The following is a 144,179-nucleotide window of genomic DNA, read 5'->3' as shown; positions in this document are numbered from 1 at the left end:
GAGGAAGAAAGCCAGGAGGTGGCTTCATGTACACAACCTCCTCAAGGTCCCCATGTAAAAATAGATTTTGCACATCCATCTGATGTAATTCCCAAGCTCGTGTGGCTGCTACGGCTAACATTATGCGTACCGTTACCATTTTTACAATGGGTGCAAATGTCTATGTGTAATTGATCCCCTCATTTTGATGGTTGCCAAGAAGTATTAACCGCGCTTTGAACCGTTCTACACTTCCATCAGCTTTATGCTTTATTTTGTACACCCACTTGCAGCCAAAAGCTTTCTTTCCCAAAGGAAATTGTGTGATTGTCCAAGTTTCATTGGTCTTAAGCGCATGTATCTCACTTTTCATTGCATCTCTCCACCGACTATCTTTCACTGTGTCAATATAAGTGACAGACTTCTTTTCCTGTGAAATGGATGCAAGAAAAGCATGATGTGCAAGAGAAAAATGGTCATAATTCACATATTCAGTTATGGGATAGGGTGCACCTGAGTCTGCCTTTGGAGAGGATGAACAATTGGATTGACTCAATCTTTTGGTGGTATTTGTCACATAATCTTGCAATTGAGTAGAAAGTTGTTTGGTTCTATGTCCTCTACCCAATAATGGCTCGGTTAGTGATATAGATGGAAGTACTGTATCTTGTGTGTCCATATTTTGGAGAGTAACACCTTGTTTATCGAACCCCACATTTGGCTCACCCCCTCTATCATCCATTGTCATATCACCACTTTCTTTAGTACCTTTTGTGTGCTCCGTTTCTTTTACACCATTAGTCACATCACCAACAATTTCTTCATAGCTCCAATTTTTAGGAGGAACATCTTTTTTGGTAGTAACATCAATAGAAAAATGATATTTGGTCTCAACGAATTCAACATCTCGAGAGACATAAGGAGCCCTTTCTTGTCAAACAACTTCTTACTCCTACTTGCAAATTTATCACCATTCCTTCTTTGATTATGGGCGTAACATAAGGAGCCAAACATTCTCAAATGTTCATATGCAGGTTGTTGCCCATATAGCATCTCATATGAAGTTTTCCCATTCAAAACAGTGGAAGGAGTTTGGTTGATCAAATATGTTGCAGTTAAAATATATTCCCCCTTGAACTTAATAGGAAGATTACCTTGAAATCACAATGCTCGAGTCACATTCAAAATATGTCTATATTTTCGTTCCATTATCCCATTTTGTTGGGATGTTCCGGTGCAAGATGTTTGAAAAATTATTCCACGATCAAGAAAATATATTTTCATGCATGTGAATTCTGTATCATTATCACTTATGAATACTTTGACTTGTTTATGAAATTGCCTCTCAAGCAAAGCAAAAAAATTGTGAAGCATTGTCGATAATTCTTGTTTATCAACTAATAGGTATACCCATACAGCACGTAAATAATCATCAACTATTGTCAGGAAATAAAAAGCACCACAAGTAGAAGTAGTTCTATATGGTCCCCATAAATCACAATGAACTAATTCAAATGCACTACTGATTTTGTGTTCACTCAAAGGGAACTTCTCTCTAGTCTGTTTGGCTCTAAAACAAACTTCACATGTTTTACTCACTACATTGTTATTTTTGTGTTTTCTAATCTCAGGAATCAACTGGGTGATTTTCAAAGAAGGATGTCCCAACTGTTTGTGCCATAAGTCCATGGAATGCAAATCATCAGTTTTGTAAGCTCTCACATTTCGAACCCCTCTGAGGAAATAAAGTTTATCCCTCTATTCACCTGCTCCAATCAGTGTCCTCGAAATATGGTCCTGCACAACACATTTCAATTCATCCATCATTTGTGAAACAAATATCAAATTTCAATTCAATTTAGGCATATAGAAAACATTAGTAAGTTTTAAGCCTCCATCTAGCACCACACTTCCTTCTTTAATCGCTATTGTATGTTGTCCACTAGGAAGTCCAACTGGACAACTTTGAATATCTCGTAGTTCATGCATATGATCAAATTTCCAGTCATGTGGTTGGAAGCCCCTGTGTCAATTATCTATGTATTGATATCACGTTCACCTGTCATATTGTCATTATAGTTTATTTTCTGAGCATTTAGTAATTCTACCAACGTCTGTCATTGTTCTGTAGTAAGCTCGGTCAAACCTAAACTGTCTCCTTCTGAGATCCTGGTGTTTGCACTTATTCCACCACTATGCACAATATTTGTACGCATTGTTCCTCCTTTTCCTTGTCGAGTTCCTGGGTCGTTGTTGGAATTCAATTCATACGGTGATGAAGTCTTCTTCACCATTTTATGTTCTTCTTGCTTATGAGACGTATTCTTAGGAGTCTCCTCTTCATGATGACTCATTGTCACTAAATTTCAAACAGAACCTGTTGGCTTTGACCATAAAGAATTCTATGACAAAATAATTTTGTTTTGTATTTTATGTTTTGTTAAGGCATAAATATATAAAAGAGAGTTTTATACAAATTGATTCTCCAAAAAAAACTCTTAAGATTACATCTAGACTAAAAATAAATTGATTTACATGATCAAATACTAATAATATGGAATAATATAATAATTAAACATAATTCGACACAAATTTTATTATCTCATGTTATTTGATCATGATGTGATTATTACATGAAGAACAAATACAAAGATGATGATAGTTACCTAAATAGAATTTTGCTTGTTAACTTGAATCCGATACTTCTGGTATAAGTTTACTCATTAAAGTTCCAATGCAATATGCAGTGAGCTTTCGTTGGTTTCTACATGATGAGGAAATCAGAACACGTGTTGAAAAGGAACCCGAACACTTCTCAACTACAATGTTTTTATTGTACAGAGCCATAAACCTTATTTTCTGTGGGGAAAATGAATTTGAGGATGTCAAATTTTTCACGAGGGATTTACTAAAGAGAAGCTTACTAACTAAAAACGGTGAAACACTGGGGACATTGTCCCAATTTCAACAAATGGTATGGCTTATATTTATATAATATTAACCATCATGCATGCAAAAAGACTGTCACGTCATCATTGAAGTTTCATTTTAAACATAAATTAATTTATATTAATTTATGAAAAAAATATCCTCGTATTCCGACTTAAAACATTTATCCTTTAAATGATTAAATTAAACAGGTTCAACGTGAATTGAATATCCCATGGCTGGCTCACATGGATCAATTGGATCATAGGATGTGGATAGACCTCACATTTTAGGTACTCGTTTTAATTCGTATGTAAATTGTTTCCTTAAAAAAAAAAAGTTGCGTAGCATTAATTTCACATGGGGACCACACTCATTTGACAACTATCTGGTTTAGGATTTCACACTTTCACAATGTTGATCTCCTTCAACTTGCTATGCAAAATTTCGAGTTTAAGCAATCAATTTTCAAAAGTGAATTAAAAGAATTGATGAGGTTTGATTTACTAATTTTAGAATTTTTTTGGTGAACGTATTTTAGACTAACACAGCGTAACTTACTCTAACTCATGTCTATCTCACGAGGTTACGATCATTAATTGAAACAGGTGGGCCCAAAGTTGTGATCTAACGAATATGGGATTTGGTAGAGAAGGCCACATATTGTTACTATGCTATAGCTGCTGCCACTATATACCTATCCAAATGATACTTATGTACGAATGTTAGTGGCAAAGCGTGCTATATATAATGATCACAGTTGAAAGATTTCATGAATGCAGCCCTCTCTTTAAACTTGTAACTAACAGCATCGGTTCAATGGTAAGCGAAACTTCAAGCAAACTTTGAGAGAATTTTTTTTTTTACTTTAAATAAGAAAACTGTGTTAAGAGTTTTTTTTATCAACATATGTAATTTTTTTTTTACTTTAATTCTTATTGATGAAAAAAGTCTATAAAATTATTTTAGAACATGTACACTTTCCGGTAAAAAAATCTACATTTTCAACCTAATTTAATTCCTATATATATATATATATATATATATATATATATATATATATATATATATATATACACATATATAACAGGTAACAGGTGGGATTCTAAGGGCTTAAGTAGCCAGCTGGGCAAAGTCATATTTGAAGCTCTTGATAATTTCGTGAGTGAAGCTGCTGGAAAATATCTGGAACAAGGAGGGATTCATGATATAAAAAGTAGTCTAAAAGATCTAGTAACTTTTATAAATTTAAGTGTTTAGTGTGTATAATTAATCTTAACCAATTATTAATTGTTGATAATTAACAAAGGAGTGTTACTTTGTTAAGTGGTATGAAACTTTTCTTTCGTGGCTCACGGAAGTAAAGTGGAACAAAAAGGGACAGCAGGCACCATCTATTGATGACTACCAGAAGAATGGCATGATCTCTATTGCCACACACACCATGATTCTTCCAGCTTCATGTTTTTTGAGTCCCAGCTTGTCATACGAGAATCTCAGGACTGCTCGATATGAAACCATCACTAAACTACTAATGGTTATATGTGGTCTATTAAATGATACGCAGACCCATAAGGTAGTTAAGTAATCATAATAGAAAAGAAGTTAATCAGTTTCTATTAAACAAAAGGATTAATTAAGTTTTATTTTTTAATCCTTTTTAAAATTTGATTTTTAGTCTTTAAGTAAAAATTAGAATGGTTAAGATGCTTCAACTTTTTTTTTGTTATGGTTCTAGTTTCTCAATAAAAGTTTGATCAATTATTTTTATTTATTTAAGGTTTAAATATATTTTTTATTTTTGTTATTTAGTGTTTTTTCGATTTTGTCTTTACAAAAAATATATATATTAATTCTTATAATTTATATTTATTTTATTTTTCGTCCTCAAAGTATCTCAGACAATGTTTAATGTTTTAAACAACACAACAAAACAAAAAAAAATATATTTTGGAATATGACTAAATAAAAAGATTAATAGGAAAAAAGAGACTAAATTGCAAGAACAAAAATGTTTTTAAATTTTTATTTAATGGAATTTTGGGATTAAAAATTAAATTTTTAAAAAGCTTAACAACCTTCATGACTTTTCAAACTTTTATTTAAGAATTACAAATCTTAACTGAAAATAGTTGAAGATCTTAACCAATCAAACTTTTATTTAAGGAAAAAAATAAAATTTAAAAAAAAAATTATGTAATAAAATCTTAATTAACCCTAAAAATAAAATCTCTCATAACAAGTCCCATTTTATGTGTACATAACAGAGGGAAACGGAACGGAAGAAGGAAAGTGGAATTTTCTTCAGCTCAATTTGATGAAGAACCCAAATTTGGGGATGAAAGATTCAATTGCTTTGGGGAGAGAGATAGATGAAAGGACGAAAGAGTTCCTTCAACATGTTCTAGTTGAGGGTCACAGTGATTTGCCCAAGCCTTGCAAGCTGCTGCATTTAACATGCTTGAAAGTTTTTCAAATGTTCTACAACTCTAGTAATGCATTTGACTCTAACACCCAACTGCTTGAAGATATTAATAAAGCAATTTATCTTCCTCTAAGGAGAAACACAAAAATGAAAGATACAGATATTCAGATGCCACGGTTCAATCGGTCCTTTAAACACAATAGTTGTATATGCTTTTGTGTGCGTCAAGAAATTTCTCCACCTGTTTTAAGAAATGGATATGGGATAATATCCGTCAATCCGAAAACCTTTATACCGGGCTTTATCTAAGCTGAAATTAGACTTAACAAAGTGCTAGTAATTAACAGCTTATAGTGGGGTACTATTGTTGGTATACCTATTAATTAGAAGTAATCCTCAAATGGAATATTTAATGTTATTTGTAGCACCATGTTGGGCTCAAATTCTCTCTTAAAAGTGAATGCAAATACTTTTGAAATTTTCAAAGAAAAATAATAAAGTGAGAATATTTTTGAGACATAAAAAGGTAGTAGAATTGGAAAGCACTAATATGGCGTGCAGGGGTTGCCAACAGGAATTCACTCAAAGAATTACCATACAAGCCTAAATTATAAGCAGTTTTAGCCAATCACAGTTACTCAATTTGCTCCTGGGCACCAGGCTATCTCGCTAAGGATGGTACCAAGGGAAATTTTGTTAACCTAGCTTATTATGGGGACTCTAGCCCACATTCATGCAGAGGATGATAAAATGTCTTACTATAAAATATAAAATGTGATTTTTAACAATATTTTTTTATTTAATGCTCAATCAAAATATTACTATTTTTTTATGATATTTTAAAAATATTACAAAATTATAAATAAATGTTAATAATATGTTTTTTAATATGGATTATATATAATATTTGATAAAATATCTATAAACATATTAATAATATTTATTTATAATTTAATAACTTTTTTAAATGTGACCATAGGTTTTTAACAAGTATTAAAAAAATGTTATTAAAAGTCACGTTTGTAGTAGTGATGGAACATCTAAATTAGGTACATGCAATGCAATCTCAACATTACAAATATTATCTTTCTTGGTAAATAAAAATAAAAAGCAAAAGATTTTAATGAATAGAAATGCTTAAAGCTTAAATATTTTGTATTTGAATTCTCTGTCTTGTATCTACATATGTGCCTAAAACTCATCATTACTTGATGTATATCGATCTGAATACTTCTTATAGTTAACTTAAATAAACTATTTTTAAAAAAATAAGCAGATAGTTATTATCGACTACTAAGTCATTAGTAAAAGAAAAGAAAAAAACAACTAAGCCATTAGATATGTCCATGACTTTAATTTTCGTTAATTGGTCCCAGGATTACAAGTGGTTAAGCGGTTGACAATTAACACTTGTAATTTATTGCATGTGCGCGGACGGTTAGTGTGAGCGCATAGAGGTGGATTTTAAGAACCAATCTATATATATCAAAACCATATCCATTGAAAGGATGTGGATTTTAAGAAGCAATTTGGATTTTTTTAAAACCGGTATTCAACAATAAACACCAATTTGGTTTTGAAACTAATTTTGAAACTTGTTTATGGCATAGAACTGATTTTAGAATCGGTGTTGAGTCAACAACAATCAATTTTACAACCATTTCATAATTTAAAACCAATTTTGAGTCGAAAAACTCATAATATTGATTTTTCATGTCAAAAATTTCACTTAGAAGTATAAGGGTGGGCATGGATTGATTTTTAAAAATCCAAATCATATTTAATTAAATGTACATTGGATTTAAATTCCACACCTATATTTTAAAAAAATGGTTTGAATTTTATTAAACTAATTCAAAATTAGTTTTAAAAGTGATTATTGATTCAATACCAATTTGGTCTTAAAATCATTTTCAAATCATAAACCAATTCCAAATCATAAATAAACAGAATATCTTTAACTTAGTCTTGCGTAAAATAATTTTAATTCGACCTTAATCAAAATATGTTCAACTTAATCAATATAATCTCATCTAAGCTTTGGGTAGAGCATATTGGCCACGGCCTCGGGCAAAGCATCTTCTGGCTTGACCTCAATGACGAATGATTTGTTTTGAGTTTTTTCAAAGTCCAGTAAACATGGATTGAATTTTTAGAAATTCAATCACTATTCAATTCATATCCATTTAAAATTTGAACATCAAATCAACCCATTAAAAAGGATTTAAAGTGGTTTTGGATCGATTTTATTATGAATTGATTTTAGAAAATATTCAACGAAATTGGGGTGGTACACATACGCATATATATATAATACGTCAGCAAATATTCAACGAAATTGATTGACACTGCGAATAGTTTTACAAAACTTAATGCACTAATGTGTGGTTGTTCTATTGTTTCATTCCTTATTTTGTGTAAATCTTTGTAATGTGAAGGGCTGGGTCGTATAGCACTAGAACAAATGTATATGAGAAGGCAGGGATAATGGCAAATGCCAGGTTACAGTAAGGAAGCACTTGAGGGATCTAAGGTCCAAGAAACACATGAGGGTCTCAAGATGGATGAGAATAATGGTAGATCGTTGGTGAGGCAGAAGAAGATCGTAAGGTTGATAGTGTGACACCCTCTACCCCTCACATATATATTAATAAATGAATAAAAATTTAAATATTAATTAAAAGTATTTTTAAAACATTTTTAAATACAAGCTTTTCAAATGGATAAAAGGTTCACATTCACTTTCTTCTACATCATATTCAAACTTGTCCAAATAAATAATAAAGTCATCTCGACTCAAAGAAAATCATATAAGTCTCATACAATTAATATAGAACCTATATCCTAATGTCACATCCTATCAGAGCGTGGTGTTCCCGTGTCCTCTAGCATGAGGTTCTTCATAGTCATCCACCTATTCATCTGCTCCCTCGAACACAAGTTCAAGATCATCACAGGATCCAAACACAACAACACACAGGGAGTGAGTTATCACATTCCTAGCTAATAGAGAAACAAGACAATTAAATATACATATTATATAAATGAGATACCACTTGCTTAAACATAGCTCACGTAACTTCACCACTTCATCATTCAAAATTCACTTTTCAATTATCAATCACATTACACAAGAATCCCACACTTCGATCAAGATATAATAACACATCAATTAGCAAGCATATGCAATAGTTATGCTAAGACTCAATCCTATATGCAATGTGGTACCATGTCAGTGAAAAACCACCCTGGGGCGCTTAGGAGTACATAACAAGACACACCACACAATGGGTTTGTCAGGTCACTCTCACTAAGTAAGATCATAGGGAGACCAGTCAGGGTCACGATGTTTTGCGAGAATGCTCCAACCATATGAGATCAGCATAGGCTTAAAGGAGCACTCAAACCCGGTGACCCCCAAGGCCTACACTCCGAAGAGTCCGTCAGGGCCTCTCCCTCCTGATTCAGGTCCAACCCCTAAAATAATTTTTTGCATGCAGACACTGCTCATGAATTATACAATACCCACGACCTTACACTCGTGTTTTAAACACTTTCAACACAATCGCACTATGATTTAACACTGGCTCCTAAATAGGAAACCTACATTTTCTCTTTAACACTGTGCATCAACGCTTTTCTCAAGATAACATTGGTCGGGTTATTGTACAATTCATAGCTTACCACACAAGTAATTTCACATCAAGTGTTAACTACACACTTATCCACAACTAGAACTCATTCACAATTTCACTTCTCATAGTGTGACAATCCACCATCACATGTTTACACGTATCTCACAAATTAACACATGTTCAACTTTACACTTATACTCAATATCAATAACAATATTATAATCTCAAAGCAACATATTCTTCTACAATTCATCACATACTCACAATTTGAATCATCATTTCATATCCTCAATATAACAATTTATATAAAACACTATCACAACATTAGGACTAAAACCCCTTAACTAATATTACACAATTATATCAAAATCATAGGTCGAAATATACAAATATCAAGAGCACAATTTATCAAGCAATTTTCATTAGGACATCAATATTTTATTTATAATCATAAAGGAAAAATTGCAATTTAATAAACATCTCAAAATAAAACCCCAATTTAATCCTCTAAGGATCCCTACACATGTTCTCACTAATCCCCAACTGTGAATAACTCATCCCTTACCTCTGAGCGGACTCACGTGTCTTCAGCCAGGGATAGCAACATCTCTAGCGGTTCCCTGAAATTCTTTCAGTTATTCCTCCGACTGCTCCGATAGAATTTTCAAACGTCAGAGAGACGGAGAAGAGATTGAAACCTCCACTTATACTGTCTTCATGCGATTCCTTTTTCTCCCTCCACGAATATTATCTCGCAAATCTCAATGGTGGAAGCGTGCGGATTTGAATTTCGAACAACATATCCAAATTTCACAATAATCCAACGGTTAACGAAACCGGGATCGTAGTTTTACCAAGACAGCTCTGGGTTTCTGCGGGAAAGAAAAAGGCTACAATGCGAAGGGTGTTTCTCTCAGTTCAGACATGATATCGAAATTCCCAACGGTGAGAATGTTCGGAATTGTGTTGCGAACATGATACTCAAATTTCACGACGATCCAACGGTGAACGGGTTCGAGATTTCTGAGACTGGTTTGGTGGGCTGCGGGAAAAAGAAAGGGTTTTGAGAGGAGAAGGGGAAAAACGAAAATGAGGCCAAAAGGAGACAACTGACTTAACATAACTATTTATATCTAGGGTACTCAGCCTATTATTTGCTCTATATTTATTTATTTATTTATTTATTTTTACTAAAAAGCTTTTTAAATTTATTTACGAAAAATTGGGATGTTACAGATAGCCTAGAACCTGAAACACAAATAGAAGTGAAGAGTATGAAGGGGGTGTGGAAAAGGGATGACTAATGAAGTCTAAAAAGGAGGGTGGAAGAAAAGGAGATAGTAGGAAGGCATAACAGAATTTACATACAACACAAGACGAACTCACAAAGACATCTTTCACTTCCAGAAACAAGTTTGGGATTCTGGCCAGAAAAAAGGGAGTTGGAGAAACATCACAAGTAACACTGTTAGCTAGACGTGGAGAAATAAGAGGGCCATCTATCCTGATAGAATCAGAAATTGAAGATAGTAGTGAGACAAATGACAACAAGAAAGGTGGCGGAGATAATTTGAATCTTGTGAAGTCACAGGGAGGGAAGTATCAACTTTGGTTTAATAACTGCATTTCGGACAATGACATCAGAAATTGTAACAAGGTGTTATATGGAATAAAAATGATAACAAGGAAGCTGAGAAGATTTGGGATAATAGGGAGAAGTGTGGAGTTTCGTATGATGGGGAAAATAGTAACATGCTGGGAAAATTAGTAGCTATGGAGGAAAGGCATAGAGAGGGGTTGAGGGATGTAGAGAAAGCATCAAAAGGGGGAGCTGAAGCGGTTATTAAATGAAGATTTTGTCTTATAATGGTAGGGGTTGGGGGGAATGTCAAATGGAAGATTGTGAAGCAACTTATACAAAAAGAAGAGACACAAATGTTATGTGTTCAAGAAACTAAAAAGGAAGTTATTGAAAAGAAGCTGTTTTTCTTTGAGGGAAGACAATGATTTGGAGTGGATAGCTATTCCATCAGTGGGAGCAGCCAGGGGTCTTCTAAGTGAATGGGATACAAAGTCTTTCTCATTATGAAGAAAATTGTAGGAAGTGGGTTTGTTGGTATGGGAGGGTTGTGGAAAGAAAAATTATGTCAAGTGGTGATTGTAAATGTATATTCATCATGCAATGCAAGTCAAAAAAGGAGGTTGTGGGAATATTTAAAGGCGGAGAAAGCAAATAGTAATGTAGAGATGTGGTGTTTAATTGGAGATTTTAATTGTGAGAAAGGTGGCAGAGATAGTGGGTGTAGGGGAGGGAGAGAAAAAGAAAGAGTTCAACTTGTTCCTAGAAGAGATGGAGGTGGATGACATGCCGGTGGTGGGGAGGAAATTTACATGGTATAGGCCAAATGGGGAGGCAAGGTGGTGGGGAGGAAATTTACATGGTATAGGCCAAATGGGGAGGCAAGAAGTACAATAGATAGGATTTTGGTGTCTAAAGAATGATTGAATATGTGTATCGGAAGGCACAATACATCCTTGAAAGGAATATTTAAGATCATTTCCCTATTGTATTGAAAGATACAATTGTGGATTGGGGTCCAAAATCTTTCAAAATGTTGGATTGTTGGTTTTCGGATAGCAAATTTATTGAATTTGTAGAGGAAGCTTGGAGGAACATGAATTTTGAAGGGTGGGTGGCTTTCGTCTTAAAGGAGAAACTAAAGGAGTTGAAAAAAAAACTTAAGACTTGGGATTTGGAGCCTTTTGGAAACTTGGAAAGGAAACAAAGTTGCATTACACAAGAAATTAATCTTTTGGAGATAAAGGAGGATCACGGGGGTTTAAATGAAGAGGAAAAAAAGGAGAAAAATAGAATTACAAGAAGCTTTTTGGAGGGTGGTGGTAAGTAATGAATCGTTGGCCTGGCTATAAAAAAATCTAGAGCAAGTAATGAATCGTTGGCCTGGCAATACTAGATTTTTTTCATATAATGGCGAATTAGAGGAGGAAGAACAATATGCTAAGAGGAGTGTACATTGGTGGTATTTGGGAAGAGGAGCCACATAAAGTGAAGGAGGAAGTAAAACTTTTCTTTGAAGCAAGGTTTAGTGACTCACAATGGAGGAGGCAGCCTAAGTTAGATGAGGAGTTCAAACCTATCTCAAATGATGATAATACTATATTGTTGTCAAATTTTGAGGAAGTGGAGGTCATGAAGGCAATGTGGGCATGTGATAGTTCAAAGAACCTGGGGTCGGATGGACTTAATTTTAAGTTCATAAAGGCTTTTTGGGACATCATGAAGAGTGATATCATGAGATTTATGGAGGAATTTCAAAGCAATGGGGCTTTACCTAGAGAAAACAATTCATCTTTCATTGCCTGCATTCCTAAATGTGAAGATCCGCAACATTTGGAAGACTTTACACCTATTTCCTTAGTGGAATGCATGTATAAAATTTTGGAAAAATGTTATCAAATAGGCTAAAAAGAGTCCTAAATGAGGTGATTGGTCAAAGACAAAGTGTGTTTCAAGAAGGAAGATATCTATTACATAGTGCTTTGGTGATCAAAGACAAAGTTGACTATGAAAAGGTGTATGATACGATCAATTGGAAATTACTCCTATACATGTTGAAGAGGTTGGGTTTCAAGGAAAAGTGATGTTTGTGGATTAGAAGATGCTTGGAGTCAAGTAGAGTCTTAATCTTCGTTAATGGAAGTCCAACAAATGAATTCAACATTAACAAAGGTTTGAAGTAAAGGGATCCTCTAGCCCACTTCTTTTTACCATTATTGCAAAAGGACTTTGTGGCATGATGCATGAGAGAAGCTATCAAGGAAGGATTATTTAAATTTTTCTTGGTGGGAAAAAAGAATGTGAGTGTAAATTTACTTCAATATGCAAATGATATAATTTTTGTGGGAATGTTGTGACTATAAAAAAAAATTTAAGATGTTTTAAGTTGGTCGCGGGCCTTAAAGTTAATTATTTTTTTCAAAAGTATATTTGAGAAAATTGGAATGGATAGGAGTCAAGTGCAAAGGTATGCAAGTCTATCAAATTGTAAGCTTTTACAAATTCCTTTTGTTTATTTGGGAATACCAATTGGTTCTAACCCCAGGAGAGAAGAGATATGGGATCCTATTGTCATGAAATTTAACAAGAAAAATAGCTTGTTGGAAAACTAAGACTTTGACACTTGCCGGGAGGGTGTCTTGCAAATTCGATTTTGTCTTCCCTTCCATTATTTTTCTTGTCATTCTTCAAAATGCCTAAGGTAGTGGTTAGGAAGATTGTTGCAATACAAAGAAAGTTTATTTGGGGAGGTGAAGGAGAAAGAAGTAAGATAGCATGGGTAAGTTGGAAAAGTATTTGCAAACCAAAAAGTCACGGTGAACTTGGGCTTAAGGACATTACCCTTTTCATGATGTCCTTCTTGCAAAATGGAGAATATGGGAACTATTTTTTTATGACAAATCTTTATGGAGTGAAATTTTGGACTCCAAATATGGTGGATGGAGAGCTCTAGAAAGGGATGATGTTTCAAAAGAAGCATCTATTTGGTGGAGGGATCTTTCAAAGACATGTGGTGGATTAAATGAATCAAAATGGTTTAAAAATCTGGTATCTTGGAAGATTGGCCGTAGGGACAAAGTTAAAGTGTGGTTAGACAAATGGATAGGAGAAGATGATCTAGTGAACTCCTATCCTAGATTTTTTTTTGAAGATGTCAATATGGCAAGCACTTAGATTCTAAATTACCAAGCTGTGAAACATGTCAATATGGCAAGCAAGCAAGATTACCCTTCAAACAATCAACTTGGAGAGCAACAGAGAAGCTGCAGTTGATTCACACAGATTTGGCCGGACCTCAAAGGACTGCTTTGCTTAAAGATAGTAAATATTACATCATCTTTATAGATGATTAACCAAAATGTGCTAGATTTACTTTCTCAAGTCTAAGTCAGAGGTTACAGGTGTATTTTGGAGATTTAAGTAGTGGATTGAAAAGCAAAGTGGTTGCATGATTCAAGCTTTGAGGTCTGATAACGGCAAGGAGTACACTTCTGCATAACTCACCATGTTTTGTGACGAAGCAGGCATTGAGCATCAATTAATAGCTTCTTACATCCCTCAACAAAATAGGGTTAGTGAAAGAAAGAATCGAACGATAATGGAAATAGTCAGATGTATGCTTCATGAGAAAGGGTTACCTAAGGAATATTGGGCAGAAACTGCAAACACTGCAGTATTCTTGCTAAATCAACTTCCCACCAAAACAGTAAACGGGAAGACTTCTTTTGAGACTTGTTATGGTTATAAACCTTACTTGAAAATTTTTAAAGTATTTGGATGCTTGTGTTTTACTTATGTGCCACAGATTAAGAGAGACAAGCTAGACAAAAAAGCTGAACCTGGTATCTTTGTGGTATATAGTTCAGTATCTAAAGCTTATAGAGTTTTCCAACCTCATACAAGGAAAATTTTGATAAGCAGGGACGTGTACTTCATGGAGAATGAGAAATGGAGCTGGAATAATACTGAATAGATGTCGATAGCTGACCATTTACAAAATCAAGATGAGTTTATTGATGATGCACCCATGAGAGGCACTAGATTGCTCTCAGATATTTATGAAAGATGTAATGTAGCAGTTCTAGAACCTACAAGATATTGGGATGCAAAGGAGGATCCAAAATGGAGTGCTACAATGCAGGAGGAGCTTGTCATGATTGATAAAAATCAGACTTGGAAACTCGTTGAAAGGCCTGAACACAGAAGTAATGGTGGACAATCAGGCAGCCATAGCCATCTCTAAAAATCCAGTTTTTCATGAAAAAACAAAGCATTTTAGCATCAAATTATTTTTTCTTAGAGATGTACAAAGGGATGGTGCAGTGTGCTTGAAGTATTGCAAGACTGAAGACCAGTTATCAGATATATTCACCAAAGCTCTTCCGAGAAGCAGATTTGAGTTACTGAGAGAGAAACTTGGACTTGTCAACCACTGTTACGTGTTGAACATGTGTATCAGCAGTTGTCTATCATGAATGTTTAGGACTGTTTATTTTATTTTCAATTATTGTTTTTTATGATTCTTTTCAGTTACAATAGTTGTTATGTTAGTGGTTATTATTTAGGAAGTCAGTTATTGCTTTTATAATTTTGTTCAGTTACAAAAATCTCTATTTAAACAGATTATTATTCAATAAAATGTGTGCATTCATCTCCCTTCATTCTGTGAGTTAAGTTTTTTTCCAACAAATTCCTATCCTAGATTGTTTTTGAATCCAAAGAATCAAAAGGAATGTATTAATCAAGTAGGGAGGTGGGAAGGTGAACTTTGGAGGTGGGAATTGAAGTGGCGTAGATCGTGGTTTCAATAGGAGCTAAACTTGATGCAGAATTTCCAAAATCTGATCAACAATGGTCAACTTCATAAAGAGGTAGATGATACTTGGTGGTGGGAAGGGGAAGGAGCTGGAAAGTTCTCGGTTCACTCAGCATACTTAGCAATGCAGAATTGGTATTATGGCAGCCATGAAGTGGATATTTTTCAGCAGCTATGGCAATTAAAAATTCCACCAAAAATCCACATTTTCTTATGGAGGTTATTTCATGATCGTTTGCCAACAGCGGTGAATTTAAAGAACAGTTACTTTGCCCAATGATAACTTCTTCTGTTCTGCGTGTAATAATCAGGAAGAGTATGCTGATCACCTTTTCTTATGTGAAAAGGTAGAAGCTATTTGGAGGTCCTATTATGCGTGGCTAATTAAATATTTCCACTGTTTTACAAGTTTCAGCAATATCACATTTCTGGCAACATTGTTTGATTAAGGGAGGGAAGATAGCAAATAATAGATTGAAGTACATTTGGTGTGCAGCAACTTGGGTCGTATGGAAGGAGAGAAATCAGAGGAGGGGTGTTCAATGTTGATAATATCCTGCAAGTCTGCAACAGATACAATTTCACAGCAGGTCCTGGTTGAAAGAATATGACCCTAGCTTTGGGTATTCATTTGTTCAATGGATGGATGGCCCTGGAACATGCATTGGACGACAAACACAGATGATGTTTGGAGGTGTTTTTATTTTGGTGGGAGGGGTACTGTATGCAGGAAAGGTAATTATTTATGATTGGCTCTGATTTTGGTCTGGGATACATCATACATTGATTGGTTTGTTCATTTTAGGAATTGCAAGTCAATGGCATATTAGGGGATATGATTTTAATGCACTGTGATGGGGTGGTTATCATTTATTTGGGCACCGATTCTGCCTCAAATAATTAAATAACTATTGAATCAATTTGATGCATATCTTTTTAGGAGATGTATCCGTTGCATTTGGTGCAGCATCGATCTGTGTAATTGTGATTGGTACTCCTAGTACCATTTTTAATGAGAAAACCTTTTTGGCTGACAAAAAAAAATAAAAAATATAGAAATTACCCGCTTGAAATTATTTATTTAATTAGCATTTTGTTTAGAAAATATTTAATTAGCAGTTAGCACTAGATAGAACTACTCATTACGGTAAGATCGTGAAATTGTTCCACTGAAATAAAAGAAAGAAAAAAGGAAAAACGCATTCAAAGATAGATATTTTTTTCCTCGGTTTTGCTTAATGTATGTGAAGTAGCATATGGATTATGGCACCATTATTTCATTGTAAAACTATTTTCATTGCAAAACTCTTTTATTCATTACATTTGCTTAGGGTTGCTTCGCATTTTGACAATATGGACTATTAGCTATTGCTAATGTAAGAGCAAAATCTTCATATGGGGTCACACAAAGAGCACCCAATATGATTATACGGATTTCTTATTTTGTAGAAGGTGGTGATTCTCCATTGAGAAAGGAGGAGAAGAACGCAAGTGAGTTGCTTGGTTTAAAACAGGGAACTGCATGGCCAGCTCCTCGAAACGTTGCAAATGTAAGCCCCTCATATTCTTCAAACCACCCGCTAACCTGTTCCAATATAATAATAGAACGTAAAAAAAATTGATACATGTAATGTTTAGGAACTTTAAGGACATCGATAAAATAAAATAAAAAATTCTAGCAAAACTATATATCTTCATGATCATTTTAATATTAATAAATTAGCAATCTGCTGCCAACTAACTAAATGAGAGATTACTCATTAACCACTCTTCGAATTTCTTTATTCACCAATTAATTAGATATTGTTCCTACACGGCTACACTGAATACTTTTGTCAATAAAATAGTTGGTAACTTCAGTGAAGCACGTGTTTGAATTTATTTAATAACGAGTTATTAATTAATAGCTTTGCATACAATATAAATTATATATATAGATAAAAACTAGAATTTTGTGCAGGAGGGTTAAGCCAATTTGCTTCCATGATCTCTTAGTTATACCTCATTGTCATGGTACCAGGGCCTCCATGATTTAGTGATAGGCAACGCAAGAGGGCTTAAGCTGTACCTTGTCGACAGCACTGGTACTCTACCATCTGTATCTCCACTGAAACCATTTCAACAACGCAATTAATATGATGAAAAGAAGCTACAAGAAAATGCAGCAGCTATTCCATGAACATTAATAAGCTAGGTTGATATATAGTCAATAGTATTTACCTATAAACCCAAATCCTAAGTCCTGCTGAAATAAGCTTCTTGTAAATTGGGATAACAGATGGCTTTGAATCGGCCCAGTCATTGAATATCTTGTCACTACATTTAATAATTAAATTAAAAATTGTTTAGCAAAAAATAATTAACCACATATAATATAGAAAATAAAGACACAAAATATAAACCTAAGATTCTATATATATTAGTGCATTTCTAAAGTTTTGATATATAAGAAAAGTAGAAATTAAGGGTTTAAAAATGTTACTTGCAAATGCTCCATTTCTTTAGATTGTGACCATCGCTGGCATGAAGAGCCTTCTGAACATCTGGTTTATTATAAAAGGCTTTAGCATAGCCATCAAGGCACGGATCATAGCCACCCAACATCCTAGGCATCTAGTCAACCAAATTAAATAAGTAAGTATCAGAATAGTCAATTCCTCTCAAATCAATTTTCCATCAAGTTTTGTTTATCATATAAATAAATACTTATTTAAATTATTCATCCAACAATACATATATATTTTATGGATAATGTTGAAAGCAGTTTTCTTTTTTCAATGAAAAAAGTGTCATATATACGAGTATGATATTTTCTTCACGCACCATTTTAGATGAACGCTTCATGGAAGTTTGCATGGATTGATCGTCTGAGCTTGCTGTACTGGCAAAGCAAACAGAGGTGTAGAGACTATAGATATCAATTTCATTGTATTGTTTGAGAACTTCATCCACAGCTTGGCTACAATCTTTATTTCGCCATGGATCAGTGCTGTTAAAGTCACAACTTGTTTTGATTGTTTGATGAGTTTCATCAGATATCACAGCATGGCTCCAAGCATAATCAACCAGACCCATCCAGTCCTCAGCATCAGATGTTTCAGGATTACCCAACTGCAAAATAATTAATTAAAAGTAATAATAATACTTAATTTGCCCTTCATATTTATGTTAATTATTTGCATCCTACTGACTTTATATGGTTGATTGATTCGTTTGAGACACTTTTAGAGACTAATTTTTAAAATATGATCATTCAAAAAACATGTGTTGGCTAAGGTTTGTTTTGACTATTGACTTAATTTAACCCTAAATTTGACTTGAAAACTTGATTGACTCATAATTATTATTTATAAGTATATTTTGAGATTAAATTATATAGGAATTGGTAATTTTTCTTTCTTATTTTTTTTTGTGCAAATAATTATTATTTTAACATCATTTAAGTTTTTGTGTAAAAAATATTAAAAGTTGATAAATTTATGATGCTTAATGAGTAAAGTAAAGTCCAAAAGAACATATTGAAATTTTGAAGAGGTGCTCTTAGCATGTCTCAGGCGCTTAGCGCGAAGCACAGGTTCAGTGGAAAAAGCATGCTTAGCGCCTGATAACTAATGCGCATAAGCATATTCTACAATTAAGATATATAGGAATCATCAATTTTCTCCTCTTTTATTACTTCTTTTTGTATGAATCATTGGAATTTTGATATCCTTTGAGTTTTTGTGTATTAAATGCCTAAATTGTTAGATTTATACTGTTTTGGTGGTTTTTGTTTTGTAGAAATACAGATGAGGGATTGGAAGAGAAGTTGAAGCCTGATGATTTTTGCTTAGCGTACAATGCTCGCTTAGCGAGCTGAAGCCACTTAGGAAGCTGCTTGGAGAGTTGGATGTCACGTAAAGATATGCTTAGCGCGTGTTGCGCGCTTAGTGCTCAGTCACTTACTTGCGCTTTGCACGTGACAACAATCATTAGGAGCTACCAACTACCTCCACACCCATCTTCTTTCCATTCATCAACACATTGCATCCCTTTTGTATAGTTAAGTCTCTCGTGACAATAAGAGGTTAAACCACTCATTGTTGAGGAGCTTTCCACTAAACTCTCTTGATGTAATGACTCTCGCTATTTGTTTAATGCTATTCATAGTTTTCATTGTATCTTTCTCTGCTTATTCACATGTATTTGGTTTGATCACCCATATATATGCTATGTTTAGGGTTTAGGCATTAAAAAATGTCTTTTTATCCTTAGAACTGGAAAGAACATCTAAATGCTTCATTGCTAGGGATAGTGTGAGATTGGTTAGCCTATTTATGCATCTCCATTAGTCATACGATTCAACTAATTTAATTCTTAAGGGATTAAGAAAAATATTAGGGGAATTAGGCTCTCTCATGTGAGGAATCTAAATTAGGGTACATTAATAGATGTAAGTGATAATTAGGGTAATATTGAATAGAGAAAAATTAATTATATCGCATCAAGAGTAGTTTCGATAGCAAAGCCCCCAACATATTCAAATCATGCGTTCACAATCCTTTGCCACTCCCAGTGTTTGTTTTTCTTATTCAATCATAGCTTAGATCAGTATAGTTTGTTTACTTCACAAAAATGCCTCAAATTGCTCTTCATAAATCTATTCATTAGTTGTACAAAAATTGGATATACATCATCTTGATTACAAATGAAATCCATATGGAAGCAATATTCAATCTTACCATTTTAAATTACTACTTGGACGAATTGGTGCACTTGTCAATAAGTTAACAGTGCTAGGAAGATAATTCAGAAAAGTGAAGGCTAATCCAGGAAAGAAACGCGCTTAGCGTGAGTCACGCACTAAGCGTGAGGATCACCGTCATACTCGCTAAGCGCGACAAGCGTACTTAGCGCGAAGGTTGCATGAAAACTAAGCTTATCTAGGAAAGAGAAGAAGGAAAAAGCACACAGAAAATTCAAAAAAATACAATTCCTTATAGAAAGCGAAGGCTAGAAGAAGGAAAAATAATCATTAAGAGTCATTTCTTCCCTCCATTTCCTTTCTTATCTATTCCCATTTACTAAATATTCTTCTCTTGCAATTGTGAAATCTTCTATGACAATGAGAGGCTAAACCCCTCTTGTTGGAAACTTGACAACCAATTACTTTTAATGTAATTCTCTTCCTATCTATTTAATATTATTACCTTTTGTTTATCCTTTCTTGTGCTTAATGTTGTTGTTTATGGCTTGATCATCCATTTGCATGGTAAGTTTTAGGGGTAGCATTGGGAAACGTTATTTTCTAATAGAACTAGGAAATAGTATCTAAATAAAGTCATCACTAGGGATAGATTGATTTTGTTTAGTCTGTTATACATTTATATTCTTAATGCAATCTAACTATTTTATCTCTACAAAGAGATTTAGGAGAGAAGATAAATAAGTTAGACTCTTTCACTTGAGGGATCTTGGTTAGAGTAAATAAGTAGATGCAAGTGTATAAATTGGAATAATTATAAATAGAGAAAATTCATTCATCAAAGAGTAGCTTTGGTAGGCTAAGTTTCCAACATTCTCATCTTCTGAATTTAACTTCTATAATATTGATTTTTCTCATCTTTTTTGTTTTTGATTAATTAATTTATTTCCTTGTTTAATTTAATTTAATTTTCTGTCAATTTAATTTACTCGCAATCTTTTCAAATCAATTTATTTATTGCCTAAAAATTATATATTCACCTACATAAGTACAAATAAAGTTCTTGTAGATTCGATATTCAAACTTCCATTTTAACTTTGTATTTGTGATAATTTGATGCACTTGCCAACAGTCTAACATTGACACATTAGCATTTTGTTTCTAAGAGAAAAAATATTTGAAGTGTGATTCCACGTGGCATGTCACATTGGAATCGCATATGAAATAACTAAAAGTGCAATTAGGAATTGCACTTTTATAAATAACTAAAACCGTGAAAATGGTGATGACAAGAGATCAATGAAGAGGGTTCAACCCATTAACTATCACAATGAAAACTTTAAATTATAGTGATGACAAGTAAAAAAGTTGCTTTACAAATATCTCAGCTATTGATGGTGGAACATGATGTCTATTTTCAAATCCTATTCTTGAACAAAAATATAGAAATGCTAGCTAGACTAGATAGGAAATATTCTTAGTAAAGAAAGATTCGCTATGCCATTTTTTTTTATTAAGCGTTTTTTTTTCATTTTTAAATTGTGTGGGACCATACCAGAATACCCTTGAGATCAATATAGAGGGAGGGGTCCTTGTTCCTATCATGGATGAGTTCAGCCAGCTCTGGTACATATTTTCCTGAAAATAAATAGTTGTATCGATGATTAATTTAATTAGAATAATTGATCCCAAAAAATCACTTATGCAGAAAAAGGTATTCCAAATTTTCACTTTTTTCAATACCTGCATAGCTCTCCCCTGCTATGTAAAATGTCCTAATTCTATAGGATGGAAACTTTTGGAACCAATTGTGAAGAAAAGAGTAAGCATCATTAGCTGTCACAAATAACAGAAAGAGCACAACCGAATTTGTCAGAGCTAGATCTGCTTTCCATAAGCTTCAAATAATAGAAAATGCAACCCACATTAAAGAAAATGACATAGTGGTTGCTGCTCATTATGCAGCAGCAACATTAAGATTAAGTAATGACCTGTCAATTCATCTCCCAATTGGTCATAGTCACTGCTTGTATTTGAGTATGAAAAGCCCACTCCAACAGGAGATTCCAAGAATAACATGTTGGCTTCTGCAACATCACAGATATCATGATTTCTTAGCACACCAATTAGTAAGAGAAATGTTAATTTATATAACATATTTTAAACTAAAAGAGAATTTAAAGAAAAAAGAAAGAAGCATGAGATGTGATAAATGATGTAATAGAAAAAAGACAAAGTGTTGTATAAATTATTAGAAGAGGTGTTCCATGAATAACACATCACAATATTAACAATTATTTTGTGGGGACCAATAATGGAGCACTAGTTGTGGTTCATCATCAGAATTTTATGCATTATGGCATGAAAAGAAAAGTGAGCTTGTGGCTGAAAGTATGTGTATATAGTACTAGTGGTCATCATCATAATACCTCTGTTCCAAGAGAAGTTATTAAATTTGAGGCCTTGGCCATCAGTGTCCACTAAAAATGGACCAATCTCCTGTGTTGCTCCATATCCCACAGAAGAGCACCCAGGGCCTGTAACACAAAATCATGTTGTCACCTTAGCAGAGAACATAAGCAACTTAACAAACAGCGAATGAAATCAAAAGTGTTGTAAACCCTCTATGATTAGCTGCCACCTAATAAACTCTCTTTCTCCACCTAAGAAAAATTAAAAGAAAATGAAAATCTAGAGGTTAATTAATAATTACTTATTTTAATTGTTGATAAAGACATGGATTTCTCCTTAAACATTCGAATGACTCAAGTGAAATGTCGCAGCCAGTCCAATAAAATATGTGACATACAGTTTTATACTATATGATCTTATGACATGCTTGATCATAAATCTGTTGCCATGCACACTATTCACTCAAATTTTGTTGTTTTGACAATTATCTACAATTCCAAAGTCCAAATGTTAAAAAATTTCACATCATATTAAAACAGAAGACATTAATTAGTATCTGCTTTTTTACCTCCATTAAGCCAAAGCACCAATGGTTTCTCTTCTGGCTTGGTGATAGCCTCATAGAACCAGTAAAAGAGTGCTCTTCCATTGGTTTCATTGACTGTGACATATCCAGCATAGTGCTGGAAATTCACCCCAGGCTGGCCAGGCAAATTAGTCACAAGATCACCATTATGATCACCAGAGCTCAATATCCTCCCACCACCCCAATATTGCCTATGTCTAGAAGAAAATGAAAGAGCAGGCCTATAAGATAGAAAAAGTAAAAGTAAAAGAACCAAGGTGTATAAACTAGTCATCTTTAATACAATGTTATCCATATTATGGAAGCAAGAGAGTGAGAGATTTTCCACTTTTGATTGGAAAATTGGTTGGAGGACAAAGAGAGTTACATATCTATTTATAATGAGTGATGATGAAGGAGGGATACTTACTCGGTACCACTATGCCTCATGATGGGTAGAAAATTTTGAAAAAAAAAGTAGATATTGGATGAGAGCACCCTACCTGGCAACACATCTTTATCTCACTTCTCCTTTTTGCCTCAAGATGCTATGTGACGTCTCGCATGGATTTTAGGTAGCTTCTAGATCATATTCATGCATGGAACAAAGTGAGTGGAACAACCAATTGTGATAATATGGGTGGTTGAACATGAATCTCATGTTCATACATGAATAAATTTATTTTATAGGATGGTGAATTTAAGAAATATTATACTTCAATTCTTTGGATTTGATATGTAGATGTTATTATTATAGTTTACACTTTAGATTGAATTGAATTACTGTTCAAATAAAAATAATGGAAAATTCAAATTTGTCATATGTGATATGTGTGTTGATTGCCCTTTAAACTTTAAAAACGTATATTTAGCAGAATATTATTGTATTTTTTAAAATGCATATTGTAGTCTTTCCTTCTAATTTTTCATCGGTTATTAATAACAAAGTGTCACTTCTGTCTTAAAATAAAGTTTAGAAGAAAAACAATTATTTCATATTAAATGATATGATCGTTCGTAAAAAAATGATATGATTGTTTGTTCTTATCCATCCAAATAGATTCGATATATACGTATGCCATATATTGGAATTACTGATAGGTTTCACTTTTTCTTTGGTACAAATATAGTAGAACTAACAACAGTCCCATCTGTAGTTTCGTAGTTTCAGCAAAAGAAAATTTAATAACGACCAATGGATATATATATATATATATATATATATATATATATATATATATATATATATAGAGAGAGAGAGAGAGAGAGAGAGAGAGAGAGAGAGAGGACATATACTTTTGTCATAAGTCATAATATATATCAAGTTCTTTTTTCTTTCTTTTTTTTGCAAACAGCAGTGTATCTGATAGCATATATAATTCATCTTTTCCTTCTTAGTTTTATTCTTATTTTTATTCCATAATCAATCCATCAAATGGTTTCCAAAATCTATTTACTTTTATTGCTTTCCAAAATGATTCCATGATGTAAGAATAGCAAATAAGAATGGAGAAGCATGATCGACATGAGCGAAGGAGAATCTATTTGTAATTGGTTGGAATTTTGACCGTAACTAGTACTAGTTCATCCTTGTATAAGAAAATGCCGTAATTAGTAGTACTAGTTCTTCCTTGTATAAGAAATGGCATGAAAATAAGTAAGGTAATTTGTGAAAACTTATTATTTAATTCACATTAGGTATACCATAAACACCACCTCAAGTCCAGCGTTTTCTTTCACAATCGTGCTATTTGAATTCCCTTCTTAAGCTTCATACAGATAACCACCTTACCGCCGGGTATCTAATGTGAATTAAATAATAAGTTTGTGAAAATAATTGATATCATTTGTTTATCAAAATTGATAGACAGTGTGTTATATATTAATACTCATCTTTAACTTTATATGACAAAATGCTAGGTATGTATGTATACTTATATATGAAAAATATTTTAAACAAATGATTAATATATTAAAGTTAAAATTGAATTGTTCAAATAATACTTGAATTCGACTTTTAATAAAAATAATTTTTTATTAAATTTTATTTATATTTTGATCCAACTTCGAATTACTCTGAATCTTTTTTTCTATTCAATATACGATATGTTTCTTATGAAGAGATTCATATCCTCCACTCATCATTTAATAAGCTTCACGTAAATGATGCTTAAAAAAAGTTTCATATAAATGTTTGTTAATAAAAAATTGTTGATTATTTATATATATATATATATATATATATTAAAAAGTATGTTATATACGTTAGCTAGGGAGTTGGCTCATCAGGATTCAGGGATCATCCCCAAATCATGTCACCTGTATGAGTTGGATTTTAAAAATGAAAATCACTTATTGGTAACTTATTCTATCATTGTTATGGGTTAATTAATTAACACTGTAGCCTGCTTCAGATTTAATGATGATGATAAGACGATTGGTGTTTCAACGCTATAACTTGTATTTCGAATTGTTGTAAAAAAAAAAATCTTGTATTTGGAATTTAATATATTAAATAAACAGATTGTTGTGATTATATTTTGATGAAAATGGACCTATGCCTACACAGATTTTCATTGCTCTTAATTTCACCACCTTATTTTTAGGTCTAAATTCAGCTTTTTTTTTAAGCGTGCATACGTATTCCCATATGTAAGACCGGTTGATAGCATATGTACCAAAAAGCTTCTTTTTTTTTCCATCCATTCCTGTACACAGTAGAAGTCAATGAGGCAATTGCCCACATGATAACACTTGCAATATTTAATATCGAAGTGTAGTTAATGTTGCAGATATGGCTTCTTAGATTTAACCTTCTATCCTTTCCACATCTTTAGTATCCCCATATATATTTTAATAAATAAATATATTTAAAAAAAAAACAGCAACAGAGTGAGAAGAGGTTTGTTTGTTTTATTCATAATCAATTTAAATATATTAATTAAAAAGAAAATAAATATACATACTCAATCTTCAAATTTAATTTGCAGCGGCATGGTTAAATATTTTGCAACAAGCTCCAACTTTTTAATCAATTAAATAAGGATTATTTAAATCATATATATTTAGAAAATAAACTATTGACTTTCAAAATAATATCACAGCCTATATAAATCTTTTAAAAAATTAAGATAAAAAGTTAAAATTAAAGTTATAAACCCAGTTATGTTGTCCTTAGATCACGTAAGGTGCTTTGTATTTCTAATTAGCCCGCAAGAGCTATAGAGATAATATTGAGCATGAATTGGATTTCTATTCTCTACCTTCAAAATCCATTTTCCTTAATTGTTTTATGATACTCCCTATCCTAGGAAAGTGAATATCAACTCGATCCATTACAGCCAAAAAGAGCTCTAATAATTTTAATGAAAAAGCAATGTTTGCGAAGTTTTATTCTGTCATTCCGTGAAGAGTCTTATTGAAAAGACTACACAAGATCACAGTTCATGCAATATATATCTTAATTTTATCTTTCTATATATATTGACCAATGACCATATTCTTGTTGGTCTGTGATCATATCGCGGAGGGCAAATGCATTATGGTATATATTCCAAAATGGTCGCTTCTTCCCTCTAATATATATATATATATATATATATATATATATATATATATATATATAACAAAAAAAAGCTATAGCTGTGCGCTTTCGAGAATCTCATCATCACAAAGTAGAAAGGTGTAGGATTTTGTGGCGAACCTTGTGCGTTATGACTCTTGAACTTGGAGAAAAACCTAAGAGCTGATGAGAGGAATGGAAGAAATAATATCAAGTTGGTTGTTGAAGAATGACTTGGATTCCAACTTTATTAAGTTGAATAAAAGGATATCATGCATATCATCTTTTATTATATTCTTTTCTAATTAATTTTCTTCCTTTTGCCCTTCTATTTGGCTTTTTGAATTTAAAGTATAGTTCCTCAATTCCATTGTCAGGAAATAACGACGAAAAAGACAGATGTGAAAGCAAAGCCAGTTTGGTAAGTTTATCTAATTTGAGACATTTAGAACAATCTTACGTGACGGTATTGATTCTTACCTCAATCCTCAGGTAAGTGGGCAAGTTATATATGTCTTTTAGGTATAGTAATGAAATGAGTTATATCAAACACATTAGCCAAACCTACCATAAAAGGGCAACAAAGAATTCGCCACATATAACTTCAACTTAAGCATTTATTGACCAATAGATATCCACCTATTCCAACAGTAATTTCAATTTTTAATATTATTTTATATCTTGATCGATTCAGCACCACTAAGAGGGACTATGACTGTTGCATAAAAATGCAATCAGTGATGAGCTCAATGGTTTTCTTTAATATTTCGAGAAAAAATACAACATCCGGAATTGCTATCTAGCCATTTAACTTGATCCAAAAGGTGACACGTATTCATATGCCTAATTAACATGATTTGTCAAGAGTCAGAGTTCATTTACTTTAATGCTATAGGCTTTGGCCTCTTTATCCTCTTCGTGATTTTTCAAATTTTTTCACGATTTTATTTAACAACTCTATTCAATGATCAAGTCTCTGTGCACTTAATTTCTAACGAGAGATAGGATTGAGATCAATTCCACACAGGAAATGGAGTCAAATCAATTAAAATTTCTTATTACTTATTAGGTCAAATGAATTAAAATCTCTTATTAGTTAACGGCCAAGCAGAAATGGGTTGCGTGTTGGGGGAAGAATGAAGTGGGAACCAACATGAACGAGATACAAGCACGGAAGAGTGTGAAAGAAGTCTCAGGTTGAATAATAATGGACAAAAGATATGATATAAATTAAAATCAATTATGAAAGAAATATTTAACAACTCATTTTTGAAATTTAGTGAGATTTATGAAACATCTGATCCACTTTTAACCTTCATGGCCTTTATGATTTACTCTGCATGTTTGCCACCCAACATTTTATATCAGAAAACGAATAAGTACATACATATATATATATATATATATATATCAAAACATCTCTTATTTCAATTGTGTTGTGTTTCAATCAGAATAAAACCTTTCTCAAGCGAGTTAATTACCCAATATGGTGGAACATGGCCAAAAACTCTTCAAGTTCATACACAACTCTAATAGAAAAAGGTGTCCGAATGCAATGCCCGAGTTTTGTTGATCACAAGGGGGTGATGAGGCTCCCAAAAGTTATAGAAATTCAATTAAGACACCAAAACAGAAGAAGAAAGATTGACAACATGACGTTTAAAAACAAAAGTTTCTACTCGTGTAGCAGTTTTGTTTTTCATTTTCTTCACTAAAATAGTATTTGAAATTTTATACAATCCTTCAATTTTGTTGTATACACTTACTTGAAGGTAATTTTTAAATCTTTTCTATTATGTATATTTTTTTAGTACCAGGAGTACTTCATCCTGTTTCAAAAAAACCAGGAGTACTTCATCCATTTAGTTACAACCCTGCACAAGTTATAGATAACAGATTTTATATTCTGAAGTAGAAATTTTAAATAAAATTATATTCCTTTCCTGCCACACTCAGAGAAAGACATGTTTCCTCATTCGGAGTTTTCCTAAGTCGAAAGCCAAGATTACTTTAAACTTTAATATCAACTTTTCCTCAAAAATTTAAATGTTTGTTTAATATCAGAGAAAGACCTGTTCACACCTCTAGCTTTAATTAATAACAGATTTGAGAATGAACTTTTGAGGATGGTTGATTTTGATGTGATTTTGATAAATCAAAGTTTTCTTGTGTTTGGTTATCCAACATAGTTGAGATGTCATGAAAAAATAAGTATATATACCTGTAAAGACGCTATGACAATTGAATAATAAGAATTCTATTAGAGTGACTTACCTAAGACAATGAAGTAATATATAGGCATCAGAGTTAGGTTGGATTTCTTGGCATAGAAACTAAGGTCACTCATCCACATTTATATCCTATTTTGGTGTAGCAACACGCAATTTTACACCTAATCAAAGTTTGATTCATTGTTCACAAGTGTTCGTTAATGTTCCTATCAGTGAAGTTAACCTTAATCGACCCTTAAGTTTTGAGTCTAGGGGTGGCAAAGCGAGCCAACATCACCTTGATATGCCATCAACCCACCGACTAAAAATGAGTTGAAAAATATAATCCATCCCATTTAGAGGAGATTGACAAGTTGACTTGCCAAAAGGTAGAATGGTAGCTTTGTGAGTCATGAAATGACAAGTTGGCAAGTTAAGCTATCGAAACCCACCTAAAATATTCAAAATAAAGAAAAATCTAATAAAAATATTTTAAAAATACTAATTCATTTCTTTATAACATTTCACTCATTTTGTTTTATATGCATATACATATTAATCATTTTTTTAATTATATAAAAGTATTAACTTATGCATATATACATTAAATATTAGTGGGTTAAGAGGTGAATTAGGCAGATCAAGTTGGATTTTGGATGGGCTGAGCAGTGGGATTAACCCACTTTGTCACCCCTCTTTTGAGTTAATCTAATACTCAAACTTGTAAAAATTATCATATGGATATTGAACTCAAGGCCAACTAATGGAGATTCTAGGACCCTAAGTTAAGGGGTCAATCTATTTAATAAAATAAAAATTAATAAGTATTAGGAAAAAATTAAAGGCAGGATATTCAAATATATAAAATTAGCTAAAAGAGACAAAATATATACATTTAAAACATTTATATGTAATTTTTTAAAAGTGAGGGATGCATGTGTATTGTGTCATTTAAGCATGGATCTGTCACTGACAAGTCTATAATAATTCTCAACTTTTATGGTTATTTTTATTTTCAAATTCTTAAATATTTGTTGATATTGGTCATAATTTTTTAGAGAAAACAAAATTGTTCACATTATCATTTTTTTTTTGTTACATGAACCTATGACAATCACATAGTTGTCATGTAACAAATATTGTGTGTCATTTTAAAGATATTCTTAGAAAATTTTAGACTTCTGATTTTAGTTTTCATAAAATTCAAATTTTAATTTTTCATCTTTATTTTAAATACATTTCAATCACATTTAACAGTTCAATAAATTCTATTAACATTAATTTTATCAAATCCTAACCTACAAAGGTATATGGGTTTGTTAAACAGGTGTTTGCTCAGACAGCTCTTTGATAAATTCTCTGTCAATTGGAATGGTACTAAGCAGGGAGACACGTATATATCTATCGGTACATGCCACCAATTTAATTAATTAGAAATGATTTTCCCAAACCAAGGTATGACTCATCCTAAGGAAAAAGTATCTAGTAGCTAAGAAAGCAACATACATAGTGTGATGACTTAGACAAATATAAAAATCAACATGTTTTGTCATCACAAGTTAGTACTTCTTAAGCACTATTATGATCCTCTCTAAGTGGTTGTCAGACCAATATTCTGACACATGAAAAGACACATTTTGCACATGAGGATCAAACTGTGCGTGAGGATAGCATTGACCAGATAATGGAAAATCAGATAACCTCTCTATCACACTATCAGCTCTCATCCTGCATATCCATATACATGTAAATGATTACAATTGAGAATAGAAGTTGCAAACAGAGCAGAACATTGTAAGACTTCATTTATCAAATAGAAAGTCAACAAAGAATAGTAATGCCATTTGTATAATTTTGCGGTCCCAATTGTGTTGCAATTGAAAATTAGCTGTGTGAGTGAGAATCAATCGTGCTGTTGAAAGGGGGAAAAAACACAAAATCTATTGAAGTACAAACAAGACATAACGTGAATATGGACAGTTGTAAAGTGTGGTGGCTCTAAGAATTGTACAATAAGACATTATTTTATTTTATTTTTTGAAGTATATCATAAGACATTATTCAAACAAAGAAATAGATACAGAGAGAGTGTGTTTGAAAGTAAAAGAAATTCATTTTTAATTATATATATATGGTCAAAATTAATTAATTTATATCTACTTTTATCCTCTGTTTTTTGCTGTACGAACAAAATTAGCTCTTTTACAGACTCTCGAAGTGTTTGTTAATATATAATCATTTAACTTTTTTTAAGAGAATTATATTAGTAAGTTAAAATTTTGATTTTCTTAAAAAGTCTTAATGATGTAAATTGTTAACATACACTTTCTAAGTACTTGATAAAAAATAAAAAATAAAAATAAACTTTCTAAGTCCGGATTTGCATAGCCCTCCAACTTCCAAGGCTCCAAGAAACTAAAAACTCTATCCAAGGTTGCACTCTATTTTTTTTTTACTACTACCTGATATCATTGCTCATAGATCTAATGGATAAACGTGATTAGTCAATGTTGTTGTGAGAAGCTGGATAAGCATCTTATTAAGCAAGTACAACTGTTAGGAGTTCTATGAAGTAATACTACATTTATAAATAAATAAATAAAATTATGCTGCTTTTGGTGGTGAAATTAGAGTATGCAGCATGATGTGCAATTCTATATACCTACTGCCTTTGTCTTTCTTCAACCTTCATGATCTGTTTTCTTTTTCTCTATTGCTTAACTTCTTACCCATCATCTCTTTAAAAAAAAAAACTTTTTCCCCCTCACCTTTTTCCTTGCATTAACCGTCTTCAATGCCAAACGAGAGAGACCAAGATGTCTTTTTCATCAATGTGGATAGTGAAAATAGGAGCTCCCAAATGAGTTTGACAGGGCAGAAAAAACTGAATCCAATTACACAAACCGGGTGAACCTTACACAGCCACAAAAGCCAAAAACAACCAAGCAAACTCCTCTTTGAATTTTCCAGTTGTCTCTTGACTCCATCAATACAAAAACCACAGCCACAATTCCACAATCACAAAGCCAGCATCATCTTCACAGAGCAATGGAAGAAGAGCAAGAAAAGCTCCTCCTCCACTCATACCCCCACTACTGGGGCTTCACTCCAGAAGAGGACTACTACAAACAACAAGGAATCACATCCACAACCTCCTTCTTCACCACCCCACTTGGCCTCAAACTCTTCACAAGATCCTGGCTCCCAAACCCTAGTTCAACTCCACCCCGCGCCCTCATCTTCATGCTCCACGGCTACTCCTGGACCATTTGCGTTACCGCGCCAAACCCAGGTTGGGGACTGTGGTGGAGCTTTTGAGGGTCACCGATTTGCTGAATCGGAGGCTCTGTGATGTGAGTCTTCCCTTCATAGTGTTGCATGGGAGTAGAGAGTTGTACCGTGAGGCCAGGAGTGAGGATAAGACGATTAGGGTTTATGAAGGGATGATGCATTTGTTGCTCTTCGGGGAAACCGATGAGAATGTTGAGATTGTTCGGAACGATATCTTGGAGTGGCTGCTCGCTAGGTGTACACAAACCAGAGTTGAATAGTGTTACTATTTTGTTTGGTGACTCTGGCAAATGTGATGATGCGTTTTGATGAAATTTCGTTAATAACGATGAATGTTCTGTGTACTGTTTATTTATTATTTATGAAAGAAAAAAAGATGTTATTGATAATTTTGAACAGATATTTGTTGGATGAAGGTTTGGAACAGCACGGGCATGTTCTGCATTGTGTTTGAGTTGTTTTACTTATATTTGATTCAAAATTGAATCGAATTGATTAAAATCGTTTATAGAGATTTAAATTTATAAATTTAATTAAAAATTATTTAAATTTTTAGAATTGTTTAATTTGATTTTAATTGAAACTTCTTAAGATATTAATTTCAAATACATTATTATTCGTTTCACATTTTTTTATAATTATTTTGTCATATTTATAATATTAATAGATCATATAACAAAGTTGATTGTAGCAAAATTTATTACAAGGGATTGATGTATAAGAAATAATTATGATTCATAGATCTAGTTAAAAAATATTTTGTTTTAATTTATATTAATCTATTTTAAAACATTATCTAGATGGTATTAAATGAATCAATCTTATTATTTCCAGATCTTTGATAATATTATATTAATTGCATTGAATATTTATATAAATCATGATACAAGATAGCGTAACATTCTAAGAAAAAAATTAAATTTAAATGAATAACTCGTTAACCCGAATCGAACAAAATCATTTATGAATGATTTCCGTTGGGTTTCAAAAAAAAATATAAAAATTAAATGAAACCAAATCGATCAAATTTGTCTGGATTGAATTCTACATTTGATCAAAATCTGATCGAATATGCTGGCGAACACCCTAATGAGTTCGACTCCAAATGTATAAATCACTCATTAACTTCCATTATTTGTATTTTTTATTTCTCCATTTAAAAAAAAAACTGCGGTAAAAATTAGAACCTTCGGATTAAGTGCTCGAGATATTTGCACAGGTTCTGGTTATTTAAGTCAGTAAGTAATGGAACTAATCTTTTTGATTTGGGACTTAGTCATAAGCTCCGAGGTGTTTTCAATTTTTGGTTTCGTTTTTGTCTTCATCATGAAAATTCTTTATTGTAGTTTCTGTCACAAGTTTGCAATGCATCATTTAATTTGGAAGTATGAGTTATGAAAAATGTGAAAACTCATCAATTTTCGAAAAATCAAAATCATGGAGGATTTGGATATCTAATGTAAGAAGATCCATATTAAAGAATAAAGTACATTCATAACCATTAATTTTGATTTAAAAAAATAATGTCTATGCATTATGTAAAACAGTTTTATATAATTATTTTATTATAAATCATCATTTAAATCATTTTAAAATAATAATTATTTTAAAAATTATATATGATGAGATCTGTATAAAAAAAATTTATACTATCAATACATAAATATTTTTCTAATAAAAAAACAACAATGCTAAATTATAATAAAATTAATAAAATATAAAATTAATTATAATTTTAATCATTAACCTTTTTAATTAATAATAATTATTAAACTTTATCTCTAAAGTTAATTCCTCTCAGTTTAAACAAGTCCATGTTCTAAGGTGCAATGAAAGTATTCGATATTGATTTTTATAAATTAAAATATGTTTGTTAATTGTTATGTCCGTCACTCCAAATTTTGTAAAATAATTAATAGTAGAATAACGAAATTACACGTGATATTTTCTTTTTAAACTGAAAGAAAATTGTATAAAATATTTTTCATATATTTTCGTTATCAGTCTATATAAATCAATACCACGTCACACTTCTATTATTTTCTCATTGATTATTGAACGACACTTGTGAATAGAGAACTTATTTTTATAATTAGAAATTATAATTACTAAACTTAAGGATTAAAAGTTAGAATAATACAGACAAAAATCCCTCATAAATGTGTAGATTAAAAATGTAATTTAGCATTTAAGTTATCCATCTTTCAACTTTCAAGTCGTTTCTTCGTCCTTAAGACTACTTTTCATTGTTGTTTCCTATTGCATTAGATTCCATTCTCTTTTTAGTTCCTCTGTCTTTGAAGGTTTCCAAGATTATTCAAGTGGTTGAGTCATTATTTGTCTGCATATGGCAACAAAAATTACTCATAGACAATGTTTCCCTCGCAAGCAGATCGCATGCGCTGGTAGTAGCATGCATCTCTGATGCATCTCAGCTTAGAACTACTGCTAATTCTCTTTAACTAGAAATTCCTACTGTGACTTAAATTATCCAAAACTCCAGTAACCAGTAACAATAAATCAACATAATTATTCGACAAAATGCAGCTTTACAAAAACATTCACAATTGTTCAGTTCGAGATAATCTCAAGGTATACATGGATATCGATTTTCACCTGCGGTGACATTGCACTTAAAAACTGAACACGAAATGGAGAAATAAAAAGGAACAAAACGGTAAAGCAAAAATTTCTATTATTTACAGTGAAAAGAACAATCCATAAAAATCTTCTGTGTGTTGCTATATATGCTACTGCTCTCTACATCCTACAAAGATGTGAGATTAAACTAAAATTTCCATGTCAAAGAATGAACATCTCATTCTAAACATATAAACATTTCTTCATATAATCTTAATGTCAAAAGTCAATAGCAACCTTGTTACCACTTCCAATCCCTTGCTAGAAATGTTCTGTTTCTGTTTCGTCAGCAGTCACCGGAAAGAAACTCAAGATGACATCTGCCCCCAGGTCAAAAAATCACCAATCCAAAAAATGTAGATTATATCTGTAAATATGTACGTCTAATCACATCATGAACAAATATTTTAAATCATCCACAGTGAGGCGAGTCTGACGATCACCAGTTCCATCCTCCCCAAATGCAGATGCAACCATCATTCTCTTCTTTTGCTGCAAGAACATGTAAGATTTTCTTGCATAAGCAATCACACTACATTTTACATTTTTTTTATAACGAAGTACTCTAAATGTGTTGCAACGAAATTTTCAGTAGAAAGAGTGTGCTAGCGAACTAGCATTTTAAGGCTAGTAAATCAAAACATTTTAACCAAAACAGTTCAGATAGCACGCCACCTAACTCAAAAGATATGCCCAGATAGAGCAGCTCCAACTAAGGTTCGTTGTTATGCAAAAGACCCGCACACATTATTCAGCCCATACAATTCATTACACAGAAATAATATATTTTAAGCCAAAATTTAAAAAATCTTTGTGTTAACTGATAGTGATACAAGCATATTCATATAGAAGTGCAGATGTCATTGACTGTTCAGAAGCATTCTAATCTCATTATGTCACTTAGGTGCTAACTAGAACAATATAACTCACATCTCCTAGAACACAATGTAATATGATTAAAAGCAACTTTATATGGCACAAAAAATTACCTGCAGAGCTAGAATACGATCTTCAACTGTATCTCTCACAGTTAACCGCAAAACAGTCACAGGACGAGTCTGGCCAATTCGATGTGCTCTATCTATTGCTTGGTCTTCAGTTGTAGGATTCCACCATAAATCTAACATAAGAACATGGCATGCTACTACCAAGTTGAGACCAAGACTGGCAGCTTTCAAAGACATAATTATAACAGTTACCTACAAGACATGTCAAACCTCATCATTCAATGTATCTCGCCACTAATTTTATGGCATGGGAACCAAAAATTCAATCATGATTTTAAGGGATCTGCAATTTTACTAACCTCGGGACAATTGTTAAAATCTTTAACAGCTTTATCTCTTGCAACAACTGACATTGTTCCATCAAGCCTTCTATAATTAATTGAAGAATTCTTGAGACACGCTTCAAGCAAATCTAGCATCCTCGTCCACTGAGAAAACACTATAGCTTTCTCCCCTACAACAGTAACTGAAGCATTAGAGCTTCTATTCTCATCAGACAAATTTTGACTCTCAGGAGAATCTTTTAAGGATTTCCCATTCTTAGCAATGGAGGGGTTCCCAAGGCAATTTTTATCTTCCCTGAAAGTGCTATGCTCAGAAGTACTTTTTGATGTGTAGCACTGTGGCTTACACAATGACTTCAAAACCTCAAGTGCAGCCTTTATTTTTGAAGAATCATATGGCTTACTTTCGGACCAAGGTTCAGCTTCTTCGGCTTCAGGACCAGAGCAACTGGGTGAATTATCACAACCCTGGTCAGAAAGACAACTGTTCAGTGTGGCTTTTGAAAATACCATAGATGTGCTCAGTTGACTTTTGCAATTTGCAGCAGGGCACTGATTGTCATCACCAGAAAGATGTTCACAGATGCATTGGTTACAGAAAACATGGCCACAAACTGAGACAACTGCATCTTCAGGAGGATCCTGTCCAGAAAACAAGTGATGGTAAAGGTAAAACAGAGGAGTCATGGAGGACATACACTTTGCCAATAAATATGGTTGATGAGGATGATACAGGCATACAACAATTATAAAAGTCCTTTACCCTCAAGTAAGCAAGGAGGAAAAAAATAATTCTCAATCATCTTTTCCTATTTTCTGCAAGGGAATAAGAATATAAGAGCAAAGAAAACCTTTTCCATCTCCATCAATTTTTACTCAACTCTTGAGTTAACTTCTTCAGTTACTCTAAAACCCATTCCAAGCACAACCTATGACATTATGACCCTAAGAACTAATATATAATTGCAACTAACCAGTTTCGGCTCAAGCAAACAAATAACAAATACACGCAGATGTACAGTCACACAAATCCAAATTTATAAATACTAAAGGATGGTAAATACATACATTACAAATGCTACAGAGGGCCAAGGAAACCTCTAAACATTTCAGAAGAGAGATTTGTTTTTCCTGAGGAAGCTTCTTTGCCATCTCAACCGAAGATCTCCATAGAGAGTTTGAATTGTATCGCTTGACAAGCAGAGGGTGATCACAAGCTTGTCTAAGGCGCAGAAGCATCAGCAAAATGTTGACATAATTTTGCTTGACAGTTCCAGCATCAGCATATTCCTGACATCACATCACATCACATCATGCACATGTCAATAGTGGACTTCAAATATGGCTTACCAAGAAAATATACTTCCATGAAGTCATGAACAATACTATTATCAAATGCTCCCACTTGATTTGAGTTGGAAAAATTGGTGCAAGTGCTCAATTACATTACAAACAAAATATTATAGAAGTCACATAAGATTCCTTTCTAAAGACAGACCATACCTGAAACTGTGCACGTGAATCAGCCTCTAGTTTGGAATAGAAATCACGTTCCTCCATTGAAAAATCAACTTTTTTCAGCTCTATATACTTAGGCGGCAAGGAAATAATAGGTTCCCCGTCAAGAAGTGTACCTACAGAGAATGATCATCACATGGTTCCAGGGAAATTTCAAGTTAATACAACTGATGATTGCTTAGAGGAATGAGCCCACAAACAATGCAATAGCTAACAAGACAAGAAAACGAAACCATAAAATGAAAAATTCTCTCATTCAATCCAATGCCTAAAATTTTTATCCATGTAATAAAGCATAGATTACAAAATTGAAGTGATAATCATATTGGAAAGTCAAATGAATTATACTCTATGACTAAGACGACAAACCAAGGAAATAACTAATAATTATAGCCAACTAATTTGGCGATGTGAAATCCATGCATTCAGATAAATTAAATCTAACCTTTCGTTCGGCGTAACATTATTGTCTTCAAGACAGCTTGCAACTTTCTATACCCGTTTGCTGGATTTCTGCTAATTGGGTTCTTAATTCTAGTACAAAATGATGCATGGTCAGAATAAGGGTCATATCTTAGAAATCTGAAGTAACTGTAGAGATCATCAATTGCATTCTGGATAGGAGTCCCTGACAAACACCATCTTCGCTTAGCACGAAGACCCCAACAGGCCCTTGCAACTTGAGTTTTGTGATTCTTTATACTCTGGGCCTCATCCAGGACAACCCTAAACCATGACACCTTTGCAAGTGGCCGAGCAACAGCTTCAAGATTTGTGCCATCCAATTTCTTCTTGCCACTTTTACTAGAATTAGAAGGGCTTTTTCTTTTCCTACTTGGTGTAGCATGATCTTCAAAAATTTCCTTTTCCTCGTCATCTTTGTCAGCTGGAGGCTGCTTAGGGACCTCCATGCTGACAATGGAATAAGTTGTTAGGACAACATCATGCTTGGCCACCTCATAAGGATCTTTTGTTCGATTGCTTCCATGGTATACTAGCACAGAGAGAGTTGCCTGACCATTTACCTTGCTACGCAACTCCTCAGCCCATTGACGCAGGACACTAGTCGGGCAAACAATAAGGGTCCCAGCAGATGGCCTTCCCTTTGCTTGCTTCAACAAATTCATTGGATATCCACTTGGCTTATCCTCACACATATTAGATTCTTCCTTTACTATACCATTCTGAGGAAGCATGTCATCATCCACATCCAGAGTTTCCAATTCACTTTTTCGGGCAGTGGTGCACCCATTAAGTAATGTAGGTCTTTCCTTTAATATTAATGCAATAGTTGATACTGTTTTTCCAAGTCCCTACAAGAGAAAAGTTTTTAACTCACCAAGGCACAAGAAAATCACATCAACAATTAGTTATAATTAACGCTGCAGGCAACTAACCTGATCGTCTGCAAGAATTCCTCCTGAGCAATTTAAACTTGATGTTTCCTTTTGAATCATCCATGATAAAGCAATTCTCTGACCAGGACAAGTACAATTAGTCAAAATGTTGGATGTCCCAAATATACAGATAAAGCAAGTTATCAGAAAATCTCAGGAAAAATGGGATTGAATATACACAGGATCAGGTCAGCAGTCAGAATTAGACACATGAAAAGTACTTAAGTACACCAAAGTTCTTGTCCCATATAATCCAACAAGGCATTTTTTCCAAACAATATACAAGTATATATGATGATTTTCTTGCCTCAACAATCTTATCCCTGAGAAAAATTGAATTTCTTTTATTATCAGAAGAAATAATTATTGAAACAATCTGTCAAGGAATTGAATAAAAGTAAATGACAGTGAACTTTAGGATAATGGTGCCTTGAGAATTTCACATCTTTAAAGACAAGGAGAGTGTACTCAGGTGTGAGTGTGTGACATAGCATGTATTGACATGACTGATTCATTCATTCATTCAATAATAAAAGTTTTCTATTTATAAAAAAATGGACAAGAAAAGTAACCTGATGTCTTAAAAGAGGAACTGCCAACAATCCTTCTGGTGGACTAACTTCAGACTTTGGCTGAGATAGATCCTACAATGAACCACATAAGAGTTATGTGCAGCGGGAGAAGAATATTCCCATATCTTCCAACAGCAACCAAAGATAAAAACCATAAAATAAAAGCACCAACCTGCAATGCAACTCGTAATATATTTCGTTCATCACATGCCTTCATCCTTGTACTTCCGACCGTACTTCCAACATATCTACAAGATTGAGATATATTAAGGGAATTCCCAATGCCTGCGGGTCGACTCGTCGGAGCAGGATGACTGATGTCTTCAATAATGCAAACATCAGGGTCTTCCTCAACATGGAAATTCTCAGTTCTTCCTTTTGAAAGATGAGAATCAATAAAGTTATGTTGAATCCCTCCTTCTCTCTTAACACAACCAAACTGCTTCTCACTGGTAATTAGTTCTTGGGGATGGAGCCAAGAATTATCTGCAGCTTTTAAATTCAAATTGTCAAAGTTTCCTTGAAAACTAGCAGTTCTGCCAATGCTATCTTGATATTGATTGGATATCCCAGATATAACTGCATAATTATCCTCATTCTGAAAACACTGGTAAGCTTGACACCCTTCAGAAGAAAAAATACCAGGTGTTTGTTTCACCTCTTGGCCTACATTGAACTCGGCATCATCACGGTGAAAATTGTTCTGGTAATGGTCTCCATATGACATGTATGAAGCACAAGCTGAAAGAGACAGTGATGACATGTCATCAAAATTACCAGAATGAAATGATGGATAACCATTATCAGCTAACATAAGTTGACTATCCTGAAAAGGCATCCACCCAGTAGTGCTTGAAGGCATGCCATTACTCATATATGCAATATCAGCATTTAACTCCACATTTTCAGCCTTAATGTTATTCATCATTTCTTCATATGGCCACAATTGAGAATTAATAGCATTAGGCACAAAACCAAGAGAAGAGTCAGCAACAAAGGGTCCATCATGTGTTCCCTGGTAACAGTTTGGAGATACATGGTAGTCAATGAAATCACTGGAAACATGGGAACCTTGACCAACACTAGAATCAGTTGAAGTTGTGACATGCAAAGATCTATCAGCATCCATAAATGATGCTTCAAAAGATGTACACGAGTCATTTTCCTGTTGCCCAGAAACTCCTGCAATGATGTCTTCAACATAACCTTCAATATTTACATCATCATTGTCAACAATAGAACTGAGTGAAGCATCTGCAAGTAGAAAATAGAATCAGATTGTTGCCCAAGTTTCAGATATACAATGATCTAAAGTGAAATTTTGAGAGTATTCACAATGATAGCCTAGTGAAGATTTCACATACGTTCAGATTCAACATCCTCTCTCACATGCTTGAATTGGCTCTCATTTTCACCAATCCACATACTCAGATTCAAATTATCTCCACAAATTGATATATTGTTTGACTGTGCCTCAGGGAAACTTGTTTCTACACTATATGCAGGTATCTCATGTTTAGAAACTTGGGTCCTTTCTGTGCGAAAAACCTCATCACTTTCACCTGGAGAAAATGAATCACTGAAATTACCAGGAAAAGCATTTGGGGAAGAGCAAGCCCGAGATTGAGGTCCCTGGTTTTCACGTTCACAATCAAGCATAGAATTAGCTGCAGAATCAGATACACCAACTGAACCTCTGACCCCGAAATCTGACACATCTGAGCAGAATGGAGAACAGCTCGTGACTGAATTTGCAAAGCCCAACTTAGAAAGATATGGTTCTTCTAACACTTGAGACCCTAAAGAATATGCAAAGGAATCATTCCAAATCAAGACATTAATCTCAGCAATTTCATATTACATCCATGATTCAGAATTAACTCAAGAACCAAGATGTCCATTTCTCATCATTGACAGACCAATTGCAGCCAACAAGTATAAGAAGTAATATTACAGGAAAAACCACAGAAATTTACATACCATTTTGTATCTGAAAAGTGTCATGAATGCCAGATTCACTAGGTGAAACATTTTTTGATGAAGAATCCTCGGGACTATTCTGCTAGGACATAAAATAAAAAGGTATAAAGATAATATCAAGCATATAAAGTCAGGGCAATTGGAAAAACTAGTACCAAAGCATAAAATGATACTGAAAAGAGCTAAAATCACAGGATTGGATTTAAAATAAGACAATCCTTTCAATTTTGATTTCAAATAAAAAATATTTTTGAAATAAAAAATGGGCCCAATTATTTTTCTCTGAATAACATAAAGTGATAGATGATACAGCTTCCCAAACTCTAAGCAGAACACCAAACTTCTATCTTCATTGGAACTGAAACACAACCCCACTCATCAATATGAAAATAACAACAAACATCAACAACAAATCCTTATCTTACTAGTTGAGGTTGGCTACAAGGATCACATGATGCCGTCTGCAAAAATAAATTTGGCAGCAGGGCAAAATAGTTATAAAACCAATATCCTTCATTGATTTAGTAAGCAATTCAAAAAAAAAATGAAAGATGTAAAAAATTTACAACATTTTCTCTTCCTAACAGCCCAATATTAAAGAAATATACCCTGATATCCAAAATGTTGAACCTGACAGAATAACACATACATGACCGAGGTCCAAGACATTATAACACATTTTCACTTGCAACCATAATTACATGGATTAGTTATCATTTTTAAAATATAAAAAAATGGTTTTAGACATGGAGGTTACTCAGGACCTTCACACTTTAAGTGGAACTAAGTGACACTAGATTGACACGTCACTGGCATTTCCCAGGTCCAGTGACTATGGGTATAACATACAGAATCGATGAGCTTCAAAACTAAATAAATAACTTGTGCCAACATTTTTTCCCAAAAAATCACTTCAAATCTGCCTAGTGGTAAACACACTCCATGTCCTTGCATGAAAATTTCCCTTTTTTTTCTTTCACAAAAATCATTCCAAGGTCACACACACCGCATCCTTCATTGAGTTATACCAATCAGCAAAAGATAACCTTCGTGCTGACATGTTTGGATCCTATTCCTACCAACCTCTTCAATCCAAGTATATAATTTTGCACTGTTAATAACCTTGCAATGAATTTCTTAATTTAGATGAACTAGACAATAAATAATCAAAATACAGTAGCAAATTAAACAATAGTTATCTAAGTAAAATTAATTATTAGTGGTAAAAAAAAAAGAACTGGCCTTCGGATTCTGTGCAGATTACATCTTCAGCTCAAAAAAAGTAAAACAAATAAATAAATTTGAAAAAAGAAAAAAAGGAAAAAAAATTAGCGTTGCCACTGCACAGAAGCTTCAATTCTTCTATCACAAGATACTTCATTCGGCATATGTTCAATAACTGATTCGGTTTTCAGAGAAACCTTACACAGTGACAGCATTCGGAATTTGAGTCTCTGTTTTTGGCAAAGAAGAAACCCTACCTCCTGAAAGTAACAATCATCGTCTTCATCAAGAACCTTCTGGACGGTCTGAATATCTATATAAAACATGTCGTCGTCTTCGTCGGCATTACCAGAGAACAGTTCCGAAAGGTCCACGTCAGCATCCGCCATCACAACAACACCACCAAAAACAGAAACCCTAAACGCAGTTTCTTAAGCTGATACACTTCCGCAGAAACAAAAACTCTTGCTCCGAATTCAGAACCACTTCATCGAATCGCATCGCGGAGAAATCAGAGAGTGTGTGAGGAACCGACGAAAATTGCGGAGTCAGCGATGGTTTATGAGTTTCTGCGTTTCTTCGAAGGCTCGACTTTTCGTCCCAATTTAGAGTCAAAAAAGCCAGAAGCGAATCAAAAAGATTAAAAAAAAATTGTAGAGAGAGAGAGAGAGTGTGGTTGAACGTGAAGAACGCGGTGTGCGCAGTTTAAATACGATTTGGGTTCGTAACGGAAGGGTGCGCAGGTTAAGAAGTCGTGAGCCGCGCCTTATCATTGGTCTGTTCCCCCACCTTGTTCTTCTATTTCGCTTACGATGTTTTTCACACTGCTAGTTCACTATTGTTGACCAGTAATAAACAGCCAGATTCCCTCACGCGATCCATGCGCGCGTGCGTTCTTCTCTCCAAATTTAATACAGGATAAACGGTGACTTTCATCCTAATGCTCAGTTTGAAGGAGATTATGAAAATAAAAGAAAAATATTTAAAGGAAACAAATAGAAAACTAAACCATCAAAAGATTTGGAAAGGACGTAATATCCATTAAGGAACTAAGTATTAAGACTAAAATAGAAAGTTTTTTACTGGGATGTATAAAATTGTATTTTTCATGAAATTTCTTTTGTATTTTTCTATGATTTTGATACTAAAAAAAATATCATTCGTTAATCCTGTGCTCTTATAGTCTTATTAGTAAGATTCTTATTTGAATTAAAGTTTAGTATAAGAGGTGTGAAGTCTATTAGAATTTATATTATTTTTTTTCTCTATTTTTCTTCTTTTTGCTCTTTATTTCCCTACCAAACATATTGTAAAAATGTAATATAACAACAATTTAATCCTTTTAAAATCAAATTGATATATAAATTTCACAACTTAATATTAAATTAATATTTAAAATTATAGCTTACATTAAAATTTAATGACAACAAAATAGTCAAACTTTATTGCAAAATGTAATTATCATAATTTTTATACATTTAGAAATTAAATCAAATTTTTATTCAATTAAGAACTAAATTTTTATTGTTCTACACTTTCATGTTATCATTTAGCCTTGAAACAAAACTATTTGTTCTCTATTTTTTAGATGTTTTTTTGTTATATTCGATAAAATATTTTAGCTAATTTCTAGTGTTTTTTACTAGCTGAAAATATTATTTGATTATTTGATAGATAAACTCTTTTTAGTAACTTCTTAGTAATTTTTATATTTTTTGAAACATTACTTGAAGTAATATTTTTTAAAACTCTAACTTATAGTTTCTAGTTTTTATATTTTATTTTATTTTTATCCTCAATATATTTATTCAATTTCATAGATAACCTTTGTAAATAAATCATGAATTTTATTATTTTCTAACTATGTTCACCAAAACTAGTTAAAAAAACTACTTGAAATGTTAGGTAAAACTAGCCAGCCAGTTGAAAAATATAAAATGATAGAAAAATAATAAAATTATAATTTATTTAAAGGAAGCTAATACCTAGAAGTTGAAAAATTAATTTATTTAATGATAAGTATTAGGTAAAACTAACCATTGAAGTAGTTGAAAAATATAAAATGATAAAAAAAAATAAAGTTACGATTTATTTAAAAAAGATAATAAGAAAATTTAATAAATATATTGAAGATAAAAATAAGAAAAATAAAAAAATTAGAAACTAATGTTTAAAAAAAATATTTATCAATAACCAAATAAATTTTTTAGTTTATAAAAAAAGTAAAAATTAGTTGAAATTCCTTTTCAAACATAATTATATAATTTAATAAGTTAACTTTTTATTTATCAAGTTTTAATTTTCAATTATCAATTAGCCTATGTTGATTTTAAGCTTGCATTTACTTGTTAATTTTGAGATGAGGCAAGCTAGGTGAAATTGTGAAACGATGGGGATTAAGGAAATGGGTGAGTTGGAATTGATGAGGAGTGTTTTAGGTGCAGAAGTTAGCTACCAATCAAAAAGGAAAAGTAGTGTTTGGACAAGTCGGTGGTGGTGGTGTGGACCCTACCACCGTTTTATAAATTTTATATTTGGATAAATGTTTTGCCCTTGCGTGGCTGCTTCGTCGGATTAGCACCTTTTCTTTTCTGTAATTTCGCCTTCTGTGTATATCCAAAAGACGTTACAAAGCAAAACTTCAATTATCTTTGAATTGTTCACGTAAACGGCTAAAGATAAAAACGTTACGATTATATCTATTGAAGAATATTCTCTCTTTTTTTACTTTTATTTTTTCTGATTTGGAGTTTTTTTTTTCTGCTACCCTCCGTTTGACAGAGAGAATAAAAATAAAAATAAAAAAATATTTTAAACTAAAATAAATGGTCTATATAATTTACCCTTTTTTCCCTATCCATCCTAACTCCTTGCTATCAACTAAAGCACTAATATATGAAATTGATCTAACTGTGAAGTTTTGAATAGCTTATATACGATTTAAATTTACATTTCATTAACTTATTTTACAGTAAAAGGATTTTGTATTTTATTGAACAAAAGCTACCATCAACAATATTCAACAAAGAATATTCAAGAAAGAAAAAATCAACTACCGTCACCAATCATGTAATCAACGATGAAAATTGTCAACAATATTTTCAGTTGATAAAATAGTATATGTAATGATAGTGAATTTTCACATTATCATTTAATTATAAATTAGTATGTTAAGTTTTATAATAACTACTTTAAAAAATATATTTATTGTAATTTTTAATTGATTGATTAATGGAAAATAAAACTATTACAATTCATATAAACTAAACTTTTTTCCGTTAGTTGGGCTTCTTTTATTTATTTCTTTTGTACAACATTTTGCATTGGGTTTGTTGCCTTTTATGCATAGCTATGTTTCTCTTCGATCTACCTTCCGATAATTGTATAATTTGTAACTAGTGCGTTTTTTATTATTCTAGACCGGAAGTTTTGATTTGAAACTGTTAAATTGATTTCTTGTATTTGCTTCTGAATTGAACAACCTTGAAAGATTATTCTTGTCCCATGTCAAGTTCCGTCACAACTTCTTCTTCTTCTTTTTTAAGCCTTACAAATTGTGGTGCCCTGGAATTCAAAAATTGACAAAACATTTCAAGAAAAAAAGCAGTTTGTGTCAACATCCAAATTTGTCTCATATGTTCTATTTATCTTCATTTTTCTTTCCTAATAACAAATAATTATTATTTCTAGATTTGGGCCATTTCAGAATTTAAGTCCAATACAAAGGGCCCACACAAAATAAGCAAAAGCATAAAGAAGCAATACCACAAAAGAAAATGTTTGGACCAATAGCCCAAATATCAAGGGTGATGCTAGGTGCACCCAGCATTATTGTTGGTGCACCCAGCATTTTTATAAAATGTCAAAAATGTCCATCTTCTATCTTCTTCCTTGAAAAGCTGGGTGAGCATAAGTAAACTATACGGATCAAGTTGATCCGTATGCTTTACTCATGCTCACCTAGTTTTACAGATCAACATGATCCGTATAACTCATAGGGATCAACTTGATTCGTATGGCTCATACGGATCAACTTGAGTGAAGGATATTTTCGTCCATTCTGTTAAAATACTAGGTGCACCTAGCATCACTCAAATATCAATTGCCTTAAAATTATACAGCCCAAACCTTAATTGATTCCATCTCCATGCGTTATGCATGGGTGATGCTCATAAATCACAAGCCAAATCTTCGTAGATTTCTCTATCAGCCATGCATATATCATGACTCCTCTTAGGTTTGGTTGAAAAAACTTCTCTAAAAGTTACATGTAAGAAGAAAAAAAAGAAAAAAGAAATTAAAATTTTCATGTTAAAATTATCGTATGTACACGTTAATTTGTAGAAACTCTTTCACATTAGTTTCTCATAAAGTTGATTTTTAAATTATGCATAAATTAATACTATGGAGAAGTTTATTTTTTTTTCCTCCTTATTTTCTTCTCCCCATGTACTTCTAAAAAAATTTATTCAAACATACCTTTTATCTTATTACTTTTCCCACTTGCCATTGACAAAAAAATAGAAGCCAACAGCCATTGACAAAAATTTATTCAAACATACCTTTTTCCTCCTTATTTTCTTCTCCCCATGCACTTCCCATATATACATCCAAATGGGTTCCATACCTTGGCCACCATGACCAACACCAAGTTTTCCCTGCACTTTTTTTGGGATGTTTTTCTTTTATCTTCTGGATTGATGATTCCAAAAACTAAATAGGAAGTGCATTTCGAAATGTAATATTATATTTTGAATTGGTTATTTCAAAAGGAAAAAGAGAGTGCAGGAAGTAACTGGAAAGTGCAGAAAAACAAAGCTCATGGAGTTTCGTGGGCTCAATCCCTGGCCCAATTGATGGCCGAGTCTTGAAACTGAAAGGGTTATGTACGGATCTCCATTCGAGACTCAATTTGCATAATTGGTGGCCAAGTTTGTCACACTACTAAAAATATCCTATTTTACGACGCACATTCTACGTCGGTCTTATATAACCCGACGTAGTAGTGCACACGATGGCATTTACGTAAATATATAAGTTTCTTATGTGGTGCATTTCGTATACAACGATGTTTCATTTGAACCCCACCTTTATACCTTTGGTGGAACTTATCTAAGACGGTGCGTTTATAAACACCGTCGTAGAAATAGTCAGATACAAAGACGGTGTTACTCATACACCGTCTTTAATTTTGTACTTTATATACTCATGTTTCGCGGTGATTGAACACTCTCGTGTCCTCCAAAAACCTATAGCGCGTTGTTGCCTGAACTCATCCCACCATCGACTCCGTCGTGCCCACCCTCACATTGCGTTTCCCTGACCTCCGCAAAAGGAACTTGAAGTCGACTCCCTAGCTATTGTTCCCACCACCGCCACGTAGCCGAAGTCGTGCCCTTTGGAGTGGTGTCGCCACCTTGCTAGTGTGAAGGTAAGGATGTTGAAGTTTTTGAGTTCTTGTTTGGTAATATAAATGTGTTATAGTATTAAGGGTTTACTTAAGTAAGACTTTTAAAATGTGATTATCGACTTGTTGAGTTGCCCTAACAATGGCATCGTTGAATATGCCAAAAGGATTTGAAGGCCAAAGGGTTTACTTAAGTCAGAGTACTAAGGAAGTTTATGTTCTTGGTTGTTTTGGTTTCGCGTTTTTCGTATCTGGATTGGTGCACTTCGAGCATAGCTTGTTGGATTTATTACATATGCATTTGTGGTTTGGATTATTTTCCTCCATTATTAGATATGCATAACCTGTTGCATTCAAATGACAAAAGGAATCTACGTTACTGTACTAGTTTTCTTCTTCACACTGATTAAGGGTTATTATTATAATTATAAAAATGCACAAGTGGTTGGATACAATTTTCGTCTTGCCCCATCTGAACTATTTCTTGATACATGAATGACACTGTTCAATAATGTATTTTTTTTATTTGCGTTGTGTACTTTTTTGTTTTGATGAATAGTATGAGACTTATGGTTAAGCTTCAAGTGAAACTAAGAGTCCAAGAACTGCTATTCGAGTTGGATAATTATTTGGACTAGGTTTTGGAAAAGTCTAAAAGAAATGCTCTTGGCTCATGGCTGGAATAGAACTATCCCCACATTTGTAATAATATCTGGTTCCAGCTTGAACACGTACATGAAGAAAGAAATATGTCTGAGCTTAGTCCTAACAAATTAGAGTCATTAATTGTAGTTATTATTCAATTGATACCATTCTTTTTGTTTTCATATAGTGACTCAAAATTTATTTTTAACATATCATCATAAAAATCTTATACTTTGTAGCTTCATAAATTTAAAGAAAATAAATAGTAATGTGCTTAACAACAAACAATTAAATATTGTTATATGATTAGGGATATGATTAGAAGAGTAATAAATCAGAAATTTGAAACTGCAGTGAACAAAGTTATCTCTGGGTTTGAATTAATTTTGTTACATTTTTCAGAGGAACTTAGATCAATTGGAAGAGTTACTCAAGAAGGTTAAATTGAAGGTAATTGAGATAATCTTTTGTTCTTGTTTGTTTATTATATACCTAAATTTAGGTTCAAGACTAGTTATTCAACATGTGGATTATCTACCACAAAATTGTTCTAATAAGTGATTTTATCATTTGAGCAGATGATATATTATCATTTGACCTTGCTTTTGCTTTGATTCTGCTCCTAAAGTTCACTAGCAGCAAAATGACTAGCAGCACAAGCATTGAAGAGGTGTGTTTCCTCCTTGTTTGTGGATTGATGAACTATAAGTTAATACATTATACTCAAATGTTCTACTTCTAAAATTTGATCAACTAGGCTTACATGAATTGTTGAATTGATCAGCTAGGCATACATTATATCAACTGTTAGTGTCCCTTTTTCAGTCTAATAATATTTTGGTTTATATTATCATTTTTATGAAGCTATCTGTTTTATATGGTATTGGTACAGAGATTGCAGGGATGCCAAGGGAAGGCGACCAGGGGATGAAAATTATGATTAAAGAGAGTTCTTGAGGAGTTTGTCAGATGCTCAGGTAATTACTGCTAAAGTAATTGGGTGAAATTCTCAAATTTTGAATGTTGCATGCAATTAATATCGTCATTTGATGAAATGCAGAATCTTCCTGACTGGTTTAGTGCATGTTTCATTGATTGCATTCCATTAAAATTATTATTAATCAAGAGGATTCTTGCTTAATTGAATTCAGTGTTGAGCGTGCTGCATTTGTCTTATGTAGTAGTTCATTCATTTATTTAATTTTAGTTGACAACTTGTGAAATGGTCATATCAAAATATAACCTATGAAAGAGGATAATCTTGTCAGCTAATTGTTGAGTGCTTTATTTTATTGTTTTGTCTTTTATGTTGCATTTGATGACTTTGTTTCTTTTCTTGTAGGGAAGTGGAAGATTTTGCACAAAGGTTAAATTCTGATTGGCCTGAAAGGATGCAAATTTTATCTTTGGGCCAAGACAGAAGACTAGTAACAATTTCTATGAATAGCAATGGTTCAACGCAGCTGTATACAGGTATGTTCTATCTATCTTCTCAATATTCGCGGTGAACCCTACTTGCTGCCTTGTTTTCTATCAGAAGCATCATTAAATTTTGGTCAGAGTCTGTTAGTTCTAAGATATGATTATGGACTGAGGGCTAGACTAGCAGTAACGGAATTATTGCACATGTTAATTATTTTCAAGGACGTGTTATTTCATAGGGCTTGATCATTGGGTCTGCTTTTGGTCCCTGCCCTCCCTCTCGTTGTTATTACTATTTATATGTATATCAAATACTGGCAAGTTCTGAATTTCAAAATGATTTTAATTGGTTACTGATAATTTAGAAGGGCTGGGTTGAGGGTGGACTTGCAACTTAGGTTTTAATCATGAATGATGTCTCTATCGTTCAGCATATAATGTATGCTACATATAGGTTTTGATAAAAGGTAGTGCAGCAGTGGCAGATAATTCAATTTCCAAGGTGAGTGGAAGTTAAAGTCATCTGAAAGGATGGCAGCTTAGGGTTTGCTGTTGCCTGAATCTTGGAAATGTGAACACCATGTGAGTAATATTTGTTTGTTCCTTATCACTGATAACCAAAGTGTAGCTTTGTTTTTGAAATTTGAATGGTATAACCCAAGTTTTGTGAGCAGGGGAACTACTTCAATGACGGTCCTTATCAAAACCCGTCTTTATAGGTTTATACGCCAACAGCGACGGGTGCGTGGACCACCGTCGTTGAAACTTCAAAGAACAACGACGGTGTACTCACCACTGACGTTGCCATACTGTCAAACAACGACGGGTGAACCCGCCACCGATGTTGAAATGGAAACCCAACAAATACGGGTGTTAGGCGTACCCGACGTTGAAATGGACCACAACAACGACGGGTCTTTGCGTACCCAACGTTGAAATGGACCCCAACAACGACGGGTTCTTCAACATGTGCGTCGTCGAATCATTTTTTATAACGTCTATTGTTATATAGGCACTGACGTTGTATTCTGACATTACAAAGACGGGTCCTTGAATGACCGATGTCGTTGTTGTCGACATACAACGACATCTGGAACAAAGATGGTGTGGGACCCGTCGTAGATACCTGTTTTCAACCGATGTAGAAGCTCCTTTTTGTAGTTGTGTCACCGTGAAAGGTTTCTTGATTAAGATGAATCACCTAATTTGGCTGATGTAGGCATCCAAGTTGTACAAACAGAACAATGCTCAGTTGCAACTTAAGAACCAATCAATAGTTAGAGGTTTTGCAAAAGAAACAAAAAAAATCTAGAAACACACCTCTTACACTTTCTCTCATTGGTTATAGTTGAATGCAAATAATAATATTTTATGAGTTTCATATGATTTTTTGTCCTAATTTTATAATTTTTAATAAATTTTAACAATATATATGAAAAAACATGTTTGAAAATGTGTTCCTAAAACTCCTCGAAAAAAAAAGACTTAAAGTCAGAGAGTGAGTAGTTTTGTAGCTTTTGGTAATGTTGTATAATTAAACCTAGAGTTTAACTGCTTTTTTTAAAATAAAATAAAAAGTAGACTTCTACTTAGCTAATTTCTAATACAAATTTTTATTATGTAAATTTTTTTATCAATTTTTATTATGTAAATTATTAATATGTAACTCTAATTCTAACTATTAATGAATATATTATAAATTAGAAAATATAATTTGGAGAGTGAAATTTTCACTCTTTTCACTCGTTCAATTTTCTTTGAATGTACATTTTATTTTATATGTTACCTTCGTAATTAATATGATTTGTATATTAAAAATACTTATATAAAATAAACACTTATATCATGCAATACATAAACTATAATACCAGCTAGTCAGAAAATGATACTAAAACCACAAAAAATATTACACATAAGTTTATTCATTATCAAAATAAAAGACTACTCGGCTCAGGTGTATGACAAGCAAGCAAAAGGATGGGACCTTGTGGCAATTGGATGTATCAACTAATCATATTGCAGCAATATGCTTCTAATCTTAGGATATACATATTGCTTGAATGCATGCATGGAAGGGGCATGTTGAGACATATGGTGACAAGCTTTGGAATGAAGTTGATGATGGATCACATAACCAAGCCCTTTTCCACAATGGAGACCAACTGTGATCACTGGATTCCCAACCAACGACTCTACCTAACTATGGCACCAATTGAGACTCAATTATTTCCCTTGGCAGGTTTCAGGGTTTGTGATGATCAAGGGGTAGGAAAGAACAATATAATGTCCCTTGTACACATTTTTGACACATCAGCGACAAGAATTGCGTGGAAAAGCTTTGAGCCAATGAAAGTAATTTGAGGGTGAGAATGAACTTAATTTATTTGTAACCTTTGTCAATGGTGTGAGATTGTTCCAGCTTAATTAAATAGTTTTAAATTCAAGTTAAATGCTAAGAGAAAGTGTTTTGTCGCTCATAATAGTCATGCATGGTTCAAACAAGATTATCTTCAGCAAAAAAATACTTTGTGCCTACACAAAAAAAGAATCGTAACCATTGCTGTGTTGTGCAACTCTTGTCATGCATGCATGTGCTTTAAAAAAGAAAAGCAGAAAGGCAGAAAATAAAAAAGACAAGGAGAAGGAACTAAGGGGAAACGCGTGGAGTCATCTTTATGCCTAACTCGTAGACAACAAGTTATAATCAATGCGTGACTTTTGGCTAATTTTATTATGCATTTTGCAAGGCAAGCTGTCTTTGGTTGGATTTATGCATGATTATGGCCACGTGACTTTCGCCTGGTTTGTCACCTCTTAAGAAAAAAATCTTGTGTAAAGTTTTTGGATTTGTTGGAATGTTATGTTTTAGAATTTTGATATTAATTAATAACTGAATATAGGGCTTTTAAGATGCTTAGGATTATTTCAGATTTTTAAATTGCGTTCAGCAACATCATTTCTATCCTAATGGGTTTGAATTATCATTATCATTGGCTACTCATTTAGCCATCATTTTAAGGACAAGTTAGAAAGAACCGGGGGAGGAATCGATGATTGAGACTACTAAGTTTAACCCATATTAGAAATGAACTAATGTTTCAACTTCCAGATCATTGGTTATCAATCACTAGACCATGTTTCTAGGCACAATATAATCTTCCCCAGAGCACTTTTCAAAACTCCATGTGCATCAGTGTTGGCAATGCATTCTGGATTTCAGACATATGTGTAGAAGAATATATTCTTCTATATTAGATTTTCATGATGAAAGGAGAGTTTGGTCCCATTTGAAAAGACTTATGAGCAGCTTATTTAAATTTATCTTTTACTATAAATGTTTGTGAGAGTGTTTAGAAGAACTTATAAAAATGTCTTAACAGTAGTTTATAAGATCTTTTGAGCTTATTTTAATAACTTGATCAATATAGCTTATTGATAACAACTTATGCAGGATTTTTAAAAATGTCCTGGTTCGAATCCTTACACTCCTAATATTGAGCATTTTTTTTCACTTTCATTTATCGTGATTATAGTCTCTATTATCATCAAAGTACTAGATTATTTATGTCGTATTTGGTAAATTTTGAACATAAGAGCAGTAATCTCTCGCTAATTCCTCACAAACTATATCCCTCGCCACTCTCTAGCTATTCCCCTACAAACTATCCCCCCTCCCTAATTCGATTCCTTTCTATTCCATTTGTGTTCATAACTAAATCAATGTCAATTTATGTTATCAAACTGAGTCTAAAAAGAATAAAAATAGTAACATTAACTGTCAAGAAGGAATGGTATATCTTTAAGTCAAATATTAGTGCAATATGAATGAATACGTTAGAAATTTATAATGAACATTTATTTACTTCAACATTTAAACAGATACAATGGAGTGGAGAAATAGATCCAGTAAAACAAAATTATTATATTTGTTAGTTTAGCTGGTCCCTCAGTTGCAATTTTATCCATGTTCATTACATTTTTTTTCGTACATTTTGCTCTTTCTGAGTTTGTATAATTACATATACTGCTTGTATCAGAATTATTAATGCAATTTGATTTGTTCATGATATCATGATAAGAAATGGACTTGGAGATGTTTTTCCAACTTTTGGTTGGGCCCAAAGCTAAATGCTGCTATTTTAGGTGATTTCACGAGATGGCACTTGCTTCTACAATGTCTCAAATCATTAATCACAAAAATTAGCTCTTTCTAGAGAATCATACTTTGCTATTTATGTTTGACATTTGTTTTCTACTTTTTTATTAAACGTTAGTATATTTTTGGTACATTATCAAACGTTAGTATTATGACCATTTAAACACTGTTCAAGGTAAGGTAAATAAATATTTCAGTCAAAAAAAGGTATGGTAAATATTATGAAGTAAATTACTTTTTCTTTTGTTGAGTGTTTATGACACTGTCCCACTAACTGTGCCATAAGTGGAAAGATTCTAATTGTCTGGTCTTAAAGCTCTGGGCAAAGTGAGCAAACACCACAGCCACGGGCATGTCTTTGACGACAAGCCCATAATATGGCCCATCTGTCATGTGGGCCCAAGTCATGTATTATGGGCTCCACCCACTGCTTGTTGTAGGCATGAACACGAACTCTAGAAACCCACACATGGAGGCCCTCTATGTTTTAAAGTGTAAACCCCAAAAAGGTGCAAAAGCCCAACCCCATTGAAAGGCTTTCCTTCAGCTTTCCTCATCTATCACAAGTAGTTAGGACTCGCTCTTTATGTAGTTTAATGGGGAAAAAAAGTAAAAAAATAAACATAATGAAGATATCAAGTTTTTACTATTTCTTGAGTGGATTGAAAAGAATGTTATAAAAAAAGATAAAATTGTAAATTTAATCCTCCAATAACTCTTAATTTATGATTTTAGTTCTCTCTTTTTTTCTTACTACTTTGATCTCTTATTTTTTTTAAATTATAATTTTGATTCAACCTTCAATTTTGAATAATTTAGTTTTGTATATTTAATTAATTAAAAATAATTATGATTCTTAAGTGAATATGTTGTGTTTAGAGTTCAATTGGGTCAAAATAAAAGAAAAAAAAATTTATACAAAATTGAAAATTTGATCAAAATTATAGATTTTTTAAAATAAGGGGATCAAAATCGTAGAAGAAAAAAAGAAAAAGCAAAATCACAAATTAAGAATTGTTGAAGAACTAAATTACAATCTAGTTAAAAAATGAAATATTTTTTAAGCTTTCATAACAACTCTCCCTCATAAGAGAAAGTAAGAAAAAAAATTCAGTAAAAAATAAGTTTCTTCAACAAACATATAATTACAAAGAGTATATTTGATTGTTCATCCAATTTTTTTTAGTGATATAAAGACATTCAAATGATTTGTCTTCGTCCAATCAAGTTTTTTTCATATGCAAGAGTCAACATTCAAACTCCTGAATGATGACCACTTGAGTAAGAAATACAAAAGCTCGTCATTGTTAGATACTGGACAATCCATCATTAGATGACCTAAACATCTCTTACGATTTTGATGAAAATAACAATATAAATTTATGTTAACTACTTTGTTGCGTGTAAAACCAACAGAATTGATGACTGAAAATGACACCAGAAGAGATCTATCCACAAATGGATAAGTCACCTACTAGAAGCATGAAACACTCGTCCAATGCATCCAAATAGCGAGTGGAGCACACATTTATTTGAATTATATATTTATTCCACCTTATATGATCTTATTTTTAAAAGGAACATATGTATGAAATCATCTTTCATTTCCTTTTATTTGATTAACAGTCATATAGAGATATGAATGACAGAAATGGAAAATTTTGATCATATTAGACAGGAACGTGCAACATCCGCTTAATTTGGGAAATAAGGATCAATCAGCACAACAGTCAAAACATTCATTCCCAAGATCTTCTCCAAAATTGCAAGTGTCTCTTTACCTATAAATACAACATCAAGGATTAAAGAACATTGATGAACGTACATAGAAAGAAAGAGAGTTGTGATTTAAGAAATAAGAGAAAAAGAAAAAACAATAGTTGAGAAACACATTGAGCCTAAAAAAGTTTATCCTTTATGTATACAAAGTGTTAGTGAGAGATAAAAGTAGTATTGTAAATCCACTCTGAGTGTTGTAAATGAATCTTGATTCTACCTCAAACTTTTATTTCTAAAAGTCAAGAGTGTTTTGGTGACAAGATAATACTTGAGTGTTCTTAGATTCATATAAGAGTCTAAGGGGTGTGTGAGGAGTGGCTTAGTGAGAAAATAATATTTGGGTGTTCTTTGATTTAAGGAAAGTCTAAGGGATGTGCCAGGAGTGTCATTGAGAATACTTGTAAACCATAAGTGATAAGAAAAAATACTTGTTATAATCAAAGTTGATTAGTGGAACCTTTTGTTGCTTAGTAAATGAGAATTAGACGTAGTTCAGATTGAATGAACTAATATAAAGCGAAATATTTTTACTATTCTTTATTAGATTATTAATAGTATTTCACTATCTATCACACCTTGTACACAAATTTTTTTCATTAAAAGATAAGCTTTTAACTTATTGGACAACAGTACACTTCTATCATGAGAGTTTTACAAACTGTTATTTTAACATCTTTCATTTTTAAAAGATCTTATATTTTGACCAACACATTATTCAATCCTTCTAGCATGATTAATGTTATTTCATTAATCACTCAAATCAATTGTTTATTTATTAGTTATTGAAAAATAATATAAGTAAGTTTCAACTTATTAAAAATAAAGTTAATTTTTTATTTGATATAAAAATATTTTTATATGAATTATTTATCTTTTTCACTCATTTATTAATTTAAATAGAGAGAAAATATATTTTTTTATTTATATTTATCTAAATAGTATATTTTTTATCCTTTCCCCCCCTCAATTTCGCTCAAGAGTGCATCATCATTCATCAATACCAATCAAAAGCTGTGACAGGTCATGAAAAGAAGAGAAAGCTGGGAAACAAAGTGGGCACTGTTCACGTGAGGCAGGGGCTGAATCCAGCACGAGCGAACCCACACATGCACATCATCTTGCGCAAAGATGTTTGCACGTGCGAGGGGTGGCATGCAGGCGTGAGCCCTTCAACATAAGTGGACAATGATGATGATCTGATGTTGTTGACCCCTCACACTTTGACCACCGTATGGAGCAGGATCAACGGCCAGGATTCTTTTTCAAATCGACCAGAGCCGTTGATATAAGAGACAATCTTATGGTGGATCACATGTTGGGTTGTGGCCTGAAAAGCTGATGTGGTAATGGATACCTGGAAAAAGACTAGAGTAGGGAACCTTGCTTCACAAATCTCACTTGATGTAATTAGGAGTTAGGAGCCAGGTGAGGTCTGTGACTATCTGAGTAGAGAACCAAACAAGCATAATTCCGTGTATATAAATTAAATACATTATTAATATTTTTGGATTTAATTTTTTTTTAATGAGACTCGTTGTAATTAGAACAAGATTCAAGATCAACAAACACTTATAGACGTGCTGATAGATTACTTAACAACAACATTCTCAAATTGATAATAAGAATCAAACACATGTCTTTTTGGGATATGAATTCATTTTTTACTAACTGGACCAACTGTAGTTGATAAAATACATTATTATTTAAAATAGATGAAAGAAATTTGTATATATTTATATATTAAACAACAAACATAAGTATAAATTTTTGTTTTTAAAAGATATATTTTAATACATTTTTATTGGTAATACAAGTATACTAAAAATGACAAAATTGTAAATATGGTTTGTTAAATAGGAAAATGTATTTTAATTATTGATTAAGAAACCACCAGGTGGTTTTTAGTTTTGAATTTTGAAAATTTTAAAAATAACAACTAGTTTTTAGTTTTTAGTTTTAGTTTCAAAAATATTTTAAACCAATTTTTAAAATAAGATTAGTTTTAAAATAAACTTATTTTAAAAGTTTCATATCACATTAAAATTAGTTTAAGAGTATTTTTGTGTGGTGACACCATGATGGTGATATTAATGATGTCGGCAGCAATAACGAGGATCAAGATACCAGTGGTACTCATGGTGACAATGGCGGCGACGTGGTGGTAGTAGCGATGTTGGTAATAACAGCCAACGATGGTGACGATGGTGGTGCTAGTAATATTGATGGTGTCAATGACAATGGTAATGGAAGTGACATTAGCAGGTTGGCGGTGGTAGTGATGTTGATGGTGGCAGCAAATGGTGGCAGTGTGGTGGCGGTTGACGAAGTTAGTATTGTTGGTGGTAGTAATAATGACGGTGGTAATGGTAGCAATGTCATGATGATGGTGATGTTGATGGGAACGGTGTTGGTGGTAGTGGAGTGTTTGGTGGTGGTAGTGATAATGATGATGACAATGGTAATAGTAATGTTGATGGTGATGATGATACCGAAGATAATGACAATAACAATAATAATCGTGGTGGTAGTAACAATATTGGTGGTCGTGGTGGTGGCAACTAATTATGATAGTGACAACAATGTTGATAGCGATGATAGAAGCATTATTGGTGGTGGTGACAGTGACAATGACGACAATGATAATAATATTGGTGGTGGTGATGATGACAACCAATTATGACAATGACAATGACAACAATGTTGGTGGCTATGAGGCGGGTGCTATTGGTGGTGGTGGTGGTGGGTAATGACAATGGGTGGTGGTGGTAACAATACAAAATATTATTGTCAAATGTGTATTTTTTTAAACTAAAAATCAAATTTACAAAAAAAAATATTGATTTTAAAAATAAATGTAAAAGTGTTTCAAAAATAATTTAAAAATTATTTCAACTTTATTTTTATCAAACACATTTTGTTTTAAAATTTACATTAAAAATAAAAAATAAAAAATTTACAATCATGTATATACTTGTGTTAAATACTCTGGCAGATAATTTTATTACTCATTATAATTCTTTCATGCTTAATCATGATTATCTTTTATGAAAGTTACATGTAACATGTGATCTCTAAAAAAAAGTAATTGATCAAGAAAAAGTTGTGAAAATAACATTAGAATTTAATTTCTATATTACCACGAAAAAAAAATTATACTGATAATTATTGGAAAAGACCTTAAATATATCATGTGTTTATTTGTGATAGATGATACCGTAATTTTTTATTTTTTTTACATTGTTTCTGCACGCTGCATGCACTATTTTCTCAAAAATTGTCAACACACTTTCATTATAGCTAGCTTTCAATATATACCTTTAGTATGTAATTTTTAATAAAGAAAAATTTATTTATTAATTTCTCATGCTATTAAGATACCCGTTAATAAGATTTTATTAAATACGAAAAGTTATATAGTTTTGTATTTTTTTAATAAAATATTTAAATGAATTGTTTAGAAATATATTAATAATATTAATATTTCTCAAATTTTTTATTGATAACGTTCATAATAATTCTTCTAATGTGAGGAAGACAAAGTGCATGTGCTCGGTTTTTCCAAACATTTGCATTTTCTACGTGAAGCATAGGAGGGGGCACAAAGACATGATGCATTATGAGTGGATTCATATTGTTCTCATTTGTCCCTTGCACGATGAACAGTGTTGTTTGTTAAGATCATACGTGGGATTTTATGACTTTATCAATTCGTATTATTTTCCTGGAAATTTCGTGAAGTTAAACAAAAATAAGTAGTATTTTTCTATTAATAGAACTTTTGTAAACTCATAATGAATTTCTATTCACTCAAATGTATATAATACAATAATTGTCCACAAATTATATATATACTGGCATGCACAAGAATACAGAATAGAGAAGAACTCTTTAAAAGACCAAAAAGGGAAGGAACACATGAAACTATATAGGATAAGGACAATTTGTAGGTTCCAATTGTGCAGGTGTGGCCTACTTCATTGGCAAGATACCAATCAAAATAGTTTCAATTTTCTCCCCTCATCTTCCATTATGGCATCAGATACATGTGTTCTCTCTCACTCTTTGGAGTGTGTATCAAAGACTTATTATAGACTTTATATATTTGTTTTGGTTTTATAATTTGAAATATAAGCTAACTGATGGCAATCTTCGAAAATTTCTTAAAAGTTCTGTCATGCTTGTTTTGTCTGCTCCATTGAAGATAGAACTTATATTAGTCAACCTTAAAGACTACAGGGTCTACAGTCAATCTCAAGGAGTAGAAGTTATAATAAATTCTCAAAATAAATTTTAAGTGTAGATAAAAATTTGTGTAAATTTTCTTAGTCAACATTGTTGGAACTAAATTAATTTCTTAGATGAAAACCATCATTTATCAATCTTAAATCATCACATTGATTTATTGAGAGAATCCTTTATCTTTTTTCTTTGCATCTCTTTGACATGGAATGTCAGAAAAAATAAGAATAATAATTGTATGTGTGATCTTAGGACCATAATCTATTTAATAGACAAACTTAAGATTATCTTTGAAATATTTTTATCTTAGCCCATCATAAAGATAAATTATCCTCCCCGTCTCTACACATTAAAGGCTCATATTCTATTACATACATTAAAGTCCAAATTACCTAATTAAACTCATTATATCACTCTTAATTGAACTTAACCTTAAGTGACAGTCCATAATGCATAATTATTTACATATAAGATCAACAACTTTTGATTAAGATCCAACAAATTAATGTTGAACGAGAGTAAACAATGCGTTGGACGTTGAGCTTTCCATAAAGTTTTGGACGCAACTTAGTTAATAAGTACATTGAATGCTATATTTAATTGTGAAAGCATTGGACTAAGTCCAGTTTCGTCACATTGACACATGTTTAATTAAAACAATTTTTACCTTTGAGGTGAAGAATACAATACATATTCTATTATATTAGACACATAAAATCCAGTAACACTTAATAAATCTCACTAGTCTATCAAAATTTAATATATTTATTATCATTAAAAAAGCGTACTTTTAGTGGTATAGTTATTTGTGTAATAAAGTAGTAAAAGAATGGGTAAATAATCAATTTTTTTTTCCAAAAGTATGATGTGGTAATAAATTGGTTCGTAAAAGATGAAAAATATAAATTTAATTTTTAAATATCTAAAAAGTGTAACAAATTAATCAAGTTGTTAAATTTGTAAGACTAATTTATCATTAAGTTATAATGCTTAAAAACTAATTCAACAATCCGTTGTATTTTTTAGGACCAACATGACATTAAGTTGTAAAATTTGGGAACCAACTTGTCATTAAATTATTTGTAAGACTAATTTGTTACATATTTAAACATTAAATTTGATTTTTTTATTATTTAGCAATCAATTCGTGAGTGGTGTCTCACGCTTTCATGGACAAATTTTGTTATTTATCCTAAAATAATTTGGCATGTAATATAATTTCTTTGGTTTTTTGACAAGTATAGCCATTCGTTTAATATAAGATCAGCTTATTCAAACTTATTTGATGAAATAAATACTTATTTTAATAAAATAAACATTAAAATAAGAATTTTCTATTTTTTATCTGCTTCTACTTAAAAAAGATAGTTTTATACTTGTTTTAAAAACTAAATCTTATTTGCTTCTTAAAAAAATGTTTATATAAAAAATATTTATTAGAATTTTTTTTTAGTTTAAATAAACTCATTCTCAATAAAGATAAAATTTGACAAATAAAAGTCATAAAAAATGGAGTACCTTATCCATCATATGTCATGTAATATATCATTTTTGGGTTGATTTTTTTAATTATTTTTGTGTTTTTTAATTCCTGGGATGTACCTCCAAGCTAAATAGTGCGATTGTGGGCTTCCATAAATGAAACATGTTTATTTTACGGGCTCAACAGACACACTATACGACTTGCAGGTTATGTGGGTGCGAGCTGAAATGGATTAACTTTATCTATATACTGAGCTCTATCGATAAACAATAAAAAGAATTGTAGGAGAATTTTTTTACCATATTTTAATTTAATAATAATAAAGTAAACTTTAAAAGTTTTTAATCATTTACTTCAAAAAAAAAAAGATTTTAATAAGGGGGTTTTAATTTTATTACTGTCTACAGTTTAATGTAATTGTGTGAAGGCGTCACCCCTGGCATTTTTATTTGTTTATTTTAATTCTTATTCACGTCAGGATAAATATTTTATTAAGTTTACATTAACTTATTTTATATTTAAAATAATTATGCATAATTTAAAAATAAAGAATGAATTCGAGTGTTTAATCATAGACATCATTAGAATAATTATTTTCCAGGTAATAACTATTTTTCTTTAATTAACACTTTATAACTATCTTTCATTTTTTGTCTATGGTATTTTTTTGGGTGAAAATTTTATTTTATCCATGGTATATAATTATCTAATAGTATAATTTTTTCATTTATATTTTATAACATATTAAAATAATTTTTCATTAATTTTATGTTTGGACCCATGATGGGACTGATATCCTCTGCGGTGGTGACAGTGCTAATCACTGGCAGTTCTGATTAATCCTTCTCAAATAACAATTTCTAAAATAAATATTTTTTTTTCTTTTTCCGACATTAATTTTCATATTTTTATCTTTAGTGTCTGTTTGGATTTAAGGTAATACAGTTGATTTTAAATGAAATTGATTTTATAAAATTAATTATTAAATAATATGATTTTTATTTGAAAAATAAATATCAAAAAAGTAATTTTTAAAAAAATATTTTTTTTCATCATAATATTGATATAAAAAAAATTATTTAATTATCTTTAATAAAATATATTCTTTTAATCACATTTTTTCATTCATAATATTCCCATTTAAAATTTTACTTAATGGGATGAAGCTCAAAACCTTTCCAACTAAACGGTAGGAAATGTTAGTTTAAGTAAATGAAATTAATTTTACACGATTAATTACATGCTCGAGGCCAGAAGGCTGAAATGGACGTACAGACGCAGAAAAGTATTATATTTTCACTTCTTTAATGAATATTGAAAATGTCATTGCTTTATATATATATATATATATATATATATATATATATATATATATATATATATATATATATATATATATAAAGGTAGACGTAAAGAAATTGAAAAGAAAGAGAAAAAGAGTAAAAAGTAATTTTTAAAATTGTTTAATAAAAGAGAAAATGATGAAAGGAAATTTAAAATTTTATTTTTTGTTATTTAATTGCCAGCAACGAACATTAAAAGAAAGTATACATTGTATGGCACGTGTGTATATTTTATGCGATTAAATCAGAATATAGAATTTATTTTTTATACATTAGCACAAATATTTTTACAGTAAAAAATAGTTTAGATATATTTTTAAAAGGATTATTACAAATTCAATAATTTTATTATATGATAACTTTTGATTAAAATTATACTATAGTTTTTTTACATATACTATATTTTAATTAAATTATTTTCTTTTGACAGGAATTAAATTATTAATATATACATATATATTTCATCTAAATTAAATTGAATCTTTAGTGTGGTTATTTATGACACGAGAAAACTCTTTTAATAATTGTACTGAATTAAAATAATTACGTAAAACATTCCTAAGACTAATATAGTGATTGTTCCCCTATTATATAACTCTTGCAATAGTGCCAAACGCGCCATTATCCAAGACATGGTTTACTACCTTTTCCAACTCAATTGTTCTAGCTAATACATTTTTTAATTTAATTATGCAGAAAATATATTTTTAATAAAGAATAACTATTTTTTTATAAGGTGAAAATGATATTTCATCAAATTATATTTTATCATAAGAAAAATAACTTTGAAGAATTAAACTAAAAAGAATAATAATTAAAAAAACTCATCTAGATAAAATTCTTTTTTGTCCATTTCTTCCTTTCTTCCAATCGTTTTAATTAAATAAATAATTTTTAAATGAGTGTTGGGCTTTTTTATTTTGCTGGGAACTCACAGATAAGATGTTCCCTGTCCTCTTTTATTTATTTATTATTTTAGCAGATACAGAAAGTTGCAAGTGACATTTTTTTGTTGGATATGATTAAGAAATTAGCCGCCAAGTTTTATTAAAGTTTGTCGATTTCTGATTAGACACAAAGTTTAAATAATTGAGACTTTCAATGGAAAAAAATTTATTGGAAAAATCTTCAGCCATCTCTTGCATGCAAACTTCAATCATACACAAAGAAATTAGACATGAAAAATGTTATTTTTCACTAATACAAAGGGAAAGGTCCAAATCATGATCAAAAGTAAAAAGCTTCATCATGTCGAGGGAAACGCAACCTTTAACTTCTTTTCCAGCAGCTACTCAAAAGTTGATACTGTAGGTCGAAACGGTTAATATTTCCTCATACAATTATTTAGCAAACAAAAAATTATTTTTTAAAAGCAAGTTGGAGTGCTTAATATAAAATTTTCATATTTTATTACAGATTTTAAATTAATTATTTATTGATGTAAATTTTTATATTAGCATATTACTGAAAATGTTTCTTTATTGGGTAAAAATTATCTAATAAACACACATTTGATTTCTTTTATTTATAAAAAGTTCTCTAAAATTTTATAAAAAAATTATTTTTATATAAATTAAACTAAACATATAATAAAACTTCTTTAAATATTTGATGGATGATTGTATATAAATAAGCTTTCCACCGAAAAATAATAAAAGCCAAGTCCATCATTGTAATACACGTCATTATCAAGATGAAAGATAGCTTAACCTCGTATACTGGCCACTGGCTACTGAACTTCTATGTCCCACGTTGGAGACTCTGCTATCATAAAACAAAAAATGGAAGGTAAAAAGGCAAACACTTTACGAATATTTAAATTTAATTTTTTTACAATAAATATAAAATATAATTTATATTTTAAAAATATTTATTTATTATAAAATTTCATTATATGAAGAAATATTTATCTTGTATAATATACACACTAAAATGCAAATTATATATGTTTTTTAAATAAAATTTAAAAAAGTATATTTCAAACTATAAAAAATATGTATTATTAATTTGTAAATAAAAATAAAAACATATTTAGTTTAAGAAAGATTTTTTTAAAATACAATAAACATCTTATCCAAATTATGGATATTTTTATATTTAAATATAACTAAAATAATAGAAGTCAAAATAAAATATTTAAAATTAAAATAGAAATACTCACCACTGATTCAAATAATAATTAGGAAATGTAGTTTGAATTTAATAGGTAAAGGTAATATTTTAAAAAAAAATTAAAGAAATTGTTTGAAAGTATATAAAGATAAGAATTGAGAGAGAGGAAAAGACCTTTTAATATTAATTTTTTTTAAGAATAATTAAAATGTATATAGCCGATGTGATTCCAAAAATATTACTTGGCCTATTTAGCTCTTGAAAATAATGTCACCAAGTATTGTATTTTTTTTTCAATTATGTATTATACTAAATCTTATACTATATTTTAAAACATTTCCAATTAAATTTAAAATGAAGTAAAAACAAACCAGTTATAAGTAGGCATCATAATTCTTGTATGTTGATTTAAAAATAATAAGAAGAAGAAAAAATAAAATTATTATATATTATTATTAATATCTTATGCAATAAAAACGATACAAATAAGGAATCCCTGTCTTAAATGCAACAGTGTAAAAATGATAAAACCCTACTTTGTGAATCGTGAGTGGAATAAGAGAAAAAAATATAATAAAATTTTACCTTATATAAAAAAGAGTAAAATAATTTAATAAATGTTTTTAGGATAATATAAAATTTAGAAATTAGTGTTTTCAAATATGCTACATGGAGTAGTCTTAAAAAACATTACAAATTACTAAAAAAAACTTATTCACTTATTTAAGATGTAAAAAATAAAGTAAGACTACTAGATTTAGAACTTGTAAAGGTCTAAAAAAGTGAGAATACTTTGTATAAACATGCAGAGGTGATAATATTGAATTTAGGAATTAATTAGGTGTTTGTGATTATTTTTTTATAATACCAGTTAGATGAATGAAACCAATTTAAAAAGAAATACATGCATGTTCAACAACCCAATTGAAAAAAAAAAGTTTAGGTACCTAGTTAAAAATTGTCAAAGAATGCTAGTGATACTTTATTAACATTTTATTTATTATTAACTAAAATTTATTAGAAATTATTAACTTTACCTGTTTCACTTTTCATTTAATAATCATTCTCTTGATTTCACAATATGACCCATCATAGTTGATGATTTTCAACAAATTTTAGTAAACTATTTAAAAAGTGTTAAACAAAAAATGTCAAAAAGAATGTCTCTAATTCACACACAAACAAAAAATATCAAAGAGAATGTCGCTAATTCACACACACAAAAAAAGAAAATGTTGCTAACATTTTTCAAAATTGTCAAATAATTTAGAGACTTATGAAGTAATTTAACCTAAAATTTAATGTATAAACAAATATTTGTCTTGTATGATACACAAATTAAAATAGTAGTTTGAACTAAATTTAAATCTCTTTTTATGTGATAAATTTTATTCCGGTATGTCATAAAGTTTCATATTACTTAGGAGTCAAAGTCAATGATAACCTATAAATACCTTTGTCCTTTAACCCATTAAGACACATTTCAAGAACAAAACTATGAGATTGAGACCAACCCGCAGACAATATCTACAATATCTCGTATACAATAACTTTAATGAGATGTAACATACTTGAGGTTGAAACATTGACATTAAAAAGAGGACTAAACCACCTATGATGGTTGACAAGCCTTCTAACCCCTTAGCCTAGATTGGGGGGCTATTGTTTTGGAATACCAAAATAGTCTCACATTGCTTAACAATTAAAGTTAATGGTAGTTTATAAACACTTTTCTTCCTTAGTCTACCAAGACACATTTTAAGGACCAAACTATGAGATTTAGACCAACGCTAAAGTGAATAATATCTGAAATGCAATGATCTTAACATTGTAGTGAATTTGAAGTTGGAACATTCCAAATAGAGTGAAAATAATTGTTGTTTGTTTTAAGAGATATGAAAGAGAAATAGAGTATGAATATTTATAAACCACTTTTTGTTTTTCTTTAATTCTATATGATTTCAAAATGTTCCATATGTTGTCATTTCTCCTATTTTCTTCACATATTTGAGAAAAAATCATGCACAATTAATCACATTTATCTAAAAATTCACTTCATTTCCAACTCTACCAAGAAAAGTATAAAACATTAACTTTCACTCACTTTTCTTTTTTTCCATTTCTTTTTTACCTATTTCACCTATACCAAACAAATACTATTTTTTATCAATAAAAATAAAAATTAAAGTTATATATCAAAGTGATTATAACACTTCAACTAATCGATATAAACTCCCATTAATAAAGGCTAAGTTAAAATAAGCATTTAATTTAATATAAAATATGAATTCATTAAAATTAAGTTTAAACATAGATAAGTTTGTGAGACGAAACACATCATTAATGATTAAACATCCTGATAAAAAAAGAAAAAATCAGTTATATTATAACTGTGAAAGAGGTGTTTTATCGTTTCTCTAAAAAATATATATAGAAAAGGAGAGGTCCTATACTCTATCCAAATTCCAAGGTTCAGTTCCTCTCCTCTCTACCCCCTCCAGTTGCTCAACAGAGTAACACTCTTAAGTCTTAACAAGCTTCACTCTCTCTCACAAGCCACAAAAAAATGGCAACAACACAAGCATAGCGGAACAAGACAAAGCTTCAACTGCAACAACAATGCTGGTCGAAGACCACACCATCACCAATGCGTGGCCACCAATCGGTGCGCCTCTGGACGTCCACAGAGACGAGCATTGGACCAACTTCGACAGCTCCGTCAACGCCGTCTCCTTCGGTTTCGTCGCCACCGCCGTTCTCATCTCCATGTTCCTCGTCATGGCCATCTTCGAGCGCTTCCTCCGCCCCACCTCGCAGCCACTCTCCTCCCCCTCCGCCGCCGCCCGCCGCCGCCGCAGCCCCTCCGACGTCGAGGCCCAGATCGCCTTTTCCGGCAAACTCGCTCACGCTTCCCCAAAAGTAAGTAAATATCATTAAAAAAAGTGAAAATTTCCCTCGTTCCAAGGTTAAAGCCTCCACCTTTTCGTGCTAAAAGTTGTTTTTTCCTTGTTGGAGCGTGTTTGGGGAGTTTTCTCATTTTCTTATTTTATTTTATTTTAATTGCTCTCGGAGTGCTGGATCTTGGGCGTTTCTGTAATTTACTTGTCTTTTTGTTATGTTTTCTAATAATTTCCTTCTGTGGTGTTTTATTTTAATTTCATAGTGTTTTTTGTGTTTGTGCTTATCATCTCAATCACCACCATCTTCTATATTTACTTGATCATTCTCAGAATATGGATTTGAACTTAACTCCAAATGTTAATCATATCAGTCGTCAATGTTGGAATTCCCAACAATTTTGCTCTGCCATTAGAGGTTTTCATAGTAGCTCTTTTTTTTTTTTTCAATTATTAAATGTTTATGCATTTTCTTTGGTAAAGATATGTACTAATAGTTTGCTACTTTGCTATGGTGGTTAATCTTAAATTCTTAATTCCCTGACTTCCCTTCTGTAAAATCTGAATTTAGCACTGACTAATCCAACTATTTTTTTTCTTTAATGGAAAGTGAATTTAATATCTTAAAGTTAATCCCACCAGGTTTGATTTCATTCTGCATTTGCACGTTGTGTCAATTATCTTGGTTATGATTTGTGAGTGAACTGTGTTGTCATGTAAGTTTTATGAGGAGATGGTCCTCCATGGAAGCTTTCTACTCAACACTTGGTCCCTTGCCACGAGTCCTTGTAAATCTTTGTGATTAAAGTTGAGACTAGAGACCCACACATTGTCCTTGTTGTTCATCCGCTCCAAAATCTTTGATGAAACCGTGTGTGGCGGGTGGTGTTTGTGGTCTCAGACAGTTGGTCAAAGTTTAAATGCTAGTCTTGTATGCTACAATAGAGAAATAAAGTAACCACATGGTATATTGTATTTTATTCTACATATATATCTTCTTGGCTTATACCAACTTTAATATTTTTTGTTTTTTTTAATGTAGTGTAGTGTAGCATCTTATGATGAACCAGTACCTTGTAACAATTGTGTTGTCTGCCTTGTGCCATTCCTTCGGTGGAACATGCCTGGCCCACCTACTTATCCAATCTCAGTTCGGTGGTAGGGCACAACTTTTTTATTAGGACACTGTCTACATTAATGGATTTGTTTTTTTCACCTTTTATCAAAACTATTTAATGATTCTCTAGTATTTTGGTCAATGAGGTTTTGGAGAGAAAAGCTCCCTCATCAACTAATTCAAAAAATTTATTTTGAAAGGAACTAATCCAGAATTTAATAGCTTACTTTTTTGGCATTTTCATCAACGTAGGGGGATCTCCGTATAATGTGTTAATGGGATATAGATTACAGAATATGGACTTTGGTGTGAAAATGGTCCACGCACTTTGGCTTCTGACGGATATTCTTTTTATTGTTTATGTAATGATAGTAGTCAGAGACCGTGTTGGAATTTTCTTTATATAAAAGCTAGCTTCACAATTCTGTAACAAACCATACCTAGAAGGAAATTGGATTAGAGATGATGAATCACACAGAAAAGTAGAAATATAGCATGTGATTCTTGAATTGTTAATCTAGTAGCCTTGGTACCAAGTGATCTGAAACACTCAAATACCAGGTTAATAAATCATTTTCTTTATAGAAAATAGTTATCAACACACTCCATCATAATTTCTAATATTATCTTATTGTGATTTTTAATAAAAAAAATCTTTTGTTTATTGATTCTTCATTTCTTCTACTAGTGTCTTTTCGGTATTTATTACCAAGGTCCTTTAATTATAACTAACTATTGAAAGGTGTCAACATGTTCTATGTGCCGAACATTGACTTTTTAAATCCGATTGCAATTACTATGCTTTGTTTTCTGTGGATCCATATGTCTCTTCTGTATGTTTATATTATTGTCTTGTATAATATAATGTATTTTTGTCAAATATATGATGTAAATGCTTTTGTTTTTATCACTTTATTTCATTTCATCGTATACAGAAATGAGGGCCACTAGGAGTCTAGGAAAAGTGTCTGTGTAACCTAGTGAATCTATTACAGTAAAATATAATCTCTTTGATGGCTGATGGGATATATTTCACTAGCTAGATGTTAGTTTATAAGTTTAGCATTGGATGCAAACCACTTCACAGTAAAATTCTGTTCAAGTTTCAATAATAGTCAATTTGGGTGGCTCTATGTTGTTTTACCTACACTTATATTAGCCACTTTTTCTATAAAAAAATTGTGAATGACACTGACCAATTCGCTTTCCCTGTGTGCTTGCATCTTAGATCCACACCTGCCTTGCTTTGTCTGACATTGTGTGGAATGTTATCTGTAACTGATAGCATTCTTTTCTTTACATGGTAAAGCCGTCATTATCAGCTAACCTGATCGAATCTTCAGCTAAAAATGGGTGATAATGTCAATTATTAATCAATTGCTTTCCCCTTTCTGATATGTTACTGTCTTCTGTTTTTCTTGACTAGGCCCTCTTGGTGAATTTGCTTTTTGTGTTGAGAAGTCAAACTAGAAAATAGTAATGCAGCTGTTGCAAGTTACTATATCTACATGCATAATGTGTATGAACACCAGCTAGATGATTGCATAGTCTAAAAAGCCTAGCCCTGTTATATATCTCATGTTCATTGATAATACATTATAGTAGTATTCTGTTATGATGCTAAAGGTAATGCTTTTAAGGGGTGTTTGGAAGAGTTTATACATAATCTATTTGATATTTATAAAAATAACTTATGACTCTAGTAAGTTCTTCTTAACTTATTTATATAAGCTGGTAAAGCTTGTTAAAATAAGATCTTGCTAAACCACATCCTTAGACATAGAAGCATTTGTTGCTTTCCTCTGAAAGTTTACAGTGGACAACGGTTAGATTTCTAGTCCACTTATAGTATAACAGTATAACAACTTTTTTCAATCATCTTACACATACTGAATCCCTAAATTTGACTAATCTATTGCAGGAGATAACTTCATTTTTGTATTAATTATACATGAATTTCACCCTGGTTTACTTATTTTTGCAGATGAGTGTATATGCCAGTGGTGTTTCAGTACTAATGCCTGGAGATGAGATTCCTACATTTATTGCACATCCTGCTCCATGTTGCCCAGAACGGATTTCTTGGCCTTCTCATCAGCATAATAATAACACATTACCTTGTTCCTCTTCCAACACCCTCCCTACTACTACTATCAACCAAGTCTTAGAGATTTGAATATAGACAAAAGTTCTGCATATTACATCAAGGGCTTGATTCATTTTCTGTGAAGAGTAGACTGTTTCTTGGGGTTTGCCTTCCATCCATTTTTACCTCTGGAGCTCTCTTTACAGTTTATGACATGTAAAATAGGATTTAGTTTTAGGCAAAACGGGTTTGGCAATTAGATATCCATTGTCTTTGAAGTAAATGGTCTGTTTCTGTCCATATGTGCCTTCCCAATTCTTGTCCACAAATCATGAAAAGCTTTCAGGGGGTTTTCCTGTGTAAATCAATTATCAATAGATTTAATATTGTACCCCCATCAACTGGGTAAATCCTCTCTCAGCTTCCTCTCTTGCACATTAATTTCGAAAGATCTTCATATTATGTAGTATTCTTAGGAATATATCTCTTTATGATTAATAATAGAAAGTAAGACGCGAAGATCCACAATCCAACTTGGGTTATATGTTTACTAAAGAGTGCATTTTAATGTCCATTGAAACTTTAGAAGTAGATCAATACAATTCGACTGAGTCACGACACAATTTTTCGTTTACTGGTTGATATGCAACGTAAACTACTTTGTTTTATATGGTGTTTGATTTTTTACGCACAAGTATTAAATAGAACAATGCAAATTCAAATTCTCTACTATTCAGAGTATAGAATGGAAACAATGATTAGAACAATAATGGTGATGGTAATCGTATGCGGATTAAAAAGAATTATCTTGGTTTGATAATGTTTTTTTTTTTCTCCTAATGTTCTATTTTTTCTGCTTTAATTGTTTCATGGTGAGGGTGAGCCTTGGTATAATGGTAAAGTTATGTCTTGGTGACTAATTGGTTATGAGACTGAATTCATAAACAGTTTTGCATATGCAAGGATAAGACTTCATAAAATGATCCTGTTTCATATTTTCGCATAATGAGGAGTTTTAATTGTTTCATGGTCACTTTTAAAATCAAACAAAGAATAGTAGTTTTGTGTTGTTTAGTCCGTTAAATAAAGAATCTTGAGAATGTGTTTTGATATACAAAATTTTAGAATGTGATCATTCGTTTTTTTAATATTTTTTCTTGCTTTATGTTGAGTTGGCTCTGAACTTTCTTTTGTGTGAAAGAGTAGTTTGTTTTTCATTCATTTTAATTTTGGGTTCCTGTGGAAAAAGATATAGTGAATCCATTTAGTTAAGGAGAGAATTCTCAAGTTTAGAGATTTATAGAGTATTTAGGATTCCCATCGACAAAACAAAACAAAATATTGAAAATGGTCTCAACTTATTCATATCATGTTAAAGGGAGAAAAGGTAAACTCGGACACTCAGTCCCCTGACAAGTAGTAGAACAGATATATTACATGAGATTATAAAAAATCAATGTATGTTTCTTAGAACGATGAAGGGAATTTGGGATGCAATAAATCAAATCTATTCAAAGGCTAAAGATGTTGCCCGTGAAGGAAATTTGGGATGCAATAAATCAAATCTATTTAAAGGCTAAAAATGTTGCCCATGTATATGATCTGAAGGTGAAAATAGTTACAACAAAGCAAGAGAATAAACCTATTACAGAATATGCCAATCTATTAAAATCTTTATGAATGGAATTGGATCCTTATAGGATGATAAAGACTAAGTGTAAATCTAGATTCAATGGTCCTTAAAGATTTTATCGAAAGAGATAGGGTCTATGACCTTTTGTGGGACTAAACTCTTAATTTGACTGGGTAAGAATTCAAATTTTTGAGAAACTAGATGTTTTATTTTATCATATGATGAGGTGGTTGCTATTGTGCGAAGTGAGGAGATTAAAAGGAACTTAATGTTGGATACACCATCTATTAAAAGTTTAGCCATAATGGATGAATATTCTAAATGTTGAGATTAGGAAAAAGTGGAAAAGAAGAGTGCCATGTGGTATACGTATTACTCAACAAATCCGAAAGAAGTACTAGAAGTTGCATGGTAAACCTCATAATCACGATGGAGAATGTAACAAAACTATTTCGGGATGTGCTTACCTAGAGCATCAAAGTGTGTAATTTCACTAATTTGTTTTCCTCAAAGTCAAGCCTAGGCTTTTTATAGAAATCACCATAGGTTATGATCTAATAATATCTTATCTCTGTAATTCTTGGGGATAAGATGTGATTAGATAAAATCTCTCAATTATCAAGATTAAAGATTAATTATGACACCAAGGTGTGCATCCTGCATTATATACTGTGTTGATAAAAAATTGACCTGTTGGACTAATCATTGGGCTCGACCCAATGACAATTGGAGGAAACACCTCCCCAATCTCAAAGCACGAAGGAGCTAAGAATAAAATGTGGTAAATATCTGTGAGTTGTTATTTGGTCGGCCCACAGTAAACTGGAGGATAAATAACCATCCAGCCTCGAGCACTGAAGTGTGTTAAGGCTTAAACAGTGCGACAGGTCCTATGTCGATCCCTTGAGGTTAGTTAATGTTGATTGAAAGATCGACCTAACAGGTCACTATTAGGTCAGCTCATGGTTAACTAGACTACACATAGTCCTCTGATCTTAAATATGATATCATGAAAAAGCCATCGAATAATAGATGGACTTTTGGTTAATGGACTTGGCCCAATAATTGTCAGAGGATGCACATAAGAAGTTGTACCCACTGCCTCAACTCATTAGTATTATTAAGTGAACATTCATTTTGTTAATTATATTATAAGTGTAAAGTATCTCTCTATTAGAGAATCTTATTGACTACATCTCTAATGAGATATTCTTTTTTGATTTATTTTTTTATCCTCAATATGAACACTCATTTAAATTAATTTAGTTTTTTTTACAAATATAAGTTGAGACTGACAATAAAATTCTTGAAATTTCTCAATGTAGTTAAATTCTGAGGTAGTGGTGGCGAGACTGACACTAAAATTCTTAAAATTTCTCAATATAGTTAAATTCTGAGGCAGTGGTGACGACTCTGACTTCTTCTAAACTGTTGGAAAACTAATGTGTTTTTTCTCTCTCAGAACTGTTAAATAATTAATTGTATTTGCTTAATTTAATTGATTAATATACTATTCTTCCGCTACATCTTCAAGAGTGCGTTTGGATAAAGAATTTTAACTGAGGAAAGTAATTTATCAGAGAATTTGATTTAGAATTCATTGTTTGGATATTTTTTATGAAGAATTTAAAATTTTGGAATTTTAAAACAAAATTTTAAACAACTAAAAATCTGGAATTTCAATTTCCTTCTAAAAGGTGAGAAATTGAAATTCTCTTCTTACAGTCTTATTCAAAAAACATCGTCTGAGCTCCTAAAATATCGATCGGGTGTGAGCATAGAGAAACACGTATAACTAGCACACAAACCACATCTTCTCTTTGTTTTTCATTCATTTTTTTCATCCTCATAATTTTAATTTTTTTTATCCAAACACAAAATTTTGAAAATAAAAGAATTTTAATTAAGTATTTAAAATTTTTCAAAATTTTAAATTTTTTCATCCAAAGACACTCCAAGAGTAATCAAAACCATGACCGATTTAAATTTCACTGGAGGCAGATATTGACGAATCCCGAAAGCTCTGAAATATGTTGCTGCTCTTTTGGGTTGAATTTTGAACTTCGAGCCTTGGGACATTCCTTTCTGCATAGCCATATCATTCCACAAGATTGATGGTAGATGACCTATTTGTCTCTTGTGCTTAAGAGGATGAAACCTAAGAAAGTGTCCAAAATGGTTGATTAGGATTTGCACCATAAAATACTGTCCATAGTAGGAACCCACCAAGAGAAAACTCACTAATTGTTTGATATAAAAAAATGAGGACCACAATCACTAGCATCACCATGTATGAACTTGTCCAGATTGTCCTAGAGCAAACGGCTACTAACAATCCAACATAGGTTCCCCTCCTTTCTCAAATAAAAATAAATATGGTTTTGCTAGCCATTTCATTAACAAAAGTAAATAAATAATTAGAAGTATAACTTTTTTATTAACAGATGTAAATTAGATATTATTAATACACTATTGCTACACTTGATCTTAACAAAATGCCCTATTGCTGTTATTTTTAATTATTTTTCAACCATTTCAGCTACACCTAGGTTAATGATTAACAAATTTGAATTGAATACAATTATCACATTTGTTAAAAACAAAATAACTTACTATTTTTTATTTTATCACTTTTTATCATATCAATTATCACGCCATACAACTCTCTTTATATATATATATATATATATATATATATATATATATATATATATATATATATATATATATATATATATATATATATATATATATATATATATATATATATATATTGCAAGAAAATTTTAATCACACAAAAATTCAAAAGCATTTATAACGTTTCCGAATAGTTGCTTTGTTGTGGAAATATTCTCCTGCATTGTCTATGGAATGTTCTAGCTGGTGTGCTATAAAATATGTTAACAAAGTGGACCAGTGGGGCTTGCAGGCCTCGAGATGCAAAATCCATGTGCTTCTTCTACACCCGGAAAGTGTAATAAAAATACCAAAATATTCTTCAGTTAAAAATCAAATAAATCATCCCTCCCCACACCAATCACCCATGCCATTGACACCTCCTTTCCCTTCCTGCTGCATCACGAGTCCATCCCTCCCTTCATCGTAATCAACCTGCATTCTTCCATTCCATCGTGTGTCCCCTTCCATACATTTTTGTTTTTGGTTGTGTTAAACCATACAGATTGACAATCCATATGATACACGAGAGAATTCATATGAGCATACAGATTGACAATTACATATTGTCAATCTGTATGATTCTTACAAATTGTCAATTCGTATGGAATAAATGAAGGCAAAAAAAACTTACTTATGGTGACGCAGGGCTACTCACGGAGGCGGAGGAGAGGAAACTCGCAGAGGACAACAAGGAACTTCCAAAAGAGAAACTGGGGAGGAGTCACGGACAACAAACACACACCACGAACTATACCAACACCAGTTTTGCGGAGGAGACTAACGGATGCGCCAAAAATTTCAAATGAACATTGCCTTACAGACTATACGAAGAAAAGAGAAAAGGAAGAAATAAAGAAAAAAAAAGATAAAGTTGAAATTTTTTAAAATATGTTAGTGTAGAAGAAATTTGTTGGGTGTAGGAAGAAAAACCCCTTTAGTTTTTGGAGAAACCCTTGGGCCCAAAAATAAAGTTTAGGAGGAAAATGAACATATACAAAAATAGCAACTATATTTTTAAAGGGTGTGTGTCCCTTACAAATTCATGGTTAAAAAAACAAAAGGTTTAAATACCCTTTTATTACTTCCGGTTGCACTTACTTTTCAATTTGGTGCTTATAGTTTTAAACATATCAATTTGGTTTTTTTAAACCGTTATTTTTTTTAATTTGATTCTCAACATGAAAAAATCATTATCGTGGTCTGTTCAATCAATGCCGTGGCTTTCCACCATGGAATTTGCAAACATGGCTTTCCATGACGCCTTAATTTTGAGGAGGGTGCATTTGTGACATTGAGAAAGCGGTTATTATTCAGAGAAGATGCCATAGAAATTGTGGATCTTCACCTAAAATTGTGGAGCTATGGTTCTTGTCTTCAGACAGTGATGATAGTTGTTTTGGGTGGTGGTGTATTGCGATTATAGAAGATTGGAGTCAATGAATAGTAGAATGAATTGACATTAAGGCAATTTCACAGTGATGGCCAAATTGGATAAAAAAAAAATGCAACTACAAGGATTAAATTGACATATTTTAAATTATAGATACTAAATTGAAAAGTAAGTACAACATTAAGAGTGAAAAACATTTTAAAACTCAAATAAAATCTTGTAAAACAATGATGTTGCAGGAAATACAATCTCAAAATGAATAAAATATAAGTATTTTATGCTGTCACCGATGTAACTGTTATTGCAAATTAAATGCTTTGATTATCTTAAAAATATAAAATATAAAATTACTTTATATTTTTAATGCAATAAGTATTTTATTTTTCATAAAAATTGATTAATTTTCTTTAGTAAATATGCTAATTATGCCATTTACCATACAAGAACACAAGCACTACACTTGCCATTATAGAATAACACTGGAAAAAATTATGTTTGTTATCAAACAATTTTTTAAAATATTTTTTCCTATATTCTCAAGAATTATTTTCAAAAGAAAAACTGAAAAGATTAAAAGAATATCTAACATGCTCCCAGTGTACTGTGTACATTTTGCCCTAACATACTGCAGTCACCACAGTGACCGCACGAAATCTTTAACGTTAAAAATAAAATGTATAAATTAAAGGTAAAATTATAAATTTAATTTTTGTTTATCTCAAAATTTAATTTTGATTATTATAAATTTAATTTTTTTTAATTCCATTATTTCAATTCCTAACCTCAAAATTGAACACTCTTAATTGTTTATCATGTGTTTCGTTTTTGTTGAATATTGATCCACATGTAGCAATCTTGAAAGTTGACGTTAATTATATTCGCACCGAATTTTAGATTGGGGACTAAAACCAATCCAGATCCCTCCTACACTCGTCCTTTGACTTACCACATTTACACCAAAACTGCATTAAATTCATTAACAAGATTGAAGAAAGAAAGTAGACAAAATAATAATGAGGAAGAGTTACTAATAACATGACGGTGGCACCACCCACCACCGTCTCCGGACACATTCACAAAACCCTATGTAAAGATGAAGCATTCCAATGACACAAGTGGATTCTCCAATGACTCACCGGCGGAATACCATTTCCCCGCCGTCGTCGGATTTTCCCTTTTCCGGCAACCGTTTTCCGCCGTTCCGGTTCTGATCCTTGTAGTGGACCGGTCAAGTTTTTTAACAGATGGGCTCCGACCCGTGACGGGCCTAGCTTCTCCGGCGCCGGAAACGGTGGCCGGCGACCTTGACCGCCGGAGAGAATTCTCGGTGGGATCTCTCCGGCGACGCGTTCCGCCGTTACCAATTTTCTTAGCTGTTTGGTCTCTGCACTGAACCAACTTCACAGACCCAACACTATTGTTCCTTGCGCCATGCACCACCGTTCTCTCTCTTCTTTCACCGGGAAATGAACGATTTTTCTGCAATTTGGGCTGAGATGTATCGACCCTTTTGCGCGTTTCTTCTATCTGGTTGGCGATTGAAGTATCTGTGGACACGGTTTCGCTCAAGCTGCAAACTTCTGCTGAGGTGGTGTCTTCGGCTTTGTAAATGGACAATGTCAATGCCCTCTTCTCAACCTTGCTTTTTTCATCCTTAAATCTGTGAAAGTTTGTGTTTTGGTGTGGCTTTTGTGGTTTTGATTTGGCAAAGGTTGTCGGGTTCCATTTGGGGGTTTCCAAGAGCAGTTCCTTCACAGCCTCCTCTGCACTACTGCTTTCTGAAGGTTTAATGAGAGGTTTTGGTGGATCATGGAATTTTGCTAGTGAAGAAGAGGTTGGGGTTTTGTGACTACTAACACAACAACCCATTGGTGTGTTGGAATTCTAGCACAGCAAGAAACCAAGTGTTTGGTTTCCTTCAAAGGAAAAACATTGTTGAGGCAGGCACAATCACAAAGGTTATGGGGTTCCCCCAAGGTGTTGGCTTTCCATCACAGGGGTTGTACAGCTAATGTTAGTTAAGAAAGAGAGTGAATTGTTGGGGTCAAAGGGAGGGTGCATTTATTGTAAGATTTCCATCAGTTACACTAACAATTGTGAAAGGAGTACCAAATCGGTGAATGAACTGAAATAAGCTGTTTCAGTTTAATTGGTGACACGAGTTTTGAGTATATAAGTGTTTTAAATACACGGAGACAGAACTCTATTGGTAATAGTACTTCTATCTAACTGGAATAGAATTTCTTTCGATGTGAAAGATACATGTGCTTGTGCCCTTTATCAAAACAATTTTGGGGGATAAGTAAAACATTTTAATACAAAAGACAAGAAACAATGAGGAAAAGTTAAAATGCGCATGAACTTAGGTAGATTGAGCCAACAAATAACGGGACTCTTCTCTTAATGGATTTAGCATGGGGTGGCAACTGTGTCGTTTTGTGCGTGATATTCGTTCCTGCTCTCATGAAAGTGTACACAAATATTGGAAAACAGTGAACAAAACCTCTTGCAGAGGATATGATTGCCATATGGTGCTTGTGATCCATGCCCCATCTGTGCCCTGCAAATTTCTATTAGGAGCGGAGAATGTTAAGGTATGAGATGTCCAATGTGAGGTCCAATTTTAAGGTATAAGTTCAGTGATAATGGTTATTGATTAATCTCACAAACGTCCCGTGTGAGTTATGATGAGATGTACAATGATAATGAGAGCCCGTATCAAAATAATAGACAATTATAAAACAAAGATTAGATTATATTTATTAAAATTAAAATAATATACAATTATAAAGCTAATTACTTTAAACTATTATGAATTATTTTTATTGAACCTTGAAGAAGCTAAAGACTAATCTCGGGAACTACTGTCATCATGTAATTAGTAAAAAAAAAGAACAATGAGTTTTCTGATAATTAGAATAGAAAATTATTAAAAAAAGAAAAATGTGTTAGTTTAGATCAATTTATTTTATTTTGAAATAGTTTATAATTAAACCCTTATATGAAAACACCTAAATATTCTTACAAATATTTATGAAAAATAGAAAAAAAGAAAATATTAAATTTGTCCTTAAAAGTAAAACACCGATCAATTAATTTTTAACAAATGAAAAATTTAAATTTAATATCTAAATGTGTAAAAAATTCAACAAATTAATCTTACAAACAATTTAATGACAAATTGATCTCTAAACATTACAATTTAATGTCAAATTCGTCTTAAAAAACATAATTTATTATCAAATTGGTCTTTAAACATTACAACTTAATGATAAAATAATTTCACAAATTTAATGATAGGATAAATTTATCATACTTTTTATATATTTAGATATTATATTTGTATTTTTTATGTTTAAGGACCAATTTGGCATCACATCAAATGAATTTGATTATTTATACATAAAAATATTAAAACAATTATTTTTTCCTTATAGTTTCATTAACATCAATCTCAAAGGCTAGTTTAAAAAATTAAAAGTGATTAGATTTTAGTGACGAATATATTAAAAAGAAAAAAGGTGTAATAGATGTTTTTCTAATAAAACATTATCAGTTTTAGTTGGTTAATTAAAACCATCCTTTAATTTTGATGTTAATTAACATTTTTCTTTTTCTTGATATAATTGGCATTAAACATGATGGTGAGTTCCTGATGCGTAAAATTCTACATGCTATTAGAAGTAGTAACACGTACAATAAACATTTCTAGTCAGAAAACCTCATCAGAGATTCAATGCATTGGATTCTTGGAGGAACAGAAGAACAGGACACACTTTGCATGTGTTTGCTTCTAGTAACAAGGAACTTCTAATTACCTGCCAACGAAGCATTGCATTCTAGGAGACCAAATGAGGTTGTTCAATGCCACGAAAGTGCACAAACATTCAATAAAATGAAGGGAAAAAAATGCTAATGATGTATGCTTTTTGTCAGAGTTTTTGATTGGTCATATGTATAACCATAGATCTAGATTAGATTTTGTGATTGGTAAGGGACTCAACGTGCATCAGACAGATGATATTTAAGAAAAATGATATTGTTAAAGTTGCATTGTGAATTCCATGTCTGATAACAAAATTAATATTTTATTGATAAAAAATGAAATTTAAGAAAAGTAAATAAATTATACGTGATTTTTTTTTCTTTCACGTTCCTCTGTCTTGGACAAACATAAAATTTAAAAACCTTTGGAATCAACATAAAGGAATCGTATTAGCTAATTCTGCTCTATTAGATAGAATCGTTATTTTCCTAGAAGTGACTGCTATTCATCATGCTCGAGGAAACAATTAACTAACTCTTCAGATCGAAGGATGTCATGGACCAGACTAATCATTCATCTTTTTCTTGTATACTCATTATGTTTATGAAAACAACAACGGCATCGGAGCTGGAAAGGACATGGCAAAAAAAGTTTTAAAAATAACATGAAAAAACAAAGAATTAATAATCATACATTTACTACAGTATAAATTAAATTTACAGTATCATATCATCATAAATCTTTATTGATATAATCTTTTTAGATAATTATTATATAGAAATAATAAATTTATTATATATAAAGAGTTGTGATTAGATGATACACATTCTTTTCTAAAAAAAATTACATATTCTCACGTCAATTTATTACTTGGGATTCTTTTTAATTGACTTGGTCTTTGAGTAATGAAGACTCAACTTTCTATCAGAAAATTATCATTCAAAAGACAGTTTGGTTGATTTATAAAGCTTCATATAAAAAATATTCATCAACACTGATTTGTTGGGTCTAAATTTCTAAGGGCACAAAGATTCAAACTAGAACTGATTAAGTAAAAAGAAAAGAAAATTATTCTGATATGATCGGATTCCGAAATTAATGACAACTTTCTAATATCATCATCAACATCAAGACGCAAGGATTACACTTGAGCTAAAAACTATTTCATGTCTTAAAAGTGGGTGAAACAAAAATATTGCAGCTGCAGTTGGGCTCAAAATTTTAAGAAAATCTTTTAAAAACCCACATGCTCGTGCCTGTAACAACGATTAGATGACATATTTGTTGCAAACTGGAATAAAATTAGCACTCTCTTCAATAAAAAGACAATTTGTCTTGCATCTCCTTTTCATAACAAAGAATAGAAATGGGCCAAGAGACTAGTAGTATCACAACCGCGAGAAGGTACACTCATTAATTACTGGCTTGCAAAATTTACATTTTAGTCTATATACTTAAAATCATTTGCATTTTGATAGTGTACACACACTTTTAGATCCTTCTAGTCGTTACAATTACACAAACTTTATCCTTTTAGTTCTTCTCATTTTGTAAAGGCAGGAGCCAAAACTAAAAGAGATCCAAAAATGTTTGTCTAAAAAGAATAATTTTTAAGTGCAAGGACAAAATGAGTAATTATTTTTTATCTACATGTGGAATTTAAGATTTTACATTTGTTTCAAATATCAACTGCAAACTCAATATATACTTAATTTTCCCCCGTTATACCATGAATAAGTTTTTTTTTTTTTTTTTAAAGAAAAAGGTAGAAGTGTTAAAGTGAGTTTCAGCGGGTGAGTCAACGGGATTCAATCTGATTCATAGGTTAAACAGGTTTGAAAAATGTTCATGGGCTAACTAGTTTGGCATACTAAAGCCCTCCTCAATGCACTTTAGGTGTTTCTTGTAGGGAAAGATTTTGGAACTCGCCCTGCACTTTTATTTTTCCATTCTACACCCTGAAGGGGTCTTAGGAGTTGCCACGTTATTGGATCCTTTCTATTTTTCTGTCAAAAATAAACTTACAAAATTTTTTTAACTTATTAATTTTTACTAACCTTATATACTTATCCCAGATAAATGAATAAACTCGAGCTCCATAATATAATATTTACATTATCAACTTACATCATCAACTACTATTTACATTATCAACTTACATCATCAACTGTTTTTCCGTCCCAAAACAATAAATTCTAGTGAAACAGAACAAACGATGTCAAGTCAAGAGCATGTTCATTTCTATATACTAAAAAAAATGGCGAATATAAGAATCCACAGCTAATCTAATCATGTCTTTCAAGTCCCACGTTGCTTTTTACCCCATCGTATATGTTCCCCCAAGCCCCTCTTAGTATCACAAATTCCTTCCTGAAGGCTTCTACATTTTGAGATGGAAGGTAATTTTAAAGGACATCATACTTACATGCAGTTCCTTGTTATATTAATACCGTAACAAAAAAACACTTTTGTATGAGTTGTAAACAGCGCGCGTTTGTTGTCCATGTAGTTTTTGAATAAGAGTAGGGTGCTAAGAAAGAAAGATTCAATGGACGTGAAAAAGAGAAATATTATGGAAAAAGAAGAATAAAATGATTGGATAATATTAATCCAAATTTGAAATTTGAAAGAAAACATTAATTTCAAATTTAATATCTCATAAAAAAACTAAATTTTATACATTAAGTAACTTATGCAGAAACAATTAATTATAATTATTAATGAGGTATTAACGTAACTTTCAAATCACATTTTTTATATTACAAAACTAATATCAAATAAATTTTTTAAACTCAAATATGAGCGGAAAAATATATCTTTAAAATAAACACAACACTTTTAAATTTTAAATGTTTTGTCATCATATTAATGCGAATTATCTATTAATTTTGTTATGACTAATTTCTAGAGAGAATAATATGGATAACGAAAATTAAAAATAAATTAATAATGATAAGAAAAATTGTAAACTTGTAATTATTTTTTATTAATTTATTATTATTTTTTGTTTGTGTAAAATAATTATGTGTTATTATCTTAATTATGAAATTTCACGACTGGAGATATAACAAAATTTGATACAATTGTTGTCCTGATTCTAAATAATATAATTGATTAGAACAATCAAATTAGTATATAATTAAAATATGTTTTTTTATTATAAGTTTATAACTCCTTGCTTTTATGTTTTGAAGTTCGGACCAGCACAGCACCGAGTAATGAGTATGCATAAAAGGAACCGCGGTGGTCCAACGTTGACGTTGGTGGACCCTGAATCCGCATTTTTATTGCTTTTAATTAAAAGAGAATTTGAACCAAACCAACGTTCAAACCAAAAAAACAGTGACGTTAGTGTTGTTGCAGTAGTTGTTAGCTCTTGCTTTTGGAAAGAAAGAAAGAAGTACAAAGCAGCAGAACAGAGTGTGTCTGTCTCCATCTCTATGCACTTTGGAACCATCTCTTCTTTTTTTCACTCTCCACACCCATCTTCCACTCTTCCCACACTCCAACTTTATTTGCTTCTGATCGCCAAAGGGTATGTTTCAATTCTCAGAATTACCCTCATTCTCATCAAAGTTCACGCTTTTGTCTTGCTCTGTTGTTTCAATTTTCAATTTTGAGTTTAGTAACGTTTTTGGAGGCTTGTGTCTCTGAAGGCATTGGAAAAGGTGCTGAAAATCGAAAGCTGATTCTGTTGAAGAAATGGGTTGTGCGAATTCGGAGTTGAATTTGCAAATTTTCATCTTGTCAATGTTGATTTTCACTGCAAGTTTGTGTGTTGGGGACACTGACCCACTTGATGGTATAGTATAGTTCAGGGTTCTCATTTTTCAGTTTTGATTGTAATTCAATTTTATGATGCTCTGTTTCGTAAGCATCATACGTATTCTATTTGGATGTGTTAGCTAAACGTTTTCTTTCAATTTGTTTATGGTTCACACTTCACAGTTGCGGCAATCAATAGTTTGTATGTGGCTCTTGGCTCACCACCCCTTGAGGGGTGGAAAGCCATAGGAGGAGATCCTTGTTTGGAACAATGGGAAGGTGTGAGTTGTGTCTTCTCCAACATAACTGCATTGTATGTCCCTCCTCACTTCCTTAAACTATTGTTGGTTGTTTAGTTGTCTTGTGTTTTATTTTCTCAAAAAGTGTAATGTTTTATATGGTGAATGTGATCACTTGGGACATGGCTCTCTAAAATTTGTATTTGGGTTGGCAGACGGCTGGGAGGCATGAATTTAAGCGGACAGCTGGGGAGTAATTTGGATTTCCCATCCATCATAGACATGTAAGTGTGTATTTTCAAGATAATGGTAAATGTCATTAGCATGTCTTTCAAAACCAATGAATTTAGTGTTGTCTATTTGAATATGTCCACTGTGATTTCTAGAGTATTACTAGTACAATTTACATTTTTCCCTGGGTAACCATTGAAATTCTGAACTTTTGTACACTGAGTTCCTATTTCACCAAACTCCAAATGCTCTGGTGACTAGGTGAGTCAAATTTTTGGTTTGGTTATTAGGGAATTTTATAGCTCTTGACCAATAGAAGAAATAGCTTTGTTTTGTATTGCATGGTTTTACATGTATGCATACTGAAAATGATTGCATTTCTTTTATATGCTTTCTTGTTTCAGTTCCATGATTGTGTTATTATTTGCTTGAAAACCTCAAGAAGATTTATGTTCCCCAATTGGGCAGGGATCTTAGCAACAACCAGATTGGAGGGACCATTCCATCCACTTTGTCCCCTACTTTGAGGAACTTGTATGTTTTCTTTATCATCACCAATTTTGTGACTTGTTTAATTGTACTGTCTATTGACTAACTCATTTGTATCCTTATTCATAGACACAAGTTTCCTTATGCAAGTTTCTGTTTTCTTTTTACAAATTCAGGTCACTGTCAGCTAATCATTTAAATGGAAGCATTCCAGATGCTTTGTCCTCGTTAACTCAATTGTCAGACTTGTGAGTTTATTGCATTTCCTCTTCTTAATACTAAGTTGTTATGTTTTTCCGTAATCTGTTTCTTCATTTTGAATGAGAATATACTGCCACCTTTAGGTCATTAAAAGATAACCATCTGAATGGGCAAATCCCAAATGTGTTTCTACAGCTCACTGGTTTGATGAATATGTAAGAAAATGTTGTTAAATCACATTGATATTTCACTGTCTTTATTTTGTCCACAATGACACAAATCACGTGCCTATCTTCAGGGATCTGTCTGGCAACAATTTGAGTGGTCAGCTGCCTCCCTCAATGGGGAATTTGTCATCTCTTATCATATTGTAAGTAAAACTTTTAGCAACGAAGAGATTATATTTTCCTACTCGTTAAATGATTACATGTTTTTAAAATCTTATTTATTTTGCAGACACTTGCAGAACAATCAACTTTCTGGGATCCTTTTTGTTTTGCAGGACCTCCCTCTTCAGGATCTGTATATTTCTCAGAAACCATATTCTCTTTACAGACATAGAAATTAGTCAGATGACTGTTGTCTATATACCTAGCAACAAGTTATTGTTTTAGGAAGTTTAGAGTGTTTTTAAGTTAAACTGTGAATTTATAATGATGTAGGAATATAGAGAACAATATATTCTCTGGGCCAATTCCCCCAGAGTTGTTGAGTATCCCTAATTTCAGGTGAGTCATGGCTTACACTTTGAGTATTTCTTTTTCTTCTCTAACATAGTTTTGTTAGCTAATCTCCTTCTCTCTCTAAATTGAAACCTATGTTCAAGTATTATTATTTTATTCCTTCAAGGAGATGTTACATTGGAAATTTGTACTTTAGTTTATTTCAGATGAGAATTGATGATAAAATGTAATGCAATATTCTAGGATTATCCTTTTCCAGATGATTTTAGCATTTTAGTTTTGGCTTAGTTTCTTTGCATATCGCCTTAGGGTAAAATAAATTCATTTATAGCCCCATTACCAGATTTCTCATACAAGTTAATTATAGTAGCATTTACTTTGCAGAAAAGATGGGAATCCATTTAATACTACTATCATTCCATCACCTCCAGCTGCTTCCCCTGAACCTGCTGCTATGGCTCCTTCCCCAGAAAAATCACCTTGGAAAGTGACACATAATCCCTCTGATACCATAAAAGCACCAATACCTGCAATTGCTGGGAGATCTTTCAAAACTACAAAATTAGTTTGGATTGTTGGTGCAGGCTTTTTGATATTTATTGCATTAGGAGTCTGTCTTCTAATGCTGTGGTGCTTTAAGAGAAGACAGGAGAACAAGAAATATAAGAAACACAACACGAATGTGTATACAAGATCTTTGCATAAACGTACAAGCAGCGACTCCCCTTTTGAAGCAACTACTGACAAGGAGAAAGGTAAATCTGATGATGAAGCTCCTATTCTTTTAGTTTTAGCTGTTGTAATATAATTTCTTAAACTCTATTTGCAATTCAAAATAGAAGAACCAAAGTTGCAGGATAAACAAGAAGTACTTGCGAAATGAATTTCTTCAATTTCAGAATGCAATAACATTTATGAATTAAACAATACAGGATGGAGTTCCAAACTTCCACCCCTGCAGCCAGCACCACCACATCATATCCCAATCATTCCAGGAGAGAATTTAATAATAAATCAAGCTATATCTACCACAGCAACCAAAAGACAAATTGTAACAAATTCCATCAAAGTTTATACTGTTGCATCACTTCAGCAGTACACAAATAGTTTTTCCCAAGAAAATTATATAGGGGAAGGCATGCTTGGCCCTGTTTACAGAGCTGAACTCCCTGATGGAAAGGTAATATTCTTCTAGTTTAATGTATTTGGGCATCTTTTAATGTTCATTTCTTTGCTAACTTGGCTTTGATTCCTATGGAGGAAAGGGAAGGTAGGGTTAAATTTTCAATTTGAGTTGTTAATATTTATTTATTTAAACATTTTTAAATGAAAGAAATAAAACCAGATATTTGTTCATCTTCTGTTGCCCCCTCTCAATAGTTTGAACAGTATTTCTTTTCCTCTACTACCCTTAATAAATTAAGAAAATTAGTTTGAAGTTTAAACATTGCTTGTTGTTAGGAATCTAGTACTTTGTGACGTTTCCAGATTTTTCCTGTTGTGCTTTCTTGCCATGACCTGTTATTATTATCCTAGTTTCACTTATTTAACTGGAGCTTCATATTCTTATATCTTTGAAATAATCTTCTTTGTAGTTACTGGCAGTTAGGAAGCTGAATGCTACTGCTTCTATGGGGCAAAATCATGAACAGTTTCTTCAATTAGCTTTCAGTATCTCCAAAATTCAACATGCTAATATTGTAAAGCTTATGGGCTACTGTGCTGAGTATAGTCAACGACTACTTGTACATGAGTATTGCAGTAATGGTACCCTACATGATGCATTGCATACTGATGATAAACTTCAGATTAAACTTTCATGGGATAATCGCATTTGGGTGTCACTTGGAGCGGCAAGAGCTTTAGAGTAAGTTTAGCAATTAGTCACAAATTCAATAACTCTTTCATGTAACTAGATAAACTCAATATTGGTTACTGAACAATGCTTGTCTTGTTCTGGAGGTTGGAAACATAACTTTTGTATGTTAGGCATTAATAAGAATATATTAGGTCTTGCAATTTGTAGAATTTTTGCTAGGCGGTTTTCACACATATGATGTGAAATTGAATCTTCATCCACATTTAACAATGTTATGTTTTAGACTATTAACACTAGGTTAAGGCATTGGTAATTTTCTTGATAACCTTAATTTTATTCATCTCCTTTTCTCTCACGTGTTAGGTATTTGCATGAGCACTGTCAGCCACCTATTGTGCACCAAAACTTTAGGTCTGCTAATGTACTCCTCAATGACAATTTGGAAGTGCGTGTCTCTGATTGTGGATTAGGTTCTTTACTATCTTCAGGCTCTGCTAGTCAGGTAACACTTCAGCTTTAATTTCTAACGTAATCTTCATCTGATATAATGGTTGGGGGTTTGGATTCCTGGTTCTTTTCTGCTTTTAAAATATGCGTTCAACATTCTTGGATTGCTATTGAACAAGATGAAATAACTGGCCTAAATACGAATGCATAGAAAACATGTGGTTGGATTTTACTTTATTTTAAAAAAAAAAAAATCAGACTGCTAAAGGAAGCTAGTCTTGAGGAGCAATAAGATGCGGTTATGGGCCAATAATGGTTGGCTTAACTGGTAGATCAAGTAGCATGTATTTTATTATAATTTCAACTGTAGATTTTTTAACACTAACAATCACTATGCTCTTTGCCCTCTGAAGTGTGGGATGCACTTTAGAGGAACCAAATGAAATCCCAATAAGTCATTCTTGACGCCTGTAGCATGCTCAAATTTTAGAATAAGTCTACCTCCCCCTCCCCTTAGACTCGCATGTACCAAAAAATGGATGCACTTATGAAAATTTTTTAGGTGTGAAAGGATTCAACTATTCAAGACATTGTTCATCCCACACCCTCTTTGTAGCTACATCATGATGGCTGCTAAGCAAATTTGTTTATAAAATTATGTAATACCTGGATCAAATGGATGATTGGTCTGTTCCACAACTTTATGAAGGATATATAACTAAATGACTTAAATTCCAATTCTCACAAGACTTAAAATTTCTGAAAAATTCACTCCACAGGTGTGTGTGTGTGTGTTTGGAGGGTTGTGCTTTTGTAAGACAGCAGCAATTAAAGGTTAACTTTTCTGTCTTTAACTCTTTATTGCATTTCTGGCTAACACTGGTGCATCTTTCAGTTGGTGGGATGCCACCTCACAGCTAATGGTTACAGTGCTCCTGAATTTGAGTATGGAAGTTATACACTGCAAAGTGATGTCTTTAGCTTTGGAGTCGTAATGCTAGAACTCCTCACTGGACGAAAATCCTATGACAGGTTAGCAATCCCATTAATGAGTTATATTAGATACTTGTGCTTTATGAAGTCATATTTAAAGTATTGAATTTGGCTAAGGTACCATTAATTACGTATTGTTATAGCTCACTGCCTCGTGGAGAACAATTTTTGGTGAGATGGGCAGTCCCTCAACTCCATGACATAGATGCATTGTCAAAAATGGTTGACCCCTCCTTGAATGGAGAATATCCTAAGAAATCATTGTCACGTTTTGCAGACATTATTTCTTCATGTATACAGGTAATTTTATGCCTACTTTTGTGCCAAATACAAGAGGAGATGTTGGGGTTCATAAGTTGTCTCATGGTTCATTGCACAAATGTAATCAATTTTTAATTGATCAAATATTGAGCCATGCTTTTCACCAAAAAAACACAAAGACTTCACCAAAAAATTATATAGGCGTGCTTTACATTTTAACCCGCTTTTTGTAATCTTCAAATTCTTATTTGTCTAGAAATGTGCAAACCATAACATGAATTGTCAATATTGAATATACTAAGACCTTTCAAGGAGTATGGTCTGGAATTAAAACTATACCCCAATAGCTTAGGTTGATGCAGTTTATCTACTCTCTTATGGCCCATAATTTTTTTTCTTTTTCTATTGTTTTTTTTTCCAGCATGAACCTGAATTTCGACCAGTGATGTCAGAAATTGTTCAGGACCTCTTGCGAATGATGTAGAGGGTCGTGTAGCTGTTAATGGGGTGATGAACTGCCTTAGCTAGTAACAGAAGCTTTTGGTTACCAAATTTTCTGGATGTTACATATTCATTCTTTCATTTTTATTTTTGTTTTCACTGACATCAATCGTTCCGTAATGTGTGATTTTATTGAGTTTGTATAGTGTATGTACACAGACACAAGCACAACACAGATGATTCACCCGAATGCTGACATATGAATGCTAAAATTTCTGCATGATGAGGAAGCTATAACTATCCAACTATGAAACTATTCATGTGGTTCATTCATAAAACAATGAACTAAAAAAAAAGTCATAAAAAACTTCCATTCTTTAATAAACCATGAAAGTAAGGATTTGGCAGCGGACACTTAAATTTCAAGTCTCGTACTCTAAAAATTTGAATATTAAAATTATGAAAGAGTCCTTAGTATTAGTGTGTGTTTTGTATTTGTTATGACATAGGTTTCCTTTATAGGTTTTGAGGCTATCTATATAAAGCATTCCAGTACCTAAAAATCTGCCCACTAGGATTTTTTTCTCAAGGGATATATGGGAATCCTAGATCCTCAAAAAGTGGTTGCCCCATATCTTAGGTTGGGCTAATTATACATGAAATTGACACTTAGTTCAGTAACCTAACTGAGAAGGTACACAGCCAGCCCCCAGGGTTAGTCTCAGTAAATGATCAAAGATACTAATTAGAAGTTATTAAATGATGTAATAGTTGATTAAAATTATATCAATGTAATTTGCCTACCTCTCATATATATATATATATATATATATATATATATATAATGAGACAAACTTTTTAAAATACTCTCAAAAACACATCAGCAGTGCCTTGAACTCTATTTTTTTTACCAGTGAATTCAAAATATTTAGAGCACTTGGGGTTGGAGATATACCTACTTGAGTTAAGAATTGAAAAGGAAAGTATTAATTAAGGTTTGGTTGCTGCTTAATAAAAATTGTATCCACGTTAAGCAATTAATTAATGGACGCAAATACTCATCAAGTAGGCGATGGTGATTAGATGGACAGGAACACAAATCCATGAATGAGGTTGATGACTTGACGACACTACTTCAATTGGTTCTTATATTTTGCAGGTATATATTGGTTTCATTGCTTGCTACCATGTGCACATGCTATGTCGTAAAATACTAAACAGTGTTGTCAGTTTCCAACTACGTAGGAGTGCTTCGTATTCCTTGTCTAAAAGGTTAAAGAAGGACAATTAAAGGGGATTGAAGAAGACGTTGAAAATGACCATAAAAATATTATCAAACCGCAAATCATGTTCTATGCGTACTATGCATGTCGTGGCAATACGGTTATTAGTAATATTCTCTTCACTTTTATGTAATGAGAAAACAATATAAGTGATTCTATTGGTTAAGTTGTTTGCTTCGGTTTCTATTTAAGTACTTACACATGGATTTACATATAAAAATGTGTGCAATTTATTAAAATTGATGAACTATCGTACGTGAACCCAAATTACTATAAACCAATGTAAAATACTAAAATTCTTATAGCAAGGGTACATTGCCTGATGGGGAAAATGACTCACTACAAATTAACTATCGGCAGTAGACAGTGGGACTGCCCTGTTGGTACTTTGTCACTGATTTTGTACGTGGCTTTATGTTGTAACTTTCATGATAAAGGTACATCAATGTTTGAGTAAATCTGGAATTGCCAAAACATTCTCTTTGCCGAAAATCACCAAGAGAACCCACTAGCATCACATGAGTAACAGTAAGTCATTGGCAAATGAAAACCTGTATTTTTATTATTCTCAATAAAAAAAATAAAATTGTAAATTTGATCCTCTTATTTGTCTCAAAATTGTAAATTTGGTTCCCTTATAATTTTAACTCATGAATTTTGTCCTCCATTTTTTTGCAATCCTGTTATTTCAGTTCTCAACCCCGAGATTGGACGTTGATTGATAATTGCTTACCTTGATCAACACGTGTCGCATTTTTATTGAACGTTGATCGTTACGTGTTGCAATTTTATTGGAGGTTGACATTAATTAGGTGTACGAAATTAACATCCAATAAACATGCAACATATGACGGTCAACATCCAATAAAAATGCAACATGTGGCAGTCTATATTGGCAAGTAACAATCAACATTCAATTTCGGGGTTGAGGACTAAAAAAACGGGATTGTAAGAATTGAGGGACTAAATTCGTAAATTAAATTATAAGGGGACCAAAATCGAATTCTGAAACAAATAGGAAGACCAAATTTATAATTTTGCCTAAAAAAAAACTAAAACATATGTTACGTTGTTTTGATCCCCTAACATATATAATACTTATAAAAAATGTAATAGATGTTAAATAAAATATAACTTGAAGCATAATAATAAAGAAGAAGAGAATATAAGAGTTTAAAGATGATGAAAATTGTGTGTATTTTTTCCAATAAGAATAACCTATTTATAGGTAAAAAAGATAATTAGAGAAGTTATAAAAGATAAATATAAATAAGAAAAGATATATTATAAAAGATAATGAAAGATATGGACAATCACAAAAAGATTATTCATAACTCTCTCCCTTGGATGTCCATTATCTAATAATGTGTTTCATTAAAATCTTACTAGGAAAAATTTCATGGGATATAAACCTAGTGAAGAAAAAAGAGTAAATCATTCTTTAATACGTAAACAAAAACCTCATTAAAAACATTTGTTTCTTCCCCATGTAAACAAACATCTTTAAGACAATGAAATTCAATCTTGTGAGTCAGTTGCTTAAAAGTCTTCCTTAGTAGTAATTTTGTAAATAAATCTTTTAGATTTCCATGTTAACGAACCCATTGAGCATTTATTTCTTTTGGAAATCATGAGTGAAAAAGAATTTTGATTAAATATGTTTTGTTTTATCTCATTTGATGTATCCCTCTTTCGACCAAGCAATAAATGTAATATTATTTTCACGTGATTGTCAATGTGATTTTTTCTCGTGTTGAACTAAAATTTCTGCATGATTAGCTAATGTGTCTATTTTGCCTTATTTCCCATATTGTCATGGAATTGTTATATTACCTCATGCAAACTTTTGTTATATCATTATGAGGATCTATCATATAACCTCTAAAATAACAAAGTGCATGCTTAAATGTCTTTGTATTGGTGAAAACTTATATTTTGTTAGTGAATCGGTGGGAAATGATATATCAAGTTGTGCATGCACAGAAAGATACATTAATGTTTCAATAATACTAAGACATGATATTTCAAGACTAAGTATTTATTCATCCTTTTCTCAAGATTTAGGAGGATCTTAGTTCACATATAGAGACCTTCAATCATTGGAATCTACCACGAATGTAATTTCTCATATAAAACCTTTTAAGCACCTCTACTATATAAGCTTCTTGGTGCCCAAAAACTTTATTCTTTAAATATTCAATTTCCCAAATAGGACTTTGTGCTTCCTAGGTCCTTCATCTCAAATTATTTTTTTAATCAATCTATAGCTTTTGGAAGTTCTTCAAGAGTTCCAATAATATTTATGCTATCTACATAAACAACAATTACAAAAAATTTATTTTCATATTTTTGTGAAAATACATAGCAAGTACTCAATAAGTCAATTATACCTCATGCAACTTGATTGTTTTAGTTCATAGAGAATATTCTTCTAGAGAATATGCATTATTGAGCAAATTATATCCTTTATGGAGTTTCATGCAAATGTCATCATCAAGAAAGTCATATAACAGATATAAGTTGTAACAACATCCATTAGATGTAAATTAAGCTTTTCATGTGCTACTAGAGTGATTAAGTATCAAAAGTACTCACATTCATTGCAAGAAAATATGTGTCTTCAAAATTAATGTCAAGTCGTGTTTTTTATCTCTCAATTTCATTGTTATCATTTTGATTTTGCACAAAAATCTATTTGAATCTAACTAGTTTAACATCTTCAAGTGTATATAACCAACAAGTCCAAAAATGTAATAGATTTTACATATTTAAGTATATGAATTGCAAGTCCAAAGACCTAACTAGTTTTACGTCTTCAAATATATGGATTACATGTCCAAAATTTTTATTTTCGTGTGAATGGACTACGTTTCCAAAAACATAATTGTGTTTAACATATTCAGGTGTATAGATTATATATCCAAAAATCATTCATTTTGTGAAGTGAATCTAATCTTGCTTCGATTGAGCCTTTCTATTCTGGTCAATCATTTATTTGTCTACAATCATTTATAGACTTACTCTTAATCCCCATGATCATTTATTACATTAAGTGCTACATTATATCTAAATACATTGTCAACATTGACTTTATTCCATCATATTTCATCCATGACATAATATGGGATATCTTTATTTTCACTAATTTTAGACACTTAAGTTCTTCTGGTATTAAAATATATAATTATGTCAAAGAAATTTTTCAGCATTCTTGTAACCTCAATTTAGTCGTCTTACTTTTTAGCTTATTTTCTTGATTGAGGATTCTTTTCATTGGGACCAACATCCTTCATGCGTTTCTGAAACCCATTTTGCAATATTTTCTATTAGGGACATCTTTTTTTGGAGCATTAACAGTTAATACATATAATTTAGCCATTTCTTTTTACTAAACTTTGAAAATGAATTATCTTTTAAACTTTCATTTCAAATTGTTTTGTATAAGATCAAAATAATAATAATTCATTTCAAATATATATTTTTTCAATTGCTAATTATCTCTCCCTCATGTTGGAAAAACTAATTCAAAATAACAATTAACAAACGGAGTCGTAAATAAATTTATTATTGATGATTCAATATATGGAGATTCACACCTAACATATATTTTCAACCTTATTTGAGGACTCATCTTAGTATGTTGTGATCAAACAATTTGACTCATATTTATAACATATACAACACATACGAAGAAAAAAAATATTAAATTCAAAATATAAGGTTGCTAACCAAAAATCAATTTCAAGAGGGGAGAACTAACTATAACTCTGACATGATCTGAACCAGTGTTGCAGCATGCAAGACTGCATGTTCCCAAAAAAACATTAAAAAGTTTTAATTTCATGACTAGATAAAGACATATTTTCTTAGTTAGATAATTTAAAAATGAGCTCTAACTTAAATTAATTGAGCCAACAATATCACAAACGTCTGGTTGTGAGTCGACAACAAGAAAACATGTGACCATCTAGTTGATGCATAAATTAAAATCATGAAATATATAAATGATTCAAATGGTGGATGTATTGGTCTACAAATACCACCCTATATTTGTTCTAAAAATGAAATGGACTCATTTTCATTTTTTCTTGGTATTGGTTTAATTATCGACTTCTTTTGGGAACATATAACACATGAGAAATTATTGAACTAAAGAATCTTCTAACTCTTATTGGGTGCCCACATGAAATTTTAAATATTTTTCTCATCACAATAGACACAGGATGACTCAACCAGTCATGTCAAATAACAAACTCATTTTTGTTTTGCCTTGTGTGAGTCATTATACTATTAACGGGACATACAAAATATATCTCAAACTATTTTTTAAATTATGTTTCTTGATATTGATCACGATAAAAGACACATCACATATAATATATACATGTTTATAAACCAATAAAATCAATCAAGGACAAGTATCGTGATCTTAATACATGTAAAAGGTATTATAATTGAGATATATAAATATATATATATATATATATATATATATATATATATATATATATATATATATATATATATATACACATATATATTCCTTGAATGTATAAATCTTTTAAGTCAAATAATATGTTTTCTGAAAAAAAAGCATGAATCAAATCATAATGCGAGAACAAGCGTGATTACAAAATAATCCTAAAGTTATTCATATAAAACATTAAAACCATAAGTAATCAATGTTAATTACATCTATAACAATAATGAATAAAATTGATAGAATAAAAATAAATTATTCAAACAATTATTTGATAAAAACACATGTGCAACATTCACTTCAGGAAATGAAGCAAGTCATATGATTTTTTATATAAATTTTATATCTTATTTTTTTGAGTATACAAGAAAAAATTTAAAATATTTCTTAAGTTGTCATTCCTTGATATCGTTATTACAGGAACACATTAAATGAATGAAAATATATAAAATTTTATCTTTAACATATCATTATTGATAAACTTTTTGTACAAAGTATCAATCAACTAACGATTATGAATATTACATATTTATACTCACAATATAACATAAACATAATATATAACATGTAAATATATTTATCCACAATGATAACATTAATCAATATAAATTTGACAATAAATATCATAAACAATTATCACAAAGAATTACAAATATCTTTGTTTCCTATTTTAAAATATTTAATTCATATGTATATAATTATTTAGATTGTATGTACCCAAAAATCATATGTAATATTTATTAAATGTAATTATGTGAATCATAACATGTATTAACAAATGAAAATATTAATATAACATATTACCTTATAAATTACGTTATTCAGATACACATATAGAAATACTATAAGTAAAACTAATTATGTTATATACAAAAATTGGAATTTTTATAAATGGTAAAATGTCTCATTCATCAAGATTGATTTTTTTTTGCACTATTTTTTCACTTTTGTTGAGAAATAATCAAAATTTTCTATTATGTTCTTCAAAAATGAAAAATTCTTTCTTCTTTCATTTTTTGAACTATTTTCTCACTTTTAATGAGAAAGAATAAATCTTTTTTATTCTCATTCTTCAAGAATGAAAAATTTTCCCCTTTTTACTTTTGTATGATTTTCCTACTTCTAGAAAAAAAACTTTCAATTTTCTTTCTTTGACAAGGTCTTCAGAACTTTATATAAAAATGTTTTTAGAATTTTTTTATTTGATAGTGTTTTTAAAACACATTATGTTTAAATAAATTTTACATTTATGTGAATAATATAACTATCCACATAATATTTATGAATAATATAATTAGGGAGACGACAATAGTTTTTCCTTGAAATGTGAACTCAAAAAAATATGTTTTCTCTTGGCAAAATCAAAATATAATAAAATTCATAGGTATCAACCATTGCAACATTATTTTCTCTCTTTGAGTAAGAAAAATATTCTTATTTTTATTTGTATTATTTTCTCACTTTGGATGAAAAAAATATTCTTAAAATTTCATTCTATTAAAGAGTCTTCAACACTCTTAAATTATTAAATTCATACTTACCTAAATAGAACACAAATATTCTACCAAACTTGAATAACAAAATAAGAGAGAGGAAAATCTAACATGGATGCAAAGTATTTACCTGTTTAGTCTAACTCATCCCAGTTAAAATAAAAAATTGTCTAATTATCTTAGTAGGATTTCTTCGTTCGATCATTTTTTTTTACAAAAAATACTCCTCAAAATCCTACTTAATCAAAGAATCTGATTCCACTCAAATTAATGATATATTGGTTTAGGCGTTGGGTTTTATAGTTAACTAAAAGTTTAGTATCTACATTGCAGACGATAAATATTTACTTTATATAACTAAAATTCATAATAAATAATTTTTTATAAATTATATTATTATAATTAAATTTTATAATAAATAAATATCTTTAAATATATAAACTAAATTTTAAATTTATAGTGAAAATTTTATTTTATGATATAAGATTATTTTTTATTATATTGATAATTTAAAAAAAAATGAGTTTCTATTTAGAAATAGAAATAAAAAAAATAGTACTAAATTATAAGAGATGCATTGTTGAGAAAATCAGCTAAAAGAACTTTGAGTTAGTTGAGAATAATAAGAAAAGTGAATCCAAAAGAGAAAAAGAAAAGAAAGAAAATATTAAAAATAATAAACAGAGAGAAGAGACTTTAAATTGTGTATTTTAACCGATAGTGTAAGAGTAGTATTAAAATACTTCAAAGTTCAAAATAATTCAAGGTTCTCTTGGGGAGAAATTGGTTGAAACAAAATTGCATGCTACTCACTACGAGTTCATAAGGCATTTATGAGCATTTGAGCACCTACATTAGGTGCGAATGCTATATATATACACTGCGAGAGACATACAAACTGGAAGTTGATGTGCCATTGTGCATCATAAATACTATTTATAAGATATGATTTTTTTGGTGTGAGAAATAGGAAAGATAGAGAGTGCACGAGCCACGTATAACTGGACAATAATGAAATTTTAGACTACATTAAAATGTGGTAGTTTAACCTATAAAAACGAATTGAACTTAGTTTTAAAATTGGTATAATTCCTATCTTTTTAGGTTTTACCGGGTACTCAGTCTTATCTTTTGTAACTATAAAAAACATTACATTAGTGAGCAAAATTGTTGGTTGTTTTGTAACTTTGCATCTCTCTAACATATCCACCATATTAAACAAATAGGAGGGAAGAACCACATGAGAAACATGCAGCCACGTGAAAAAGTTTGAGTGCATGGCATTAAAAGGACTATGTCTGGTTGAGTTTCGCTCACATTATTTCTTATTAAGAACGATGAAAACTAATACGGTGACATATTTAATAATAATATTTTAAAAAATTCAAAATGATTACACGTACAGAACATATTTTTAGGATTTAAAATAAGAATTAGCCATATAATTATTAATTTAAATTTAAAATTTAGCAATTTTTATATAGAACTTTATTCTATTTATTTTATATATAAACATAAATTTATAAATATGTTTAATGCAACCAAAAGACAATATTTTATATAGCAATAAACTTTATTTGTATTATTTTGACGATGATGTTGATTATTATTAGTATTATTTTGAAGGCATATTATTATTATTATTATTTAAAAAATACTCTATATTCCAAAAGATAATGCCCAAATTTTGATATATGTCCATTAAAGCATCAAATCAACTTATTCGATGACAATACACTGTATGCATCTCTATCCAATTTTTGCCCAAATAATGAAAAATTAATGCTGAAGAGAGGGAGTTATGTTACGTTATACTAAGCATTAATGAATCTACCGTCCCAAATGTCTTTTTTTTTTTGTAAGAAATAAAATGAAATTTTCATACTTTATATTCCACCAAATTCTTCCTTGGCAATTTTTTTAAGTTTTAATTAGCTACATATATTATTGATCAGTGTATATTAAATTGTGACTTAAGTTAGATGAGATTTTCAACCGTATAACCCAAGTCAATTCAAACTATCTTAATTTTATTCTTCTTTTTTATTTTAATTTACTTAATATTTTTTTATAAAAAATTCAATAAGAATATATATTTCTCTTTTTATTTAAAGTTGTTTTGATATTTAAAAAAATATTTTAAAAATGTAATTATATGTGAAATATGAAATCTTATCATTTTATTTAACATTATTATGATTTTTATTCATATTTTTTCAACAAAATTAAATCATAAAATATGTGTTAACTCAATTATTCAATTCCATCCAAACCAAATTCAATTCATTCAGTTCAAGTCAAATTAATTAAAATATTTTTGAAGAATCCAAACGAGTCCAACCTATAAATTTCATCAATTTATATTTTCTTTATCAAACCTACCACATTCTAGCCTATACTCAGCCTTATTAATTACACTAAATAATGTGATCTCATTCCATAATTTGGAACAATCGAGGTGTTACACTGTAAAGTATTTTGCAAAGATTGTTTGGTGTAAATTTGCATCTCTCATAATTTTAGGATTACAACATTAGATACATCAAGAAATTTTTATAACTATTTAATGACATTCATTACTCTTTAGCATGCAATTATCATTTTATTTTTTAAAATTAATATGACAAGTTAATAGAAGTCATGTATACTCATTAAATATATTTAGCCAATAATCTTAGTTCAAAACCATATACGCATTCCTAACAAAAAGTTAATTTCAAATTATAAAGTAAAAAAAGACTCATACAATATCTCACAAAACACAATAGATCGACTATGGTTGAAATCAGCTATTGTGTTACACTTTATCATATGTCTGTTATCTCAATGTAAGATTTGACTTAGACATTAGATCCATAGGATTGAACAAGAGTAAGATTTGTTGGATGGATAAAAAAAATTATAGATTTAATTTTTTTTATCAACAAAATTTACATTCTAATCAACTAATATTTGTCGAACAAAATTTTGTTTCCTCAGCGTAGAAGTTGACAACAATATTAAAAAAAATGTTAAATAATAATAATAAATAAAATAAAAACTTATTTCTGAATGTTGAATGATTGTTGTTCTTCTTATTTGGTTGGTTTGTTTACAGCAGTTCCACTTCCAAAACTGAAACATAAATTCTCAGTTTGGTTCTGAAGAAGCTGACCCAACTCCTCATTTGCTTCATTTGTGGGGAAAGGAACTTCATTTCTGCTCCACAAGCTGCTTTTGCATTACTAATGGCAAAGACAGGATACAAACTACGTATCCTTTTGTTGTTTTTCGTTTCTTTTAATAAGTTGTGTCTCAGAAAATGCTTTCTGGTTCCCTCCATTAAGGTTGCTGTTACTTGTTACTAGTGACTCAGTTTCTGTTGCAATGTGGGTGAGTTGTGTCCTTGAAACTCCCAAGTTGTTGATTTTCTTTCTTATTTATGGTTCTTCGTAGGTTGGGGCAAGGTATGGTGTAGGATTTGTGCTTTGTTTGCTTTTGGGGGGGGGGGGGGGGGGTGATGCAAATGTTGGAAGGTCATTAGTAAATAGGAAGTTAGTTTAGATTTTTTAGGCCTTTTCTCTCTGTTTTGTGGCTGAGGAATTGTTAGAGGTTGATGTAAACTTTCAAGTTGCTATTTTTTATACTTGTGTTATTTGATTTTCTTTGTCTTGATTTTGATAAGCTGAAGTATTCTGGTAGAAGATAATGGATATTTCAAGAAATAATTTTTTCTGGTTTAGCTTCAAATGCTGATTTTGTAATTTATTGGGATCGATGATTGTATTTCTTTATTCAATGTTAGTCTGTTATTGAATCTGTGTTGTGGAGATGTTTGGCTGTTTTCATATTATGCTTTCCTGAACCAATCAACTGTAGAGGAATTTGCAGCTCATTCAGGAAATGTAAACTGTTTAAAAATTGGAAGGAAGGCGAACCACCTTTTCATTACAGGAGGGGATGATTGCAATGTCAATCTATGGATGATTGGGAAACCAACCTCTCTAATGGTCAGTTGATTATTGCCTTTGTATTTTAGCATTTTGGTTGCAATATGACTAAGGCAGGATTGTTAGGCAGTAACGAAAGGTCCATTTCTTATGTGCACTTTGTCGCAAGTTATGTTAATGCAATGGTTCTGATTGAAGGATTTATGTTATTGCTTGTGACCAAAGGACTTGCTTTCAGCTCATATTAATTAAATGATAAGCTTAAATTTGGACTGAATTGGTATGGTATAATGATGGAGTATGATACGAAGCGATATTTTTACTAAAATAAAGCAACTATACAAATTATTTACCGAAATTAGGATCCTTTGAATCTATTTACCAATATACATCAGATAGCAAAGTAGCAACATACCCAGATGCCAAAATTGCCTTTTCATGAAAACAGCAAGTGTCTTTAATGGCCAATTCAATGACCATATACAAATTCAACTAGCTTGAAAGTTGCAAAGGAAAAAATTGAATCAAACCAAGATGAATGAACATTGAGCTCTGTATGATCTTAAACATACAAGCAGTGAAAAGTGAAAAGATTTCTTAAAAATAAACAAAACTTTAAGCCTGAGTCTATGAACCTTGAAATATGGGAACTAGGAAGGTAATGCCGGGTTTGATTTCTATAAGTTTTGGTCAATCCTCACAGATTTCTCCGTGGTGATCTGGCCCTGCACTGTTACTTTCTGGTGATTCAAATACCATTGGGTTCCTCCTTTTGCTGTCCCAGAATGAAACAGAGCTTGAAACTCGCTCAAATCTATCTTTTTTTCCCATATGTAGATCATAGTAATCTATCATCTGTATTTTTTATCTTATTGGTTCCCTTTGTGACATGGGTTTGAGACTTTGAGTTTCTTATGATAGCAGCAGAATCATGTAGAGCTTTGAACCTAACAGTGTTACCTTACTGTAAATATATGCAGAGTTTGTGTGGTCATACTAGTTCAGTAGAATCAGTGACTTTTGACTCTGCAGAAGTGTTGGTTCTTTCTGGAGCATCGTCAGGGGTAATAAAGCTTTGGGATTTGGAAGAAGCAAAGAGTAAGTTAATTAGTATATTCTGAAAGCATGGACTGTATAATGTATAATGATGTTATTTATAGGGCATCAAAATTTTATGCTTGAGAAGAAGTGCAAACTTGCTGATCATAAACAGGCAATTATTTGATTTAAGAATTGAGTTAGTGTGTGTTTGGATACAGTGAATAACCGATTTTGGGGCCAAAAAACCATGGTACCACCGTGAATTTTGAGAAGCAATTATGTGTTAATGTGGCTCTACCGTGGGGTTGGCCACGAATTTTTTTCGCTGCACTGCCACTCCAAACACACACTTACACTATCTACTTTGCATGCATGGGATTATAAAGGCGTCTAGGAGAACTATTATTAGTCCATATTAAGCTTTTTGAATTGTTAGGTGAAATGTAAGGTTCATGCATTTTCCAATTTATCAATACACCACTAATATGTGTGCAATTGTTCTTCAAGTGTAGTGGTTCGCACTCTTACCGGACACAAATCTAATTGCACTGCTGTTGAGTTTCATCCATTTGGTGAGTTTTTTGCATCTGGCTCCTCGGACACTAATCTAAATATTTGGGATATCCGAAAAAAAGGATGCATTCAAACATACAAGGGTCATAGCCAGGGCATCAGTACTATCAAATTCAGTCCAGATGGCCGTTGGGTTGTTTCTGGTGGATTTGATAATGTTGTGAAGGTAATAGCATGGAGTTTGTTGTGGCATAGCTTTTAACTAAATATAACTTTTACAATTGTTCTATAGATAAATTATAGATCTAACTTACCATCGTACAGGTCTGGGATCTAACAGGTGGAAAGCTCTTGCATGACTTTAAGTTCCACAAAGGACACATTAGGTCCCTAGATTTTCATCCTCTTGAGTTTCTTATGGCTACAGGTGTGTTAGTGTACCTTAGAGCAGCTTGGAGTGGTAGATGCTCATGCATGTGCATTAAATTTGTTAAGCTCCCTGTTTCATAATTATAATGTTTCAAGTGCACAAAATGAGAATTTATGCATCAATGCTCTATAATCTATATAATATGCTACATCTGTCATCTGTGGAGGGACTAAGGAAATATTTGAACATCTTCAAATACTCAATCAGGGATTATCTAGAATGCATTCTGGTCTAGCCCCCATAATGCTTTGTGGGTGGTATTAAATCATGTTTTGCTAACAACCCAAAATGCATGCTTGGGTCCAGAGTTCATTTTTGGAAGAAAAAAAAGTTAAAAAAATATTTTTCCTAAAAGGCCATCTAGAAAAAAAAATCATTTTCAGTGTAATTATTAACTAATATGTATCTATTGAAGTTTGTATATTTACACAAAACATAAAGCATTGTTTCTATTTTAGTAATTTTACATCCAAAGGTAATTTACTATTCAAGCAATACTCGTTCTCACAAGATTACTTTAGGTTGAGCATTCTAAAATTCTAAAACATAAGACTAATCCTTCAAAAGGAAATTCTTTCTAAAATAATTCTTCCACACTGCATTCTACTGAAAACAGTTTAACATTTCTTATCGAAACATGCTTGTAGTCATCACAAATTCACAATCACTATTGGCAAGGATCTGGCTTTGCTGCCACCACTATTACCTTGCTTCCATCTTCACTATTGCTGAACCTATCATTATCATTTATCAATTGTCGTTATCACTGCTCCTGAACTTTTGTGAGGCTACATAAACATAATTGAGTTTGACATATATACGAAATTCATGTTCTCTTGTCTTGGTTCATTACTTCATTGAACCATGACTTGACCTTGAAGGATGTAAGCTGCTATTTTGACCAAAGCATTTATATTGAAAATATTTATTGAAGTTCATAAATTGTTATTCTTATTCAGCAAAAAAGTAAGAGTTCATAATTTGATTTGCAGGTTCAGCAGACAGAACAGTGAAATTTTGGGATTTAGAAACCTTTGAACTGATTGGATCTACCAGACATGAGGTATGTAAACTTGCTGAAGCTTTATTCTACTGTTTCAAAAGAATCAATTATACCCATTTATATAGCATAAATTCTGCTTCCAAATCTGCCTCTTATCAATTGAACTTTTGTTGTAATACATGTAAATCCGTTTTATACCACTACTATCTTTCTTTGAATCTCTTAGGTAAACCCTGCTTGACACTTTTTATTTTACCAGTTTTCCATCACATAGTTGTGGAAGGTTCTAAATGCAAAATGATTAGTTTAGTTGTGAGCTAGAACATTTCTGTAACTTTAAATTGCTAGTGTATCGTGCCCAGTTGCTAATCTTACAGATGCATAAAATGTTAATGTGTTTTCATGTTTTAAGTCATATACTATGATGCATCTTAGTTGCCATTTATTTTCCAAGATGCACATGCTCACAAAAATTTATATGAAATAGTAATTTTAATAAGTACAAATTACTTTGTATTAGGTATTGGGGGTACGCTCAATAGCTTTTCATCCTGATGGACGAACTCTATTTGCTGGACTTGAGGATAGCTTGAAGGTACAGATTGTTTGTTCCAATAATAAGATTATAATGATAAACAACTTAAGCAGGATAAAGATATCATATCTAATGCTCATTTATGGTAGGTGTATTCATGGGAACCTGTTATATGTCATGATGTTGTTGACATGGGATGGACAACGCTTGGCGACCTATGTATTCATGATGAGAAGCTTTTGGGTTGCTCGTTCTACAGTAATTCTGTTGGAGTATGGGTGTCAGATATTTCGGTAGGACTCACCCTCACTAGATTAGTTAATATATTTATTTCTCAATTTAAAACCTGATCTCTGTGTTAATTATATTTAGCTAAAAAGGTATGATTGTAGAATTACTACTTATATGGCTGCTATTATGTTAATTGCTAGTTTTAAATGCGAAGCCGCCATTTCTGTGGTGCTACATGTCAACAATGAATGTCATGACTACATGCCTTCCATATTAGTCTGTGAACAACAATAAACTAATTTTGAGATGCATTTCCTGTAAATATATTCTCTGTTAGCTAGCTTATCTTTCTGATTGTTATTTTTAATGCATCAGCTTATAGAGCCATATAGTGGTGGCTTGGAAACTGAGAAAAAAGAAAGCACAGAGCAGGAACTTGGTCTCCAGGGAAGACAAATGGAGAAAGTAGAAGCTAGTGTGGGACTGACTTTTGGGTTGTGCAGTATGTCTCCTGACAATGACTCAAAAGAGATAAAGAATATATATATAGACTGTAAGCCACGGACCTTTTCGTCTACCCTTGATGTTGGACATGGCTTTATTAAAATTCTTTACAAATTCAGCTTTCTAAATAAAATTTGTGCCATAAAGTATATCTGAGCTCATTAATAGGTAGGATGCTGCAATTGCATCAGTGGATTGTTTGGTGAAGAATCTGCAGACAATTTAATTTAACTGAATCAAACTGAAAATTTAATTTTATAAGGCCTTAAATGAAGTTCTTTAAAGTGAGTTTATCTCTAAAGTGAACAAGTAGGGCTATAATGCTATATCCACCATGGAATTTATTAATGTGCATCATAATCTTAACCCATGAAAATCTAAAGGCGGGTGCATCCCTGCCTACTCTCTTTAGAGGAGCTTTTTAGTAAGACTATACATTTTCCCATGTCAATATTTTTTTGTAATTCTTGAATACTGTCCCAATGATGTATTGAAGAACTTTTTTTTTTCTTTTTTGGCATATAAAGCTTCTGGAGGGAATCCCGATACCTTACTAAGATCCAGGTCTTACAATTCTCCAAAAGTAGATCTTCCTGAGGAATCCAAAGAAATGCTAAACTGGAGTCCTGCAACAAGAGCTCGAGAAAAACAAAATGAAGCACTTAGAAAGTCTTACATTGTGCCAAACGTTGTACATCGGGACATTCTCAATGGTAAGGACTCAGCAACCTTTTCGAAGACAAAAGCTGGGATGTTGCTTAAGCCAGTTCATGTTCAAGGAGCACCCACTGACATTTGATTTTGATGGGTTTTCATCAGATTTGGATTCCGGAACAGTTTGTGATACTATAAGCAAATCTGACAGTGCAAAAAATCCTACCTTCCAAATGAAGCTAGGATCCCAGAATGAAGTCAGAGAATCTGTTGAGGATAAACATCCTATCAAAAGTGTCACAGAGAAGCTTGAAAAAACTTTAACACCAGACAGATTTTCTGACCAAGAGAAATGTAAGTTTTTTTTTCTGCCAAATCCCTTTATGGGTCAAATGAAAGTCATTGCTGATTTCTGGATTTGGCTCCTCTAAAATGATTGGTTCAATTTCGAGAGAAGTATCACATCTCAAGTTATCAACAATTCTTGCAATTTCCTTTACTTTGACAAAAAATTAGCAAGCTGCCCCACCATTCTGTTCTCTATTCTTAGTTATAGCATGGGCTAAATTAGTGGCTGACATCATTGCCCTGAACTATATTTGGCTTCTTATTGGTTGAATAACTGCTTTTCATTTTGATCCCTTACCTATATACTTGAATAAGCCAGGTTCTAATCATATTATGTTTCTCATTCATTCATCATATCTAAAATATCATACATCCATCTTGCTTGACAATCTGTGGAGATTTTTACTGAACTTCTTCTATGTATGCTTCTTATTGTATCAGAAAAAAATATGCTTGTTATTTCCGACTTCAATCTCCTTAAAAAGTATTGAATAAACTGTTGGCCAACTCTCTTGAGTCTTGACAGATAAACTCTTATATAGATGTTTATAAATTGTGATTCTGACTTGTAGTTTATTGATATTTTAGTTCTACTTGTGTAAAAAGTTGGCATGCCATGTGCTTTAGGTCATTAATATGGGAAAATAAAATATTGTCATCCATGTTTAATATTTGATTATCTTTCAGGTAATCAATCCTCTCCTTACAGCAAAGAGATGAGTCCAGTTAAATATGTCAATGGAGGTTTGCCATAGCTCATCAATATTGTTTTATGGACCAAGAAAGCCCCTGGAAACTGAATATTTTAAATTCTGCTTTTGGCAGTTGCAGTTTTACAAGGAAGGACCCGTTCTTTGGTTGAGAGGTTTGAAAGAAGGGAAAGAACTCCCATCAATGAGGATCAAGCTAATGCAACCCCCACCACAATATTTGAAAATAAGGAAAAAAAATTCAAAGATCAAACTAATGCATCCCCCATCACCACCCCAACATCTGAGAAGGGGGAAAGAATTCTTGTCAATGAAGATCAAAACAATACGTCTGCAATTTCCAACACAACCAGTGAAACTGACACGTCTGCTAACTTCTTGGTAAAAATCTAGCTTGTAACAAGATATAGTTTTTTCAAGCTAGATTTTTTTTGGTCATGCTTCTATCACTTTTTTACAATTTGTTGCATTGGTCTAGTTGAACTTACTCAACTATATCTTGTTATATAATGTCAGAAAGTTGAACCTCAAGTTTTTGGAAGGGATTCAAACTCCGCAAATGATGGAGAGATAATTGAAGGTCTGATGCAAACTCATGATGTAACATTAAGTAATCTTCGTTCACGTTTGACAAAATTACAGGTATTTTAGCTAGTCAGATATTAATATCATTTGCTTTTAGACTAAGCCTGTGTTTAGAGTTGTAATCCCACTATGTATTAATTTTAGCCATAAAACTTATAACAGTGTTCGGCTATAACCTATATGCTGAGATGTAAAGGTGCATTTTTGTTTTAGTTTTCTTAACAGGGATATAGAAACTAGAAAGAAAGGATCCAGCTTCCCTAAAGGGAGCAATTCACTTTAGAAGGTAAAGTAATATCAGTCGTTGACAAGAAAATTAACAGTTGATGTTAAGTGCACATGCATAACCCATCATGGATATGTTGGAATAGCACCTATTAATTTTCTCATCAACGACTGAGATTACGTAATTTATCTATACTAACTTTAAAGAAGCCAAATCCAGAAAGAAAATGACAAAAGCTGAAACAATTTTGTTCCCCAATTGATTCTAAGTTGAATTTGCAGGTAGTGCGACATTTTTGGGAGCAGAATGATACTAAAAGTGCCATCAGTGCTTTGAGAAAATTGCCTGATCTATCTGTGCGTATTTTTTTTATTAAGTGGTCATGTGTCACTTGTTCACTCTTTATTTGTTCTGTATTAAATGCTTTAACTAGTTATTTATGGTTTTGTTATTTAATATATAGTCTTGAAGATAACTTCCTCTTGATGTAGGTTCAAGCTGATGTTATCAGTGTCCTTGTTGAGAAGATGGAGATTCTCACCTTAGATTTATTTTCTTGTTTACTTCCTGTGCTCACAGGTTTGTTGGATAGCAATATAGAAAGGTAATTCTTTATTAACATGGTGTTAGGAAAATTTATGCTGGAAGTTAAAGTATGTGAGACCTCATATTTGGCTTTATTTGTAGGCTGTGACCTCACAAAAGCAGTTTAAATTCTCATGCATGTTCCTACTGATGTTCTTGCATATTACTGAGGATTTGGTCTTTAACCAAGCCCAATGAAGTTGTGTGATCCATATAGCTGACCTCAGTGTGATTTGTGTTGTTCCTACTGATGGTGGCCTAAGGCCTTTGCAGAAAAATGACAAATTGGTTTTGGTAGACATTAATTCAGTTCTTACTGTGCAGACATGTGAAGGTGTCACTGGATATGCTGCTTAAGCTTGTGGCAGTTTTTGGTCCAACAGTACGTTCAACCATTTCAGCACCTCCCTCTGTTGGGGTTGATCTACATGCAGAGCAAAGGTACCCTCCATCTTCACCTAATGTGGCTTTCACTATCTCATAAAGTTATATGTTAATGATCCTAATTTATACAAAATCTTGAGAACAGGCGAGAATGCTCCAATCAGTGCTTTATGCAACTGCAAAAGATTCGGCTGATTCTTCCAATATTAATACGGTAATCATTGTAGTCTTTAGTGTTGCCAACAGATGCATTTTTAAGTCAATGTTGTAGACTGAAAACAAAAAAAAAAGTCCTTGCAATTATATATTATTATTCCGATGGTAAAAAGGTATGTTAAACAATTTGCATTGTCTTTTGGCAGATTATTTGTGTTTCTGTTTTATTTGCTTCTGATTTTATTGAGCATCAAATCCTCTCAGTGTTTTATTAAACCACTTAATCTTGTTGATTCTTAACCTGTTTCTTTGCATATCACCCTGACATTTATTTACATCTAGATACAGCAATCAAGAGTCACCGTTTCACTTTTCACCTGGTGCTTTTTGTTGCAGGAGGGGTGGCTTATTGGCCAAGTCTGCGCAAGAGCTGAATTTAGTTCTTCAACAACCCTAACTAAAGGTGAACTTCAGCCAACTCATGAATGAGTGACTTGGCTTAACCTGCTGTTTAGCAGGATTGTGCACAAAACATGAAGCCTTCATGTTTCCTTCCTTATTAGGAATAAGATTTTGTTTATCAATTTTATTTCCTTTCACATTTCTTTTGGATGATTTGCACTAGTGACGGTTGTCATCGGCTTTGTTTAATGGCAGATAATTATATCAAGTGGGATATGTGTGAGATTTCTGAGTGAATTATTTGACCTTGTGCTTAATTGCTTGAAGGTGGAAGGGAAGCAGTCATCTAAGTATATTGGTCTTCTACTATTCCCAAGGCTTGTGTTCCTAACATTGAACTTGTGCTGGTCTTCAACTGTATTTTTTTTTTTAAAAAAAAAAGAAAACTCTTCATTCTACTTATTACAGCTACTGACCCCAGCATGTTTACTCAACTGGGGTTTGGTGCACCTTGGCAAGGCCGGGTGCCAAATGAGTAAATGTATTAGTCTGCTGTATTTAGCATCTGTGCAAAATTCCTTGTATATGCAATATTCAATGAAATGTACATTTTTTTGGGTCAAAGTACTCATGCTTCTTTTGTTAAAATAATTGGAATGATCAGAACTTACAAATATGATGTTCACCAAACATTTAGATCGTAGAATGCTCAATTTGAATACTAGGCAGATTAACATTGTCATACCAATATCAAAGCAAATTTGTATCAAGGGCGATGATACTTGTGTTGACTTTATCATTACAAGAGTTTGGTGAATAGGTTTTTTCTTTGTTTGGTGAACAGAGTTGTGAGTTGGTAAACATCATTTTTCCTTTTTACATTACAGCTACTTGAATAAGACCATCAAGCCATTATTTTGATAAAATAGTTTAGGCTAAATACTAATTTTGATCCTTGAAAGTGTCAAGCGTTGATAGTTTGGTCATTCAAAAATGAAAAATTTAAATTTAGTCCCTAAATATGTACAAAGTACAACAAATTGATCTTGTCAGTATCTCTCTTTCGTTAACTTTAATGTTTCTGCCTATGTGGCATGTGACCTCCCTAAGTGACAATCCATGTGTGCAAAAAGATGTTATATCATTAGTGATTATATTAGACTAATATGTTAATATGTTTATCATGGACTAAATTATCAGTGTTGAAAATTTTATTTCATTTTTTTTCACAGCACCCTCCCTCCTTAATATGCTGACAAATTAGTCTCTAGACATTACAATTTATTGTTAATTTGGTCCTTTAAAGATATAATTTACTGACAACTTAATACACGAAAGTTAAAGCACCTAATTTAACAACCTCTGACACAACACACATGCAAATTTAAATTACTACTATCAAATAGGAAGCTCAACTCTAGTTGCCATCAACCAAACCTATTTCAGAGATCTAAACATCTTCGTTTTATTTATGCATTGACCATAATCTTTTTTCATATGTTCATGTGTCTTAACATGAGTTAAACTTAAATGAATCCTTAACTTATTGACCAACTTTTATGCAATCCATTTCATAACAACTTGCTTGCTTTTGAAGACCCCCTACCATAACTATGCTCCTGGACAAAGGTTATAATTAGAAATCTTTTTGCAACTTTGATTCATGCACAATAAACTTTTGAATATAATATAAAATAAAACTACGATTCAATTTAAATATAATATCAAATTCAAACTACATCAATCTTTTGTGGTTTGGTTTGGTTTGATGTTTTTTTTAATCTATTATCATATTATTTTAAAAATAAATTTTAGTTTTCATTAAATTTGTTTAACATATTATTGTTGAAAATTATTATTTTTTTACTTCCATTTAGAACTATTGACAAATAATATTATCAATTCTTTTTGCAATAGTAAATTGTGTATCACTTGATATTTAACAATATTGGTACATCCTTTTTCAACAAATGAAAATATAATATGCACATTGATTATAAAGTAAAGCAAATGAATAAATTATTTAAAAGTTATTATTAATTGCCACAACAAAAATCACACATTAAAAGCTTATTATAGAAAGAAGTACACTATAAATCACATACTTTAATCATTAAAAACTTAAAACAATATTAGCTATATAATGCAAAACATACATTAAATAAAATAAATATAATTATAATATGTGGTTTGGTTCGATTTCGACAAGAGCCAAAAATTGAACCAAACTACAGAAAAAGTATATGATTTTTGAAGTTTTTATTTTTGTGGTTTTTTATTTAATCGATTTTTAATTTTTTGGGATCATTTTGACGATTTATGAATGATTTGATTTAGTTTAATTTTAACACCTTTAAAATCTCTCATTGACACCTCTTTTGTTTACAAAGTGCTCTATCTCTTATGTGATCATTTTTTTTCTACTTCATATCCTTGCCATGTAATATGGTGTAGTCTCTAACAACATAAATAAACATTCTAACAATGTCAACTTTCATCCTAACCTCCAAGTGCACATGTCCAAAATGGCTTTTTGCATTGTATTGAACTTCATATTTGATAGTTGTAATTTCAATTTGCATACATGCAAGTGTGTTATGTATAAGATTATTTAATTGGGTATTTTATTTTTCATGAATTAATTTGTCAATAAGTTGTATCTTTGAAGGACTAAAATGATAATAAATTATAATGTTCAAGGACTAATTTGTCAGCATATTTTTTAAGGAGAGAGGGAGGGTGTTGTAAAAAAAAATAACTTTCAATACTGCCAATTTAGTCCATGATAAATAAGGTCACATGTCATGTAGGCAAAAACATTAACATTAACGGGGAAAAAATAATATCGGAACTAATTTGTTACATTTTTTGCATATTCAAGGATTAAATTTAAATTTTTTATCTTTCAAGAATCAAACTATCAGAACTTGTCACTTTTAGGGATCAAAATGGGTATTTATCCAATAGTTTATGTGGGTGTGACTAAAGTCGTCTTTTTATTTCAATGTGTTAGTTCTATTTTAATAACTACAAAAATAGCATTACATATCAACTTTCTTTAAGGTTGTGTTTGCGAAACCATTTTATTGAATATAACAGACATTTTCTCAAAAGCAACAAAGGAAGTTACTTATACTTTCGTGCATATGAATCTATTTTCTCGGTTGAATGAGTTTCAAACAGATATCCAAACATGTATTAAGCTTTTAGCAACATGGGAAAGTGTATAACTATTATGGGTTAAGTTAACATAATTCTTGTTTTGAAAATTCTCATAAAGTCAAATTTTAGGTAAATTACTAATGCATTGTTTGAATGGGTGGAAAATGAAAAGAGGAAAATTATTGACACGGAGAAAAATAAAATAAGACAACTAAACCATTTCTCTTTTATGGATAACAGTTGAGAAATTTTTTTCATATAAGGTTCCACAATGTTTCAATATCTATTTTTTTTAAAAAAAAAAAAAAAACAAAGGCATGTCTATCTATTTTAAAGTTAAATAAGAGAATAAATACTTATTTTGGTCGGTAAAAGTGTGACAAATTGATCATTCAAATAATTTAATGACAAATTGCTCCATGAACTTTACAATTTAATATCAAATTACTTCTCAAAAAATATATTTTATTGTCAAATTGATCATTAAATATTACAATTTAATAACAAAATAATTTCACAAATTTAATATTACAATTTTATTGTCCAATTTGTTGCACTTTTTGCATATTAAAAGACTAAATTTAATTTTTTCATCTTCAAGGGATTGATGTGTCATCTCACCACTTCACACTTATGGACCGCAATAGATATTTTTCCTTAATAAAAATATTTTTGATAGATATTGAATTATTAAACCTAATTAAAATATGCATTTAAATAAATTTCTATCATCAATTTTTTTTATTAAAACGTACTCACAATAATAAAAAAAATCTATAAAAAACAAACAAACATACGGTTAGGTTTTGTATCATTGGCTATTGTATCTTCGGTCTTTTCTACTTTGCGACTTTGTTGGATAAGCATGAGAATGTAAAATTGTGAGAAAACTTATGATTTTTTGATTTAAAATTTTTATATATGTAAAAATAATATGTTTCATAAAAATTTATATACTTAAAAAAATATATTATTAGATCAAAATTAATTATAATAAGACCAAAAAAAATATTAGTAGATTTATGCTAATAATGTATTTTTTTTATATATAATTTTTTTGTTAAACCTATGATTTTTATTTACAATTTATATATGTAAATAAATTAATTATTAGATAAAAATTAATTATCACAAAATTTATTATGTATATTTACACATGCATTAAATAAACATTAGAAATTTAGTGATATATATAGCGGTATTAATAATTTTATAACATAATTGACCTATTAGTTCAATTGATTAAAGCGCCATGCTAATAATGAAAAAGTCACAAGTTCATGCATGCGTCATTAGTTTTAAATTAATTTGTAAAACATATTTTTGAATTTTTTTTTAAATCGTATGGGTCAACTATGGATTGATAATCCGTAAACCTATTACAAATTATTAATCCATATCAGCTTTAAGGAAGGGCAATATTGAAATTATCCATCTTGTGTTAGATATACCAACAATTTGACTTGTGCAAAGCAATTGCCCAAATGCAAATTTAAAACCAAAAAATAAAATAATTAAAAAACTAAAAGATATTTTAATCTTATACAAATTTATAATTATTTAAAACCAAAAAATGTTATAAGTGATTGTAAATGGACATAACGACAGAGTAAGACAGAGAGGAGTATGTTATTTCTTGTTGTCATCCTCACTCAATAAAATTAAAACAAAAAATAAAATAATTAAAAGACTAAAATACATTTTAATCTTATCTAAATCTATAATTATTTGACACTAAAAAATATATAAGTGATAATGGTAAATAGGCATGACAGTATGGTAGGACAAGAATAAGTATATTGTTTCCCATCCCCATTCTCATTCAATAAAATTAAAACAAAAAAATAATTATATGAGTAAAAGGAATTTTAAACTTATCGATGAATGTGAATAAGCATGACAATGGAAAAGGGAGACAATGGTTGTGTCTTTTCCCATCCCTATCTCGATTTCCACTCTAGGGTTCTCATTCTCATCTCTAATCTTTATTATGGGTAAAATTTTGTATCCATCCATGTTCTTTTTCAAGGTCGAATATATCTATCTTGTCCTCATCCTTGTCCACTAAAAATTATTACTACTTTAAAATAATATATTTATAGATATTTTTATCTAATTTTAAATTTAAAACTAATTTTAGATATTATTAAAATGAATAAGCTATAAAATAAAATACAATGATTCAGATTATAAACTCAGTCCATTACAATAAAAAAATGTCAAGTTTCATAAGAAGTAGGAGTGTTAAGAAAGAGAAATTATATTTGATTATAGTTGAACAATTACTTTTTGTTTTATTTAAAATATATTTAATAAATTAATTCTAAAAATAGAGTCAAATTTATGTAAAACATTAATTAGATTTGAACTAATTTCTAGTATAAAATTCTCAATCTTGTAATATAAATATTAATCAACAAAATATTTATTTATGAAATTATTCAAATTTATTTTATAAGATTTTTAAATAAAAATAACTTTATAAAAATTTAAAGTCAAAATAAATTTAATTAATTAAATTATAATTAATTTGTGCTTACTTTGTTCTTTTTTTGGGATCGAATATATTTGTCTCATTCCCATCTTTGATTCTTTGTCTGCTAAAATCACTATCACTTTAAAATAATATATTTGTAGGTATTTTTATTGTCTAACTTAAAATTTAAAATTAATTTTAGATGTTATTAATTTGAATAAGCGATAAAAGTACAATGATTCATAACATAAGTTAAACCTATTATAATGAAAAAAAAAATGTTAAGTCTCATAAAAAGATTAAATATATTAAAAAAATAGTTATCTGTTTAAACTTTTAAAAAATATAGAAAGAGTAAGAGTGTTAGAATAAATATTTGATTATAGCCGCACAATTATTTCTGATTTTATTTAAAATATATTTAATAAATTAATTCTAAACATAGATTCAAATTTACATAAAATATTAATTAGATTTAAATTATTTTTAGTACACAAATCTCAATCTTATAATATAAATATTAATCAACAAACTATTTATTTATAAATCTATTTAAAATAATTTTATAGGATTTCTAAATAAAAATAAATATACTTATTTAAGTTATAATTAATTTTGATAAATAATAAGTAGTCATATAAAATTATCATAATATAATATTAAACAAAAAGAATTATTTAACGTAGAAAAGAAAAATAAAGAAAAAAAACACTTAAAATGAAAAAGCATAAAAGAAAAAAAATAGAATAGATAATATAGATTATTAGTATAGTAATAGAATAGAAAAATAAAAGCAAAAGGTAAAAAAGAAAAGGTTGAATAGAAAGAGAAAAGGAAAGAAAATTTTTGGAAGGAAAACTTTTAATAGTAATAGATAATACAAAAAAAATTGATTATAGTTGCATAATTATTTCTTATTTTGTTTAAAATATATTTAATAAATTAATATTAAACATAGAGTCAAATTTAATAAAATATTAGTTAGATTTAAATCAGTTTTAGTATAAAAATCTTAACCTTATAATATAAATATTAATTAACAAAATATTTATTTATAAAGCTATTTAAAATTATCTTATATGATTTCTAAATAAAAATAATTTTAAAGTAATATATATATATATATATTTAAATTATAATTAATTTTAATAAATAATAAGTAATTATATAAATGTATCATAATATAATATTAAAGAAAAAGAAATACTTAACGTAAAGAAAGAAAGAAAAATTAAAAACGAAAAAAGAAAGAAAAAACATAAAAGAAAAAAATGTTAAAAGAAAAAATCTAAAAATAAAAATAGAATAGATGATAAAATAGATAATAAAATAGATTGATAATAGCATTGGAATAGAAAAATAAAAGCAAAAGGTAAAAAAGAAAAAGTTGAATAGAAAGAGAAAAGAAAGAGAGAGAGAATTTTTGGAGGAAAAACTTGGAATTATATGTTGACATGTGTCTAATTTGGACATTGTTTTTACTAATAATAATAATAGATTGACTCAATAATTTGTTGAGGTTAAGTATTGATTTTTTTAATCATCAATTATTAATTTGATAATTTTATTAGAAATATTAGTTAAATAATTTGTATCTTGCCTCCACATACTATACTTAAACATACCATTAATTTATAATTAAAAGAAATATCATCATACCATCTTATTAGGAAAAAAAAATACTATTACACTCATAAACAAGTGTTTGGTACATGAAAACTAATGTTTAGTTTAGTTTTTTTAGGAAATTAAATAAACATAATAATCAAATTGAAAAATAATTAATTTTCTTTATGGGAATAATACATTTTTTTTATTTAATCAGTTTATATAGCCTCTGAGATATTAACAAATATTTGTATGATTATATCATATATTATTTGGATTAGTAAAAACTAATAATACCTAGAGTATATAGTCTCATAGTAACTCTTTCGGCATATTATAGTTAAAGTCAAAAAATCATTTGTACATTATAAAGTTTTCTTTGTTTATTTAATTAAATATTTTTTTTATAGTTGTTCTTATTTTCATGCAATTATGTGTTTCATTTTATTTATGACATGTTACGTGAGTTTTTATATAAAAAAAATATTTTTCTTTTCTCTTTAATTAATTATCTTATCAAGTAAGTTTTTTACTTCCTTTAGTTTTTTTTTCTTTTATATTCATCTTTCTTTCAATTAATGTTAACTATAATGATCTGCTTATAACTCATGATTAAAACAATATTCAAATAGTTAGACTAACTTTAATTTTTTAAAAATAAAAATTAAATAAGTAGCTTGTATATGTTTATATATTATCATATGTGCAAAATAATTACTACTTATTTAATATATCCTTAAATATGTTTTTCATTTCTAATAATTTTTTTGAATTTTAATACCAAGATGACATCTAGAACATAGACGTTTCTGTTTTACTTTTGATTATTTTATATGAAATTTATATTTTATGACAATAATTTTTTATAAATGACCTCTAACTTTTTTTCTCTTTAAATTTCATGATAGCATCCGATTCCGAACATTGCCAAAGGAAATACTGAAAGGGCGTCACCGTTTACAGTGCAATATTAAAGTTTTAAGTTAATTAAATCAATTATGTCATTGCATTGACGTTAATTGTAAATAAAAAAATTTATACGGTCAACTTTTTTTTGTTTTTATTTAACTGTTTGTAAAATTTAAGATAATGTTATTGACTAATTTCTCAATTATATCCATAATTATTTCTTAATCTTTAATTAATTTACACATGTATTTATTATGGGATGAAAAAGAAGAGGAATAAAATAGAAAACTTCACAATTATTTTATTGAAATCAAGAAAATTGATTGTGTTTCTTGGTTTATCCATAAAAACCTTAGATGACATATAAAAAGAAACAAAAGAAGTAATAAGTAATCATAGATCAAGAAATATAACTTTTGAAATAATTAAACTAAATTATAATTTTAGTTCTCCTATAATTTAAAATTCATTATTTTAATCTTCTTATTTTGAAATCAAAATATTTAATTTTATTATTTACTAGAATAAATAATTTTTATCCTTCCGTTAATTGACTATTAATTCATAATTTATAGTTAAACATTAATTTTAATGTGACATATTAATGTTAATGTAAAACTTATAAAGATTATTAATATGACACTTTATGTAACAAGAGATAAATAAAGTAATAAATAATTTTTTTAAATAGAAATTAAATTCATGATCAAATAAGATAATAAACCATTAAAATACTAAATAATTAAGATTCTTACTTTATTTAGTTAACTTTATAAATGCACGTTAGTCAAGGGCTATTAATTTTTTAAATTATAAAAATTTATAAATAAAATAATAATATATCAGTCTTTTTAATTTTATTTTATATCATTTTATATATCTTTATTTTCAATAGTTTACATATTTTAATTTTACCAATTTATAATTAAATTTAATATATTGATACATAAATTATTTACACAAATTATTTTGTGAAATAATTTTAATATACAAATTATTTTTACTCTAATTATATAAATCAATATAATCACATTTATTAATATGTAAATTATACAAATTATGTAAATTTATTTTAATATGTAAATTATTTTTATAAAATTTTGATATTTAATTTTTTACGAAACTTACATGTTAATATTTTATTTTAATTTTAAATATTATTTAGCAAATAAGTTTTTTCATACCAATATAGATAAAAAAGTATACATAAATTAATATGTAAATTATTAATATAAATTATTTTATGTACTTATAAAAATTATGTAAATTTATATCTATGCATAAATAATAAAAAAACTATTTTAATTATAAAATTAATAAATTTTTAGTTTTTAGTTTTTAATTTTTTAGGTTATTTAAGTACTTTTTTAGATTTACGTAGTTTGTATAAATTACATAAAATATTTTTTAAATAATCTATATTAGTTTATGTAATTTTTTAAAATTATAATAAAATTAGAACAAGTTTTTATATCTAATAATTTGTTAATTTATATTAAAATAAAAGTTTTTTAATAAAAATAAATACATGTAAAATTAAATATTAAATATATTTAAATATTTTATTATAATTCATAAATTTTTATAATTCTAAAAAAATTTAATAACTCTTGACTAATCATACATGTAAAATTTACAAAAATAACTAAATAAAGTAAATGTCTTAATGATTTATTATTTATCTTTAAATTGCTTTGTCTTTAAATAAAATGTCATAAGTTCAACTCCTATCAAAATTTTTTTTAAGGACCAAAATTATTTATTATGAAAAAAATAAGATTAAATGTCTTGACTTAGAAATAGAACATGTAAAATCACATATTTTAATTTATAAGGTAACCAAAAATTACAATTTAATTAAATAATTATTATAAAAGTTAATAAATTTAAGATGATATATGATAATTTGTTATTAAATGATATCAATATTTTTTTTTGCTATAGATTATTCTCTTTCTCATTATAATTGTTGTTCTAAATTGTTTTACACAAATCAATAAATGGATAAAAGAGAATAATAAATTTACAAATTTTAACCTTTTCATCATTAATTAATTTTGTTTTTGTTATTCATATCATTAATATGATAAGGGATACGAGAGAAAAAAGTAATTAATATTATATTCAAAAACTAAAATGATAATTATTTTGGAATATTTTTTTTTCTTCTTAGACCACGATTATTATGGGATGGAGATAAATGATAGTGTAAAAAAATTTTATGTTATTACTCCTTTAATAAAAATGTCTTATGTTTATAATGATCTTTGACGAAAATAATTATTTATAACTATTTTTCATAAAACTAATAAAAACAATAAATTATTTTTAAAATAAAATAAAAGAACACATTATTTAAAGCTTATTGGAAATGAAATCTTCATGATGTGGATGTCAAACAAAAGAAAACTTTCCAACAACTTTCAATTTTTTTAAAACTTTTATCCGTAAAAAAAAACTTTAAATTAGATTTTAAGCCTAAAAAATGATGAGAAATAATGACTTGTTTATGGTAAATAAATAAATTATGTCATTACGTTGACTTTAATAAAGTTAATATTTATGCACTATTATTATATAAAAAAATCATACAGTGAACTAATAAGAAATCATCATAAATATGATTTTTAAAATAATTATCATTAATGACAACAAATTTAATATAAAAGAATTGATGAATTTGCACAATAAATTAATAAAAAGTAATAAGAACTTTTAAAATAATTATTGAGAAATAATTACTTGCTTTTTTAATTAAATTTATAGTTATTTAAAATAAATAAGCCATTATTTTCTAAAAAATAATTTCACTAAAGTGTTATTTAATTATTTACGTAAAAATCTTATGAACATAAAAGTGTATAAATATCATTTACTCGTGTGCTACAACACGTGCAATGATAAAACAACCTACCCAACGTGATGATGCAAAATAAAAAGAGAGACAGAAACCAGACCACATGACCCTCAGTTGAGAAAAAAAAATGGACAAATGAAGAATAGTAGTATTTTTTTTGGGTATAGAAAAAAATAGTATTATTGTATTTTCTTACACATTTTCCTATTATTCTATGAAGAAATTATACAAAAAAAAATACTATATTTAACGTTTTAAAATATTAAGTGCCTACTCTAAAACAAAAAAGTATTAAATGCATTTAATAATATTGATCAAATAACTATAAATGCTCCTATATCATTTCACTCGGTTTGTATAGTAAAGTATTGAATGTATTTAATATTTTTAAGACATTCAATTCAGTACTTTTATTTTTTCTTTATAAGGAGATAGTAAAAAAAACATACTAATACTACGGAAATTCAAATTTGAGAATAAGAGAATTAACTTAAAAAAAAAGAAAATAAGAGAATTAAAAAGTAGATTTAGAATATGGAATAGTATTACCATAATTACACAGAAGACCAGAAATTTGTCCTTATTCAACCACGGAAATTCAAATTTTCGGACACCCACACTTTCCCAGTGGGCAAAAGCGCGCAATCGCGAAAGACAAAACCAATAAAGAATATATGAGGAAAAACCAAAAAGTAAAAAAGGGCAAAATGGTAATTTGGGTCAAAATTCCCCCAAAAAATATAAGACAGAGAGACGCAATAGTTTTGAGAAATTGAAAATACAAAAGCCTACACGACATTCCCGATTGTCGTCGTCCATTGTTGTTGTTGTAGTAGTATCATGATGTGTCCTTTCACTTTTTATATTTATTTTTTTCACATTTCCACCTTCTCTCAAATTTCCATCATCTCCTAACGTTTAATTATTGTTATTATTATTATTATTTATTTTGTTTTTGTTTTCACAAAACCAAAAATCAAAACCGCCACTCTCCTGAATTCTCCGCCGGAAAACCACCTCGTACCCGCTACATCGCGGAAAACCTCTTTCCTCGTTCCATTGCGTTGTGTCTGTTATTATTTTATTATTCTCCGTCGCCGTGGGGCTAGTCGGGCGGGGGAGTAGCGTTTTTTTGACGAGGGCGGTGTCTGCTAAAGTGAGCCGGGCGCGTAAGATTAGGGGGAACTGAAAATTATTATTATTAAACAAGGTGGTTGTTTTTTATTTTAATCTGGAGCGTACACGTTTACGGCGATGGTGACGTGGAGCACCTGGCAGGAGCTTCTCCTCGGTGGAGCGGTTTCCCGGCACGGAATCCGAGATTGGACCGTCATTGCCGCCGAACTCAAGACCCGAACCGTTTCACCATGCATTTTCACACCCGAGGTAATTATATTATATTAATTATTATTAAATTTTATTTATTTATCTATTATTGTCTCAAGAATAAACATTATATATTAGTAATTGACTTAATTAATTTTTTTTATGTTTGGAATATATGTTATTTTTATATTACTATTTAATATTTTTTTCAACACTTTAAAAAAAAAATAGTTTCATTTTAGTATTTATCATTAGTTGTTTTCGTGCAGTCAATTGTCATATCATCCCCTTCAGTGATGTGTTGCTAATTAACACTTTATCCTGTCATCACTTAAAGGAAGAGAATTAAAATAAAACTTATTTAATATATGACTTAAAAAACTTATTTAAATGATATAAAATTGATATTTTGTAATTTATGATCGATGTACACATGTATATCTCCTTAATTACATATATACATCTCACAATTTGATCTTGTTGGATTTTCTTTTAACTTTGTTCAAATATTAAATATTCGCATCTTCACTCATTAATTTTACCTTTAATATTATGTTATTAATCTAGTTGAGTTGATTAAACATGATAAATTGATAGGTGGATTATTGTAAATTTCAAATAGTATTTTTTTACTCCTACTAATGAAAAAATATCTTTTTAATTTAATGTATTTTTTATTTTGAATGAGGAATTATTTTAATAAAATAAATAAGATAAAGTTTCTTCAAGTTTATATAAAAGTAAATTACATATATGTTCATTAAATTATTTTAATTAATTTTTAATTTTTTTACAAGTTTACAAACATTTGATCATATAAAAATATGTAAGAAATGATTTATTCTTATTGACTTATAAGATTTACTTTTAAACATAACTTAAATTTACGATTACCATTTTTATTTTATTTTCAATAAAATAATAAAATTTATCATTTTATCTTAAATTAAATTATTTATTTTGATAAAACTCCTTATTATTATTTGTTAACTAAAAAAGTATTTTTTAGATTTGCTTAAATAAATTTTTCATACTTAAAAGATAGGTCATTTTCATATTACTACTTAAAAATTCATTTTTATCAAATATCTAATTGAAAAAATTATCCAATGATGACGTGATAAACGAAGTGTCGTATTTTCACGTCTATTCATTGACACGTCATAGGTAATGACGTGACAATAAAGTTTATGTGACAAGATGTGATGATGTGACACTCCGTCTGTAACATCATCACTTAACGGAAATCGTAAAAATGAAATGAAATTTATTTTTAAGTACTTGATTGAAAAAGTTCACTGTTAAGTATCTTAAAACGATTTATATTTCTGGTATAAAAAACTTAATTAAGTGTTAATAATTTAATTTTTTGTTCAACTTCTTTGTTACGGGTCATTATTATTGGCTGACTCATTGACTTATAATTTTTTTTTATTATAGTTACGGTGAAAATTCTGTTATAAATATATATAAAATAAAATGAATTTATTTAGTCACCCAGGTTTTAGACTAGACTTTTCACGGGTTCCACATCTTGTTTAATAAATTTAATTAATCTCTCTAATGATAAAAAAGGATCTTTCTTACTTACGCAAGAAATTAAAATAAGAAAATATTTATTATAAATATTGAAAGCGTTAAAAAACTAATGAATAATGTAATTTTGTGTATTTTATTAATTTTTTAGTTTCTTAACAAATACACTAAGAATATCAATTAACATTTACCTGGAAAAAAAAAAGTATATCAGAGAATGTGGTCGAAATGTTATGATTATATGCGAAACAACGATTGAGACGCCCAAAAAAACTGTGTTTGTGTGTTGGATTTTGCATCATCACTTGTATATGGTGATTGAGTTGGCGCAAACTCTATTGCTCAATTTAATCGGGTGATATTATAACTGGCATTAGCAATCAGCACCACATGACACATATAAATCCTAGTATATAAAGCATGCCCATGTTGGGTAAAATACTAAAATGTCCAAAGGGTTACGAAATTTTGGTTCAAGTATTAAAATAATGAAATGAGTCATTGAGGTGGCACAACTAGGAGTTGTGTTATTAGAGCGTGTGATATAGCTTTTCATTTTGCGTTGGTTAGAATCCTAAGTAATGTGAATTTTGGTTATTTGATGAAACATAAGCCAATGTTATTTGACAGAGGTATTTCTTTTTGCAGGTCTGTAAAGCCAAATATGTAGAGTTGCAACAGCAGTATCCTGGGGGTTGCACGTAAGTATAATTGTTTTTTTTTTCTCTCTTTCTCTTTCTCAATTTAAATTTTCGCAATCTGATAATACATCCATATCTAGCTTTAGACTTGATGAAATACACTCTGGAGACGGCATATAAGTTGTGTTATATCTCTCACTGTATTTTGGTAACGCGACATTTTCAGGTCTTGGTTTGAGGAGCTTAAGAAGAAAAGAGTGGCAGAGCTTAAGAAAGATTTGGAGCTATCCGAGGAAGTAATTGGGTTAGTTGTATGGTCATATTTATCTGTATGCTGAGATTTTGTAAGACAGCAAAGTGATGTTTTTGAAACACAACGAATGTCGAATTTTTCAAGTGTTTTGCTAACTGACATGTTAAAAAAATCTCATTGTTTAGCTTGCACATACTACACCCTACCGCCCCTAGGGCAGTGCAGTGGTGCAATTTTGACCACAAGAGCTAGTTAGTGTAGAAATCACTTTTCACAGTTCTGATTGCCAGCATTTTGGGTGTAGTTTATACTCAACAATATCTTTGTTTTCAGGTCCCTTGAGTCAAAGCTTGAAACCCTTCAGGCTGGGAGGGATGAGAAAAGAGATGATTGCCATGTTGACAATGGCTCGGCTGAACCAGAGTTACATGTTCCTTCTCAGAAATTGGATAGAGTCGACACTTCTGCAAAAGAGATGTCAAAGGATGGGTTATCTGCTGGGAGTTTCACACATGAAACCAAGACAAACTGGACTCATGAATGCCAGGTTCCGGCAACATCTTGTGAATATGTGAGGACCAAGCCTGAAGTTTCAGCGTCTACTGAACAGGAGAAAGTTTTAAATGTAGATAAGTCAACTCACACTGTATATGAAGGACAGGGAGGGTGTTTGAAAAAACCGAGAGGGAAGAGAAAGAGGAAGGATTGTGGCAGAAGTATTAATGAAGTAAGTGCAAGAGAAAGTGATTTTTCAGCTGATGTGTGTAAAGAAAGTTCTATCAGCAACTGTGGTGAGATTGTCAAATCTTCTGGTATGAATGAGGAGAATGCAAACTTGAAGAAGGCTGGAATTAAAGATTTGATGGAGGTCTTAGATTCTTTTTTGACAGTTCAAGGTGCTTCTGCCTTCTCTTATAAGCATGATAGCCAGGTATGTGTAACTTAGAGATCCCATTCTATTCTTCTATAGTTGGCTTTTAACTTTTCTCACCATGTAATGCTTTTGATGATAGGTCCACTAGTTTCTTAGATGCACATGCTCTTGATCTTAGAAGGCTATTTATAGACTAGTGGATTTGTGGTGTTCGTTATTCTTTAAGGTGCACTTGTTATGAAAAGAATAGGAGTGGGAGAGAGAGAAACATAAAATAATTATGTACTTAGAACATCTCCAATAGTGCACCTAAAGTTAAGGTTCCTAACTCATTTTAGTGGGTCCTATCTTGCCACATTAGATTTAAAAACTTTAAAATCTTTTTTCTCCAATGGTGCAATCATGTAAGAACATCAAATGAGTCTTACATATTATCTCAAAATGCTTTTTAATCATAAGAATCGGTTCTTATCGCTGAAAGTCATGTTAACTTCTTCCAATAGTGATCCCAAGTAAGAACTGATTCCAATAGTTATTCCTTTTGAAATTGTTTAGCAATAACAAATAGGATTTAATTTAAGCCTTGAGTTGAGACAAGGAATAAGCACTGATATACATTATGCACCACTTTTTTTTTTACAACAGAAGCGAGGAAAATACGAGCAATTGATCCGGCAGCACATGGACTTTGAGACCATAAAGTCAAGAATCTGCAACGGAACAATCAAGTCCGTGGTGGAACTTTTAAGAGACTTGCTACTACTGAGCAACAATGCTCTAGCATTCTACTCCAAGAACACTCGGGAATACAAAACTGCTCTACAACTTAGAGACCTTGTCATCAAAACATTGACAGAGAAACTGGAGTGTGCTAGCACATCACCTGTGTGTGATCCTTCTGCAAAAGTCAGAAGCACGTGTTTCAGCACATCGCCTATGCGTGATTCTTCAGTGAAAGTCAGAAGCATTTGTTCCACTTCGCTTGTGCATGATCCTTCAGTGCAAGTCAGAAGCATGCGCCCTGGTAATCGCAAGATTGTTGCAAAGGTAGCTGGTGGCAGCTGCTCTGCTGAAAGGGTCTCAGTTGGAGTTAAGAAAGCTAAAAAAGTGGATTCTCTACCAGCTGAAAGGGTCTCGGCTGCAGTTAAGAAAGCTAACAAAGTCGAATCTCCACCTTCAGTGGAATCCGTCAAGAAAGCTTTTGGTGGTAGAGCAAAAAAGGTTGGACGTGAAAGTGCAGGTAAGAGAAATGCAACACCAAGGAATGAAAGGAAAAGAAGGAGAGCAAAGTGAGGGTTTGGCCATCTTGAAGGGTCTCTGTACAAAGAAAACCCTTTTTTTGTTTGCAAATCAGAAGGATGAAGTTTCATGCAATCAGAAGGAGCTGCACCAGGGAAAGTAGTGGCTACTTCCAATATATGATATTAAGCAGTTCTAAAATTATGAATCAAAGCAAAAACAAGAAAAAGTTCTAAATTATAGTAACCAATCTAGACAAAATTTCAAACATTAGTAGGTACTTCTAGTAAATCTTTTGTAAGTTGTAAATGCGAATTTTGTTTTTAACAAAAGAGAAGTATACTAATTTAAATTCATAACTTCCTGTGAATTAGCATATTACAACAAACCGGGTCATTATTTTACTCCATGTTTGTGATTGTTTGTTTGTTTTTGTTTATTCTACCTTTGATCAATTTGGTATAAGGATTCAGTTTATTGAATATCGGACTTTGATTACCAAATTAATCATCCAATACTCGTGGCCAAGGAGAAGTGAATTATTGTAACAAGAGAAAAGAGGAAATTGATTTTTAGGGTTAAAGAGTACTTATATATTCTTACATTATTAGTCTAGTTGTATTATATATTAAAATATTAAATTAAGCAGGATATATTTTGATTTATTGAAAATTTTCTTTTGCGTCTAATTTAAAAGTTAATTTTAATGGAATATATTAATGTGCATATGACTTCTCATTACAAAAATATATTTGAAGATAAAATTACTATTGGTGTGACTTATGACTTAGATGTCCCAAGTTAATTTCTTCAGCTCATAGTCATATACTGTCGCTTTATACGACTTTTCTATCCTTGAAATTTTTTGAAAATTGTAGCAAGAAAAAGAAAGTAACCTGCAAGAGTTGGGTGGAGGCCCCCATCTCCATGATGCAAATTGAAGAGTTACCATGAGCCAATACCAATAAATTACTTTATCGAGTCTTAATTTGTTTAAATTTATTTACTGAAAAAAATTATTTTAATAAAATAAATAATTTTATGTTTTTAATGTATTTATCTAAATGATTTATGTTTTAAAAAATATTTTTTCTTATTTTAAAAAACAAATCCTATTTGTTTATTAAATAAGTATTTTTTTTAAACACTTATTTTAAAATTAAACAAATTGATCCTATAACTTCTCTTTATGCATGTCACTAACAACTATCAAGTTAACTCTTCCCTTTTGGGATTTGTTCTTTATTCACTATTGGTTTAGCAAAATATAGGCATGTCCAGGTTGTTGATAAGATTTGATATGTGGACTTTTTTTTTTGTCTTTTAAGTATATTTTATGTACTCAAAGTCAAATGCATAGTACATTCAATGATAATTAACTTTTTTTTTAAAGTCATGATAATTATTAACTTTTAAGATAGAAGATGGAAAGGAAAGATTAAAATAACCGGGTCTTATGCTTAATTTGATACAAGAAAGTAAAAAGTACAACTAGATCAATCACTTAAAGGGAATAAAGTGTTTTTTACCCTAATTTTAACATTTTTAGTATATATTTATAGATCATGCATCCATTAGTTTACCAGAGTTTTTCCACTTGATGTGAATATGGCACTTTCTCCTAAAAAAACATAAAAAAAAAAATTCTAACAACCACCTTTATAGTTTTATGTCTCAAGTCCAACATAAGTATCAGTGTTCCTCAAGAATCTTTATTTCATCTAGACACTTATTTTAGTATATATTCCCTTATGGATTAGTCCAACCAAACTGATTTATGAAGACACTTTATGGACTACGGTATGGAACTGGTACGTATGGTGCGCAGCTTTTTTGTACGTTATTCTCCTTGTCCTTTCTCAAGTAAAGTTTACCCTCACAGTCACAGATGCTAGAAACCATATTTCTCTCTTTGTACTCTTTGAAATGGTTTTCACAATTAAACTGGTGGAGAAAAGAAATTAATATAGTGATAAAGGAAGCATAGATGAAACTAAATTCACATGAAAAATTTCCCAAACTCAAACTCACATTCATAATTCATTGGCCCTATAACACATATTTTGATTTTATCACAAATATTACTTATATTAGTCAATATCTATGTTGTACCATGTATGCTTGTAGGTCTGAGCATGATTGGCTCTTGTAATTGGTGGGCAGGAAAACCCATAATATCAGAGTTTAAATTTCCATTTTTTGTTACAAAACAAAACGAAAAGAAAAAGAACTAGTGCTTTGAAATATTATGCTTAAGTTTGTGCCCGACTACTTTTTTGGGGGGACAATGCTCGACTACTTTCTAAAAATATTATAATATCATTTTTTATTCAATTAATTAATTGTCGTGATTTCCTATTTTAACTTTTTTTAAAATATTCTTACTTTTAAACCAATCATAATAAACCAATCATAAGAAACATTTTAATTTAACCTATTTGAGTTATCAATAAAGCATATAAGTCATCTCATTTCTAACAAGATTCAACAACATAGATGTTAGATGAGTGACTTCATTAAACATGTTGATGAAAATTTGATTTTTTGTTGTGTGTATGAAAAATACATTGTTAAGAGAAATAAAATCTATTTCCATTATCTTTACACTTGAAGGGTTAGTTTCATGATTTTCGACTAAAAATATATTATTTTCAACAAGAAAAAAATCTCAATGATCTCAATAATAAACTTTGAATCTAAGTGACTGATGTCCAAACTCTTATTAATTCTATCTGCTTATGTAACACTACTCAAAATAAAAATAATTAACTAAAATTTATTGCTTTATTTATTTATTTAGTTTTGTTTAGATTACATATATCTTTTATTAGAGATAATTTTCTTCAAAAAATTATTAATATATAATAAATTGAAATATATAATTGGGAGTTTTGTTCTTTTAATTGTATATTTCCAATATTTTTTTTCTTTCCTCTCACGTTAGTAGGTGTTTATTTTCTACATTAGCACACAACTAGATTCTAACGGTTTTTGTAAAAGAAATTACTAATAATTAAAAATAGTTTTATATTACAATTTAATTGTTGATTGCAAATACAAAATATAGTTTTTATATTTAAAGATGTTTATTTATTATAAATTTTAGTTATAATATACTACTTTAATCTTAAAAAAATACTACTATATATATATATATATATATAACATTTACCCTCAAATAATATTCTACGACTTGGGACTTCAAAGCTGAGTCATTGGCTTGATAATACTACTACTAGCTTAGAGAGTAGTCAAAGTTAATTAATTGAGTGTTTGGTTGACAAAATTTATTTTAAATAAATTGAATCTTATAAACTTGACTTTTTAGTTAAATGAATTTTAAAAGTATGATTTTATGATCAAATAGTTTTATATAATAACAAATGCTTATATTAATAAAATTTAGAGATATACTAACAACACATGTGATTAATTGAAATTTATTAAATTAAAAATTATAATATTAGAAGTAGGTTAGAAAGTAGTCTAAAATTGAATGCACAATTTACATACAATCATGTTAAATGATAGTCAGCTACAGTGAAATAAATTTAGTAATTTAAATTTGGATCATCCGACTCGACAATGTCACTACCGCCGCCACTTAACTCATGTAAGTTGGAATACTTAGATTAGTTCTTGACCAAACAGGAAAAGTCAAAATGAGACACCGCGGCGACGCAGAGCCACCGCCGCAACCCCAATCTTCACCGTCAAATTCCCTTCCTCATCGGAAGAAGAACCGCAAGCGCAGAGCCACCACTTCCGTTTCCTCCGAAACCAGCTACCCCAATGGCCCTGACCAGCTCAACACTCACATTCATCACGCTACTGTTGTGTGCCAGGACAAACCTAAACCGGAAGAGAGTAAATCCGCTGTCGCCGGCGAAGGTTTCCGTTTCGGTGAGCTAAGGCAGAGAAGCGTGAACGGTCGCGATAGTTTCGGAGAATCGGCGGTTACAGCCGTTGGTGACGGTTACGTGACGGAAGTTAGTTCGGTTGCAACGGCAACGTCAGAGAGGGTGGAATCGTTGGAGTTAAAGCGTGTCTTGGCAAATGATTCGATTCGTGAGTAGAATCTAGCTGGTCATAATTTTTCATAAATTTATTTGTCTACAATAACATTTTCTAATTTTAGATGTATTAATTATTTTTTTCTTTCTATTTTTACTTAATTATTCTATCTCCAAATATTAAGGAGAAACAATCAAGAGAGATAAAAAAGAGTAATTTTGAAATAAGAGTACAATTAATTGACAGATTTAATACAATTAACTAAATTACCTATTTTTCTTAAAGAACATGAATTAGTTGAAAATGTTATAATAATTAGGGAAGGAAGTACTATTTATGCCTCTTATCTCATTTATTTATTTCGTGTCTTTTGATTTACTTTTTATACTTGCAATAGCATGATGCTATGTGATTGGTCCAGCAGTGCTTTAAATATGATAGATTTTGAAACTGTTATGTTGATTCTTTCTTGATATTGAAGTAAGAGTTTAATTTCTCTGTAAAAAAAATACACTATTAACAAGTCAGAAATCATGTTGTCATGACTTTTAAAATCGTTATTATAAAAGTCTACAAATTTATCATACACAATAATTTGTTATTGAATGATAGTTGCATAGACCATTTGCTATTTAGGTAACAATTGATGTGAATGCATGTAATGTAGTGTGAGACTGAAAAATAAATGCTGCGGCCTGTTTTTCTTCTTATGTTTCATCTGTTCATTAAACGATGGTAGACCTGTAATTTGATTATACCCACAAGTTTGTTGCCTGCCTTTTAATTTGTGTCTTGTTTTGTTAAGGCATTTATGTTGTACAACTTGTTTTCAGCGAAGAGGTCACCTGTGTCGTACGTTTTGGAGAAGTTGTACCATGGAAATTCTGTGTGGAGCACAACAACTATTGGTGATGAAAAGGGACGAGAAAGAGTGTATGACACTATCTTCCGCTTGCCATGGAGATGTGAATTGGTATTTGGTATACTTTCCTTTAATTCATTGAAAAAGAAAAAAAATAATAAAAAGGAACTCTGTTTGCAGTTCACAATGTCATCTATGGGTATACTCCAGTCCAGTATTTAGATGCTGAATTTTCCTTCATAATTAACTGATCAGAATAAAATGTAGAAGTTTTAGGGAAGGGGTGTAACCTGAAACTGTCCACCTACTGCATGTTACTTATTTTATGGCTGTGTATTTCCGTTAAGACATTCTACATTTTGTGTCATGGTTTCTCAAACGTGGAATGCATTATTGCAGCTTATAGATGTTGGTTTCTTTGTCTGCTTCAATTCATTTCTGTCATTATTAACTATCATGCCCATGAGGATAGCGATGACCATTTGGAGGCTTCTGAAAACAAGGTTTGTCGTCTTTCTTCAATTTTCGTCTCTTATTTATACTACTTTAATTTATGTTAATTATGCTTGTGACTGAGGATTTAGATAATGGACTAATCCCGCAGTATCATTTTCATTGGTTCAGAGTTGTGAATTAATTAAGCTTTGTCCATCTAGTGCAATCTTTTTAGCATTCAGTTTCAGAAATCGTAAGTTTTTTAGGGAATGAGAACAGGGTGATTTTTTCTATCCATGTCACCCAGATTAAACAGTTGGTTTAACGAGACATTCTAAATGATATATGCCTGAATTTTTAATTATAATTGCATTGCCTTGGTCCAGTGTTTGCTGAAGAATTTGAAGCAATCTCCCATTTTATAGTGTTCATGTTCTGTTTTAAAATATGTGGTTGCTTTTCAGGATTTTCAGTTTTACACTCTGACCTTATAATGCTCATGGCAGGAAGTTCAAGAGGCCATCTACAATTGAGTTGTCAGATTTTGGCTGTTTTCTTATTATGGCTTGTGGAGTCATTGTTTTGCAGCAAATAGGTATAATGATAGTATGCTTCCATAACTTTATCTCATATATTTCCTTTTTACATTGATCACATTCAGTTCGTTACTTTGTTATAGTAAATTTGTTTTAAGCTCCCTGCTTTTAAATTTTTGTTGTCTTAGATATCAGCTTAATATATCATATGATCCGTGGTCAAGCAACAATCAAATTGTATGTGATCTACAATATGTTAGAGGTGAGCATAAATTAATCTTTGAACCTCGGTTTTAATTAGGTCTCCATACATGCCAAATTTCTGGACCTCTGTTTGTAAATCTAGATGAATATTCGAATTAGCTTTTATTGTTTGGAATTTTTTCCATGGTTAGTGAGCCATAACTTGTGTGACCACGAGGATATGCCATGATATGAAAGGGCGGAATTTTGCTCTGAGAATCGTGAAAGTATGAAAGTATGAATGGTATTTGAACAATTCATTTCTCTAATCACAACTACTCAAATTGTAAGCTTAGGAGTGAGAGGAGTCTTTTTTGGTCTTATGCTGATTGCATATAGGGTCATAACTATCTTGACTTCTGGACTGAAACTTATAGTGACTGGTCCATGAATCTTCTTGCAGATATTTGATAAATTATGTCAAAATTTTATTGGGGATGTATTGCCAATGTTATTTCATTCAGCAGAAGAACTTGCACGATGTCCCCCAGAAACAGAAAGTATGAAATTCTGGATATGGAGATTTATTTCTGACCAAGTTTTAGCTGTTGTTGCTTCAAATATCCTTTTTCTTTTGATTGATAATTTTTTTTACGGGTAATTATTTCATCTTATGAAGGCAAGGGATAAAACAAAAATGCTGGTTATTTTCCTTGACTAGTTGTACTTGTTCATTCTTTTATCTTATTAGTTCAGGCAATCACTTTATCAGCCTGTATTGTTTCTCACTACAATGCCCTGCCAGCTTTGCTTGTGTCAAATAATTTTGCTGAGATCAAAAGCTATGTGTTTAAGGGATATAGTAGGGATAATGTTCACAGTATGGTGTACTCTGGTGAGTTATCTTTCCTAGTTGTTTTTTCTTTGATTGCATTGTAAATCCCCCTTTTTTTTTTATTTTGTCTCATATTCTTTCATTATTTTCTTTGTCTCTTTATCTTATTGCTGACTAGCAGATTCCATAGAGAGATTCCACATCTCAGCATTTATCTTATTTGTTTTGGCTCAAAATATTCTGGAGGCAGAAGGACCCTGGTTTGGAAGCTTTATCAGTGTAAGATTATTTAAAAGGCTAAATTGCAAATTTTACCATCCAACATTCATTATTTCTCAAATTTTATCACCCAATTTTTCTTTTTGCGAATTTTACCATCAAACTTTTTAATTTTTGCACATTTTATCACCGTTGACATATCACCAAAAAAAATGTCAAAGAAAAAACAAAACAACATTGTTTTGTTACCAATGCAATGGTAAAATGTGCAAAAATCAAAAAGTTGGGTTGTAAAATTCATGAAATGATGAAAGCTGAATGGTAAAATTCCCAAAAAGAAAACTTAGGTGGTAGAATCTGCGAAATCATGAAAGTTGGGTGGTAAAATTTACAATTAAGCCTATTTAAAATTATAGCACCTGATATATATTGCATAAGTTTATCAGGTGGAAATAAATTTCCGTGCTTGGCTCAGTCTTGCCCCTAACACAGTTATATTCTGTGGTGCAGAACATCCTCTTGGTTTATCTATTTGAAATGGGTATTGATATTATCAAGCATTCATTCATCGCCAAATTCAACAACATTGCCCCCATTGCATATTCTGAGTTTCTTGAAGTCCTATGTAAACAGGTATTGTAGTTTGATTCTGTGTGGATGTTAGCTGTGCAATATGATTAGTAATTACTGCTTAAAAGAGCATAAATAGCTGGAACCACTTTGGTATAATACTATTCTAGTCGCTATTCAAAGCCTAAATTTTCAGGGGATTCATGTGAATCATACTCAAAAAATGTACCAACATCTTCCATACTTAATTGCAAATGCTTTTGAAATCATTAGCTGCAGCCTGCAGTATGTTTTGAAGAGAAAGGGGCTGTATGGACTCCTGTGTTCCTAATTTTCTGTTGGCTGGCATGGAAGAACCGAAATATACTTGAGTTCCTCTAAATTTTTTAAACTCCTCCCCCCACTTTCAAGCCACTATTTTTCTCAGGCTTCATTACCATATTATTTATCTGATGTGTTGATATAATTTAGAAAGCTTCTTGATGCTAAGTGGTTCTAATATTGAACGAACAGAAAGTTTAATTGGCTCTCATCAAACAAATTTTCTCAGACCAACTACTATGCTCCTCATCAAACAAGTTTAATTGAACTACTATGTCAACCCAATAAGCCCTCAAAACCTTTTACTTGAAAGATAATAATCTGAATGTTATTGTAATTCTCTCTTTCAAAGAGTGAATACAAGACTTTTTTATAAGCTGCCAGTGACCTAATTAAGGAAAGAAATAAAATGAAACAAAATCTGTACAAATAAAAAAAAATCAAATCTGTATTAATTACAGAATAAAATCTCTGCTAATTATGGAATGCATCACAACACTTTTTCTCCCCATTAATTATCGGTGCACGCATTTGCCTAACAATCCCTTAGTGAATTAATCGTGAAAATTGCTTGATTTGTAGCAGTTTCTCATATAGTGGAGTGTGTATAGGCATATATCTTTGTGACATAAAGAGAACAGTATTAGTCGGCATTTGAGAAAGCCTTCTAGTCACGTGTCAAGAATAAAGAAATTTTGGATCTTTAATTTGTTGTCTTACAATTTGCTGTGACTTTTTGTCTATTTTCTTTGATGGACATTTTAGAATATGACTGACTGCTGTTTTTGTTTTGTAGACTCTACATATGCAAACTGAGGGTGCAAAGAAAAAGTTGACTTTTGTCCCCCTTGCTCCAGCATGTGTGGTAAGCATGAATTTAGTGTCCTTTTTCTCCCTGCTTTACGGCTGCGTATTGGATGTCTGTTTATTTCTTTCCCCATTTTTCTTGTTCTTAGGTCATTCGAGTTCTGGCTCCAGTTTACGCTGCTAACCTTCCTTACAATCCCCTTCGGTGGAGGCTTTTTTGGATTCTGTTATTTTCAGCAATAACCTACATTATGCTCACAAGCCTCAAGGTTCTAATTGGCATGGTTCTACAGAAGCATGCCAGATGGTATGTTAATCGCTGTCAAAGGAGAAAGCAACATCTTCATGCTGATTAACTTATGGAACACAACTAAATTAAGCTGTCTGCTGTTATGGCCTTATGGGATTCCTATGCTTGTGCCTGAGAGTGCATGTGGAAAGAACATGTGATAAAGTATTGACTTGGACTCATTATCAGCGCTTGATACACACGAGAACAGCTTTAAGTTCAACGAATTGGTTTTTTAACTTGAAGGTAAGGTTGCATGGGCTCCTCCTTTGCAACTTTGTTGTTAGTAAATAATTTTCCAAAACACGAGCATTTAGCTATTGGCTGTGCATTATTGGCATCCTTGTAAGTTGTAACTTTCAGCACCAAGGAAGCACATACACTTATGCTCACGCGAGAGTTCTTTGAAGCGTAGGCAGTAGTAGTATTATGTAAAGGACTGAATTTTCTTTTGGCTTAAAGCTGTGCAGTTGAGGCTTATAAAAGATTGTGTATGTAACATTGCCTACATTTTCATTCGTCCTGTAAACTAAGCAAAGAATTTATATATTAATTTATGAAATTTAATTATAAATTGGTATAGTTAAAAAAATTCAATTATATAAAATGATATAAAATAAAATTTAAAATAACTATAAATTAAACATTTTTTTAAATTATAAATTTTTATAATTCAAAAAAATCAATAGCTCTTGACCAGTGATACATAAAAAAATAGTATTTATAAATTTAATTAAATAAAAATATTTTAGTGATTTATTACTTAATTTCATAAGTTATATTTCTATCAATTTTTATTTTTTATTTTTCAGTTAACTAACGGTTGGAAAGACAAAAATTATTTTTTTAAAATTATAAAGAATTAAAATTATAATTTACCCAATATTATTCTATTAGCACTTCGTCTCTATACATTTGCTCAATTAAACAATCTATTTCCCGAGTGCTTGCAAATTGCAACTTATTTTCTTTAAAGAAACAAAAAAAAAATGTAATCATATAGACCATGGATGAAATAACCAAGGAATGCATGGTCTGTGTATTACTCTTATATAATAATCGTCATGTTTTAGCTGTTACCATTCTCGAAATCACGGGGTATTGGTTTGGAGATGGACAAACATGTGGTTATTATAATAGGCACACATCCACATGTTCAAATTACAATTATACTAAGCACTATACTTCCGATGAGAATACCGTAGTTATTAACTGCAAGATAGTAAAAATTAAAAAGATTAAAAGGATAAAACAATAATATAAAAAAAGGCACAGCTGAGGATAATTTAGCAGCGACCGATAGATAGAGACAACTCAAGTATTTATTTTGCAAATTACTAGAACTAAACCTTCAATGTTGTGATCTTGTAATAAATGCAATTATTTCGGTTAAGATGGTCTAAATATGCTCCAAAATTAAATAATTAAAAAATTATGTAGGATAATCTTAGATATTTATATTATAAATTATAGTTTTTATTTTAAGTAATGAGATGTTAACATATGGATAAATAGTATCTAATGATTAGTGATTAGTATTAATTAAGGCTATATAAATGTATATCTATTTTAGGAAAATCAATTAATGAAGAAATGAATGAATTTTATATTATTTCTCTTTTATCTTCTTTATTGTTTATATTAGGTAAAAAATAAGAATACCCTAGTTTTAGCTTTGTAACAATTTCAGTGATGAAATTTAATAAACAATTAAGGTGCATAGAATAGAGAATACAGTAATTTAAAATTAACTGAATACTACTATTAATAAATATCAACTCCAGACAAGAGGCAAGAGTAGTGTGAGACTCAAACACTGAGTGATGGTTGGGACACTTGTTATGTTGTTCAGTGTCTGCTTGTTAAATTTAATTTAGTATAACTATTTCGATAAATTGATTTTAATCCATTAAATAAAATTTAGACGTGTCTAAACTAATCTATTTGATGTAGATTTTATATCAAGATGTGTGTTGTTATGAGATGATATAGCACAGGACATAATTAACACGACTACTGTCACACTCACTCGTTACAGTCTCATTGCTGCTCCAAAGATAAAAACATTGACCAAATGGGCATAGCATATTTAACACTGCACTGTATGCTGTGCATGGCGGTCCTGAGATAGTAATAGTGCATTGTTTTAGGCCCGAGGTAGTTCAGGATAGGTTTTCCTTTTACTTTTTTTTTAGTACAAAGACTTATGTTTCAGATGAGTAATACTATGATTTGGATTATTATTGAAAATTATGTTAAGAGGGCGATAAACGTGTTTTTGAAAAAGGAACTTTTTTGTATTTTTTATTCTTGACATATTTTTCAAAGGATGTAAACAGTATCTCATGCATTAAAAAAAAAATTAAATGACTAAATGTGACTATTAGTCCATTATATTTTACTGTTTTTTTATTTTTGTAAATTAAGTTTTAAAAGTTTCATTTTAGTTTTTTATATTTTTAAAATTTTTTTTTTATCTTTTATGTTTTAAAAGTTTTATTTTGTTACATTAAGTTTTAAAAGTTTTATTTTGATTTTTATATTTTTCAAAGTTTTATGTTGATCATTTATGTTTTGAAGATTTTATTTTAGTCATTTATTCTAATTTTTGTTAGCAAACGTTAGTGTATCGTTAATTTTAAATTTTGAAATAATAACCGCCAAGAATCGTTATTATCTTTTTAAAATGCATTCAATCACCTATTTTTATTATCTTTACTTTCTTATAAATTTTATAATCATCACAATATAAACAACGCAACCACCATCCATCAAATCTACAACCACTATCAACAAACAAATTAGAATTACAACATCTATTCACCAAACAACACCATCGCACTACCTCATAGTCTGTGGCCCTAACACTGGTATAGATAAAAAAAATTATAAGAAGCTTCAGATTTGACGTTGCATTAGTGATTTTGGGTCTTGCTTCAATTTTTAACCATATTATTTTAAATTAATTTTTTAAAAATTAATATAACACTAACGCTTATTAACGAAAATAAAAAAAAAACACCAAAATAAATCTTTTGAAAATATAAAGAATTAAAATGAAAATTTTGAAAACATAAAGAATTAAAATAAAACTTGTAAAATTTAATGTAACAAAATGAAATTTTTAAAAACACAAAAAATCAAAATAAAACTTTTATATCTTAACGTTCCAAAATGAAAAAACACTAAAATATAATGAATCAATGATATTTAATGAATTTAAATTTTGAGACTTACTTCATCTTCTTGACATATTCTTTATTTTTTAGAAGTTTAATTTAATCATTTTAAAATTTGACATAATCTAAGCCTATTTAAAAAGTTACGTTATAGTAAGATATTTTCAATGGACAAAAATATAATTTTTAAATAGATTAATGAAAATGATATTTTAATAGATTAACAAATATATAACTTGAAAATAGTGTAAGCAAAAAATTTCATAAATAATAATATTATTATTACATTATTGATATTTTAATAAAGTAGTCAATATTTATGTAAGTAAATATCAATTTATTGGAGAAGATATTGGAACAATAACGATTAAGGAAAGGATTATCAATATTTGCTCGTATTAAATAAATATGAAGAAATATTAGAGTGATAGCCATTTATGAAAAAATAAAAGAAAGTAGATAATGTGATTTGAACATGTAAAAAAAAATGTCATTAAAATACTAATAGAAAAAAAAATTGTATCATTTTTAATTTGTAAAAAAACAAACAATAAAAAGAAATTAGCCTTTAATTGATTCAATAATGTTGCCCGGTTATGTAATCCATGTAATCAAACTATGACAAATCTTTTGTTGTTATTATACTTGTCAATATGAAAATTTTAGAAAGAAATTAAATTATCTAAAATCTAATATTTTTAAGGCTTAAATATAATTTTGATTTTTTTATTTTTAAAAATTTACAATTTCGGTCTCCTAATTTAAATTAAAGACATTTATTCTTTATATTTTTAAAATATGTAATTTTAGTCTTTTATATTAAAATAGACATTTAATTCTTCAGTTGTCAAATCTTTCATTTTGGTTATTCCATTACAGTCGAAAGCCTTATTGGTAGGAAGTTAATCTAGTATGACCAAAATTTAGTGATAATATTTGTTTAATCTACCTTATAATTAACGTTAATATCTTAACAATCAAGACTTTGAATTTGATGGAATAAAATTTATAAAAATGAGATATTATATATTTCTATTTTATAAAATAAGATGATTAAATTTATAGATTTTTAAAAATAAATAAACTAAATGAATTTATTTTAAAATAAAAGATCAAAATTACATATTAAAAAAAAGAGAGAAGCAAGATTATATTTAACCCTATTTTAAACTGAATGAGCTTAGGTAAAATTAGATATAACACAAGTTATAGGCTTGCGGCGTGCATACAGAGACATCCACATAAACTAATGATTAGATATTTAGATTAGAAATAAGTATTTAGATTAGTTTTAAGTAAAATAATTAAATCCCCGTGACCCCAATTTGTTGGTTTCCCTCTCCTTTACACGACGTATTATAAATTTATAATCCCTGCACCACAGCCATTCACAATATTATAATATGATTTGGTTCTGCCTCCAAAATCCAATATGCACAGCAACTGGATCAATTGAAGGCGATGTTCTGAAAATTTAAGTATAAGAAGTTAAGAACTGAGCTTTCCTAATAGCAAAATTAACGATATTTGCTTCCACTTGTACGAATAGTTATTCAGACATTTAATTTTTTTTATTACTTCTTTTAGACACCAAGAAAACAAGATTTCATTCTCAACATATTTTATTTCATATATAATAAACAATTAAGATTTAAAATTCTGAATCATTTGATTAATGAACACGGTTATTAGTTTGTCAAACATTATATATGATGTTGGTATAAATTTGTTCTAAGGTACTTTACATATTTGTCATTCTTTAAAATTGTCAGTAGCAATAAATACATTTAATAATTCTATAATTTACCCATATTTTCTTTCATACAGCACTCAACGGTGAACACACAAATTGTTTGCTATTCTCTCTCTCTTTATAATGCGTTTTATTGTTTTTCAGAAACTCCTGAGAAGGCAAAAGGAAAGAAAAACAAAATTGCATTATGATGGCGCTTACTTTTAAATTCTTCATTGCTTTCATGTGTGGATAATGATATATCAGGAACACACTTCACTTCACAAGATGATGTGAGTGCATTTAAACCTTACGTTGACTACGTGTTAATTGACAATTGTGACTAAGATAAAGATCCAATATCATATATGATCTTAAGTGTCAATTTCCCCAGCTAGTCATCACTATTACTATATTATGCAAAAAAAAAAAGGAGGCATTAATAGCTTGAGAACTAGAAAAAGAAGCAGAGAAATAAATAAGAAAAGGAATCCCCTGTTTAATAGTCTCCTTTAGAAGAATAAGATGATCCTAAATTTTTTTTCTAATGATAAGCAAAGGGAAAATTTTCTACTTTGATAAATCAGATAGGACAATTTTATTGGTGAGCTGGGTTCTAATTAAATTTTAGTATCGGAGGTAACTTGACATTTAAATAAATAAAAATGAAAACACAAAATAAAAAAATGCTTATTCACATAAACATAAAAATAAATTATATGATGACAATAAAAATATTTATTGACATAAAATAATATAATTTAAGTGTTTTTTTACAAAAGATTATAGTTTACTTAATATTAAATGAATAAATTAAGATTTGAGTCCTTAAAGATGTGTGATGTTGTCATAATAGTCCTTAAATTAAATTAAGAAAATGTTAAATAAATTCTTGAAATTAAAACTACTATTATCTTAGTTTCTGACATGTAGAATTTACTATAATTATAACTCTTTAAGATTTATAATTTACTATTATTCAAGTTCCAAACAGAACTAACAGCAAAGACTAATAAATTTTAATTTTTAAAATTTTAACTACTATTATAGCAATGCTTCACAATCTCAGATACTAAAATAATAATTTTCTCGATATTAAATAAAAAGAAAGTGGTCCTCTGCATCGTCCAGGATTGAAATTGAATCGCAGACAATGAGAACCCTAAAACAAAGACCTTGACACAGACATAGTATTATAATCTTGTCTGTCTCTCATCATTTATGTAGAACACGACTGTTGATTCCTTGAATTCAGCATCCTATTGGCAAACTAGGGAAGAAATTAAGTTTTTTAATCATTATAAAAATAACTTTTAATTTTCTGAGATTTTTGAAATATCTTTATAAATTTTAATCTTTTAATCTATCATGAATCGGTCTGAAATTTAATCATATTCAAAATTTGTTGTCTTTTTTAAAAATATATTTTGTGAAAATTAAAATAATAAAAGTTTTATTTATGAAGCACAAATATATTGGTAGTGTTGGGACGTGACTTGCACGCAACTAACAAATTATCATCCTATGAGATTTGCGACAAACGCAGCAATCGGGTGGTGTCATGGTTGGAAATTGGTGCATGCAGTGTACATATTATATTATACTATAAACAACTTTAAACCTTCCCCAGATATTTACTAGTATTTTTAATAACATGTATTAAAATAATTATTGAGTATATTATATATATATCAACATATACTATAACAATATTAATTAGTCATTATTCGTAGTACTTCTACTAGGTGGCATCAATTCATTGAACAAAGGTTTTCTTGACAACACCTAACCCAACGGTGATAAACTTTTTAAGATTCGTGTTTTCTCTCTCTCTTTTCCATGGCAAATATTGCTTATGAATTTTGATGATTCAATCAATTGCGTCACTTGTCAATGCTATTGTATTAGTATTTTTTTTTAAAAGAAGTTATAAAATTGATTTGATGATAAAAAAAAGAAAATTTTAATTTTAATTTTTAATAAAAAAAAATTGATAATTAATAATTAATAAAAAATTAGTATTTTCTTAAGATATCAAAGCATGTGTCTCAACGAAGACAATGGACCACAGGTTAGTGCTCTGCAAAATTTTAAAAACTTAGGATTAGGATTAGGCTAACATAATTATCACAACCATTTGTTTTAAGATGTTCTTTGTCAGGAAAGTCTATTTATCAATCACACCTTTCCAGATTGTTTGAATTTCTATGCTCAAACTTTCCAAGCAATGGAGATTTTTATTAGTATTATGCTTAATCAAATAAGTAAAATTATTCTTCATCTTATTATTTTTTTTTCCGTGTAAGGATTGATACGCACATGCTATGCTATTACATGTGTAATATAAAAAGAATACACAAATTTTCTTATTGAGAAATACTAGTAATTAATTTGTTAGTTTGATTAGTGAAAGAGATTTCAGATATCTATCCGTCTCTTTCTTCTTCATTTATCATCGAGTGAGTCTTATAACTCTTTTACTAATATAAAGTTTAAATGTCTTTCTCTTAAAATAATTAAATAGTTTTAGAACTTTACTCTCAGTTGTAATTATTTTAATTTGTATACTGTTTTACATTTAATCGAATAGTAACAGCATATATTCCTCGTTTAACGCTGAAAAAAGAACTATTTATTAAAATCTACCCTCCACTGTCACATAATAAATTTGAATTCCTATTTTTAAAGGAGAATATTTGTATGAGCCTTTTTTTACCCATTAAGTCAAATATTTAATTTTACTTTTTATTTCAAATCATATTTCTTATTTTTTAGTTTAATTCAAATATTAAATATTAATTTTTGAATCTCTGAAACTTTTTGTTGACTTTGAAACTTGATACATTACATCAAGTTAAAGATTTTTTTTAATATTATTGTAATTTTAATCAATACTATTTTCTTTTGTGATATTATTCCAATAAACATGATGTGTCTTAATTCAATGATTTATTTATATAATTCTTTCTTTAATTTTTAAAGTTTTTCTCTTTTTGACTTTTTAAAATACAACAAAATAGAACATTCATTTTAATGATAATATATATTTTTAATTTTTTATTTATAAATTTGACTTAAATTTAAAAATACTCATATGGGAAACTTACTAGTTACTCCAATTTACCTCCTATATTAGGAGGGTTATATGCTTAATTTTTAAACAATAATTCTCTAAACTAGGGAAAATTATAAATAAATAAAAAATAAAGGAAAAAGTAATTGACAGAATCAATAATAAAACACAGACTCAATGCATTTAAGTGATAGAAACTCGTAATTCCATTTATTTGAATCATATAAATAGAAAAATAACTTAACAGTCAAACATTGTAACTGTAAAAAGTTTTATTAAACAATAAAAATTATAATTTTTAACGATAGTTTTTAAGGTAG

General features: G+C 30.5%; 8 protein-coding genes across 13 annotated transcripts; 5 read left to right on the top strand and 3 right to left on the bottom strand.

Annotated features, from left to right (window-relative positions):
• Nucleotides 1-16,619: 16,619 nt before the first annotated feature.
• LOC114419509 (serine carboxypeptidase-like 31) lies at nt 16,620-23,386 on the bottom strand. The gene is made up of 10 exons (XM_028385191.1): nt 23,027-23,386; nt 22,476-22,583; nt 22,038-22,133; nt 21,790-21,882; nt 21,602-21,684; nt 18,186-18,473; nt 17,845-17,975; nt 17,583-17,678; nt 17,364-17,469; nt 16,620-16,947 (listed from the first exon to the last, which is right to left on the bottom strand). Exons 1-10 carry the CDS (start codon nt 23,337-23,339, stop codon nt 16,801-16,803), a joined length of 1,461 nt encoding a protein of 486 aa, XP_028240992.1. The 5' UTR covers nt 23,340-23,386; the 3' UTR covers nt 16,620-16,800.
• Nucleotides 23,387-34,752: 11,366 nt separating this feature from the next.
• Nucleotides 34,753-43,504, bottom strand: LOC114419507 (helicase-like transcription factor CHR28). Of its 5 annotated transcripts, none has more exons than XM_028385190.1 (13): nt 42,966-43,504; nt 41,910-41,945; nt 41,485-41,566; nt 41,094-41,303; nt 39,677-40,758; nt 39,505-39,576; nt 38,933-39,010; nt 37,981-38,848; nt 37,521-37,651; nt 37,086-37,307; nt 36,033-36,659; nt 35,716-35,925; nt 34,753-35,218 (listed from the first exon to the last, which is right to left on the bottom strand). In XM_028385190.1, the coding sequence occupies exons 1-13, from the start codon at nt 43,095-43,097 to the stop codon at nt 35,114-35,116; spliced, it is 3,855 nt and encodes a 1,284-aa protein (XP_028240991.1). In that variant the 5' UTR covers nt 43,098-43,504; the 3' UTR covers nt 34,753-35,113. The 5 variants fall into 5 exon arrangements, with proteins under 5 accessions (XP_028240991.1, XP_028240987.1, XP_028240988.1 ...); XM_028385186.1 differs by having other exon boundaries at nt 40,869-41,303; nt 42,966-43,503; XM_028385187.1 differs by having other exon boundaries at nt 40,869-41,303; nt 41,485-41,563; nt 42,966-43,503.
• Nucleotides 43,505-67,736: 24,232 nt separating this feature from the next.
• On the top strand, nt 67,737-71,804 carry LOC114419505. Its single transcript, XM_028385185.1, has 2 exons — nt 67,737-68,213; nt 71,293-71,804. The coding sequence occupies exons 1-2, from the start codon at nt 67,914-67,916 to the stop codon at nt 71,482-71,484; spliced, it is 492 nt and encodes a 163-aa protein (XP_028240986.1). The 5' UTR covers nt 67,737-67,913; the 3' UTR covers nt 71,485-71,804.
• Nucleotides 71,805-78,179: 6,375 nt separating this feature from the next.
• On the bottom strand, nt 78,180-78,965 carry LOC114420654. The gene has a single exon (XM_028386496.1). It carries the CDS (start codon nt 78,963-78,965, stop codon nt 78,180-78,182), a length of 786 nt encoding a protein of 261 aa, XP_028242297.1.
• A 5,215-nt stretch (nt 78,966-84,180) lies between these two features.
• LOC114419504 (protein STRUBBELIG-RECEPTOR FAMILY 3-like) lies at nt 84,181-90,722 on the top strand. The gene is made up of 17 exons (XM_028385184.1): nt 84,181-84,397; nt 84,519-84,664; nt 84,811-84,940; nt 85,082-85,150; nt 85,566-85,631; nt 85,763-85,834; nt 85,931-86,002; nt 86,086-86,157; nt 86,244-86,309; nt 86,450-86,515; nt 86,855-87,225; nt 87,403-87,650; nt 88,066-88,337; nt 88,653-88,791; nt 89,632-89,768; nt 89,873-90,029; nt 90,412-90,722. The coding sequence occupies exons 2-17, from the start codon at nt 84,565-84,567 to the stop codon at nt 90,472-90,474; spliced, it is 2,100 nt and encodes a 699-aa protein (XP_028240985.1). The 5' UTR covers nt 84,181-84,397; nt 84,519-84,564; the 3' UTR covers nt 90,475-90,722.
• A 10,079-nt stretch (nt 90,723-100,801) lies between these two features.
• On the top strand, nt 100,802-110,538 carry LOC114419503 (katanin p80 WD40 repeat-containing subunit B1 homolog). 2 transcript variants are annotated; one of them, XM_028385183.1, is made up of 20 exons: nt 100,802-100,939; nt 101,546-101,676; nt 102,597-102,714; nt 103,170-103,396; nt 103,495-103,597; nt 104,593-104,663; nt 105,124-105,198; nt 105,288-105,431; nt 105,745-105,922; nt 106,401-106,586; nt 106,693-106,881; nt 107,563-107,619; nt 107,701-107,966; nt 108,102-108,227; nt 108,678-108,752; nt 108,888-109,000; nt 109,306-109,422; nt 109,511-109,579; nt 109,918-109,984; nt 110,179-110,538. In XM_028385183.1, exons 1-19 carry the CDS (start codon nt 100,915-100,917, stop codon nt 109,976-109,978), a joined length of 2,331 nt encoding a protein of 776 aa, XP_028240984.1. In that variant the 5' UTR covers nt 100,802-100,914; the 3' UTR covers nt 109,979-109,984; nt 110,179-110,538. The 2 variants fall into 2 exon arrangements, with proteins under 2 accessions (XP_028240984.1, XP_028240983.1); XM_028385182.1 differs by having other exon boundaries at nt 109,918-110,538.
• Nucleotides 110,539-121,722: 11,184 nt separating this feature from the next.
• Nucleotides 121,723-127,185, top strand: LOC114419502. The gene is made up of 5 exons (XM_028385180.1): nt 121,723-122,321; nt 124,446-124,498; nt 124,665-124,742; nt 125,025-125,622; nt 126,211-127,185. The coding sequence occupies exons 1-5, from the start codon at nt 122,190-122,192 to the stop codon at nt 126,856-126,858; spliced, it is 1,509 nt and encodes a 502-aa protein (XP_028240981.1). The 5' UTR covers nt 121,723-122,189; the 3' UTR covers nt 126,859-127,185.
• Nucleotides 127,186-130,380: 3,195 nt separating this feature from the next.
• On the top strand, nt 130,381-136,449 carry LOC114419501 (protein POLLEN DEFECTIVE IN GUIDANCE 1-like). The gene is made up of 11 exons (XM_028385179.1): nt 130,381-130,872; nt 131,652-131,791; nt 132,080-132,183; nt 132,622-132,710; nt 132,840-132,913; nt 133,298-133,454; nt 133,562-133,729; nt 133,851-133,948; nt 134,399-134,521; nt 135,576-135,644; nt 135,736-136,449. The coding sequence occupies exons 1-11, from the start codon at nt 130,467-130,469 to the stop codon at nt 135,940-135,942; spliced, it is 1,635 nt and encodes a 544-aa protein (XP_028240980.1). The 5' UTR covers nt 130,381-130,466; the 3' UTR covers nt 135,943-136,449.
• Nucleotides 136,450-144,179: the final 7,730 nt, after the last annotated feature.

This window comes from Glycine soja, chromosome 7 (assembly GCF_004193775.1).
Source record: "Glycine soja cultivar W05 chromosome 7, ASM419377v2, whole genome shotgun sequence".
Lineage (NCBI taxonomy): Eukaryota > Viridiplantae > Streptophyta > Magnoliopsida > Fabales > Fabaceae > Glycine > Glycine soja.
Note: the sequence above shows the minus strand (reverse complement) of the source record. Positions and strands in the feature narration are given on the sequence as shown.

Excerpts from the sequence above, each read along its gene's own strand:
- LOC114419502 (XM_028385180.1), top strand. The coding sequence starts at position 122,190 with ATGGTGACGTGGAGCACCTGGCAGGAGCTTCTCCTCGGTGGAGCGGTT. Across the intron at positions 124,499-124,664 it reads CAGTATCCTGGGGGTTGCAC|GTCTTGGTTTGAGGAGCTTA; the intron begins GTAAGTATAATT and ends CGACATTTTCAG. Across the intron at positions 124,743-125,024 it reads CTATCCGAGGAAGTAATTGG|GTCCCTTGAGTCAAAGCTTG; the intron begins GTTAGTTGTATG and ends CTTTGTTTTCAG.
- LOC114420654 (XM_028386496.1), bottom strand. The coding sequence starts at position 78,965 with ATGGGTTGTTGTGTTAGTAGTCACAAAACCCCAACCTCTTCTTCACTA.
- LOC114419503 (XM_028385183.1), top strand. The coding sequence starts at position 100,915 with ATGGCAAAGACAGGATACAAACTAC. Across the intron at positions 107,620-107,700 it reads AGTTAAATATGTCAATGGAG|TTGCAGTTTTACAAGGAAGG; the intron begins GTTTGCCATAGC and ends TGCTTTTGGCAG. Across the intron at positions 109,001-109,305 it reads TTGGATAGCAATATAGAAAG|ACATGTGAAGGTGTCACTGG; the intron begins GTAATTCTTTAT and ends CTTACTGTGCAG.
- LOC114419505 (XM_028385185.1), top strand. The coding sequence starts at position 67,914 with ATGCTGGTCGAAGACCACACCATCACCAATGCGTGGCCACCAATCGGT. Across the intron at positions 68,214-71,292 it reads TCGCTCACGCTTCCCCAAAA|ATGAGTGTATATGCCAGTGG; the intron begins GTAAGTAAATAT and ends TTATTTTTGCAG.
- LOC114419507 (XM_028385186.1), bottom strand. The coding sequence starts at position 43,097 with ATGGCGGATGCTGACGTGGACCTTTCGGAACTGTTCTCTGGTAATGCC. Across the intron at positions 41,946-42,965 it reads ATGATTGTTACTTTCAGGAG|ACGGCATCATGTGATCCTTG; the intron begins GTAGGGTTTCTT and ends TTATTTTTGCAG. Across the intron at positions 41,567-41,909 it reads CTTGTAGCCAACCTCAACTA|CAGAATAGTCCCGAGGATTC; the intron begins GTAAGATAAGGA and ends TTTATGTCCTAG.
- LOC114419501 (XM_028385179.1), top strand. The coding sequence starts at position 130,467 with ATGAGACACCGCGGCGACGCAGAGCCACCGCCGCAACCCCAATCTTCA. Across the intron at positions 132,711-132,839 it reads CATTGTTTTGCAGCAAATAG|ATATCAGCTTAATATATCAT; the intron begins GTATAATGATAG and ends TTGTTGTCTTAG. Across the intron at positions 135,645-135,735 it reads CCCTTGCTCCAGCATGTGTG|GTCATTCGAGTTCTGGCTCC; the intron begins GTAAGCATGAAT and ends TCTTGTTCTTAG.
- LOC114419509 (XM_028385191.1), bottom strand. The coding sequence starts at position 23,339 with ATGGATAACATTGTATTAAAGATGACTAGTTTATACACCTTGGTTCTT. Across the intron at positions 21,883-22,037 it reads ATTGGGAGATGAATTGACAG|CTAATGATGCTTACTCTTTT; the intron begins GTCATTACTTAA and ends TATTTGTGACAG. Across the intron at positions 21,685-21,789 it reads AGCAGGGGAGAGCTATGCAG|GAAAATATGTACCAGAGCTG; the intron begins GTATTGAAAAAA and ends ATTTATTTTCAG.
- LOC114419504 (XM_028385184.1), top strand. The coding sequence starts at position 84,565 with ATGGGTTGTGCGAATTCGGAGTTGAATTTGCAAATTTTCATCTTGTCA. Across the intron at positions 85,151-85,565 it reads TTCCCATCCATCATAGACAT|GGATCTTAGCAACAACCAGA; the intron begins GTAAGTGTGTAT and ends CCAATTGGGCAG. Across the intron at positions 86,310-86,449 it reads GACCTCCCTCTTCAGGATCT|GAATATAGAGAACAATATAT; the intron begins GTATATTTCTCA and ends ATAATGATGTAG.